Genomic DNA, 144179 nt, shown 5'->3' on the forward strand with positions numbered 1-144179 from the left:
ACCAGAGTAAACTGCTGGCCTGGCAAGGCCTGGAAGAGGCCTCCAAACATCACCAGAACAAGGTGGGTTGTTTTACAATAAACTCTGGGAACTGCTGCATTAGCTGATCAATAGCTCAGTGCTCTCTACCACAACTGGCAGCATCTCTTCAGATTCTCGGGCAGAGGTCTCTTCTCAAAACTGAAATACCAAGAACGTTTCAGAATAGATCAAGGATTACCATTTCCCCCTGACTTCCTGCTCTTCCACTACTACTCCCACTCTGTGCCACAGTAAAGCACAAAGTATTGCTTTTTACCGGAAAATGCTCCATGCTTTGGGAAATTAGAGGTTGTTGTGTAGAGGCTTCTGGAACAACTTGTTATTTCCTGATGTGATGGCTGCCTGTCAGGTTCTTCAGCAAGAAGAAATGGATGTTACTCAGTCAAATTGCTTGAGGAGTAGCTCTAGTCACCGAGCAGCTTGAACACAGACTCCTCCAGCTGTTTATCACCGACTGTTTATCACCAACTCCAGCTGTTTATCAAAGGTCTCCTTTTAAATTAGCTTTCACCCACTCAAATTCTTCATTTTTGCTCTCAGTCCCTTTGTCCCCACCGATGAAGAGTCTTGACAGCCCAGCAGTTTCATTCTAGTTAATAGCATTTTTTCACTTTCCTTTTGGGTTGAAGTTACATATGTAATGATCATATACTACAAGGAAACAGATTCAAGATGAAGATAATCCAGCAAGGGACTGAAGCCACAGTCATTTCATCATGGTCACACAAAATCCCATGCATGTGACTAAAAACTACACTGATCAGTATTGATATTATTTGCTTGTGTATATAAGCCAATCATACAAAAGTGTACATAACTACTAACAATACTGAACAGGTAGGAGGAGACCAACAATATAACATTGTGATAAAGTTGAGTATTTTTAGTAACTGCCAAGAATTTCTGGACTAGTTAGACTGGAGTTAGAGATTTATTTTTATTTTTATACCGCTTTTCAACAACTAGGGTTAATGTTTTCCTTCTGAAATGAATAGGAGTCGGGAGGTGAGAGCAGGCCACCTCTGAAAGAATCAATAATCATTGGATGAAGGATGAGCCAGAGAAGCGGTTGGCCCTCTGGATGGTGAGGGAGGGAAAGGGGAGATAAAAGGAGAGTTAGAGATGGCAGAGAAATTAAATAAGTTCTTTGCATATGTCTTCACAGCAGAAGACCTCAGGCAGATACTGCTGCCCAAACGGACCCTCCTGACCAAGGAATTAAGATAGAGGTTAAAAGAGAAGATGTTTCAGATCTCATTGATAAATTAAAGATCAATAAGTCAACAGGCCCTGCTGGCATGCACCCAAGAGTTATTAAGGAATTGAAGAATGAAGTTGCTGATCTCTTGACTAAAATATGCAACTTGTCCCTCAAAATGGCCATGGTGCCAGAGGATTGGAGGATAGCAAATGTCACGCCTATCTTTAAAAAGGGAAAGAGGGGGGACCCGGGTAACTATAGGCTGGTCAGCCTAACATCTATACCCGGTAAGATGGTGGAATGCCTAATCAAAGATAGATTCTCAAAACACATAGACGAACAAGCCTTGCTGAGAGAGAATCAGCATGGCTTCTGTAAGGGTCTGTCTTGCCTCACAACCTTTTAGAATTCTTTGAAAAGGTCAATAGGCATGTGGATGCGGGAGAACTCGTACACATTATATATCTGGACTTTCAGAAAGTGTTTGACATGTTCCCTCACCAAAGGCTGCTGAAAAAACTCCACAGGGAATTAGAGGACAGGTCCTCTCCTGGATTGAGACCTGGTTGAAGACCAGGAAGCAGAGAGTAGGTGTCAATGGGCAATTTTCACAATGGAGAGAGGTGAAAAGTGGTGTGCCCCAAGGATCTGTCCTGGGACCAGTGCTTTTCAACCTCTTCATAGATGACCTGGAGACAGGGTTGAGCAGTGAGGTGGCTAAGTTTGCAGACGACACCAAACCTTTCTGACTGGTGAAGACCAGAAGTGATTGTGAGGAGCTCCAGAAGGATCTCTCCAAACTGGCAGAATGGGCAGCAAAATGGCAGGCGCGTTTCAATGTAAATAAGTGTAAAGTCATGCACATTGGGGCAAAAAATCAAAGCTTCACATTTAGGCTTATAGGTTCTGAGCTATCTGTGACAGATCAGGAGAGAGACCTTGGGGTGCTTGCGGACAGCTCGATGAAAGTGTCGACCCAATGTGCGGCGGCAGTAAAAGCCAATTCTATACTTGGGATCATTAGAAAAGGTATTGAGAACAAAACAGCTAATATTATAATGCCTTTGTACAAATTGATGGTAAGGCCACACCTGGAATATTGCGTCCAGTTCTGGTCGCCACATCTCAAAAAGGACATAGTGGAAATGGAAAAGGTGCAAAAGAGAGCAACCAAGATGATTATTGAGCTGGGACACCTTCCTTATGAGGAAAGGCTACGGCTCTTCAACCTAGAAAAGAGGTGCCTGAGGGGGGACATGATTGAGACATACAAAATTATGCATGGGAAGGATAAAGTGGATAGAGAGATGCTCTTTACACTCTCACATAACACCAGAACCAGGGGACAGCCACTAAAATTGTGTGCTGGGAAAGTTAGGACAGACAAAAGAAAATATTTCTTTACTCAGTGTGTGGTTGGTCTGTGGAACTCCTTGCCACAGGATGTGGTGACGGCATCTGGCCTAGATGCCTTTAAAAGGGGATTGGACAAGTTTTTGGAGAAAAAATCCATTATGGCTTGCAAGCCATGATGTGTATGTGCAACCTCCTGATTTTAGAAATGGGCTATGTCAGATGCAAGAGAGGGCACCAGGATGAGGTCTCTTGTTATCTGGTGTGCTCCCTGGGGCATTTGGTGGGCCGCTGTGAGATACAGGAAGCTGGACTAGATGGGCCTATGGCCTGATCCAGTTATGTTCTTATGAGTGGTCTGATATTTTCTTTCACTGAGATACAGCAGAAGGAGGAGCCCAAGGGGGTTCTTACCTTGCGATTGGCTGCAAAAACCCAGGCAGGGAGAGGAGGCAGTTTATAATGATCATGCTTTTCTCCTCATGGCTCTGTTATGACTTGTGAGGAAGGAGCCTCATTGAACTGGCGCAAATGGGACTATTTCTGAGTAGAGCTGCAAAGTATTGGGTCATCCTGGTAAGCCTTGCAGCTGGTGCTTGTGACCCTCCTCCCTCTTGCCGCTTCTGTCTCTGCTCTCTCAGTCTGTCCCACCTCCTCCTGCCTTATTTACAGATAGGCGGGGACAATAGAGGAGTGTTTAAAGAGAATAACACACACATACACACTGTGAAAGCAGCCCCATTTTTTTTCATGGCGGGCTTTTTAAAGGGGAGGCACTCATGACCAAATCTTTTTGAGCCACGCAAAGGCGGGCTTGGAAAATGCCCCTGTTATGACTAATTTTTGAGTCGAGTTGCGGGGATGGACACTCATGACTCAAGTCAAGTCAAGTCGCCCCTGACTTGCCCATCCCCGCTTAGGGGCCTCAGCAGGCACCATGAATGCTCCTTGGTCCACTACATGAAATGACTTTAACACCCCTGCTCTAAAATGGGGCTCCTCTGTAACTCTTAATCACCAATACATAATTATCTGAAAGTAAACGAAACACAGACATTTGGCCTACAGCGACATTCGTTATGTGATGTAGTCCTGGGCCTCAGGAATGCTCAAAGCTGGAGCCATACAGATGATATACTGTACTGTGAAAGCCATGTGAATGGACTGGTCTGACAAGGTGTCATTCAGTAGCACACTACTGAAGCCCAGCCCCTGACATACAAAACACCATCTAACACGTCTGAATGCAAAAGTGTCTGAGGCAATTGACGGTACTGCCCCCAACTAACATTGCTTCCTTTTTAAAAGGAGACTAGAGTGAGAGTTAGCCAAGACAATATTAATGACCTTTAAATATACCATCCCTTATGACTATCAATGAGGACAGCTTCAAGAAGATGGAGTACCTATTGTTGCTACCATCTGAGAAGGCAACTATCTTTAAACCGCCTCATGTTTATCTCCATAAGTAGTTATCCTACTTTAGGCTTCTCAGAGGACAGATACTCATCTCTAAGTACATCCTGCAGAGAGAAAAAACAAACTCTTAATCCTAACTTAGCTGGTTGCTTTTATGTCCCTAACCATGAGTCACCCTGGGAAGCACACATTTCTGAAGTAAAATAACTAACATGGCAGTATAAAAACAGTAGGACTCCTAAAGCAGTTTTTAATTGTTTGAGTGAAATTGCCTCTGTAGTGGTAGCTCATTCATGCGCTAAAGGAATTTGCTATACAATTAATTAGCTTAGAACCAAAATAGAAGGTGAGGCAACTGCACAGATTACTGACCTGTGGCTCTGCAAACATAGCAGACAAAAGGATACGTACAATACAGTCACTGTAATAAGATTTGTAGCCTGACATCTCCAAATACAATTGCAATATACAAACAGGCAAAGGCATGGCTTCCATGAGATCTCTGATGACTATTCAGAGAGTAAATAGTCCATTTTAAATGTCTTGATCAGCAGCTAATTGTGACTCAAGATCATTTGAGAACAGGGTGGAGAATCAGGCACCAGCTATCACCCAAAGGTGGCTCCTACATAAAATGTGTTGCCACCTCTAGCCTCCAACATTGAATCTGAGGGGCCATGTGCAAGTGGCAAGATCTGAGCCAGGGATTGATCTCTACTGTGATGAATTGGGCAGTTTATTAAAACTAGGCAAGGGGATCCACACATATGCACACTGTCAACCCTGGTTTTTTTCTTCATCCACAGGAGAATCATGTGAGTTACTGCTGTTTCCAAACGGACTACGGTACAATGTAGCAAGCAATATACAGGTACGAAAAAAGGATGCATTGTTGGCCATCATCAATAGGAATCATAATGGAAAGGAGACTTGGCAGCTTTACAGATATAATGCTATATGCAAAAGCTATAATGACCAGAAGCCATAATGATTGCAGGCAGATTTTGTATAGGATAAAGACAACACTAAAATCTGCTCCTTAGCATCACAGCTGTGCATTTTTTTCTTTCATATTACAATACCTTGATATCTTTAAATTTCTTTACTAAAATAGGCATATACATGTACAAGATGAACCCTTTTAAAACAAAGGTATTCTATATGAATTGTGTTCCTCTTCCAGCACTTCCTCCAGAAGAAACATAAGCCCCAAATACTAGACTAAATAGTCCAATAAGTCTTTTCAAGTTTCAGTTGATCTTACTGAGTTTCTCCAGTGACAAAAAGATGCACATTTTTGGAAGACTGAAGCATCTGGGCAGCCCGTTCAGCACCTACCACAGCAGCCAACCTCTGGGCATCATATTTTGAGTATAGCACAGTACAAGTCAATGTGGCCTCTTCTCCACTAGCTGCCAACTTCATCATGTTGCAGATCTCACTGTAGAAATGGGGGTAGGTTGGCAGTTCATAAAAAATCAGGTTTTTTATTCCTCTAATTGAGTATCTGAATTAAAGGGAAAGAGTTCAAAATGGTTAATATAGCACTCTTCTGCAACAAGATAAAAGAACTGGTCTTTTTTCAGAGTACAGAACATTATATTACTCAGGGCCCAATCCTATCCAACTTTCCAGCTCAGGCACAGCCACAATGCACACATGTTCCTATCCCTTGAGAAGGCCCCAGTGACTGCCCTTCTACTACAGGATAGGATTGGGCCCTCAGTCTGTTTAAACTCTCAACATTGCCAATCCCAGGCAATTTCAATAGGAGGGAAGAGATTCTGGTCTTGGTTTAACACAACACCAAGGCTTCCAAGTCTCACCTAATAAAGCAGATTGTAAGCAAACTACAAAAGATACTCACCCATGTAATTTTTTTTCCCTATCCTGCCTGTCCACAAATGGCCATGTAAGTAAAAAAGAGAACTGGCTTCTGTGAAGCCTCACCCAGAGGCAGTTCTTATTTACCCAGGCAAGCAGGTCTGCAAGCCTATAGTGAGGTTTGTGAAATGCTTACAATGAATTTTGGCATATCTGGATTAAAATTACCATATGGAACTGTTCTAAGCAACCTGCTGATAAAACATGGGCTCTAGGTGCTTGGACAGGCTTCTGCTGGTTCCTCTTTGCCTTCCAATGCCTCCTCAAAATCCACTTTCCAGCAAAGCCCTTTCTAATGTATCTTGGCAGCACCTTTGTGTGCTTGCTTGCATGTTAGCAAGATAGCCTTCCCCAAAGCCCCTTCTCCTCAGAGCAGCGGTGTGCAGTAGAAGCTGGAAGCCTAACCTTTTCTGGGGCTTATGGTGGTGGATCATGGGATCTGCCACCAAAAGTTCCAGGGCCACAAGTGAAAACAGCTGGAGGCCCTGCATCCATGACAGTAGCTTGCAGATGCCCCGCTGGAGCAAGTAGGTTGGGGGGCAGTTCAGGGAGGAGGACTGGGGTCAGTTTGGGTTGGGGAGGGGGCCGGGCAGAAGGATCTTGGCAGCAGCTGCACAAATTGAGATCCCAGGCCCCCCTACTACAAACTGCCTCAAGTCTCCTTGGACTTACATCAGCTAAATCACTTGGTCTCAGAGTCAGTCCAGCTTACCTTTTGTAAAAGTGGAAACGTTCGGTGAAAATGAGAAACTGCTTCTCTCCCTTTAGGAAGAATTGCCTCGCTCTGGAAATTCCAGCTCTATTGGTGTATTCACAAATGGGCATAAAACTCAGATCCTCCTTCTTGAAGTAGTTGCGAAGACGCACATAATCAAAGTATGATGGGATGTAAATTAGTGTGTGAGACATAACTGCGTCCCGGTACTCGGGTAACACTTTGTCAGTGAAGAAATGAAACCTAGTTAAGAAAATGCAGATAAATTATTTGGTTCCAAAAGTCTAACTTAATACAAATGGGGGGGGGGGGAATACTGAGCATCATAAATGCATTTAAGAAAAAGTATTATGATATTACTAAGGGTGAGTATAGTCAGTACCATAGGAGGCCTGCCAAAATACAGAACAGCTTACATCATTGATATCTGCCACTGTGTGGAAAGTCTCCACCACTTCACTGAGGTTGCAATCCTATAAACACTTTCATGGAAGTCAGTGCCATTGAACACAGTAGGATTTACTTCCAAATAGCATGCATGGAATTGCACTGCAAGGCACACAGGCCTAGTAATGGTGGTACACCACATGTTAAATCTGCATTGTGGAATAACTTGCCACAGGGAAACCAGTTTGGGGGCCTCTGCATGCCAAGTACATAAGAACAGCCCCACTGGATCAGGCCATAGGCCCATCTAGTCAGGCTTCCTGTATCTCACAGCGGCCCCACCAAATGCCCCAGGGAGCACACCAGATAACAAGAGACCTCATCCTGGTGCCCTCCCTTGCATCTGACAGCCCATTTCTAAAATCAGGAGGTTGCACATACACATCATGGTTTTTAACCCGTAATGGATATTTCCTCCAGAAACTTGTCTAATTCCCTTTATAGGCATCCAGGCCAGATGCTGTCACCACATCCTGTGGCAAGGAGCTCCACAGACTAACCACACGCTGAGTAAAGAAATATTTTCTTTTGTCTGTTCTAACTCTCCCAACACTCAATTTTAGTGGATGTCCCCTGGTTCTGGTGTTATGTGAGAGTGTATAGAGCATCTCTCTATCCACTTTATCCTTCCCATGCATAATTTCTTATGTCTCAATCACGTGCCCCCTCAGGTGTCTCTTTTCTAGGCTGAAGAGGCCCAAACGCTGTAGCCTTTCCTCATAAGGTGCCCCAGCCCAGCAATCATCTTAGTTGCCCACTTTTGCACCTTTTCCATTTCCACTATATCCTTTTTGAGATGCGGGGACCAGAACTGGACACAATACTCCAGGTGTGGCCTTACTATCAATTTGTTCAAAGGCATTATAATATTAGCGTATTAGGTATTGAGAATATAATTATTAGGTATAATATTAGCGTATTATGTATTGAGAATATAATTATTCTCAATACCTTTTCTAATGATCCCAAGCACAGAATTGGCCTTCTTCACTGCCGCCGCACATTGGGTTGACACTTTCATTGACTTGCCCACCACCACCCCAGGATCTCTCTCCTGATCTGTCACAGACAGCTCAGAACCCATTAGCCTCTATCTAAAGTTTTGATTTTTTGCCCCAGTGTGCATGACTTCTTTACACTTACATTGAAACGCATCTGCCATTTTGCTGCCCATTCTGCCAGTTTGGAGAGATCTTTCTAGAGCTCCTCACAATCACTTCTGGTCTTCACCACTCAGAAAAGTTTGGTGTCGTCTGCAAACTTAGCCACCTCACTGCTCACCCCTGTCTCCAGGTCATTTATGAAGAGGTTGAAAAGCACCGGTCCCAGGACAGATCCTTGGGGCACACCGCTTTTCACCTCTCTCCATTGTGAAAATTGCCCATTGACACCTACTCTCTGTTTCCTGGTCTTCAACCAGGTCTCAATCCAGGAGAGGACCTGTCCTCTAATTCCCTGACTGTGGAGTTTTTTCAGTAGCCTTTGGTGAGGGAACGTGTCAAACACCTTCTGAAAGTCCAGATATATAATGTCCACGGGTTCTCCCGCATCCACATGCCTGTTGATCTTTTCTCAGAATTCTAAAAGGTTCACGAGGCAAGACTTACCCTTACAGAAGCCATGCTGATTCTTTCTCAGCAAGGCTTGTTCATCTATGTGTTTTGAGATTCTATCTTTGATGACGCATTCCATCATCTTACCTGGAATAGATGTTAGGCTGACCGGCCTATAGTTTCCCAGGTCCCCCTTCCTTCCCTTTTTAAAGATCGGTGTGACATTTGCTATCCTCCAATCCTCTGGCACCGTGGCCGTTTTGAGGGACAAGTTGCATATTTTAGTCAAGAGATCAGCAACTTCATTCTTCAATTCCTTAATAACTCTAGGGTGGATGCCATCAGGGCCCAGTGACTTATTGATCTTTAATTTATCAATGAGGTCTGAAACATCTTCTCTTTTAACCTCTATCTGACTTAATTCCTTGGTCAGGAGGGGCCAATCAGGCAGGGGTATCTGCCCGTGGTCTTCTGCCGTGAAGACAGATGCAAAGAACTCATTCAATTTCTCTGCCATCTCTAAGTCTCCTTTTATCTCCCCTTTCCCTCCCTCACCATCCAGAGGGCCAACCGCTTCTCTGGTGGGTTTCCTGCTTCTAACATATTTGAAGAAGCTTTTATTATCCTCCTTAATGCTGCTGGCCATGTGTTCCTCATAGTCTCTTGGCCTCCCGTATCACCTTTTTACATTTCTTTTGCCACAGTATGTTCCTTTTTATTCTTCTCATTAGGGCAAGACTTCCATTTATGGAAGGAAGCTTCCTTGCCCTTTACGGCCTCTCTAACTTGGCTGGTTAGCCATGTGGGCACCCTCCTGGACTTAGTTGAGGCCTTCTTCGTTTGCGGTATACACTTCCGCTGGGCCTCTATTACTGTTGATTTGAGCAACCTCCATGCTCTCTGTAGAGACTGGACTCTTTTTACCTTCCCTTTCAACCTCCTTCTAACCAGCCTCCTCATTTCAGGGAATTTCACCTGTCTGAAGTCAAGGGTTTTTGTGAGAGATTTGCCCGGTATTCTTCCCCCGATGTGCACGTCGAAACGGATGGCAGCACGATCACTGTTCCCATAAGAACATAAGAACAGCTCCACTAGATCAGGCCATAGGCCCATCTAGTCCAGCTTCCTGTATCTCACAGCAGTCCACCAAATGCCCCAGGGAGCACCCCAGATAACAAGAGACCTCATCCTGGTGCCCTCCCTTGCATCTGGCATTCTGACATAACCCATTTCTAAAATCAGGAGGTTGCGCATACACATCATGGCTTGTACCCCATAATGCATTTTTCCTCCAGAAACTTGTCCAATCCCCTTTTAAAGGCGTCCAGGCTAGACGCCATCACCACATCCTGTGGCAAGGAGTTCCACAGACCGACCACACGCTGAGTAAAGAAATATTTTCTTTTGTCTGTTCTAACTCTCCCAACACTCAATTTTAGTGGATGTCCCCAATGGCTCCGTAACATTGACATCTGTAACCAGGTCCTGAGTACCGCACAATATTAAATCCAGAGTCACCTGTTCTCTGGTGGGCTCCATGACTAGCTGCTCTAAGGCACAGTCATTTAGCATGTCAAGGAATCCTGTCTCCTTTTCGTGACCAGAACACAAATTGACCCAGTCAATATGAGGATAATTGAAGTCCCCCATGATTACAACCCTGTCCCTCCTTGTCACTTCCCTGATCTGATTCCTCATTTCAAGGTCCCCTTCTGGTTTCTGGTCTGAGGACGATAGTACACCCCCAGTATTACATCGCTCCTCAGGCCTGGTAATTTAATCCATAGAGATTCTATGGAGTCGGACCCACCTTCAATCTCTACTTTGCTGGAGTCTATCCCTTTCTTAACATGAATGGCCACCCCACGTCCAACATGCCCCTCCCTGTCCCTCCTGTAGAGTTTATAGCCTGGGATTGCGGTATCCCACTGATTCTCCGCATTCCACCAGGTTTCCGTTATGCCCACTATGTCAATGTTTTCCCTTGTCACCAGACATTCCAGTTCTCCCATCTTTGCTCGGAGACTTCAGGCATTTGCATAAAAGCATTTGTACATGGAATGCCCCAGGATGGGCTTCCTTTATCCCTGAATCCTCTCATTGTGCCAAACCGTCTATCACATCCATCCAATTATTAACATATACACTGAGTCTTGCAGCCCAGAGCCAGGTTTCCTAGGACTTGCTCTGGAACATGCACACCCTGCCAGATGTCAACTCACAATAAGAGGAGCAATAAAGGAAAAAATGCTCGTATACAGTGCAGAGTGCCTTGATGCATCTCATGTGTGCTCACTGCATCAACGAACACATCATCAACAGAACACGTGAGTTATCCCATGCTCATATCACTTTGCTTCTAAAACACAAGGCTTTTCTGTAGTCAGCTCACATGTTGCCTCAGGTGCAACACATCAACTGAGAAATGACATACACACATGGGAGCCTAAGGACACAATCCTAACCCACTTTCCAGCACTGACATATGGGTAATGCAGTTCTGAGGTAAGGCAAAAGTCATTCCCTTACTTTGAGGAGGTCTCCGTGAGTGCCACCCAACAGCAGGATGCAGCACACATCCCCACTGGCACAGCTATGCCAGTGCTGGAAAAGTTGGTTAGGATTTGAGTCTAAGTAATCAACATCAGTCTCTGGAATTAGGAGACTGTTTCCAGTATGTGACTTTCAGACAGACTTGATACTTCTCATTTGAAGACACAAGCACTGCTCATTTCACAAGGATTCTGCCCTTACAGAAACCAAATGCTACCTCAGAAAAGTTGTGAAGGAAGAAAAAGGTTTCCGTGGCATAACAGGAGGTAAACCCAAAAATTCAGAAAAGCAGACAGTACAAGATCCATGCTGCACAGCAAGAGATAACTGTTTTGTAAAGATTTTTAAAAAATCTTTAAACACTTTCAAGTACACCACATTCTATCAAGACCAAAATCTGAAGCTGTTATCAGTGAAGCATAGCATGAAAGGGTCACATTACCTTGCATCTATTACTGAGACAGAATTTTCAGCTTCTAGCTTCCGAAAAACATGAGGAAGCTGTACCACAACATGACTGATGGAACCTGTCAAAGGTACATTCCTTATGGCTACCTGCAAGATGCAATTGCAAAAGTGAAAGCAATGTTAACATTAGAGCAAGTACATATCCCTTAGACTGACTCTCAGTTAAAAACATATGCATTGGCCTATTGCATCAGTATATATCCAGCCACCTGGGAAACACAACTCTAGACTAGTGTTTCTCAAACTGTGGGTCGGGACCCACTAGGTGGGTTGCGAGCCAATTTCAGGTGGGCACCTATTCATTTCAGTATTTTATTTTTAAAACATTAGACTTGATGCTAGTATGATATATGACTGGGGAAATGTTACAGACCTGTACTTTTAACAAGCTGCTATGTATATTCTTTTAACAACGATAGTAAATGGGACTTACTCTTGGGTAAGTGTGGGTAGGATTGCAGCCTAAGAATGTTTAAAATTTTCCTGCCTGATGATGTTACTTCCAGTCCAGACATTACTTCCAGTGGGTCCTGACAGATTCTCATTCTAAAAAGTGGGTCCCGATGCTAAATGTGTGAGAACCACTGACAATACCAACAGTCACCCAGATACCCCTAGGAGCAAATAAACAGGGCATGATGAGGACAACAATGCTCGCTGCTAGTTCTCCACATCTGGTATTCAGAGGTAACCTGCTTAGGACCTGGAGGTTTCATTGAGTAATCGGTGACAATCAAAGAGACCATTTGTCTCCATGAATTTGTTTATTCATTTTGAAGCTATTTAAGCGTTGATTATCACTTATTGATGCAGCGAATTAGACAGACCAGTAGTGTAAAAAGTATAATCTCCTCCTGCCTGTCTGAAATCTGCTGCCTACTGAACTTAGAATCACCCACTAAAGTTTTAGAGGGATCTCTTACAGAGTGTCTCCATTCTTTCCACCTCGTGCTCCTCAACCATGTCCCCACACTGAAGTTGGTTTTTTGAAATTAAGGAGACCAACAATTTCAGGAAACAAATCTGAACTCTGTGAACAAGTAATATTTTGCTGTGGGAAGGTGGTTATGTTCAGATATATACACCTTCAGTACAATGGCTCTTGTGTGCACTTGGAACTGAGCGCAAGCAGGGACTGCCTCATTCATTTGACAGCAAATTCTGCATAAGCAGCTGTAATCATTCCCTCACTTTAAAGTGAACATGACAGGCCCTACTCATTAACATGAAAAGCCATGTGTATCTTTAAATTGGGGGTGCAGTCCATGGAAAACATTAATTAGAGCCATAGCTCAGTGGCAGACCATATGTTTTGCTTACATTTGGTCCCATGTTTAAGTCCAGGCAACCCCAGGTAGGGCTTGGAAAGACCCCTGCCTGGTACATTACAAAGCAACTCCAAATGTATGCATGTAGAAATCACTACCTTATTTGAGAGTGGCCCCATTTTGCTTTCAATCTAATAAACATTCAGACACCTGAGTGATGGACTGGATGTCAGTGAACAAGCTGAAGTTTAATCCACAGAGGTGTTTCTGGTCACTGGCATGTCTACAAACTAACCTGCCCCTGGTAATTAAAGCAATGCTTATTGAAGATAGAGTTGATCTGTGGATCCTGAAGGGCTCCAAACAGCAGGGTCTGCCGATAAAACTTGGACCAGTTATTCAGACTGAACATTCGCACCCGCGAGAAATCCACTCCATGAGATTCCAGAGGCAACAGATTAATATGCTTCATCAGATGCTGTCAGCACATCAGAGAGAGAGAGAGAGAGAGAGAATGAATGAATGAATGAATGAATGAATGAATGAAAAAAATTGTATCTGTCTCTTTCAAACAGTGGAAAAAGCAGGTTTTCAACCAGGAAAACCAAAAGGAGGAAATGTTATCATAAAACAAGTTGCATAACAATAATAACTGAAGGACTAGAATATTTTTAAAAATACTTACAGTCCAATCCTGAGCTGCCCGGTGTGCAGGACTGCAGCAGCGCCAAAAATGGCTGCCACCGCACCCAGTGTGCTCTAGGCAGTCGCCAGGGGCTCCAGCGGCCAAAAGGCAGCGGAGATCTGGTGCTCGCCCAACGCTGGACTAGCACTTGCGGAGTACTGGCTCTCGGGCCTGCAAATATGCTTTATGGCACGTTTGCAACAGTGCACACCAGCAGTAAGCCAGCGTGCCGAGCTCAGGATTGGGCTCTTAATCCCCACCAGCTTGTATGTAGCCATTTGGCTGTTTTTGCTAGGAATTTTGAGTTGCTTCTCAGAGCTCACTATTGAGGAGGAAAAACAAACTGAATTAATTTATAATAGAATATGCAAGCCCACAGAACCCAGATTTGTTATGGTTGCATTTCAGTCAGCCAAATGTCATTTTTCAAGATAATAACAAATAAAATATATTGGCTACTTCCCTTTTCCCCTCAATTAGCTGTGGAAAGCAATACGGAGTGTGGAGAGATCACAAAAGATGCTTACATCAAAATCTCGCCAATCCTTGCATGAACTGACCAGCTTTCTGTGTGCTTAAACATTTTAGGGACTGCAAAAAACTCTTCCATCCTTTTCTAACATAAGAGACGTACTGGGCAAGCGTTCAACAGCTGTGTTGGTTTTATACAGCAAAATGGGAGTCATACAGGTAATCTCATATTAAAGAATATGCCCATTCTCAAAAACTAGGGACATACCAATTAATGTACCAAAAAGAGAAGGAAAAACTATTACCAAAACATGTTCCCAATTCTGCATTAGGTAGATATCAGCTTCATCCATAATAAGAAGTTCTATTGATGAGAGAAAATCATAGTCTCTCTTCTGTTCCCCCTCAGCTCCAATAACAGTCCTCAGGCCAAGGGGAGAGGCAATAATAATATCGGAGGAGTAAAAAGGTGCATAAAGTCGTATACTCTTCTGAAGAACAGCAAGACCTAGCAACACACACACAAAGATGACATGAGTCAGTGATTATTTAGGCACAGTGGGTCTGAGTGTTTGAAGTATTATTCGTGTTCCTGGCAGCCAGCCTGTTACAGTCGCCATCTTCTCCCCTCTAAAATGCCCTGGGAAATCACTGTAAGTTACATCATAGTAACAATTCCTGGTGCTTCCTAGAGAAGACAGCCAGCTACCAGACACACTCACGGCACAATCTGCACTGAAATAGGCAGGCTGACTAACCTATGCTGTATCCAGGCTGACTAACCTATGCTGTATGTGGTGCAGGGTGGGATGCAACTCAGAGTAAGGGGATTTCCTTCCCCGAGAAACACCCCAGGCAGCCCTATGGGGCTACTTGGACCCACACCTGTGATTTTGCAGGCGCAAAACTGAGGGGTTTAAATAACGCCCTTGGGTCAGGGACGGGGCTTGGGTTTTGGTCTGCGCCGCTGCAGCTGGTCCCACTCCCCTCCTGGGTCCAATCTGCCTCCTGGGCCATCCTCCTCCCACCCAGAAAAGTCCCCTCCCCACCTCCATTCCTCCCTCCCTCTGCCTCTCCCACCAGTCCCCTGTACAAGTCTGCCTGGGCTGGCACAAACCTACTGCCTCTGGGTGCAGGTTAGCTCCATGAGGCCAGCTCTGTAGTGACAGCTCCTATCCTAATCCTACTCTATTTTATAACATGTTTGTGACAGCTTGGAGGGGCATAAGGCCCTTATGGGTTGTGCCAGCTCGGGGTGGTGGTGGTTTGGATTGTGCTGCCATTTCTTCAAGTATTGATGAAGCCACTGCTGCCCACAGAGGTACAGCAAAGAAAGGCTTTGTCTGGTTATCACCAACACGGATAAACTGTTGCCAATCCTTACCCCCCCCCCCAACCCGGCAAGAAAGAATTTTTGCAGATGGGTACATTCAGACTTGTTTTATCATGTGTAAAACCCCAACCCAAGCAATATTATATAATAACCAAGAACCATAAGCATTTTTAAAACCAGACATGATAGGGCTTTTACAAAACAACTTAAAAAATTAAAAATCAACCCCAAAAGGAGACAGTTACTTCATTATTTTGAACACTGGCTGGAATCTTGTTTGATATTTGGGAAAAAAAACAAAATAGTAAAACTTGCTTGAAAACATGTCAAATCTTTTAAGTTAAAAAAAAAAAGGGAAAGACTGGGGATTATGGAGTTTCAATACCTATTCTGAAATGGTCATCAATGTTCCCCGCAAAGACAGCTTCATAATCTTCTGGCCTTTTCAGATTTGGAGGTTTCTCATCTGGAAGTGAGCCAAACTCCCCTTTAAATCGTTTCTTGTTGCTCACGTCAATTTTCTTTTGACTGGCTGCTTCAAGGAGGCTGATGAAAAGCTGCACCACTCGTAAAGCTGATTCACGGAATGGCACCACGATCAGTACCTATGAAAAGGCATGTAGATACAGGAGTGGTTTTATCTTTCTTGCAAGATAAGCAGAGAAGCTCCATGCTCACAAAAACCCCAAACCAAAAAAAAAAAAACTTGCTCAGTTGTAGATGGTTTGGTATGTTATTATTTTTTTTTAAATGCCATAAACACACATTAATGTGAAAAGCTGCTGCACTGCCTTTGGTCTAGCTTAGGCTGATTGGACATGCCATACAGTACACACAATGTGGGCATACACCGTTATGGAAAAAGCCTTCCTTGACCAGGTGGCAGCAGCCTATCTCCTGGTACTTTTGGATGACGTTATTTTGATTTGTGTTTAGTCTGAATTCTGGCTTGGTTTGGGAACTGAGGTTGTTTTGATGGGCTGCCTGATGGGGACTGAACAGAAAGAGTGCATTTCTGTTGGTTGTTGTGATGTGTGAGAGGGATGCGGGAGATGAGGATGAGTCAATAAATATCCAGCACTATGACACACACAATGAATCCATTTTGTCATAACTAGTTTAACGTTAACTTTAGGTCCTTGATACCTGCCAATCAGATGTTACTCAGAAGTGCATTGGACAGCTGGCTCTCCAAGGCAAATCTCAAGGTCCTGACAGGTTTATATGGTGGTGGTTTTGCAATTCCTCTCCTTGCCAGAGATTTCTTGGGTGATCTGAAGGGAGCCTTTATTGTTATGAACACCACTCTGTCTTAATGGCATTACAACATTTTACAAAGCTAGGCATGTTGTCCATGCAATAAGCAAACAATCCCTTCACCTTTGGTCTTGTAAGTCCTTGATCCCTGAAAGCATCATCATCAGCTCCTGGTTTCTGGTCTCTTCGTTTTGCATTGTTGCCAAGCACCTGCGCATTTGCCTTCAGGACGTGGTTCAGAGCATGCAAGCAGTAGACATGGCGCACTTCTTCCCCATTTTTTAAAGCAGTCCTCTCTGGGTAGAACAAATCCTTGTATGAATTCATAATGCAGAAGAGTTCCCTTTGCAGTGGGGTAAATGGCTGATCTTTGGACTTCGTCTGCATGGAAAGGAACGGGCTGTTCACTTTTGGCCAAGTAGAACCTAAAGGCTTATGAAGTTGGAGCTGTTTCAAATCAACTTCTTTATCCAGCATAACTGTTCCAAACTTCTCCAAAGTGGAAGAAAAAACTAACTGACCCAGCACTGGCCACTAAGAGAGAAAATATACAAATATACACAGAGTGAATGCACAATAAAACATCCATTTACCTTCACATAAATCCTGTGAAGATCTTTATTCTTCATCTGTATAGACTGGGCAAATGCAAACGGACTGCTGCTGCTTGTAGAGCACATTCATAGAGGTCAGATTCGCCTCCAAGGAAGAAAGTGAGAAATTTGGGGACAAACAAGGTGAACTTTATTACCTTGGCTGGGCTGGTAGATTTTGAGCATGCAAGAATTTTAGTAACATCTTTTTCTTCCAGTTCTTCATCCATGTGATGTTTAAATGGATCTGCATCAAGAGATTAAAAACACTGTTAAAAATACTGAAATTAAGCCTCCACTCAGAACCTTTTTAAAAAAAAACTGATTGGTAAAAAAGAATGTATAAGAGTCTTCTGTAAATAATAAACATATAAAAAGTCCATGCATGAAATCTACGAATAAAATTTAAAATTAAAAAAGTAAGAAGAGTATTCTGTGATTAACTTCTTAAATAGCAAAGAGGACATCAGAATGGTTACAGGGTCACTTACTTCTAACTGCCATACAATACGTGTGGCAAGGGACAGAGCATTGGAAAAATAAATGTCAATCACGTGTGGAGAGTGATCCAGCTTTCTTTGCTTAAGGCTGTTGTTGGAATTATGTTTTACGTTACCACCCTCTATTGATATCCTGATAACTCATTTCATGAATAATGGGAGTCTCAATTTAATTTTTAAAAATGTTGCTGAGGTCCTACATTTCTGACAGACTATCTCCCTTCCTGCGTCAGCCATCTGCCAAAAGTGGAAGTCCACAGAGAGGTCTTGATCCCTCCCCAGTGTAGGAATTATCCTCATTCAGCCCACTAGCCATGCATTGTGGCCTATCAAACTTTTGGCTTATGCACTCCCAAGCAGGCTGCATGAACAGGTGTACATTGGCTCACTAGCACCTTGACGCATATCAAAAGGACTACATTTGATTCTGCAAGTCAGAAGTTGGTGCAGGCCAGGCTTAAATGCTGAAGATGTTTGTTTCTAATTAGTTCCTTCCATTCACACATGGTTTATGCTACCTGTTGAAAGTTTTGCAGCGGGATCTGGTATTTTCTTCTGATCTGCAATGGAATCACCACTCTCATCTTCAATAAAATTGGTTTCCAGACTGAACTCAGATTCATGTTTCACATCTGTGAATTCTTCAGAGACTTCATGTTTTAGGTCACTAGAAATATCTTCACTTTCAGGTTCCTCTTGAATATTTTTCTGCATTGGTGATTCTTCATCTATGATATACCAAAAAATGGAAAGAGTAAAGGCTTGCACATTTGTGGAAGACACACTGTCCACAGATTTTATAGTCCATTGCTATTTTTCTGGAGAAGGAGCGTGCTCAGATAAGTATCTAAACCAGGAGTGGTGAACCCGCAGCACATCACATGCCACTTTTTATGTAGAGAATCGCTTTGAGTGGCCAGGTCTCCACCAGGGATCTTGAGGCAGAGGGCCCCACAGTGGCCACTTAAAAAGTGTCCATGTGCCACTAGTGGCACACATGCCACAGGTTGGCCACCCCTGATTTAAACCATGGTTTAAATTACAGTGAACAAACCTGCTCTCCCCATGACCACACAATCCTCCTCCTTTCCTCAGCTATGTACTCTACTGAAAGCTTCTGCTTTTGATCTAACCATAGCTCCGTATTATGGGGACCATTGGTGACCAAAGTTTTTTTGGGGGGGTAGGCAATTTCCTCCCTCTCTGTCTTCCTTATGAAATGTAGATTGAATGGTCTTAGCTACAAGGGCTTCTCTTTTCATTATATCAAGTCATTCTGTAAAAGGTACCAGAAGGATCTCCTGCTCCAGCAAGAACTTGCTTACTCTAAGATCTGCTTGAGAGGCCCTACTCCTCATACCTTTGCTATCAGACCTTTGTGATGGTGGCACCCTGGTTGTGGAACATCATCCCCAGAGATTGTTGGTGCCTTTATTGCACCCACACCACTGCACCAGTTGAAGACAACAGTATTCTGATGAGCTCTAATTGATATAATTAATTGATCAATTAATTTTGTTCTTTGCTTTTATTGCTCTGTTTTGTAGCTTTTAATATTGTACTGTTTTAACTGTTGAATTTCAAATTCTTGTTATTAGCCACCATGGAAGCTTCTGCTGAAAAGTGGTATACAAATCTTTTAAATAGCTAATAGTGCAATCCTGAGCAGCACATGGGATGACGCAAGTCCCTTTCGCAGGCCCAAGAGGGTTGCAAATATGCCATAAGACAAGTTTGCGCCTCCTCGGGAGTCAGGAAGGCCAGTGAGCAGAGGTGTGCCGGCCCAGGAGGCTGACACAAGCCTCTGTGCCAACAGAAGCACTGAGCCTTGTGTTGACTCAGCTGGGCCAACGCAAGGCTCTGGGGTGGGTGGGAGGAGGCAGGTGTTCCAGGGCAGGGCAAGGGCAGGCGGTGGGTGACTCTGGGGTGGGCCGGTGGGAAGTGGGAGGCGGGGCTGGGATCTGGCAGTTACGCTGGATCTCAACCCCTGTTCCTGGGGAGTTCAGAGTGGCTTGAAGCCGCACTTCTCTACTCAAACTTGTGCCACCTCAGGAGGTGGCGCAAATCCGAGTAGAGCCATAGGGGCCAGGGTGCCTTACCTGGGGTAAGGGGAAACATTTCCCCTTGCCTCTGGCTGAGCTGATTCTGGCTCCTCTTGGCTTGCCTGTTCCAGCACAGGATAGGACTGTGCCCTAAATGCACTGTGAACGTGGCTGGCTCCATACAATCATTAAATCATTTGACTATCACCTTGCAGTTACAAGTGAATGGCCCTACATCAGTTTGGATAGTCACTTCTCAAGAGTTATGGTCTGTCTAAATTCCAATTCATGCACTGATACTAACATGGAGGATGGGGACAGACGAAAAAGAAAAGTCATTACCCAGTGCCTCATCAGGTACATTGCTGTCATTGTCGTCATCCTTAATTTCTCCCTCATCTTGTAATTCATCACTGTCTGTTTCTGTGTTATCCTCACTTCCTTCTTCTGATTCATCATCCTCTTCCTCCTCACTGTCTGAATGTGGAGCAGTTTTTAATGTGGCCAGCAGCTTGTGGTATACCGAGACCTGTTCCGAATCGTTCTCTGCATCACTTTCTGAGCTTGATGGTTCCGAAGTTTCAGTCTAAAAATGGAAAACAAAAACATTCCAGCACATGCATATGTTCATATAACCATACGAACACATGTCATTGCCATGTGCAGATCCAACCAATGATACATGCAGCCTAGCATCTTCTACACCACCAGCAGCAACTCTTTAGGGATGCAGGCAACAACCCTGCTACTTGAAATGCCAGGGACTGAACCTGGGGCCACAGGAAGAAAAAACATAGGTCCACCAGTTGGAAATGCTGGAGTTCTATTCTGCAATTCCAGCAAGCTCCAACATACCTCCTCCAGCTTTTTCATTTTCAGATTTCCAAACTTTCACCTGCAACAGTAAGTACTAGAAACCTCTCTTTGAAGAGGGGGAACCCAAGATCTTTCAGATCCTATACTGAGTGAAAAATATCAGATTCCGTATTCTGCGGTGACTCCACAGGTGTACAGACTGCAGTCAGCTCTAGCCATAAGCAATACTGCAACTGGGGGCCAAGGCAAAGGGGACAGCATAGATGAATGCTCCTGTTTTTTCAGTTGCAAAGAGGTGTTAAAAATTGACCAGATCTAGTGCATTCCTGTTTCTGGTTAATTTCCATTGCTTGTCAATAAAAATTTAGCAAAGGAAGTTTGAAGACGGTAAAAACACTCTTACCAGTTCACAAATCTGAGTTGGTTCTTTCCCAGAAACCCTGAAAGAAAATAATTGAATTAATTTCTGCTTGTCACACAATTACTGATATTACTGGATATAATCCCATCACATCTTTTGATGCCCAAAAGGACCAATAAAAGACTCCAAAAGAGTATAACATTTAGGTTAGTTTGGTGCTGACAGATCACAGACAAAACAGGGTGCCCAGCCTTATCCTGATTTTGTACCGACTGAGAACTTTGAAGAACTATCCCAAAACAGTGATTAAACTATTTTAAATTGAGAGTTCTTTGAAGTTCAGATTGGCAGCAGAAGATATGAATCCCCAAAAGAATTCAGGATCTTTATCATCAAGTCAAAAAAATCCTACAAAGAATCAATTAGAAGAAAAAGGCGAGAGACTGGGAAACATTTTTTTAAATGGTGAAGGTGGAAAGATAGGCAGCATTGGTTCTTGTGGATTTGTAGGAACCCTACAAAATCTGAGAACCGAAACAAGATAAACATGCACATTATGGGCAATTGTGGGTTCAGTCATACTAACTTCAATTCTTGGGGGGAGAGCCCTGTCTCCAGCTTTAGTTCAACCCACTGCTGCAAAACTGAACCACCTACTTCTTTCTCTCGCTCTCTCTCCTTTTCTATTAAACACACCATCTCAACACACCACAAGTCAAATTAAGCACAACTACATGGGGAAACAAAATTCCACGGGCACCTGCCTTAACTATGTAAGTATGTTTTGAGAAATAGGTCTACTTTCAGTTCTGCAGAACAAGCACAGAAACAGCTCGGCAGTGTGATTTGCCCTGCACTACAGAGGAGATAATCAAGGGAGACGAGCCCCGCTGGATCAGGTCAAAGGCCTATCTAGTCCAGCTTCCTGTATCTCACAGTGATCTACCAGATGCCTCAAGGAGCACACAAGACAACAAGATGCATCCTGCAGCCTGATGCCACTTCCTTTTATCTGGCATTATGAGGTAACCTACTTCTAAAATAAGGAGATTTCACATACACCTCATGGCTTGAAATCTGTGATGAACGTTTCCTCCAGAAATCTGTCCAATCCCCTTTTAAAGGCATCTAGGCCAGATACCATCACCACATCCTGTGGCAAGGAGTTCCACAGACCAATCACCCACTGGGTAAAGAAATATTTTCTTTGGTCTAACTTTCCTGACACTCAGTTTTAGTGGATGTTGCCTGGTTCTGGTGTTTCATGAGAGGGAAAAGAACATCCTTCTATCCACTGCATAATTTTGTATATCTCAATCATGTCTTTCCTCAGGCGCCCTTTTTCTAGACTGGAGAGCCCCAAATGCTGTAGCCTTTCCTCATAAGGGAGGTGTCCCAGCTCATTTTGGTCATTCCCTTCTGCACCTTTTCTAGTTCCACTGTGCCCTTTTTGAGCCTTCACCTAGACTCAAAAACTATGAGAATGGTGGTAAGTAAGTACATAAACTCAATCAGCTGCCCAATGCACAGAGGGTAGAAATGAGCAGACATCAAGTGAAAGCCATACAAAATAAAACCGGATTGATCACTTTAAGCCTAATCCTATGCATGTCTACTCAGAAGTAAGTCCCATATTAGTCAATGGGGCTTACTCCCAGGAAACATTGTGTAGGATTGCAACCTCAAAGCCCAAGCCTAGGCATGCCTACTCAGAAGTAAGTCCCATTATTGTCAATGGGGCTTACTCCCAGGAAAGTGTGGATAGGATTGTAGCCTTAATGGGCTACAGTGTGTGGGTTATAAGCAGTTTGTGCTGCTCAGGATCCAGCAGGACACAAAGGTGAGGGGAGAAGGTAAAAGTTTAATCAACATTGTGTCCAGTATTGTGCCCAGTTCTGGTCGCCACATCTCAAAAAGGACATAGTGGAAATGGAAAAGTTGAGTGTTGGGAGAGTTAAGACAGACAAAAGACAATATTTCTTTCTCCAGCATGTAATTAGTTTGCTGAACTCCTTGCCACAGAATGTAGTGATGGTATTTTGCCTGGATGCCTTTAAGAGGGGATTGGACAAATTTCTGGAAAAGAAGTTCACCACGGGTTACAAGTCATGGTAGGTATGTGCAAGGTAGAGGCAGGCTGCCTCTGACTGCCAGATGCAGGGGAGGACACCGGGACACAGGTTGTGCCTGTTGTCTTGTGTGCTCCCTGGGGCATTTGGTGGGCTGCTGTGAGATACAGGAAGCTGGACTAGAGGGGCCTTAGCCTGATCCAGCGGGGCTCTTTTTATATTCTTAACGAAGGGCAGGGCCGGGGAAAGAATCCTTTAAAGCGCCCGCAGACCAACTCCTTTGATTGCAAAGACAGGAAACGAGGCAGCGCCTCTGGCCGAGCACAGAAGCCTTTGCAGACAGAACCCAGGGAGAAATCCTTGCCGGCTGCCTCCTCCCCCTCTCGGGCAAGGGCTCTTGCAGCTCACCGGTCGTAGAAGGGGTGCTCCTCCCCGAAGTCCTTCAGGTGTTTCTTCTGCTTCTTACTCAAGCTGCTGATCAGCTGCTGCCGGGCTCTCCTCCTGCCCATGCTGCTGCGCTGCTCTGCCTGCTCTGCTCAGCTCCCCACGTGGATTCCCCGCCCTGTCGCTTTGCTCTGACGCCTGATCGCGGGCGGGGCGGGACACGACTTGTCAAAAGGCAGTGGAAGGCATGCGGGTGACGTCTCACTATGACGTCACAGCAGCCCGCCTGAGGCTCTCTTTGGGGATGCTTATGTAATGCTTATGCAAATAGGAACCCAGTCTGATCCATGTATACTTCAGTGTACAGTGGGGCTTCCTTCCAGGAAAGTGTGCACAGCAGCATTTCTCAACCTTTGGCTCCTGATGTAGCATTTCACATGTTCTGATTATTTTAGTGCCACCAATACCTAAAATTCCAAAGGCTGTCAGGGGTAAATAGACTGAACTGTACTATGAAAAATAATATAGTCATGCTTAATGACTAAGGGCCCAATCCAATCCAATTTGCCAGTGCTGGTGCAGCTGTGCCATTAAGGCATGCACTGCATCTTGTGGTGGGACAGCAGTCACAGAGGCCTCCTTAAGGTATGGGAACTTTCCCTTACCATGGGGCTGCATTGCGGCTGCACCGGGGCTAGAAAATTGGATAGGATTGGGCCCTAACGGTCCTCCAATCCCATCCAATTTTCCAGTTTTGGTGCAGCTGTGCCAATGGGGCATGCACTGCATCCTGTGGGGAGGCAGTCACAGAGGCATCCTCAAGGTAAGAGAACATTTGTTTCCTTACCTGTGGACTGCATTGTGGCTGCATGGGTGCTTGAAATTTGGATAGGACTGGGCCTTAAGGCTACAATCCTACCCACACTTTTCTGGGAGTGAGCCCCACTGAACACTTCTAGGATTGTACATGCATAGGATTGTGCCCCCAGTAAGTTATGCATATTTGTGTCTTTAAAATGTGGACAGAATGGAGGTGACAAAATATTACTAATGAGATACATGAGCTTGCAGCATTGAAGCCAGTTTCTGTATAAAGGGAAAGCAAAATCGTAGTGTGCTATTCTCACGAGCGACTTGGCAAAAGTTGGAATGGTTGCATACTACTGGCCAATAGTTCAAGTATCACAAGTGGTAGGAGTACCACTGCTGAGAAACACTGGCGTATAGGACTGCAGTTCAAATACTTTACTGTGGGAGAAAGTGAATAACTTTTGAGGGTTCGCTGCTCCTACATCCACAGGGCCAATTGCTACTATGGCAGCAAATGACATGGCAATTTTCTTTATTCACAATAGAACTACTTTGAAATTGAATGTGTTTATAGTTTTTTTAAACAGTTTTATATTGTCACTTTTATTGGCAATTTTAAGTGCCACCCAATAGCATGAAAACATGAAGAACAGAAATGAATAAAATACCCAACAGTATCATTATTATATAGCATATACATTCTATGCATCTTAAGAACCTTTTTTCATTATTTTTATTACAAAGTATCACAAACATCAAATAAAATTGACCACAGATTGTAACTCATAGGGTGCAATGCTTTCATGTCAGTGCTTTCCAGCAGTTGCATAGTGGTGCCAATGGGACATGTGCTGCATCCTGCCCTTATGTCAGTGCTGGAAACCACTGACATAAGGGGTTAGCATTGCGCCCATAGGGCCCAATCCTATCCATTTTTCCAGGGTTGGTGCAGTTGTGCCAGTTGGATGTGTGCTGCATTCTGTGGTGGAGGGCAGTCACTGGGACCTTCTGAAGGTATGGGAACATATGTTCCCTTACCATTGGGCTGCATTGTGGCTGCACTGGAGCTGGAAAGTTGGATAGGATTTTGCCCATAGTCATTTAATTAACCCCAATGTGTCTTCAAATTTCCTTCCTCACAGCCCAAACCTATCCAGTTTCCTGGGAATAAGCCCCTTTGACTCTAATGAGACTTACTTCTGAGTAGACATGCGCAGGATTGGGCTGCCACTCTTTTTTGTGATGGTGTAAAAGCTGGAACAGAACTGGTCATTAATCAGGTTTCAGACTGTGGAATTTGGGGTCATTTGTGTCTCATTTTATCACTCTCACCGAAAGTGTTGTTGTATAGAAGTCTTGCTTTGTTTAGTGCCTGATGACCAGTCATTGAAAGCTGCTTTATTTAAATAAAACAAAAAAAGGTTTGGGCTGAGAAGGGGTAACATAATTTCAATTCTCCTTCATCATCATTTCCAAAATATTGTCCTCATGTGTCTCTGATATATGCTGCTGTTTTGCACAATACTAAGTTAGAAAATGTTGTTCTGGTCTGGATTGTTCTGTCCTGTTCCAGAAGGGCTGGGGTTAAAAAAGTAAGCTGACGCATCCTGCTGTTTTTTTGCATTCTTATTTATTAATGGCCTGTTCTGGCCCTCTGCTCTTTCTCTGTTGCCTCAGTATGTGCTCACTGAGGTCAATCAATTATAGCAGTGGTTCTCTTCTCACATATTTAGCATGGGACCCACTGGACAGAATGAGAATCTGTCAGGACCCACTGGAAGTGATGTCATGACTGGAGGTGACCTCATCAAGCAGGAAATGTTTAACTATCCTAGGCTGCAATTCTACCCACACTTACCCAGGAGTAAGTCCCATTGACTCTCATTGTTCAAAAAATATACATAGCAGCTTGTTAAAAGTACAGGTCTGTAACATTTCCCCAAATGCAGTCACATACCATGGGAGCATCAAGTCTAATGTATTAAAAATAAAATATTGAAAGGAATGGGGACCCACCTGAAATTGGCCTGTGACCCACCTAGTGGGTCCCAACACTGAATTAAAGATTACATAACTGAAATATGATTCTAAAGCCCAGATGTTGAGACAGTATCTATCTATCTATCGCTTATAGGTAGCCCTGAGGACGTGTGGACAGTAGTGATGCAGTGACATAGTCCATGCATCTTCTCCAACCAGTGAGGGATGGTGCAGCCTGGAGGCAGCGTGTAGGGTGGTGACTCACTTGGCGACTGCAGAAGGCACCATGCTGCAAAGGCCTGTCTTCACTTCCATGGGTGCAAGCCCAGGCAGGCCTACTCAGAAGTGAGTCCCCTTCTTGCCAAAGGGGCTTACTCCCGGGAAAGTGTGCACACTGACCTGGGAGTAAGCGCCATTGACTGTAACAGGACTTATCTCTCGAGGAGACACGCAGAGGGTTGGGCTGCGAATGGGACCGCCTCCCATTCAGCCCAAGTAGTCCCCCTCAGTTCAATGGGCTTACTCCCAAGGGAAGCCTGCGGCGGGCGGCGGTGCTGAAAGGCAGACGCACCGCCCACGTGGCCCTGGAGTCCCTCGCCCCTGCAGCGCAAGGTCTACACCTGCCACCCGACCGAGGCGAAAGCCACTGACGCCCAGAGCAGGGCCGGGCGTGGCTTGATGCAGCCCCGCCCCCAGTCCCGGAGGGCGCGTGGCTGGAGGCGACCCCCGCCCCCTTTCCCCTGGAGGGAGCGCGTCTCTAAAGCCTGTCAGTCCGTGCCCTGCTGAGGCGCCATTTTGAGGCGCGTTCTGGTTGGGGGCTGAGCTCGAGAGGACGCTCTCGGCTGCGACGTCGTTCAGGTGAGCCTGCCCGAGCTTCCCGCCTGCCGAGGAGTGGGGCGCGCGGCTGCCTAGCCTGCCTTCTGCTCCCTTCCAGCAGTGGCTGCGCACATCGGGGGTTGGTATCTCCTGGCTGGTCTTGGAGAGCTGCCTGCTGCTAGTCGGGCTAGAAAGATAGTACTGGGCGTGATGGGCAGCGGCTTCACAGCCCAAGCCTGTGCTTGTCTACTCAGAAGTAAGTCCCATGGCAGTCTATGGGACTTACTCCCAGGAAACTGGATAGGAGTGCAGCCTCAGAGCCCAATCCTGTCTACTTGTCTGCTCAGAGGTAAATCCCATTATAATCAGCGAGGCTTACTCCCAAGTAAGTGTGTATAGGATTTCAATCTCCCTCAATAGAGAGGAGCTTTTTGTGTTCCTATATGTAAGATCCCAGCTGCTTTCCAGGGGCAGGTTGCCTCTGAAGGTGGAGGATCCATCCATAAATGCAGAGGAGAAGGGATTCCTCCTTTCCTTCCCACTTCTCCTTGTGGACAAAGAACTGTATATAGGCTATCATCACTCCTCCAGGGGGTTTAGCAAGCAGAGGAAGAAATCATGAGGTCAGTTCACTCCAGCCCTGTGGGCTGCACTGAATCCTGTCTAGTTTTTTTCCATTGTTGTAGGGAAGGATGAAGATAACTTACATGTTTTGTTTTTTTTAAAGTATGACAGCTTACTCCCTGGGTGTGCTCCCTGGGGCATTTGATGGGCCGCTGTGAAATACAAGAAGCTGGACTAGATGGGCCTATGGCCTGATCCAGTGGGGCTCTTCTTATGTTCTTAACAGTGTCTGAAAAGATTCCTCTTTTTTCATTTATTCAGAAGTGGGAAGAGTAGGAAGTCTTGACCTTTCATCTCTCTTAATTTTTTTTCTCTACACAGCATATTAATAATACAGACTAGCCATCTTCCCCCAGTTTCAATACTCCTGGTATGGGTTAACCCCTCCTTCCTTGAAATCTATTCCTTTTATCACTCTGAGCTTGATTTAAAATGCAAATATATTTATAGGGTTTATGTGGCTTGCAAGTGGGAAACAGGTGTGTATTTGCTTATCATTAAACACGTACTTAACCCATTTTTCCCAGCCCACAGATGTACACATTTGGTCCCTGTTGCATATATGCAGTGTTGGGCAGAAATGGCTTAAGAATGTGAAGGCAAACTTTCTTAGCTTTTGCCCATTCATAAGTTGCTGTTTTGGGCACGTAATCTACTCACCCTTTCTCTTTTGTCTCTTGTGTGCCTCATTTCTTTCAAAACTGTTTCTATTTCTTTTCCTTGTGTTCAGGGAAATCGGCTTATGATCCTGGCATCTTAATTTGTGTGGCGTAGTGTGTATTATTCTGTTCATATGATATGACCATATGATATTATATGGGCAATAATAATTAATTAAAAAATTCTCAAAGTTGTTTACATGGCAAGAGGATTGAAGATGGTTCCCTATCTCCAGAAGGGGCTAACATTCTCTAAAGTAACTGGAGAGAGAGAGAGAGAGAGAGAGAGAGAGAGAGAGAATCCAGCAGCAGCCACTGGGGAGTGTGTGTTCTATGTGGGAATGAATAGGGACAGTTGCTCTCTCCCTGCTAAATAAAAGTGGCAATACTTTAAAAGATGTCTGTTTAGTAGCAGTTAATAGAGCTGGAACATGGGCAACGCTGCTTCCAACCCTTAGCTCAAAGCTGGCTCAAGCAGGCCAATTTCCTCTCCCTGTCACATCTGCCCCATGTCAAGATGTTGCATTTTCAGCTGACAGCTCAGGTGTCCCCAATCCCACTACTCCCCATCCCTTAACCCAGGGGTGTCCAAAGTTTTTGGCAGGAGGGCCACATCGCCTCTCTGACACTGTGTCGGGGGCCGGAGGAAAAAAGAATTAATTTACATTTCAAATTTGAATACATTTACATAAGGTTACATAAATGAATATATTAAAGATGAGCTTATTTGAATGAATGAAGGTCTTACAATAGCTCAAGGCCAATAAAAGGCCTTGCACAAAGCAAGGCTGGCCTTTCCTTTGCTGCCGCTGCTGCATCACAGACGTGAAACAAGCACTGGAAGGAGCCCTCATCCCACAGCTCACATGAGAGGAAACAGTTGCCCTCATGCTGAGAGCAGTTGCATTGGGCCAGAGTGGGCTCCAACAAATCTCTGGAGGGCCAGAGAATCATTGGAGACTGGGGGTTCCCTGAGGGCCGCATTGAGAGGCCTCAAGGGCCGCAAGTGGCCCCAGGGCCGGGGTTTGGGCACCCCTGCCTTAACCCGTTTTTGTTTGGCCCACAGGTGTACCCATTTGGACCTGGTTGCATATATGCAATGTTGGACAGAAATGGCTTAAACTGCCCAGTTTTTCTCTTGCTAGTTGAATAGCTTAACAATTTTTATATCTAACTTTCCCCACCATCAAACGTCATCTTGCATTAGTTACTTAAGGTCCTATAAGCAAAATTCATTTGCAGTATTTTAAGAGGTTACTTGCACCCCAGTTTGAAAGTCTCTTGTTTGTGCTGAGTAACTTGTGTGTAAATGGAGTGGGGACTTCTGTGTGCAGTTGTTATAGATAGTACCTTGTAATAGGTTGCTTTGAGCCCAATCCTGTCCTTCCCCTCCCCTACCAGTACAACTGTGCTGAAAAGGCACTTGCTATATCCAGCAGGGTGTGTGTGGATTGGAAGAGTTTGAAGAGGAAATGGGATTTAAATCCCCTTACCCCTCGGTAAGGCTCCAGCTCTAGCAACTGGTCTCATAGGACTTGTGCTAGCTATAGCGCAAGTCTGAGGTCAGAAACGGGGTGGGGAGGCTGCAAAAGGGGAGGATAGGATCTAGTGTGCGCCATCGATGCTAGATCCAGTTCATCCCACAGCTCCCCATCCCTGCGGAAGCCTTACCTGCTCTGCTGGGTCCAAGGTTTTCTCAATTCTTAGCAAACGGATTAAAAGTCACTGATCCTCTCTGATGTGAGAATAGTTGGTGGGAGTGTGGCTCCAGCTACCTTTATATACTTTGTGACATCAGGTTAGGCACTTGCTGGTGAAAAGGCTGAGAATGTGCTAATGTACATTTGTTAGAAAATATTTATGAAGTTCTTTGCCTTCTTGCTCACACAATTTTCAGCAAATCAGTAGTTCACCAAAATTTATGCAGTTGGCCTTCATTAAACTGGTAAATATGGAGTAACTGAATTTCTTGTTTCAAAAGACTTGCAGGCTTGTATAGGGTAAATCTAGAGCTTCTAGCAGACATGCTATGGAATGTCTTTTGTGTCAATAACTTGTGTTTTGAACACATTTTGTGAAGGAACCTCTAAAAGAGCATTTTTGGGGAACTGAAAAATATACTTGTAGATTGGAACATGGCTTTGCTTTTTTCATTTGCAATAGATGGAAGAAGAACCTGAATTCCCAATGGAGCAGGCTGAATCTGTTCCAGAAAACACAGAAGTGACTGAAACGAGAAAAAGGTGAAGCACAGTTCTTTGGCTGCTACTGTTAATATATTATATGTATAATATACTTTGTACTCTTGTTAATTTTCACAATTGTTCTGTTGCAGTTTTTCAGATAATGACTTGTCAAGGTCTACCTTAACCAAGCTTTGACTGAGCTTGGATTAGACCCCTCTCAACTCTCCAGCCCAAGCATTTCTGTGTCATAGTAATTGATTAAGTGGAGACTAATAAATCTCCTTCCTTTACATTCAGGGGGCCAAGAGATTGGGGAAGAGGCCGAGCTGGTAGAGGATATGCTAGAGGGAAAATGAGAGGCAGAGCACTGAATGGCTTTGGACCTACAAGGTAATCCTTAGTATAGAAATAATTATTGTATTGCCTTCTTCTCTGAAATGAGTTTTTGGTATATAACATAGTCCCTAACAAAATAAACACATAAAAGGCACAAAAATATGCCTCTTAAATCAAACAGATGGTTTTTAACATGTTAGATTGTATCCAAATTGTTGTTAGACCTTCTCATGCTATCTTGTGGAGAAGGGATGGTTTTAGCCTGTTCCCACTGTCCAGGTTCCTACAACTCTCAGCACAACTATCTGCTCTTGAGGCTTGGGGAACCTTAGCAGCAGATAAGGGAAGGCTGAAGGGAGAAAGGAAATTGGCATACTTTCCCTCCACCTTGAACAAATAGTAGGAAGCAAGAGCAGAAGTTGGGGTTTGCAGGTTATGGTGAGTAGGGCCTAAAATTTTTGGTTAACCAGTCTAATGCACTAATACTCAATTGGAGCAAGCAAATCCCACTTTCATCCCCAAACAAATGTTTTTTGAATTATTTTTATTCATTTGCAGATGTAGTCTCCTTATCAACTAAAATTCATATAATTTTTCTTGAGTGACAGCATTTCTTTTAACCAGGTTAGTGACTTCTGGGAGCAAACTTCTAATTGATTACACTTTGATATGTTCTTTTAAGCTGCAAAACTAAGTCTTAATAAGAACAGACCTGTTTCTGCTCTTGAAATATAATGGTACAGTCTCTTTGTCAAGAGAGTTCCTTGTGTGTTTCAGAATTCTGTGCCTGTAAGAAATCTCTGGGTCAGTAGCCATGTCCCTCACAATGCAGAGATGATGAGAGTTATCTCTATGTCCAGAGAGCTTTTCTGAGCCTAAGTTTCTCTCTACTTTTAGATGTTTGGGGCTGTATTTTTCCAGTGGTACTTAAATAGTCATCTTCTATAATATAATAATTGAATAAATTGATTGGCTTTTTGTAGTGTATGAATACAGTATTCAGAAAGAGTTTTTAAAAATACAGTGATGGGTATACAAGGTTGTTGCACTGGGTTCAGTGAAGAATCTTTTGGGTAACATTTTGAGCCATTATTTATTTGATTTTTCTCTGTAAACCGCTTTGTGAACTTTTAGTTGAAAAGCGGTATATAAATACAGTTAATAATAATAATAATAATAATAACATGTGAAGATGCTGGCTTTTGCAGCTAGTCCATTTTCGTTCTCACATTGTTGGACTTCTTACTACTGAAGCAAGATGCATACACCTTGTAGATCTTTGAGTTGAATAATGTTGGACATCCTGGAATGTGGATTAATACAATACCATATGGCTTTGTCCTGAACAAGTCTAAACATATAGTCTAAACATATTATTGTTAGGATATTCTGAAACGTGTAGACTTCGAGCATTCAGTACTGAAAACTTGTGTCTTTGCAGACGTGGAATGGGAGGAATGCGCCCGTATCCGGCTGCAAGAGCTCAAAGAGGAGCACGAGGGATGCCGCTTTTTCCACCAGGTCCACCCATGAGAGGAATGATGAAAGTACCTTTCATGCCTTCCCCACCACGGTTAGGACCATGGCAGATATTTAAAAATAGTGACAGTGTAGTTTTTTTTTTTTAGGGCTATGGTCAGGTAGATTCATCTAGCCTTGTGAACCCATATGGGTACTTTGTATTAATTGCAGAATGCAGTTTTTAGCTAGGAGAATATGCAGGATTTGGAGAGAGCTTGGAGTTTCTCTGTAAGGGTAACAGCATTGTTTATACTTCAATTTGGTGCATGCAGTGATGCTTCCCTTGTTTAGAAAGAAACTGTGTTAAATATATTTGCGCAAAGGATAACAGATGTTTATACTGGAAAAATGTTTGTTGTGTAAAACTTTGGCATTTCTCCCCAAATATTATTTTTATGCAAAAATGTTTTAATTATCTTCATGCCAAAATCGACAGAATTGGCGTTGGGAATAGGCTTGCACAAAAATAGTGGTGAGATAGGGACCAGCAGATGATCTAGTCTGGGGATTTTCAACTATGCAGGCAATACTGCAATTAATGCTTTTGGGAATTTAAGTATGTTGAAATAACAGCCGTAACCAGGTATGAGTCAGCATCAGGAGTAGTGTGTTAGAAAAATTTCTGATTTCTGGAGAAAACAGCCATCTTGTAGACTTCTCTTCAGTGATACTGGACATTTCCACCATATGAATTTTGGAGAAAAATCTCCAAATTTCTTTAGATTGACAGAACCGCAATGTGTGTACATTGCATTTTCAAAGTTCAGAGGGTTTTCCCAGATCTATACTTGAACATTTCTTGAATAGATTAAGAACAGTGGTTCCCAAACTTTTTCCCACCTAAAAAATGTTTCACTTTACCAGCAACTCAAGCTTCTGTGGCTATAATGGTGATTGGGCAGTAGTGCTCTCTCCAAGTAGCAGGTTGATTAACCCGTGATGCAGATCACCTAATTTGCCCTGTCAGTTTCATGATCCACCAAAAATTAGGTTGTGACCCACTGGTGGGTCATGGACCCATAGTTTGGGAACCACTGATTTAGGAGATTTGCAGTTTCCATCTGGGAAAATGTTATTGATTTTTCCAGTGCTGGAAGGAGTACCATCCTATGTGTGGCCTACTCTTCCATAGAACTCTTTGAGAACTAGTTTAAATGAATTTAATAATAAATTTCTTAATAAATAAATGATAATAAATTTCTTAAATAAATTAAAATTCGTTCAGAAGCATTGTTTGAGTACTAGTGAGTGTGGATCTTTAGGAAGTGTGGATCTGTAGGAAGGAACATTTCCACAAAGCCTTACTTGTTTAACATACAAATTCTGTGTATAACTTTAAAAAAAACTTTCTAAATCAAGGACGTAAGTGTAGGATATATAGTATATAATTGGCTTAATAGTCACCTAATGCTGGTTAAATGGGTCTGTTTATGCAGGTATAGGCTTCCTTTCCCCCCTCTTCCTCCCTTGCCACCTGGATCAATGGGCTTCAGGGGAAGACCTCCTCCTCTTCGAGCCAGAGGAATGCTGTCACTGCCACGAGCCTGTTTTCCTCCGCCAAGAGGGTAAGAATACTTTGCTTTTCCTTTTAAATTGATCTTATTTCAGACAAAGAATTTTCTGCTGTCATTATAACTTGAAATTGAAGTAGTAAAATCAGCATTGTCATGCAGACTATTGCTCAGATTTTATCACTATGGTAATTAACTACCTTGGAAGCCTTTATAATATGTATGATGAAAGTGGAATCCAAATTGTTATATGGTATTTTATTTCTTAGTTTAAATAACTTACTTGAAAAGATAAAAAAAATTATGATTTTATCCTTTTATACAGCTTTCCCAATGGACCCGGTGCACCAGCCCCTCCGCCACCTGGACGGGGCCAGAGATGGCCTGGACCGCCAGGTGGCAGACACTATTAAAGAGGATTATTCTTTAAATTCAGTAACAGGGACACTTGCTTGACTATTTGAAATGGCTGAACTAAGAACTGTCTGTAGAACATTAAGGATGGCAAAAAAAATTAATAGATTGCTGGCATCCCATATTTTTCCAGCAGCCCTCATGCACCAAGTTGGTAAAAGCCATATATGTATATAAACAAAATTTCAAACGTACTTTAAAGACCTGTGACTCCTTAGATATGTTTTAAACATATCCTTTTAAAGTTTGGGTTTGTGGACATCAACATCTGTCCACTAAAGTTTAAAGAAATGCCTGTTAATCAAGATTTTTGTTTAATACTCAAGATTTAAATGGTGTGCAGCTTCTTGAGTGTAGAACTTGAGCCTTTTTCCGTAACATATCTGTATGCTCTAAACCTTGCAAACTCTGGTTTAAAATGCACTTACATTTGTTATCAAGAAATGCAGTAAGATGCTTCGTACTTGAAGGGGCTAATATACTGTATTATGTCTGAAATGTAACTAGTGCATAAAATGTAATGGATAAAATAAACATAAATGTTAACAAAGAAAAGGGAGAAATTTTTATAGATGAACAAAAATTTATGGACTTCATTTTCATTTTTAATTGTTCTCCATACACAACTTGACTGTAGTGTTTAAATTTCTAGTTGTGTATATTATTGTCATAACTAAAGAAAGTTGGTAGCTTGAACATGTGACCAATTGTAGAATTACACTGTCAGTGTTAATGACCATATAAGATGGAGAGATATGTTAAAACTTGGTGTACCTACTGCTCTTAATTATAAATGACTGTACATATAGATAATAACTTATAGCTTTCATTTTGTTGTTGTGAACTGGAAATACATTTGCAAAAATTGAATGTAATTCTTTGTCACTTGTTGAAATGACAGATTAAGTTGTAATATACTGAAACAGTGTTGTTTACCATCAAGGATGATCACAGTCTGTAAATTATTTTAATTCTTAATACGTTCTGCATTCTTCTGTGCTGAGGGCTGAATTAAAATCCTTTTTAGCAGTCTGGTGCAGTTAGGGCTTTTTAACTTCTACACTGGGCCCAAAGTCTGCAAGCCAAGCCAAGTAAAACAAAATGAAGATAAGCAATAATTTGAGGTATGAAAGCCCATATAGTTCTGTACATTCAACTCTTAGCACTTGGCTTCCAGTTAATATTTGAACAGAAATGTATTAACTTCAGCATTGGTTAAAAAATAAAACAAAAGGGCTTGCACTTGTTCTTTAATTCATAATGAATGCTAATATTTAACCTTTATATCTTCTTGAGAAATGAGGATCTTTACCTGTACTGTAGTACTGGATAAGTCCATTCTAACACTAATCCAAATTCTTATTCCAAAGTAGTGCTTTTTTTATGATCTTTTATGCTAGCTTAAAAGAATAGTATTAACCACTAATTATTAAAGCTAAAATGGTTACTGGTTCATCTAATGCTGTCCAATGGTGAAAGAATTATGCTGTTGTTATCTTCTGAAGGGTAACATAGTCACCCTTTGAGGCCAATGGGAGATGGTATGCAGACCTTTGGGAGAGCTTTCATCAAGGCTTTGTTTGAGGTGAGAGAGCATTTAAAACATTTTTTTCCACTCACTTTCTTCTTTCTTTTAAACAAACTCATATTTACTGACATTTATTCCTATTTAAAAGGTACATTCTTAGTACTGTTTTTCTTGGGATATCAAGGCCAGGGTGCACAGAAACCTCACAGTGGGACCTGGTCATCTGCCTGGCTTGCACATGTGCTTAGTTTTAGTTACTGGGCTGCCAGGTACACTGTGGAGGGTCAACAAGGCATCTGTTTAGCAACTTCATGATGCTGGATTTTATGCAGAAATGTTTACTGCCGGAAACCACCTTGTGCAGAAGAGCGGCTTGTGAGTTGGTCTTCTTTCTGTCTGTAGTGACAGTGCACAGCAAAAAGCAGTTCAGAGTTATGTTTGGATTCTTTTTCCTCTCCGTAACAGCTATATTCAGGAATTTCTGAACTGCTTAGGAATGTATAATGCTGCCTTATCCTGAGCCAGACCATTGGTCCATCTCGTCCATTGTCTGCTGTGATTAGTGACAAGTTTCCAAGATCTTCAGGCAGAGGCATTTCCCAGCTACGCCACCTGACATCCTTTTAGCTGGTGCTACCAGAGATTTGAACCTGGGACCCCCTGCATGCCATGCATATGCTCAGATCTCTCTTGCAATAAGAGTTGCTACATGGCCTTTGATTTTCCACTGAGACTTAATTGTCTCACTCTTCTCTGCAAATAGATTTGAAAGGGCAAGAAACGAGATTGGAACACGCAGCTTTCTAAATTCTTATACCATGGCTAAAAATGTGAGTACGAGAGTCCTGAAGAAGCATTTAAGTTGCAATGATGTAATAATAAGCTGCTTTGGCACCAAACAGTAGATGTGCACTAGGCTATCTTTTTAGTAGAAAGGAAATTAGAGAATTCTGCCTATTGGTGTGGAGAGAATCCAGCCTGTACACGAAGAATAACTCCATCATGTTTGAACTCTATTATGACAAGTAACTTACAAGTAGTCTTGTACTGTTGTAAGCTAGGTTACTTTGTACACTTGGAAATAAAAGCAACAGACCAATCCAAAACAATTTCCTGGATTTTAATTGTCATGAAGAATGGTCAGTTTGGGAAGCTTGTAAATACTACAAATGTTTGTACAGAATAAGAATTAATTGTTGTCTCTAGTGTATTAAGGTTGCTGCAGCCATCTGAACTGTGTTCAAGCAAACTACTTTGGAGGAAGATTTCAAGCATATTGTTAAGGTAACAACTTGCTTTCCTTTTGGCCCTCTTTATTTGAGCTCCCTTCCCCCTTTATCTATGAAACAGACTCTTCTGGCCTTCATTTTGCATTTTGGGGGGTGGGTGGGATAAGTATCAATTACAGTTTGATAAAATAGCCTACAGTGGTGCGTTCATGGGTAGTTCAGATCGAAATACATTTATAGGTGGTTCATGTAGTGTAGCACTGCTTTATAACTATAAGATGTTGTCTGTATGTGTGGCACTTTACAAAGCATGCAAAGACTGTTCCCTGTCCAAGGAGCTCAAAAAAGAGGCTCCAGCAAGAAAAGTGGAGCAGAGGAACAATGCTTATTCATCTACATAAACTTGCAATAAAACCTTATTCAAAAATCGTAGTGACTTCAGTGGAATTTACTCCTAGGTAAGCATGGTTTGCCTTGCAGCTTTATTTGCAGCAGGATTGCACCAAAGACTTTAGGCAAAAAATATGTGATTCAAGGAGAAACTTGAGGGAAGTAAGAAGAGGAACTGCAAGGTGGGACCGGGGAGGCAATAGTTAGGGGAAAGATTCAGATAAGGTGGGTGATATTGGAGTACTTAGCGGTTGCCAGAATTCTCAGGGCAATGATTGCTTATTAGAGTGAACCTGTTGAGTCCCAAACAGTCCTCCTTTCCCTGGGTATTACAGGCTCTTCTGGGCATCTGATACTTTGGGTTGCTTCATACCAGTTGTGCATTTTGGGTGTGTAGTTTCCATATAACCCTGCACAAGTGTGACTGCAAACAAGAGTACAAAAGAGACTTCCTATTTGGCACCCTCTATGTTCCAAACTTTCCACTGGTTTGAGTAATGGCCATAGCAAATCTTTGCTCTGAAGGAGCAAGCAATATTTAAGTGATTGAAACCCATTGTTTCTGACAGTCAGGGGGATATATGATTATGTTACTCTTCTGGCTCTTAGATTCAGGACTATCTGGAGATTATTAGAAGTTCTGTCTCTTCCCTCTTACATGCATACAACCATACAAAGCTGCTGTATACTGAGACCACTAGACCATCTAGCCCAGCATAATCTACATTGTCTGGCTGCGCTTCTCCAGGATTTCAAAAAGATACCTGTCTAGGACATACCTAGAGATGCCAGAGATTGAACCTGGGATTTTCTGCTTACAAAGCAGATGGTTTCCCATTAAGCCAGTGGTTTTCAGACTTACTGGGAGTTAGAGCAGTTTTCAATGTTCTTGAGCGGGCAGGGGGGAGGCAGTGGGGGTGGGGGGAAGGCCTTCAAAAGTGAACGATTCCTCCACTTTCACATTCGAAGCTGTGGGGAGCCCTGCAGAGGGTCGCACAGGGCTCCCTGCACCCCAGGGAGGCTGCAGGAGGCTCGGGTAAGTGCACCCAAGCCCCTGCAGCCCCCTGAGCGGTGCAGTCCTCGGAATCGTGCCATTGCCTCCTCCCTGCCCCTGCCCCTTAAGGGGGCAGAGGCAATCTGAAAAGCCCTGCATTAAGCCATGGCAAGCCCATGCCCCAATAAGGTTATTCTCCTGGAGTATCCTGGACCAGAATATTCTTTAATGGAGAAATACAAAAAAGTAAACGTACGTTTTAGGCCTAGAAATGGGTAGTGCAGTGATAGAACTGTCAGTTGTGAGTTAAGGAGGCAAAACCAGGCATGATATAAGTGTCATTAGTCTAGTGCAGGGGTGTCCAAACTTTTTGGCAGGAGGGCCACATCGTCTCTCTGACACTAAGTCGGGGGCCAGAAAAAAAAGAATTAATTTATACTTCAAATTTGAATCAATTTACATAAATGAATATATTAGAGATGGAACTTATATGAATGAATGAAGGTCTTGCAATAGCTCAAGGCCTATAAAAGGCCTTGCATAAAGCAAGGCCGGCCTTGCCTTTGCTGCCACTGCTGTATCAGACATGAAACAGCAAGCACTGCAGAAGCCCTTATCCCTCAGCTCACGCGAGAGGTCGAACCGTTGGCCATCACGCTAAGAGCAGGTGTGTCAGGCCAGCGTGGGCACCAGCAAGTCTCTGAAGGGCCAGAGACTCATTGGAGACTGGGGGCTCCCCACAGGCTGGATTGGGAGTCCTTGAGGGCTGCAAGTGGTCCCAGGGCTGGGGTTTGGGCACCCTGGTCTAATGCATGGTTTATTAAATTTAATATTTCTGTCTGGGGATGTGCTCCAAATTGGCACCACAGCATGGAGACAGGGTTTTTAACTCTTCACCTTGGTGCCTTTTTTCTGCCAAACTTTTTGAAGATGCCATTTGCTGCAATGGCACCTACAGGACTCTGTTTTTTTTTGGGGGGGGGGGGAATTAGTGGTAATTGGTACAGAGGTAAAGGTTTAGTGACCTCCCCCTCCTCTGCTATGGCCTGGATTAGGATGAACACTGGGTGGCTTCGTTTAGTTTGTGTCCAATTCAGAATGGTGATTCCTGTCTTTAAGGCTTTTTACGTGGGCCCTAATACTTGAAGGACTTTCTGCAGCCATCATTAAGAGCTTCCAGGGAGGCCTTGCTCTGTGTGTTATCACTGAATGAGGTTAGATTGGCATTCGTGTGACACAGCCTTCTTTGTTGTGGTCACGTAGTGTATGATACAAAAGGTGCTCCCACCTCCTGCATTATAGTATTGAAAACCTTTTGGGGGGGGGGAGGCATTAGAGGTTTGAAAAGCACTAAGTAAGGCTAGCTGCAGTTTGAATATCCAATCCCCTGTTAATATTAATTCTTGCTAGCTACCTTGGGAGGTTGTGAGATGAAAAGCAGACTATAAGTGCAAATGACAGATAAATCAATCTGCAATGCAGTTGTAAGAACTGCTGTGCTGGAGCACATCCTACCATTGTGTTCAGCTTCTATCAGCCAGATTCTTCTAGAAAGTAGGGCACAAAGATGATAGTTCTTCCTGGGTTGTCCCACGTCTCCAGGACTGAGTTATATGGTATCTGAACACAGGTGGTTCCAGGTAGCATTCAGACTAGTAAAAATGTTTAGGTCTATTTCCCATAATGTCACCTGCACATTTCCATTAAATTTCAGTAAAGCCTGTGCAGAAGAACTTTTCACTACTTCTCCAAAGTTCCATAAATGCAACTTGAGTTCCTTGTGCTAAAGATTTTATGGTCTTAACTGTTTATTTTTCCTCAAGTATTAAAGCAGCCCCAGTCTCAAATCCAAGAAAGAGAACTCAAAATATTTTCCTGTCTGCTTCAAAGAGTATCACTTCAGCAATGGCTCATTTTTAATGAAAAAAAACTTTGTATGACTTAGAGAAATGAATAAAGTATTGTCTAACTACTGTAACGGTGTGTGGTGGTGTTTAGAATCCTTGATGCGTGTACAGTAAATAAAAGCTTGATAAACGAGGTGACTGTTGGTATTTCTCTGGCAAACACATCACATATACAGTACTGTCTGGTGTCAAAATCCTTTAGTGAACCAAAGTGAAGTTTAATTCCAAAATGGGAATAGTTATATCCTATTCTGCATACAAAGAAGATGTCTATATGTATTGCTTTTCAATGAGAGTTCAAAAAGCAGTTTACATTACTAAATAAGTAAATGGTTCTAATGGCTCACACAAACAAGATGCAGAAAGAGTGAGGTGGACAAAAGGAGATTAAGAACTCTTCAGGATACAATGTTTAAATGATTAATAGCCCTTATGAGAGAAACAGATTGGCTTGTGCCTTGCTTAGAAATATTTTGATAGGCTTTTGATTGTTTTTTAAACATCCTATAACTGTTAGTATGGTCAAGGTGGGAGATTAGCATTGCACAGAGCTGCCCTAATTAAGGCAAGCTCTTTGGCACATCCTGGTCTTACGCTTCCTCTTTTGCAGAAAACAGACGTGCTTAAAAAGGAAAATCAGTTTAAGATTACTGCACCAATAGCTGGCCTGTTTTACTGTGCCAAGTTCATAACCTCAATTATTTTATTGATCTCTGAACTCTTTGTATTTATCTACTAATTCAACCAGCAATAGAGAAGAGTCATAAATCCTGTAAAAACAAAGTGAGGGGAACTATATACAGTACACTATCCTGAACTCTTTGGAGGAAGGCTGGCATGAAAAATAATCACTGACTAGGTGAAAGAGAAGCTATAAAACCCAAGTATGAAGGGAAAAATGTTGCACTTGAGACTTTGTGTCAAACAAAGTTGATATGCAGAATTAAGATTCTAGTGATAAATTGTTAATGTATAGCACTCACAGTAGTTAGACAATACTTTATTCATGAAAACATTGGTGCAATGATTATAAAAGCTTCAAATCAAATTGGTTTTGATGATTACAAGCAATAGCTTGGGTACCATAATTCAAAATCTTCATGTACAGTTTTCATTTATTTAAGTTATACAAGCAAGGCATGATACAAAAGAAAAAGTATGTGTTCCTTGATTAGCTGAAAAGACTGTCTTTCAGAATTGTAACTCCTGGTGTTTGGTCCTCAAAGAAACAGCCACTTCAAAACAACCAGTCGATTTCAGATTAGTTCAAAACCATTATAGGGTCTTTCCTATGAAATAACAGTGTTACATTTTGTTTTCAATTCCTAGTGGTGGGAGTGAAAGGGTGAGAGGAGAAGATGGGTTTACAGACCAAGCACTTAAGATTTACTAGCTGTTTCTTCTACCGGAGGCAATGTGTCCCAAACAGGTTGCTGAATGTGTTCAGGAAGTTTTTCTAATCTGGTCTAAAAGAAATGGAAAACACACATTTACCTGTAATAGCAATAACATCCTGAAAATGCAGTGTTAACCATTTGTAATCCTACATCTTAGAAGTGACCAGTTCATAGGTTCTCCCTTCTACTACTATGAAATTTTTTTAATAGAAATCCTAAAATCCAACATGGACATAAGATATAAATAAGCTACCACATGGCAGAAATCCTTAACCGTCAAAATTAATTCTAATGCTGACTTTTGAATTCAGCATTCTACATTTTAAAATTACAAGAACAAAACTTAGTTGCTACCTTTTTTACTTCCATGGCGACCCCTTCAGGTAAGTTTCTTTGGATGTATTCAAGGTAAACATTGGCTGTGCTGCCAGTTAAATGCTTTAACTGAAACAAGAGTCATGTTTAGTTTTCAAACAAAAATTGACATGTCCTAATAGAAGACAATGTAGATTAGGCACTGTGGACTGTAGCAGGCTCCTCTCTTAGCAGCCCTGCTATGACTTCATGGAATGATTTATTCTATCTGCCATGCACACACCTCAGTTATTCAAACATGCAGCTATCTACTTCAGTTTTTATGCTGTTGCTTTTTTTGGTTATAGCTGTTATCTGCTCTTATATCATTTTTAATGGCTTTAATAAAAAATTTTTATTCAAATATTTTTGTGGTACACCACTTCAAGCAGTATAAAATTTTTTAAAATAAATACCTCCAAATGTCGGTAATGTGTCCTCATTTCATACTGAACTCTGTGTTTCTTGAAAATGTGCACTGACTTTAGAAGGGTGAGTCGTTCTATCTTCTTCGGAGGCTCCTCTCTAAGGAAAAGTGGTTTTTATTGAATCGATGTTTTCATTTCTGCAGTTACAGCTATTGATACCTTTCATTAACAATGAAAAAGTTGGCAGGGAGAAGGGAACAGGATGGAAAATGGGGAGGGAGAACCCAACTGAATCTCTTGCTGTCCTTTTCTGAGAGTTCCTTAGATTCCACTTTTGTTAAGTGGATTAGATACTTGTGTGTCAAGTTTAAGAATTCCATAGGTGAGTGACAAATCTGCTTGCACTGCAGTTAAGAGCAAAACTTGTATTGTGTTCAAGAGAATTAAACGATTATTACTTAATGAGCTAACCAGCCAGTCTTTTTTTTTTTTGTAAAGAATATACAAAAAACCCAATGTTAACAAAACTATCTGTGATCCTATGCATTTGTATTTAGGGGTACTGCACTGAAATAATCTGGCCTTACTTTTGAGTAATTAGGATGGAATTGGACTGCAGGAGACTCAAAAAATACTACTTCATATAAAAACAGATCTCATGGAGCCATAAAGTTCCTGGTTCCAGATGTTTATCTAGAAGTGGGAACCAACATAACAGAACAATGCCATCGTGCAGGGGTGAAAGCACAAGGCTATTTGGATTGTGCTGGTACTTGAGTGCAGATGTAGTTAACCGGTTGGCTCTTGTGGCTCTGTATCATGAAGTGTGAAAGCACACAGCCAGCTAGACTGCACCTGGACAAAAGCACAGACATGTCTGTCCGTAAGTCAGCTGTCCTTAAGTTGGTGACCACCTGAACTGTATTTTTGATCTGTAAATTTACAATCAAGAAAGTTTTTCATAATTTAGTAGTTTTAAATACATTATGCCAGAGGCCTGTTCTGAAGAGCATTGGTTACATCGATAAACCCAAATTATACACTGAAGCACAGCATACAACTCACAGAAAGGGACATAAATCTGGATGGGCACTTAAGTAATAAGTGGATGAATGGAAATAGCATATTTTTAGTGTGCTTTGTGAAGTTCCATTTTATTACTGTAATGCCAGTAGAACTCTATTAAGATTTGGGAGCACAGAATGAAATAAGACATACAATCCTGGCAGTTAGCTGATTCTTTGAAGGATGACTGCAGAACTACAGAAAACACTACTTACACTTTTTCAATGGAGAGACCAAGTTCTTTAGCAGCAAGCACCATGAAATATTCATAACTGTCCAACACAATTCTGTCATGACCTTTAACTAAAACAGCCAGTCTCTTATATAGTGTGTCTGGAGCTTCTGAAATGGACACCTGTAATGGAAGATCAGAAGATCATCAGGTGGATGATGTGGTGTTGACAGCTGTTTGACAGCTCTGGGAAGGGCAGGGCTGGCTCCACAGCTGAAATCAATCAAGGCCAATGGAGACTCTGATGGAACCTGAGCTTCATTTGACCTTGATGGGACTTTGAATGGACATGGACTGAAGAGATGGCACACCTGAGCCTAATTTGGACTTAACAAGGGGCTAACAAGGTAGCTCACAGGTGGGCCGCTGTGAGATACAGGAAGCTGGACTAGATGGGCCTATGGCCTGATCCAGTGGGGCTGTTCTTATGGATTATGAGACATCCAAGGATAAAAGGCAGCTTCAGAAGGAGACAGAGCTACCCTGACCCAGAGGCAATTGCTACCTGACCCAGACCTACAGAAGAGAGGACTGCCAGGACCCTGCTGAAGGAGACACTCTGCTAGAGAGGAGACTGCTGGAGAGACTCTGCTGCAGAAGACTGAATTGGGAAGACTGGACTGTGCTTTGAAGATTGGATTGGACTTGGACTGGAGGATTTGGGCCTTTACCCACTGAGTTAAGTGGAGTTTTGGGGAGGGAAAGCCTCTGGACAAGAGGATGTGCAGGAGTGTCTGTAGCAATAAACTCTTGTTAATTGCTCAACTGATAAGAAATTTTGTTCATTTCTTTGCACACCACAGCTGTTTTTCTTGGAAAAGGAGGGTGTTAATTTGCCAAAAAGTGGGCATTAGAAGGGAGTTGGAATAATTGGCGGAGTCAGCAGGATGGGGAGAATTTGGGCAAGACAAATTGGCATAGTCGGCAGGATAGGGGAAATTGGGATAGGACAACACCTAGGCATAGGAACAGGCATGGAAAAAGCAAGTCAGCCTTCACATTTCACAGACATCAGGCTTCAGAACTTGATTTTCGATTAGTCTAAATTAACATGTTTATAGCATTACAAACATTGCTATATCCAGACGTATACTCTAATGCCAAATGTTAGATCTTCTCTTAATTAGTAGAAATTTACAACCAGTCATACCAAGGGGTTCTTGTTAGACTGCTGAATATCAGTGTGAGCTCCAGAAAACTGAAACCACATCACATGCTTATTTCTGGAAAGAAAAAAAAAGGGGGAGGGGGAATGACATTTTAATTATAATTGTAATAAATGAAAATAATTATTTAAAAAACTTAAGTGAAAGCTGGAAACTTACTGAAGGAAGGTATGCTTTTTTAGTAATAGTCTGCTAGGTATAAGAACGTTCTCTGTCCCCTAGAGAATAAAGAGTGAAGGGAAATGTATGTTACATTTTTATATAAAATGATTTTGTAGAAATCAACTAGGAGTTGCAACTTTCCCTTTAGTTAAATAAGAACACATTCAAACAAAAGTCAATAAACAGCAACATAGTTTTCTAGATTTGGTAATCTCATTGCATTTGCTGATGTATATTTGCCAGTCCCACAGTACTTCAAGTCATTTGCTAGCTGAAGTCCTTGTATTATATGCTGTCTCCAGGTCTAACTGGGCTTGCTGCACATCCATCCAGAGAACATACACCTCACTTCCCAACAAATACAGAACTATTGCAGCATCAGGGATCCCTTTGCTATTGTTGGCCTGGTAAACACATTAGCTGAGGCAGTAGAAGCTACAAGGGCAATAATGTGAAAGGCAAGGAAAGCGATATAGTTAGTTTCCACACCAGGCTGCAGCACTACTGTAGCAGCTGCAATATTACCATGGGCATAACATGTACTAGTTTGTGAACTTTTTCTTCTCCTGGTAGTTTTCTTATATGTTTAACTGCTGCAAGACAGGCCCAATTTTAGCTGCTGAATTTTGATCTCAGGGACATGTGGTGGATGGGGAGGCAGGTGAGGCACAGCCTCCCCACTGGTCCTTCGAAAAGCACCACCGCCGCCATGTGAGGTGCCCAAGCACTCACAACCCATGCATGGGCTGTGAGCACTTGGGCACCTCCTCCAGCAGGAAGGCTCTGCCACACCTGCCCCCCCACCCATCGCGCATCCCTGCTCTGCCCGATAAGCAGCTGACAAGGAACAAGGGGCCTGCCAAGAAGGAGTGGAAACTGTCCCCATCAAAAGTGATAAGGGTGGTGCTCGCCATGGTTCTGCATGTCTGTGGCTGCCCACGGATAGGACTGCAGCCTCAGAGCCCCACCCTAGGCATGTCTACTCTGAAGTAGGTTCCATCATAGTCAATGGGGTAAGTGTGGGTAGGAGTGCCTGTCTACTCAGAAGTAAGTCCCTTTATAGTCAATGGGGCTTACTCCCAGGAAAGTGCGGCTAGGACTGCAGCCTCAGAGCCCCTCCCTAGGCATGTCTACTCAGAAATAAGTCCCATTAGAGTCTACGGGGCTTCCTCCCAGGAAAGTGTGGACAGGAGTGCAGCCCCAGACCCCGTCCTCTGAGTGTCTACTCAGAAGTAAGCCCCATTCTGACCAATGGGGCTTACTCCCAGGAAAGCATGCACAGGATCGCAGCCTCAAACTGTGGAGCTGCATCGCGCCTGCTCCACGCGGACTCCCGGCCTGAGGCAGCCGCCCCCGCCCAGCGACACGAGCCCGCCTGCAGCCACCCCGCGATGACCTGCCGCAGGCGGCCCCAGAGACAGCTCCAGGCTCTCCGCGCCGCCATCTTGCCCAGAGGAACTTCCGGCCACCATGACATCATAGAGCTCAGCCCTCCTGGGGTGGGAGACCGACCCAGAGACTCCCGCTTCCGGTTCTTTCTTTCCGTGGCCAGAGAGTGAGAGACGCCCAGAGAGGACGGGCAAGACGTCAGCAGAGATGTCATTGGGCGGCATCTGGAGAGGAGAGGAGGGGGAGCAGCTCGCGCTCTTTCTGGTCCGGGCAGAGCTTCCTTGGACTGCATGCAGGTCAGTGGGGAGTGCAGCCCTGGGGCCATTTAGGCTGCACTCCTAGCCAGCTTGCCTGGGAGTAAGCCCGTTGACTAGAATGGGGCTTACTTCTGCGTAGACATGCATTGTTTCCTTGGAAGCCTTTCCCTCCATGCCAGCTCCTCCTCCGCTCCCTTGGCAACAGGGAAAGATTAAGCTACACTGCAAGGTTGTTGTAGGCCACGTGCAGAGCTCCCTAACCCGACCTGGGGAAGAGGCGCTTGTGCAAGGGGGGCTCCTCTGACTTCGCAGGAGAGGAACTGCCCTCCTCGCTCCCACTGCGTCTCTCGTGCAGGGGAGTCAAACCTGTTCCATGCAGTGGGCCAGACAGTAGTCAAGACGCCTGCTGAGGGCCAAAGTGATGTCACTAGTCAGGAAGTGATGTCACGAAGCAGACTTGGGCTGCAGTCCTAGCCACGCTTTCCTGAGAGGAACCCCCATTGAGCAAAATAGGACTTGCGTCTGAGTTGACCTGGTTAGGCTTGTGCCCGTCAACACTTTTTTGCTCACTTAGGAACTCATTAGCTGCGAATGACAGAAAATACACAAATCTTGGTCATATGACAGCCTGATTATGATGCAGGCTGCCCTTTCAGCAGTGACAGCTCAGCACAAAGCACTGTGTCCTTTGGTTTCTGGGAAGACACACCGGCATCTCCCACTTTGGCTCCTATTAAAAAAATATATAGAGAGTCTAACAGAAACTCCAAAATTCCCTCTCAAGATCATGGGACAGGCTGCTGTGGTAGTTTATTCTCTCCGTGTGTCTCCCTCAAAATGCCACACCATAAAGTTTGCTGGTGTGTGAAACGCTCAAGTTGGTGTTGACAGAGTGAAGTACTAGACATTATAATGTACTGTGCTATAGTTCCTTTGTCTGCAGACTTAGGGTGACTAGATACAATGTGGGCCAGAGTGCCTTTTGGCAGCTGCAGCTCAACATGGAAGGCACTCTGGCCCACTTTCTATCTGGTAACTCTGCAGACTCCTTCTCTGATGCCATGATACCTCTCCTTGTATTTGTAAAAATAACTTGTTATTTGACATAGTGGAAATGGAAAAGGTGCAAAAGAGAGCGACTAAGATGATTACGGGGCTGGGGCACCTTCCTTATGAGGAAAGGCTACGACATTTGGGCCTCTTCAGCCTAGAAAAGAGACGCCTGAGGGGGGACATGATTGAGACATACAAAATTATGCAGGGGATGGACAGAGTGGATAGGGAGATGCTCTTTACACTCTCACATAACACCAGAACCAGGGGACATCCACTAAAATTGAGTGTTGGGCGGGTTAGGACAGACAAAAGAAAATATTTCTTTACTCAGCGTGTGGTCGGTCTGTGGAACTCCTTGCCACAGGATGTGGTGCTGGCGTCTAGCCTAGACGCCTTTAAAAGGGGATTGGACAAGTTTCTGGAGGAAAAATCCATTATGGGGTACAAGCCATGATGTGTATGCGCAACCTCCTGATTTTAGAAATGGGTTATGTCAGAATGCCAGATGCAGGGGAGGCCACCAGGATGAGGTCTCTTGTTATCTGGTGTGCTCCCTGGGGCATTTGGTGGGCCGCTGTGAGATACAGGAAGCTGGACTAGATGGGCCTATGGCCTGATCCAGTGGGGCTGTTCTTATGTTCTTATGGTAGAGCTGTAGGAAAACAACATACACAACAGAACCCAAGATGGTCATCTCTTTGAAACCTCAGGCCTTCCCAGGGGGACAACAATGACGATGACTTTGAAACTATGTTTCAAATTGCCCACAAATTTTTCCTGCACAAGGAAGAAACAAACTATCCAGTATTATCTCCATAGTGCAGAAGAATGGCTCAGGTGAACTGATATTATGCACTTACTCTGATGGGTGTAGTTCATTACTTATAATTGCTTGTTCTGTGGTGGAGTATTGTTTCCACACTGTAGCTGCGTACAGCTGTGTAGCTGATGTCAAGAGTTGAGTGGGTGGCATACAACCACCTTACAATGTTGTTTAATCTTATTTCCACGTTGCTAAGGGGATAGAGTTGGGGCTGACATGGATGCCAGTGTTTCTCAACATTTGTCCCCCATTGCACCACTTTGCATGGTCCACCTATTGGAAGTACCACCAGAAGTAACTGGCAGTTATGTCATCTCAGGTTACTTCCAGATTGGGAGGCCAGACGCAATGCAACAAACACCAGTAAAAAGCTCTAGGTAGATGGGGTGACACTTTGGAGCGTGCAAAAATTGCCTGCTGGAGCTCTGCCTACCGAGCCTCCTACTGCTCCTTGTCACATTGCATTGCTGGTCTTGCTGCCAGGTGGTAGGGTATGGGGGTCCCATGAGTACCACTGGACACTACCTCAAGTACCACTGGCAGTACCCCTACCACTGGTTGAGAAATAGCACCTTTTGCTAACCCATGGAGTTGAAGCAAATGCGATCCCAAAAACTTTGTTAATCTGAACCTAAACATCATTTAGGTTGACTATCAGGCCCTCAGGAGATTCTTTTGATGGTGATGATGGCGCAGCTATATTTGGAGAAGCTATCAGTGAGTTATCTCTAAACAAAGCACAGGCAGGGGACTTGAGCAGCTGGTAGTCCTCCTCCTAGTGCTCAGATATATGGTTGCACTGCACATTCACAGACTGTTGTACAACAACAAGGCCTCAGTGTGAAAGATTCTTAAACTGAAGCAGAGACTGTCTTGCATTTCCTTGGCACTGCAGTTCCTCTTCACTGCCACTCTCGCATGCTTGTCATACTGTGTGCTAAATTCAAACAGGAAGAGGCCATAGATAGGAGAATGGAGACACTGGGCTAGTTTGAATTATGTTTCCACCGGTCCACAATTGCGTAAGAGGAGCTTAAGTACATCTTGTCTATCACACCATCACATAATCATATTGATCAAAATTGCACAAGACAAACTGGATGATTATGTAGATAGTAGAGCAGGGGAAGACATGCACCTATGTGTCTCTCCAACATGATTAGGATGGGCTGGTTGGAGGATTTCTCCAAATTGACACACTCTCCAAGTGCAGGACTGACCTTTCTTGAAGCTGTTTTAGCACTGCGCTTGAGGCAAATTCATCAAGGGCATGGATCAAAGCTCATAATCCGGTACACCACCACCACAACTCAGCTGGTCATATAAAAAGGACCTTTGTAAATGGGGACTGTTCTTCAGTAGATGCCAGTATAGGGTAGTGATTACAGTTTCATTTCTATTCTATATCAGAGAGCATGCTATAAATAAATCTTAACAATTTTCTTTTAATGACTCTACAAATTTAAATGCAGATTAATTTATTTAAAAGAAATTTTTCATCACATGAACAAAAAAATTAACAAAGCACATCTTATCAAAAGTATAAAATACTGTCCTTTTTTCAAACTGTTACATAGTTTCCCTTTGATTTTACAAATACAATTATTTGTCAATAAAAAAAGAAAAAAGCCAACATATTTTATACATAGTGCTCTTTGTTACATGCCATTCCCACCCCAATGGAAAGGAAAAACCCACTATGTCAAATATTATGAAATTAAGCATTTTAGTGCAAACCTGAATAAATTACATCTTGCAATTAACTCACATGCAATTCAGGTGCAATTAAGCCATGACAGGCAAAGGTTTATTAAAAAAAATTTAAAAACTTCATTAAAATATTCATTATTATTTTCCCAAAGAACATTTTACACACCACACTACAACTCCAAAAAATTATTTACAGCTTTTCTGTAACAATATAACAGAAGTTAAATATGCCTGAAAAATAAGATTTCTCCATAAAATATATATATATTTTCTTTTATTATGTACAATTTTAAACTAATTCACTACTGAAACCATACTGCAATAAACATGAACCACTAACAACGGCAACAAAAGTTCCACATTTTCTGCCAACATGTGAATCTTACTTAGGTAATATTTATCCCTGCAACTTTTAGAAATATAAACTCTACAAACAAAAGTTGCCCAAGTATCAATATTTCAGGAATTAGTTTGATGTTCTCTTTGGTTATTTTAAGCCATGTCATTAGCTCAATAATTATTTTATGGGTGCTAAATAAAAAGTTTTTAGAGATTGTTCATTTTTATAACTATTTAGATATAATACCCTGTGGTTCTGAAATCTTTGTATAGGCCCACTAAAGAACCAGCTAATATTTGAACACTATAGTATGTGACAATTGATATACTGTGTACCCTATCTGCCAAAACATGTTTCTTAAGCTAGCAATTGCAAGAATTTTGTAATATTTGCTGTACTGGCAGTGAGACTTTGAGGTATATTGTTAAAGGAGTATGCCAGAGATGATTTTATTTCTGTTTTTAATGTGCTTTTTCAGTATTATTAACAGTATTTAATCTGACAATATAGTCTTAAAAGCCTTGCTATTTTAAGCTGGATCCGAGTGAGATTCACCAGTTATTATTTAAATGGTTTGGAGCAGCTGCTGATATCCTGAGGAGCAGGAGAAGGCCTGGCAGGTACAAAGGCTGGCGGAGGGCACAGAGCTGCCCACCAGCAAGGGGGTGGCAATGCTACCTCCATCACTGCAGCCACTGTCCCTCTGCTGCATGAGCAATGCCATGTTAGCTAACCCTTGGTGATAGGGAAATAAATGTCTGCAAGCTATCTTATTTTCAGTGATCAGTTTGGTGCCAGTGGTGCTCAGCTGGTCAGACAAGAAGGACCCCTGCAAAAGAAGAGTATCCTTTCTCCTGAGACATCTCACACAGTGCACAGATAACATGGGGTATCTCCTCTCTATCAGCCTTGTGGGGTCATGGGAAACTTGAGCGGGACAAATTACATAGATTTATTGCAATGGTAGATGCTCTGAAGCAGTACATCAAACTCTTCCAAATAAAAACCAGGTGAAGTTAGTTAACATAACACAGAGTAGATTCTTGAATCAACCTTGGAAAAGCCAAGGACTGTCTTGCCAGGAATATGTGAACAGCTGCTCTGTAGTTATCAGAGTATAATCATGTATAATTCATTACACCAGTCCAAGTCAGTTCAGATGCTTAAAATCTTCCAGGGACACCAGCCATATGGAGGGTGTAAATTCTCATCTGATCTTTCTGATCTGAGCAGTTATATAGAAAATTGCTGTCTGACCATTGCTTCCTGGCAGCAGTTTACATGAACATGGTGGCATGTTTCTTTAGCAACAAATCACTGTGGTGGCTGAAACTGGAAATGTACTGGGTCAGATGGAATTTTCTTCATGCTATTGCAATATTGGAGATGCTCGGGATGCTCCATGATGAGATATTTCAATGATCTGAACAGACCCTAACTTGAAGGGTTAATGGCATAGCAAACTCCAGGATTTGGCCATTTTAATTTCTATAAAAACATCTTTATTTTTCTGCAGTAAAAACCCCTCTTTAGCTAATTAGCCAGCTAACTCACTCTACCTATTTTGTGGCATATATACCCTGGTTATTAAGAAAAAATTTATGCCTATGTGAATCACGGGATAAAGGAATTTTAGATATTCAGGGCTGTTTGTGTACATTTGCACATTTATAAATGATGACTGTGATCCAGAAAGTCATGCCTGGAGAATAATTCCAATTCCAATTGCAAGGAAAACAGTTGTCAAATGCTTAGTTGAGTCATTCCAAAGGTAACCATGCTGACTTGCTAGGCCAGGGCAGTCCAACTTATAGCAACAGTGGGCGGCATAATCCTGGTGTGACGCCCCAACAGTGCCAACTCAGAAGTAATTGGCGCTGATGTGATGACGTCACCATCAATTATTTCCATGTTCTGAGCTGATGAAGTCATTCGGCAGGCTCAGGAAGCAAGCAGTGGATGTGGTGGGGCATTTTTGATCTCCCTGCTGCACCATTCTGCCTTCTCCTTCTCCAAAGGAGAAACTGGCAAGGCATGGCAGGGTGATGTAAAAGCTGCTGAAGCGGGAGGAGGTGGGGGGGCTGTGGCTGGACTTTCAGGAGCTGCCAAAAAGTGCCACAAGGATCTGCATGCAGTCCGCAGTTCATGTGTTGGACCACCATGTTGCTAGACTGTGACCAAGCACACTGGGAAAAAGGGTGAGCTTTTGATTTTCCTTTATTTAGTGCAAAGTGAATACAAAACATTACCCTTCCTATGTTTTAAATCCCAGGTTTTGTACATGTAGACCAGGGCTTTCTAAATCCTGGCCCGAGAGCCAGACCCAGGGTTTGGGGAAAGACCTCTGCTTTGTGATCGGAGCTTTCCCTTCTGCCTCTACACTTCATGTATTCTCAGTAGATATGAACACCGGGATGCTCCGGGCAGTCACGACTGCTTGAATGTCCTGTCGCACAGCTTTCTAGGATGCTGGGCAACAGACACGACTGCCCAGAGTGTCCCGGTGCCCAGATCTACTGAGAATATACGCAGTGCAGAGGCAGAGCAGTAAGCTCTGGTCTGAACGGTGACCTCTTTTTTGATGGACAGCAATTACGAGTTTAGCAACCTCTGAAGCAGACAAACAAACACAGCAAATGGGGGGATCATAATGTTCTTCAAAATAAATTTAGATTTAAGTTTGTAGCCTCACAGGTTGATAAAAAATAGCAACAAGTGAAAATGCAATAAGAATAATCTCAGAAAACTGAATCTCACCACTTCCAAATGAGAAACCTGATAAACTTTCAGTGTTATATTCTAAGAAGAGTTTGCACTGGTGGTTTTAGAACCTCCAATCTAAGTTCTCCAAAGTTTCTCAAATTCACTGGGATTTAAACCTTCAAAGTGGAAATCTATGGAGCCAGAACATAGAATTTATTGGCAGAAAGCCTCAAAGCTAAAGTATATTTATACTGTCGACCAAGATTTAGAAAAACAGCCAAGATTTAGAAAAACTAAATGGCAACTTCTAAAACTCTTTGGCCACAATTCAAAACTTCATGGGGTTCTCCATATGCAGGAATTACCCTATTTTGTATTTGGTGTATGGCTATTTCACAAAAATGAACAGAGTAGCACTAACAAGAACAGAAGGTTGTGTGCCTGCCAGAGCACTTACGCACATAGATGAGCCACTGGGCCATAGAAACCATCCTGAAAAACACTGATCATCAGAGACAAACTAGATTTTCGTGTAGTGCAAGTTCAAAAAGATGGCACATGATCATTTCTTTAGGGCTTTGAAGGACAAATTAAAAAAGAAAAAGAGACTATTATTTTACTGAATGCCGGACATCTCCCCCCTTCCTTCTGGCTGTGAGGGAGCACTAGATGAGTGGCAGGTGCCACACAACTAAGAGCATAAAGAAAACCACTAAACCTTCAAGGACAATATTTTTAACACACGTGATTTACTTTTACGAAAAGGAGCTATTTAAGTGCATTCCAACCATTAATGCATATCCAAGCCAGCTTTCCTTAGTCTGAGAATATGAGATGTCCCTTATCAGCTCTGCAGACAGAAGTAGAATTCAAAGAACCATCTTTCTTCAGTCCTCAGGCACAAAACACTTCTGCTTTCACCAATTATCCCTTCTAAAAATGGAAGCTCTGAAGTGCACATTGTAAGTTAACATCGCTTGCAGACAAACTGCAAATGTAAAGCAGTTTGGTTTGGTGATTTGATGAAATCGAAAGCTTACCCATAGGGGTCTAATCTAGATGTTCTCATTTGTTCTGGCTGGTCCAGTTTCTTCAGAATTAAGCAGAGCAGAACATGCCATCAAGCCTTCATGAGCAAATATGGCAGCAGCCCACACCTTAGAGGAAATATAAAGATGCCTTGGAAACCCTCACTTGGTGGAGAGCTTTCTATGCCTTGAGACAGCACTTCCCTCAGTTGTTTGATTACCCCAGGACAGTGTCTCCAGAGAAAAGCAATGAATGCTCAGAGCAGATCCAACTCCACATTTTAACCAAGCAGCAAAGCTTGAAGAAGCCACCAAATCATTCCATGGTAGCCATGTGTTGGCTGTCAATTATCACACCACTTGAAACTATTCCTTATGAGCCTTGGTTGCAGTTATTTGGCAGCCATAGTATAATGATGGCACTGCATTAAACACAAATTCTACTTATTGGGATGAGGGGAGGAAAACCCTGAGGAGCTAAAGAATTTGAAATGGGGGTTTCTTGTGAAAATGTCTGAAAGGATATGAAAAGCAAGAACATGAACTTCCCTCTACTTATTAGTTTCCACAATATGAGATAAAATACCTGTAAAAAAGGGGAACAACTTAATTATTTCAATGCTTCAAAGTCATGTTAACTTACTATTTAAAAAATGGTAACAACTCAGAATTGCTTTTACAGTCTAAGATAAAACTTTTTTCAACTATTCAAATAGTTAAAAAAAAAAAAAAGGATTTAAACACTTAGCCCTCCTGGTGCAGAAAGCTCTTTCCACAGGCATCCTGATTTTATAGAATGGTCTTGTTTCTTCTACAGCTCAACATCATCCTGAAGTAATTCTGTGTCTTCTTCGTCTAATAAGAGATCAGGGTCTATCACTTCAGTGTTGTCAATTACCTCTCCCAATTCCTGAACTACATCACTGTCCAGGCCTTCTGCCTGTTCAACCTGTTTTATCAAGTCCAAGTGATCCAATGGAATCAAACTATGCCCAGCTGGCCCTGTAGTCCTTGCAATAGTGGCAGCCATTTCAGCTGCAACGGCAGCCTTCTGGGCTTTCTGCCTTTGCTGCTCTTCCTGTTGCCGGTGTGTTTTCATATGAGCATTGCGACTTTTGATTTTGAAAAACATCCTGTTGTGGAAAAGAAGAAGGGGAAAAAATTCAGGAGCAATTTGAGAACATGAGGAAGAGTGCAGACCCAATCTTTGGCAAATGTCAGCATTCAATTGCATATATCTATTTTCAGGCAGCATCATGAATGTGCACAATCCATGTGGGTGAGTTTGGGGAATTTTGGAAGAAGTGGCAGTTGTGCGATTCTGACTCTTCTGTATTTTGCTGAAAAGATGGTGTCTACTGATGTCAGGGAGACCCTCTCAACGTCTTGCCCCTAACTCCCCTTTTAGGCCTCTGACAGCAGAATCCTAAAGATGCACTCAGCAGGTGCAAGTCCCTTGCACTGGCCTGGGAGGGTCCCAAGTATGCCGAAAAGTATGTTTGCGCCTCCCTCTGAGTAAACTGTGCTGGTGCATGGAGGTGCACCAGCCTGTGGAGGTCAGATACAGCCTCCACAGTGATGGCAGCAGGTGAGTCCATGCCAGCCAAGACTGGCCAGTGAGTGGGTCGGGGGAGGTCTGAGGAGGGTGGGGAGGAGATGGGAAGGAGGAGTTTCGGGGTGGGGGAGGTGGGCAGCAGGTGGGACCGCGGGTGGGCGGGGAGTGGGAAGAAGGGCTGGGATTTGGCCCCATTCCTGGGTGGTGCAGGGCAGTTCCAGGCTGCTCCCCCATTGGGGCTGTTGTGACTCTCCCCAGGTAAGGGGAATTTTCTCCCTTTGTTTCGGGTCAAGCCTCAGCCAGACCCAAACTTGCGCTGGATACAGCGCAGGCCCACCATCCTGCCTGTTCCAGTGCAAGTTAGGATTGCGCTGCCCAATGCCTGCAAGCAGACATATCTCTTTACAACTGTAGAGTGATCTCCAACTTTTAAGACATATAAAAGTAAATGCCAACCATCTTATTTAGAGGACTATCAGCATTCAAATATGCATTTCTGAAGGTTCAGGCATTTGAAAGTTTATGTCTTAAGAGTATAGGTCAGCCCTTGTTATTCACGGGGGTTCCATTCCCGGAACCTCTGGGGATAACAAAATCCACGGAAGTTGGAATCCGTGGATTTGGGTCACCTGGAGGCTCCAAACGCAATCAGAACCTTGTTTAATTATTTTCCTACGAAGAAATTAAATCTCAGGTAATAACAAACTTTGCATATACCATGGACAAAAATGTACTCACTTGCCACATTCTTTACAAGGGAAAACTGTAGGTGGGTCAGTCTCGCCACTTGTCGTACTGTGAGCTGGGGAACTTTTGACTGAGCAGTACTCATTCTGAGAACTGGGTTTCTGCTTTGTGCCAGAGCCTCCACCGCGGGTTTTCACCACAGGATTCGTACCACCATGAATGCGAGCGTGGCCATTCAGGGCTTGTCTGGAACTGAACATCTAGAGAGCGAGAAACAAAACCAAACAAAACCACAAGGCAACTCTCAGAAGTACAGAACAAAAACAGGAGTACATATCAAGTACTTTCAATGGTATACTGCTTAATTGTTCAGCTTGTTTCCTTGTTTAACCTATAAAAAAGATCTGCTGGATTATAGTGCCATCTAGTTCAGCTTCAAAAGCAAGGTTTAGAGTGTTTTTCAAGTTCAGCCTTCTGCATACAAAGTATAACTGTACTGCTGAACTACTGACCCCTCCAATCTTATCAATCACACTTACAGCTCCGCAGTCTGGCATTTCACAGGTAAATGAAGTTGAAGGAAGCGTGAGGCTGTGCAGGGAAGGCAGGTTAATGGGTGCAGTAACAGCAATAGTTGGAGGGTCAGGAGAATTCTGAATTTCCATCTCTTCTTTTGTAGATTTTCTGTCATCTTCTGCCTGCTCCTCATCCTCCAATTCATCATCTTCTCCACTTGTCTGAAATTTAAACAGATTTTAAGGAAAGGCTGAACAACAAACAAATTCTCAGTGAGTTTCTTCACCAAACAAATCACCCTGGACTGATGAAAGTAAGCCCTTGTGTGCCCTAGGTGTGAGGCAGGTGACTCTGAAGTCCTCAGTCATGAGATGAACACAGACCTTCTGCAACTCCAAAGTATTTTGATCCCTTGGAAAGATTCCCCAACATCAGAAGTCTAATGACTTCTGAGAAACACTTTTCCTTGCCTTAAAGGACCTCTTCTTTCTTCTACTCCTGGTTACCTTTAATTAGAGAGGTGATGAGTTCATAGCTCCACTGCTTGCAGACTTTCACTTTCAGAGCACAACCCAGAAGCTGAAGAGATACATTTACAATGAGAGTGGTGAGGTGCTTTTAGCCTGCCCCTCAAAGCTGTATGAACGTTGCTCCTGAAACAATTTTCCTACTTCAGAAAAACATGCTCCCTGTACATCAGATGTGGAAAAAGCACCACCAATTTTGTATGCTGATGCATCTATACACTACAGCCTCTACTACTAAAGATGTACGATTGAAAAGAAAAATATTAGATGTTCTTCTAGCACAGGCAAGGTTTCAGCATGCAAAAAAGCTATCTTGCGACTACAATATCAGCTCCAACAAGCTTACCAGGCTTTCATCTTTTACTTCTGCAAGTCGTGTTCTGTGCTTCCGTCCTAAGTGCATAATTTTCTTCCAAGTATAGTAGTATTCTACACATTGTGCCACTGTCTTAGACTTCACCTAGAGTAAACCAAATAATCCAGATATTCCCACATCAGTTTATTGTTCGGTGTACAATAGATATAAGCACAAAACAAAATTGTTAATCACAAATGTGCTGGTAAACATGGTGTACTTCATCACAGCTCCATGGTTAGAAGCAAGACTGAAAGTTCAAAATGGGCTTTGGACCAAATTGGCCTTTTGAAGAATTTACACACATAAATGCACTTTTATCTTACTCATTGTCCACAGAACTCTGGGTCACATACATGGGAATTATCTTGTGGCATTCTCACAACCACCACCGGTGAGGTGGTTTGGACAGAGAGAGAGAGACTATGACAGTCCAAAGATCACTCAGTGACTGTCATGACTGAGTGGGGGGCTTGAACCCAGCTCTCTGCAATCTACTACATAACAGTTCAACAGTTTGCTTTGCAACAGTGGCTATTCCCCCCCCCCATAATTTAAGTAATAAATTCATGTTCAACATGAGCATAAATAAACGAAGCCTTTGGGGCATCTCATGAACTCAAATGTGTAGAATTCTTTCAGTTTACAGCCTCCTGAACATTCACTGGGTTGTACCTTAAAGCTAGTCATGCCTAAGCACTACTGAAATCAATGACTCAAGTTATTTGTTACATATAGAGACCCATTCATTTCAATGGGACTTATGGCCCAATCCTACTAGCGCACTGTGCCACCTGAATTAGCATTCTGGCAGCACTTTCCAGCAGTTGCAGAATGCAACCCAGCAAAGTGCGTGAGCTGGCCACTGCTGAGAGCGGCCAGCTTCATGTGTCAGCGGACACGCACCACCACAAATTAGTAGGGAGTGGATGGAATGGGGTGGTGATGGGGGCAGACTGGGGCCACTAAGGGGGAGGTTTCAACAACAGTGGCACACACCAAAACATAACCCTCTTCATGAGCATGATCTGCCTTCACAGATCAATGCAGACTTGCACCGGTGATATCACTGGTGCAGGTCTGAGTACATCCACTAGGCTGACAGGGATTTACCCTGGGGCAAGGAACAAATGTTCCCTTGTCCCAAAGAGGCCTCCAGAGATCAAAACTCCCTTGTGGGATACAGCAGTTGTCCCATTAGCATCACTGCATCACCATGCAGGATGGATTGGGCTGCTAGTCACAACTACATAACTTTCACAGGATACAACCAATGGTCTTGGTTGTCCACCAGTAGCCTAGTTTTTTTAATAAGAAGTAACTGGTAACCCAAAGATCAGAAAATGCCAGACCAAAGAATCGAGATCATCTTACCATTTTCTGTACCAAAATGAAGTCTTTGCTATAAGTAGATAGTGCTTTATTGAACAGCTTTTTTTCAACGGGCGTCCACTTGTCAGAGCCTGATGCAAAGGTAAGAATAATTTGTATTCAACTCTTTTTCTTTACACCGGGCAAAGTTGTAGCCTATTTGCTAGTTTTCCACAAATTCATTGCCATCACATAACAGCAATAAAGTGGAGGGGCTCTGTCAATGCCCCATGCCTTGGAGCAAGGCTAGACAGGGACTGGAAGGGGCTTGCTCCCACACAAGAATGCAGACAAGTCAAATCTGCATAGCTGTGCAACTGGAGTGAGTGGGAGGTATGATGCTCAAATATACTCTCTCCCCACTATAGGAAAATGTAGCCCATTACCTTTTACCTCTGCTATGGAACAGGTTCAGGAGGATGACCTTGCACAGACATCATTTAATCTTATTTAAGATTCAGTTTATATCCTGCATTCTCAAAGTGAAAGTGGTACATATCTCATAAGAACATAAGAGCCCTGACAGTATAGAAGTCTTCAATGGCTCACCAGTGGAACAGTCAGTATTAGGTTGGAGGCAACTAATAATACGTACATGTGGTCAAGAAGAGGGCTTAGCTTTAAAAAGCTTTAAATGGAAATAAGATGTTTCATAGGCTTTCTGTGTGGCTGCAAATAGCAAGATGCAGCTCTCCTGCCAGGTCCTGAGCAGCTAGGTGGCCGAACTCCTATTCTTTCTTTTCTCTGAATGCTCAGCAGATGGCACCCGACAAGTGCATTTCTGTTGTGGACACATCCATCAACCCAGACCCATACATAAACTAACATGTGCTCTTTACCACCATCTGTAGAGGAACTTACCAGCATAGTGATAATTTGCCAGAGGATGACATTTCTTTCTTGATCGTTTTAACAAAAGAAGCATCTCCAGAGCAACCTGCAGGACAAAGAGGGACAAAACAATTCATGCAGAACTATCTCCAAATCCTTAATCATCATTAAGGAGTTTGGGACTTTTAAGTCTAGAAGGAAGATGCCAGGGGGGCATGATTGAGACATGTAATATTATGCATGGGATGGATAGAGTAGATAGAGGGAAGCTCTTTTCCCTCTTGCAGAGAACCAGACTTCTTTTATGAAAATTGACCATCAGGAGAATTAGAACAGACAAAAGGAAATACTTCTTTACTCAGCACATAATTAATCTGTGGAACTCTTTGCCACAGGATGTTGTGATGGCACCAGGCCTAGATGATTTTCAAAGGGGACTGGGTAGATTTATGGAGGAAAAGGTCCAGCACAGGTTAGAAATCATGATCACTGTAGCAACCTTCAAGTTTTAGACGTAACCTATCTTTGAATGCCAGATGCACGGGAGTGGCAACAAGACCTTGTATCTTGGTGTCCTGTGTGCTCCCAGAGACATCTGCTGGGCCACTATGAGAAACAGGAAGCTGGACTAGATGGGCTATTGGCCTGATCCAGCAGGGCTCTACTTATGTTCTTACTACTTAATAAAAACAACATAGTATATATATATATGCATAGTGTTGTTGTTTTTCTACGCATTCACAGCTCTAATAATTCTTACAACAGCCCTATGAAATAAGCCAGCATCACTATTCCCATGTCAGCTGACTCCAAGACAGTGGTTGAATAAGCCCACCCTGCAAATTCATAGTTTAGGACAGATTTGAACAAACTCATCTTACCATCATGTCCCCTTTAGCCTCAAAGAGAGAATGCAACCCATATTCCAGGTTGGTTCCTCCACCAGGTAAAACACTTGAGGAACACATATTTAACAGATCTGTCACTAGAAGAAGAAAATCCAAAATAATATTATGCATTTCATTCAGCTTGTCGGTCAGCACACAAACCCAATGCAGCAATTCTTGCTTTCAATCACCAAGCTTCAGAAGGTTTAAAACAAACTTAAAACTTTAATCAAAAGCAATTTCTACTGAGCACTTCCATTCAAGCCTATACCTTAGAGGCTAAGATTAAGGTGTGGCTTAAAATAGGGGGGATCTGGGGAATCTCAACAGAGCTTCCTCTATTGACTCTCTTCCATGTTGCTACAAACATGGGGAAAGAATACCAAACAGTTCATTGCAAAACAAAGAAAAACGGGGGAAAAGTCACTGAAGATACTCGAGTATACTGATCTCACAACTAAGTTGAGGGCAGGGTCTCAGCTGAAATCATGGAATTTTCTGTGACCCCCGGATAAATAAGGGGGTTTCTGACTATAATTTTGTCTGATTTTACTGAAGGCCAGATCCTGAAAAACAACCTACCAGTAATTCTTACCTAAGAACTGTATGGTCTAATTTACTAAAAAAATATAGTAAACGATCATAAGATACATCTTTATTCAATAACTTTTTAAATTCTTGTCTTCACAACCTTTTTGTAAACACTATCAGAGTAAGTGTATTCAGGGTGACCAGATACAATGGAGGACAGAGTGCCTATACCTTTAACCACGGTAGTGAAGAGGGAATTTTGGCAGGTGCAGCTCAACATGGAAAGGCTTGAAAAGCTACAACGGCCAAAATTCCCTCTTCTCTACAAAAACTGAAGGTATAGGCACACTATCCTCCATTGCATTGGAGAACTCATCTTGTGTGAGTAGAAGTAATGTCTGCTCACACAACAGCACCTTTGGATTCAAGCCTATATCAAAATGGTACTTCTAAGTATGAAGCATATCAAAGAATACCTGATTGATACCTTCAAAAACAAAAACTCCATTAAGGCAGAACAGAGTACCTCTTTGTTGGAAAGCCTTGTCTTCCAAGTCCGGCCATGGTTTCCAAACTAAAGTTGCCTTGTGATCCTCTTTCCCTACTAATGCTGTGTCTTTAAGTTCAGGGATATCAGCTTGGAATCTTGACCCAATATTGATACGGCTGAAAAAAATTAAAGAAACACACACCATTATAAGATGCAAGGCCAATGCCTAAATTCTTAAGAAGAGGGGTGCTAGGCTAGAAGAAACAACTGCTTACATATTTTTTAAAAAAACGTGGCCAGGACAGAGAGCAGGAAGAGGGAACGTTCGGTGCAAGTTAAATGGTCTTCTGGGAAAGACAAATCCCTTATTCCTGGAACATCTTTGCCCCCAAGTTGAGCACTAAAGTGCACAACCAAAAATGCAGGAAGTTGGTGTTCTTATCCTTGGTATATAAAAATAACAACAGCTGGCAAAAATGCCATTCGAGGTTGGGAGTTTATTTTTTGTAGCAGGAGATGGTATACAAATTCACTTTCATCCTACTCAATTTTGTGTTCCAGAGCTGAGCACTAATCTGGCACTGATCCTGCTTTTGGAACCGGATCTTTGGTAAAACAACTCCTGTATCTGGTATTTTTCATTGATAGCAGGTGCTGAATACTTAAGGCCAGGGAGCGGCTGAATTCAGACATGCTAAACATGATAAATATCTTGATTTGTTCCAACTCATATATAGAAGCTGCAAATTTCTTCTCTTCCTACATGAAGGAGCAGGGGGAGCACATGGGCCTATGTTAAATCATGGTTTAGAATTATGTCTGAACCCAACCAATGTATTTGCATGAACAGTAAAAGCTCCATATTTAATAAGTGATTTATATCAGCTCAAGGCTGCAAAGACCTGGTAGAGGGGTAGGACTCTGGCAGTCTGTTTTGGTGGAATTTCTTGGATTGTGGAAGAACAAAATGATTTAATTAGTGTTCCATAACATGTATAGTGGTTTTGAAGTTGGACTTAGACTTGGAAGACCAAGTTTCAAATCCCCGCTCAGCCATGAAATCTCCTAGGTGACCTTGGGCCAGACACTTTCTCAGCCTAACCTATCTCACAGGGTTGTTTAGAGGACAAAGAGAAGGAAAATTCAACTGGAAAATCAATTTAGTAGTTTGGATCGTAGTCACTATTTAATAACCTATTTGGGTATTAAATACACTATTTAATACCCAAATAAAATCACACTCTGGAAGTAAACAAAGATGGGTCTGCTGAGCAAGACTGAATATTAAGCATTGTCTGTATGTGGTGCATCTTACGGTTCTACATCAATGGTCTGTTCTCCAGGCCCTGGGGTCACAGGGACGTTGCCTCCATCAACACTATCTGAAAGAGCAAGAGGAAAAATTTAGAGTTTTCCATATGTTCCTTTTGCTAACATACCTTTGTTCATTCTCCACTTTACCCAGTAACATTTGCATCCTTCTGTGAAAGCTTTGTTTATTTAAAAAAAATTTAGATAAATGGGGTGGTGCCACAGGTCAGTTGTGAAGGATATACTTTGAATGCAGAAGGCCCAGTTAAAAGGAGCTCAGGTAGAGGACCAGGAAAGACCTCTGACTGTCAGTGGTTCTTGTGGGTGACAGGCAGAGTTGGTACTAGTCCAGAGAGACTAATGGTCCAAAGCAACACAAAGGTGCTTATATGTTCATCTATATCTTCATACAGGTGGTGCCTCGGTATCCACTGGTCTTGGCACCTGTAATCCTTGGAATGAGACAGGAGTAGAGTTCTGGTCATGATCAGAGGGCTTCAGATTGGACCTGATCCAGGCTCAGCTCAGGGGAGCCACATTGAGACAAATTCACAGATGAAATATCTGTGGATAATCAGACGCAACCTGTATATATACACACAATTCTTTTAGTAAGGATTACTGGCATGATCCTGTAATGATTGTGTAAGGAGTCTTCTATTTAAACCTTCTCAAAAGATCCGCCAAGGTAAAAGCAAGTACATTGTCTTTGTTCATGAAAGGATGTTCAGACAAGGTGCAACAATGCTAAACAGTGTACTGGTTTAAAACATAACTCCTCTTCAGCATATCCTCCCATAAGTGAATGGCAGTTCTACTCACTAAACAATAAATGTCTGTGCCCTTCAAATGGAATCTACTGCATCCTCATTATTTTCATTCCATACCCATCCAGAGTCCCCTCTGTCCCCAACAGATATTGGGGTGGCGGGCTGGTTTTTTACACTACAGGCTCAAATATACATCCCAAGAATCTCCAAAGTGCAAAATTACAAAACACGACAGTAGAAATTAGAATATTGTAACACTCCTGATTCTTGAACGTATATGTGTATATGAAGTTGCCTTATACAAGTTGGTCCATCTAGCTCAGTATTATCTACACTAGTTGATAGGAGCTGTGGAGAGTTTCAGATTGGAGTCTTCCCAGCCCTACTTGGTTATACTAGTAATTGAACCCAAGACCTTCTGCACGCAAAGTTCCACTGAACTATGGGCCCCTCTTTATATACGCTTCTTTACAAACTACACACTTACATGCCAGTCTACATATACAAATTGCTTTGGCTCACTCTGTTCCCCACCAATTCACATAGCTGATGGGAACCAGTAAAAAACCAGGGCAGGCTGGGCTGTCTTAGAGTCAAGCACAAGATCTGTGATTCAACCATGCTGTATCACTGTTGTTGGATACCATTTTGGGAGAGGGTCAAAATGTTCAAATGCTCTCTTGTGTTAAAAAAAAAAAAAAACTTCCTCCAAATTAAAAAAACTGGTGTTTTAGAACACTTGTTCGTCAAGGAGAAGACAAGATCTAAGCCTCAGTGGGTGCAAGGGACAGCCAGCTGGAAGAGGCTGCCCTTCTGGGCAACTGACAGTCCTGCCAATCAGCAGGCCATTGCCCACTTCATGGTGCTCACCTGACAGACCACAGTTGGAAGGTGAGGTTGGCACCAGCACTATAATGAGGCTCTGCTGACAGGAAGGGGGAGAGAAGAGCAGGCAGGATGAAGTAGGATGGAAAGATGCAGAGACTGGAAGGAGCTGAGCAGGAAGAGAGAGGAACATGGGAGGGCAAGGAAGAAGACAAGGTGTGGGGCAAGGGGTAGAATGACGTCCCCCCCAACCCCAGAGAGACAGTTGGGACATCCTGACACTTGGAGAAAGACCAACCAGGCCCAAGATCCATGGCAGTGAAGGCCCCAGAAGACCAGGAGGAAGAAGTGGGGACAGGAAGGAATGGATCAGGTTGGGGTAGTCTGTCCATGAACCACCAGCTACAAGCCCCAGTAGAGCCAGCTTCCTTCCAGCAACCCCTCAAGGATGAGGCCGAAGTATCATGTCCCAGAACCTAACAAATGTGGTCATCCAGCAGGTGACTTGGGCTTTGAGGTACCTAACAAGGCCCTACTCCAGTCTGTATTATAGACAGAGGGCATCAACCTGAAGTATTAGTCAGAGAAGCCAGCGGCCAGGGCTGAAGAACAAGCACCAGGTTAACTTGGAAAAGGCCAACCCCTCTCCTCAATTTTGTTGTATGTCAGTGGAGGTACAGCTTTCTCCTTGGGAGGCGGTGGAGATAACATAGGTCTAGAATCTTCAGCCTAACACATTATGGGTTTGAATGTGCATTGTTAGTTTTTGACATTTGGAGCAGGCACACATTCGATTTCCAACCTGCAATCTTAGTGTTACAGTACATGAAAAGAAAACCTTTGGCTACTGATTATGCAGCCCACCCCAACACTGCTCAGTTTAATATTGAGGTGAATTAAGGTTACATCCAGGTGCAACTACATCCCAATGAAAAGCCTCCTTGAATACCATCCAGAAGGTACAGCTGGTTCAAATTACAGCAGTCAAAGTGTGATTGGGGCTGCTTTTCAGGAGTATGCAACCCCCCTTTTACAAAAGCTGGGTTGGCTGCCAGTTCACTTCTGGGCCCAATTCAAGTTGCTGGTGTGAATGTTAAAGCCTTACATGGATTCAGACTAGGTATTTAAAGGACTGTCTTCATCATATGAGCCTGCCCACTCTTGAAGGTTTTCTTACATATTTCAGGGCACCTTACACCTAAACATTTCCTATATTCCCTATTGCAGTGGTGCTCACACGTTTAGCACTGGGACCCACTTTTTAGAATGAGAATCTGTCAGGACCCACCAGAAGTGATGTCATGACCGGAAGTGGTATCATCAAGCAGGGAAAGTTTTAACAATCCTAGGCTTCAATCCTACCCACATTTAGCCAGGAGTAAGTCCCATTTACTATCATTGTTAAAAGCATCTTCATAGTAGCCTGTTAACAGTACAGATCTGTGACATTTCCCAAATACCTTGGTAGCATCAAGTCTAATATATTAAAATAAAATATTGAAATGAACGGAGACCCACCTGATATTGGCTTGCAACCCACCTAGTGGGTCCTGACCCACTGTTTGAGAAACACAACCCTGTTGGACATATCTGGGCATGTGAGATACTATACAAGTGAGCAGTAATCCTAAAACTACTGGTGGAGGTAGAGACCAGATCCAAATGTTCCATAAGCAACATGAACGAGCACTACATTATATAGCAATAAGTACAATGTAGAAATGAGCTATGTTTACAAGCAACATGACATACTTACTAGATCGACAGAGAAGAACTCGGGGAGTGGGTGTCAGAGGAGTGAGTGGCAGCTGGGGGTGAGATGCACCATGAGTGGATATGATAACACTGCTGAAGAGACCAGACCCTTGACGCACCGGACTGAGCATAGGAGGCGGTGTGTAAAGAGGGAGCTCATGAGTCTTATCAAGCAGATGGTCACCTAAGATGCGCGGAGAGCGAAGCTGACTTTGATAGAGGGTAGCGCCTGAGTGGGAGGCACCGAAGCTGAAGGCAGGAGGTGGGATGAAAAGTGGTTCAGGTCTGTGGCGGTATTTTCTCTTGTCTCGCAGAGGCTTGAAACTTTCTTCAGAGTTGGTGATGCTTTGGTGAAGTTTTCGAGTGAGCTCCTAAATGAGAGTTTACAGCATTTGAATGTTTTAGCTACAATGTGTTTGAAGTACATGACATACCTGTTATTCCAGCACAAGGTTCTTAGACTTGTCAAGAAACTTTCTACAAACTAAAGAGCCCCTGAGACAAAGGAATGGTCCAGTTTACAGAAAACAGGGACCAAACAAGACAGCACATGGAACATTTGTGAATAATATCTCCCAGGAACTGGGGAATGAATTGGTTTAGGACCACAATGATGGGCCAGGTGGGCTGAACCCTTCCTCCATATCATTTCCTCAGTTTAGATGCCCCCCAGCTCCGGCAAGATGACACCAGTATATTTTGCACAGTGTAACAAACAGAAGCTTTGGGGAATCTGGTTTAAAATGGGAAAACAGTTCAGGGGAAGGGGTTAACCTGTCTCCCTAGTGCCATGGTCCCAATCCAAATCACTCTTCCTGCAACTTAACTCATTTCATCCAAGCCCACAGGTGTACACATTTGATCCCTGTTGCATATATGCAATGTTGGGCAGAAATGGCTGAAGTCTTAGGAGATCCTGTTCATAGATCTACTATGTCATGTGCAGCTTGGTCCTAATTTTTACTATGTCTATGATATCCATGGATGTAAAACAAAAAAATTTTTTTTACAAGTATTAATGATCCTTACAACAACTCAGTGATTTATTTCCTTGGGCAGTAACAGATTTGCCAAAGCATAATTCTTATAGGCTGGGTGGAGAGATGAACCTTTGTCGTCCACAGCGAAACCCAGTTTTTCCATTGCACCCCTCCAACTAAAAGACTAAAATTTAGCTCCACAAATAGTAAGCAGTGGCTAATTTAAAAGAACACCGTGATAGGAGATACCAACATTGACACTTGTATCTTAAACAACATGAGTACATATGCTGAACTTGGTTAAAAAAAACAAAAACTACATTCCTCTAACCACAAATAAATGTCCATTACCAAAACACACCAGAAGCCCTGTGCCGGCACAGATTCAACTAGTCACTAGTGTGTCTAGTCACTAGTCACTAGTGTGACTACACAGAGACCAAGAAGTACAACCATAGTTTCTTATTACATCTGAACCAGGTCTATGTATATACTTCTATCCACGTGTCACTCACTTCATATTATTCAACTACAGACACAATCCTAACCAGGTCTACTCAGAAGTAAGTCCAATTTTGTTCAATGGGGCTTACTCTCAGGAAAGTGTGGTTAGGATTGCAGCCTATGTTGTATTATTCACAGACTGTTTTCTCAAGAGTTCAGAGATATTTATCACATTCTTCTAAAGCGTGGTCATGTATCATTAACTTAGATTCCAATGAAAGGAAAAGGATGAAGTCAATTTAATTTACCATTCAAGACCTTCACAACACAGTACTTTTGGGGAATATGGTTCTTAGAATAATTAGTGGACAAAGTCTATTGATCTGTGGAAGGCAATAGTAGGAAAAATGTACTCCCCCTGTCTGTCCATTCTCAAGCAGAAAATGGTTTTAAGCGGCAACATTAAAACAAACAAGCACAAATAATGCTGATGGGGAATAAATCCCTTTCCTTTTTAGTTTCTGCTTAGGAATGCTGGAGCATCAACAGAAATAATTAACGCTTCTGAATTAATGGGAAAGAACCTAGTTTATTGTGCATCTTGGAACACAGATGCTTGGAAGGAAGCACTTTTCAAAAGGCAAAGGGATTTATGAGACACCCATGGCACAGTTAGTGGCAAGAGAACACTCACAGAAGATGCACATGGACTGGTTGCTTTAGGGGAACACGGTGGAGAAAAAGTCATCCTCACAAGAACAGGCATCTCATCATCTGAGACAGGCTTATCTTTGACTGTGGCACTGCTGTCAGTTGCCTGTCTGCTGGGATCGGGCGACAGATGCTTTACAGGGACAGAAACAGGTATGACGATGGGCATGAAGCCATCCACCTCTGAGGGCAGCTGCTGCTGTTGCTGTGGCGGGTTCTCTCCTTCCTCCTGTACAGACAATTAAAGGCTTTCAGCCTCAACCACAGGTGGTTCTCATGTGAACTTACAGAACGCTAAAGAGTAGCATAAACAACAAAGAATCGTGTGGCATTTTGAAGATTAACAGATCTATAGGGGCATACGTGCTTATGGATGACAGCCCGCTTCATCAGAGAATTCAATAAATCTATTAGTCTTCATCATTTTTTCTGCAACAGACAGACATGGCTATCCTTCTGATAACTGCAGCATGAAAGGGTACTCCTGTCATGGACAGAAATGCCTTAGGACAACTTGATCCAGGGTTTAAAAAAAAATGGCATGCTACCATACCACGAATGAGGTCTTGCCCTTAATTAACAGAACAAGCAGTAAGGGCCCATTGAGGTGTGTTCATAGTGAGGAACCTCTTTCCCCTAGAAGTCTGCAAAAGTTTCAACTTACACATAGATCTTAGGTCTATGCAACATTACATGGACGAATCTCCACTGATGGAGAAATAACATACTTGAAACAAAGTTGGAGAAAGACGTACTTCTTTGACAACAGCAAGATCAGCTGCAAAGTTATTGCCATTTAAAAACAAAATAAAATAGCAAAGCAAGCAGCAAACTTTAGCAAGAAATGGTGAAGGACAAAAAAAAAAAATCAGACATTGCTACCTGTCTGAAGATAGGGGATGCCCGAATCCCTCCATGAGACCTCATGTGGCCATTTAGAGCTGGTAAACTTTTAAATTCCTTCAAGCATACACTGCATGTTAGTTTGCTCTTTGTTTCAGATGGCTCTGTAAAAGTTTCTTTATTGTGACCACTGCTGATGCAAGAGACAGAGAAAAAAATGAAGAAAACGTAATTTTTATTTAAAAAGATGTTTCTCACTGACATTATAATTCATCTCCAAATAAAAGCATTTTAAACATACCACACAATTTCAGATGTTCAAAATCTAGCAATGCATTGTTGTGATGTGCGAATTCAGCACAACACACCAAACACCATTCTTTGTGAATTAACTCAAGCACCTGCCCATCACTCAATTCTTCCCAGTGTTCTCTGACTGCACAATGCATTGAGATTGCCCCTGAAAGTCATATACAATGTACTTTGTGATGTGCGCAGGGATAGAAAGGTTGGGGGCAAATTCGATTTACGCAGAAGTGATCTCTCTTGAAAATCAAGCAGTTTTCCGGGTAAATGAGTTCAGAATCAGGGTTTAAATTATTACAAAGCTTCTGTCAAATACTATGTATAAATGTTAATTTGCAAAAAGGTATATGATTTAATTCAATGTTTCCAAAAGATTTCAAAGTTAAAATAGGCAACCCCATTCCCCCCCCCCCAAACTCCCCTCTAAGATTGCAAACTCATACATCCCACACCTTGACTGAATTGATTGCTACCAAAATCATCAATCAAAGAGGTGAGGAAGGTGCACCTCAAGTTCTAGATAACATGATCTGGGCTGTACACATACAGATTCCAGTATGTGGGGTGCACAGAAGCCACTATCTTGGAATACCCATTTTAAGACTCACAAAGAGAGTCTGGTCCAACAAGAAGCTGACAGAACATACCAAGATCCAGGTCTACAGAGCTTGCGTCCTGAGTACACTTCTGTACTGCAGCGAGTCATGGACTCCCTGCTCACAACAGGAGAGGAAACTGAACGCTTTCCACATGCGCTGCCTCCGGCGCATTCTCGGCATCACCTGGCAGGACAAAGTTCCTAACAACACAGTCCTGGAACGTGCTGGAATCCCTAGCATGTATGCACTGCTGAAACAGAGATGCCTGCGTTGGCTCGGTCATGTTGTGAGAATGGATGATGGCCGGATCCCAAAGGATCTCCTCCATGGAGAACTCGTGCAAGGAAAGTGCCCTACAGGTAGACCACAGCTGCGATACAAGGACATCTGCAAGAGGGATCTGAAGGCCTTAGGGATGGACCTCAACAAGTGGGAAACCCTGGCCTCTGAGCGGCCCGCTTGGAGGCAGGCTGTGCAGCATGGCCGTTCCCAGTTTGAAGAGACACTTTGCCAGCAGTCTGAGGCAAAGAGGCAAAGAAGGAAGGCCCATAGCCAGGGAGACAGACCAGGGACAGACTGCATTTGCTCCCGGTGTGGAAGGGATTGTCACTCCCGGATTGGCCTTTTCAGCCACACTAGACGCTGTGCCAGAACCACCTTTCAGAGCGTGATACCATAGTCTTTCGAGACTGAAGGTTGCCAATACAATACAAAATATATATACAGGTGCAGCCTATTTATCCACAGATTTTTTATCTGCGGATCTGTCTCAACGTGAATGGGGTGAGGGAACCGAAAGTCACACACACATTTGCCTCCTTTGCCCTGTGCTGACATCTTGCTCCATTTCCAGGCAGCACAAAACACTGCAAAAAGGCTCTGCCTCGCCCAGGCAGGGAAATAGCCCTGGAGCCCTGGAAGAGGTTCCCCTTGCAAAGGAACAGTAACAGTCCTGGAGCCCCTGAGCCAGCAAAGAGGTTGAAGAGAGGAAGGGGGGACCAAAAATCTCTGTAGCCAGAACGTGTAGCAAGGTGGAGCGCACGTGCGCGCACATGCACATGCACATTCTCTCTCTCTCTCTCTCTCACTCACTCACACAGGGGCAGGTTTGGTAGCAACAGAGGGGATTGCTTTAAAAAACCCAAGGAGTGTTTGCCAAATCCCCCCCCCCCACATTGAGATGGTGCAGGCAATCACCAACACAAGTAACCTCCCCACCCAATGGTGCAGGCAATCACCTATACAAGCAAGCCTTCCCACCAAGCAAAGCATGAGATATAGCCTACAAACCTCTCTACACTTTCCTGGGAGTACACCCCATTGACTACAATGGGGCTTACTTCTGAGTAGAAACGCATAGGTCTGGATTCTTAAAAGAGCAGCATCCCATGTGAAAGAAGCCAGGCAGCTGGCAACGGGGAGGGCTGAGTATGGAGCAGAGGGGAGGGGATTGATTACAGCTGCCTTAGTTTCCTTCCATCTGGAAGTGTCAGGCTGCAGTGTATTTGTGTAACTCTATGGAATTTGGCACAACGCATTTTTTGTTAATTGTGCCAGTCACGGAACAGAACTAACACAGATAAATAGGCTCCACCTGTAATTATAAATCACAAACATACCTGTGATCAGGAGAATCTGACTGGAGTCTGCTATCAGATAGCTGGATCTGCTATTAAAAAAAGAAGGGAGAAAAAACCATATATCATAGGTACTGTATGTTATACACACACAACACATATATAGTTCTCATTTCTCTCTCTCTTTGGTCACGCACTGGTGCTACAATAAGGAAAAAAACTCAGATATACAGATGAAGTGGTGGCACTGTGCAGATAGATGCTGGCTTTCAGTGGCTTCCACTGAATTCTGTGGGACACACTAAATGGGCTATAGCAGGGGTGTCAAACTTGTTTCACACAGAGGGCCAAAGTTAGCATTCATGCTGCCTGCTGAGGGCCGGAAGTGATGTCACTGGGCAGAAAGTGACATCATTAGGCAGATGATGGCCTGAAATCAGCACTTTGTTCTCACACAGAAACTCATGAGCTACAAGTGACAGAAGAGAAAATGTGCAGATCCTGTTCATATTTTCAAGTTATGAGAAAGACCAATCATCATGCTGGGAAAACCCAATTACTCTTGTATAACGGGGAACAGATAAATTGCCTCCAGGGGCCACATCTGGCTCAAGGGCCTTATGTTTGACACCCCTAGGCTATAGTCTTTGTTACTTTTTTGGATGGGAGACCCTCTCCACATACATTGGGAGTAGACTGAGCTCCAGCCTGATGATGCACTTCAGCACACACCTTTGCCTTCTACCAAATGGCTGCCATTTGCTTCTATGAGAAAAAGGAAAAAAAAATACCCCAAAATTAAATGTGAGTAAAATCATCTCCACACTCTCCCAATGAGAGACCCTATGGGGCAACAAGCCTCTGAGTGCAAAGCATACACCCTCCCCATGAACTCTCTTCATTCTCACGCACACCCACCATGCCACAAACACAGTGCTAGTTTAACAATATGTTGCCTATTTTGGTAGCTGCGCAATCCTAAAAGATATTCACAAAACAGATCAATGGGAAATAATTTCTCTTACTAGCCTGAAAAGAACCCCATTTCAGTGGAAGAGGCTAGTTCTAAACCCACACCACTTATTCCCAAACTTGGCTATCTGAAAACGCTGCATACAAAGCATTGCTTACCTGAGGCCACACTGCACTGGGGGACAATTGCTGGGGCCCTTTGTTATTCATGTGGATACTCGCTGGAGATACAAGGGGTTGATGGGCGACTCCACTACCAACAGAATTCAAGTCTTGCTGGGCTGGACCCTCAGGTCCCTCTGCCACAGGAAGTCCAAGGTGCGAGTCCATCAATGCCCGAGACTTGTTGTCACTGTGATAATGGTTTTGCTGACTGGCATCTCCTGGTGTTGGCTGCTGCAATAAATTCTGTGGATACAAATGCCTGAATGACTGTTGCTGATCTTGATAGAAGTACGGAGGCACTGCTCCGAGCTGTATAAGCTGCACAGGTTGACTCCGATCCTGGGAGTACTGGTGAGTCTCATGTAGAGCCTTCTGGTCAGGATCCCTATGATAGGAAGGAAGTTGCATTTGCATCTGCTGCTGCAGCTGTTGCATCATAGGCTCTGTTGGATAATACTGAGCTGTTTGCACTGGGCATTGTCTCTGCTGCTGCTGCTGCTGCATTTCATGTATCAAGAGCCTGTGCTGTTCTTGGTGGGGCTGCTGCTGCAGATAGTATTGATCCTGCTGTAGCTGCTGTGGCTGCAGGTGCTGAGAGTGCACTTGTGACATGTGAGCCTGCCCTTGGTGCATTGCAGGGTGCATCTGCAAGTGGGCTAAATGCTGCTGCTCTTCATAATAGAGGGGTTGCTGGTGCTGCAGGAGGTGCATTTGTTGCTTTTGCTGTGAGCTTGCAAAACCCTGATGGACTTGCTGGGGCAGCTGATGGTATCTCTGCCCAGGTGGTTGCTCGACAGCAGGCTTCTGAGATAGCAACTGCCGAAGTGTGCTATCGCCAACGTTCTCCATCACTGAAGGTGGAACCTGAATAATCTGAGACACGTTGTTGACTTGGATTCTTAAGTTCTGGTTGGCAAACACTTGAGCAAAGGAGTCCAATTTATGCAAAACACCACTGGTAATTTTCTGTGGCCGGGTTTCGCTGGTTTGGGGACAGAGGTGCTCATAGCCATCAGTTGGCTCGGCTTGCCCTGCTGAGCTCCACGTGACATTCTGATTATTCCTTCCTGGGATGTGGTTTCCGGAACTCAGATGGGCCCAGCTTGTCTGCCTAGAAGAATCCATCAACCCAAGAACTTTGGACCCAGCATTCAAAGCTATGTTTTCCCTTGCATCATGAGGGAATGAAGGAGACAGGGGAGAATCCTGAGATCCATCCATGGCCAGTGTTCCATAGTTGTGGTTTAAAGGTGGAAGGGAATTCAGGTGCTGCTGCTGGTAATATAAGTTTTCATTGCTGCTAACAACATGGTTAGTTTTGTACATCTGTTGATCCCCCATTTTCAGCACTTCTCTCTTCCAGAACCATTTAAAATACAATCAAGAACTATAAACCCTGAGTGTTCTGAAGCATGCAAAAATGAACGTTGGAAGGTTATTTGTTTTCCTACTGGTCCACTTGTGCTAGAGAACTGTATTCTTTCAGTCCAAGCATTCCACTTTTAGGCAGAGGATGTTTCATATCTTCATAAAAAGGTTCAGGTGATAAACTTGAAACAAAAGAATATTTTCTGCATGCTCCAGGCACCTAGGAAATAAAGGGTAAATGATGTAAATATTTGTGCTCTACACACCATTACCAGTTTCATCTGGACAAAACCGTTCTAGCAGGTTGAAAAAACCATGAATCTCATTCAAATAGGATTTAGGTATGTGGGTTTTGTCTGTCCTGATCAAGGTTCAGTCTGGATCACACAGGAGGTCTTGCCTGGATGCCTTTAAGAGGGGATTGGACAAATTTCTGGAGGAGAAGTTCATTACGGGTTACAAATCATAGTAGGTATGTGCAAGCTCTTGGTTTTAGAGGCAGGCTGCCTCTGATTGCCAGATGCAGGGGAGGGCACCGAGACGCAGATTGTTTCTGTTGTCTTGTGTGCTCCCTGGGGCATTTGGTGGGCCACTGTGAGATACAGGAAGCTGGACTAGATGGGCCTTTGGCCTGATCCAGCAGGGCTCTTATGTTCTTATGAGGTCTACAACTCATTCCAGACAGCCTTGGCTGACTTGACCTTTTGTAAACTAGTACCTGGAACTAGACAGCAGGTCTAGTAATTTATTAGGGGCTCCTACATTGCCTTTGAGAAGCCCACTTGTGTTGCTGAAGGTAAAGGGCCACGCTACATATTAAACATGGCATTCAATCAAACCTTTATTACGGTCTCAGACCAGTGAAGAATAAAAACAATGCTGCACAACATAATCAGCTACATAAACTACATAAGGGATAAAATAAAATAGGACTGATTGATTGATTAAACATGTCATTTGGCAATGCATGTGCACACGCGCATATGTGGCAATTAGGACTGCAGTGTTTAGGGATGGTTTTTAACTGTTTCTCCTCACACTGTGGTCCTGCATCCTTGAACTACTATTATTCCTGGTGGAAAGCTCCCACTGGTGCCAAGGGAAGCTTGATGGGAATGGGTTAAACAATGCACCTACATGCTTCATAGTCCTAATCCTCACTGGACCCCCTGCAGCTAAAAAACTGAAATTTTAATCACAAAGTATTCCCCTCCCTTTCAGGGCCAAGGACTACTCCCAACCTGGGCCTGATACCAGAGTTGCCTCTGGTCATGCAAAGCAAGGAAGCCATAACAACAAACAGGCTCCAACAGATATTTTCTTGCCTAAGTAAGATTCACAGAGAGAACCTTGAGAACTTTTGATTAAAGAGTTACAACACTGCAAACATGATTAAGCCAACAGTCTGAGAAAGGAAGAGGGAGAGAAAAGACCATTTTTAATATCTTCTCCACTTATTAACATTTGGAGGAAAACTATTGCTTAATCTCAGGAGGAACATTTTGAAAACCAAAATAATGTTTTTTTAAAGGAGTTACTGATGTACAGCACAGTCTCCATAATTAGCTACCGAGTATCAGATTTTTAAAAAATTAATGCCAGCGTTATTGTAAAGCAGAAAGATTATATTAATTTCCAGCTAATTGCATTTATACAATTTAGTAGAGAGACTTCCATGAGATGTCTTGAGGCCTCAATTATTCCCAAAGAAATCAAGCAATTCTCTTCTGTGCATGTCTGCTATTATCTTTAGCTAAATTGCTTTATTATTTTTTCAATATATTTCAAATAATTCTCATTGCTGGGAGAGATGTATTAAGAGAGATAAATCTGGGAGACTACTTTAAAATGCTGATGCTAATAAAAAAAAGCACTTTAAGAATATAAAGAAAGGAGCTAAGGATCAAATTTAAGTTCTGTGTGCACGAGATGCTAATGGATCAAGAAAGATTTCACAGTGTTTTGCTGGCCCCTGTTGTAAACTGGCCTAGATTGACCTTTGGCCTAATCAGTTCTTATTTTCTTATGGTTTAAACAGAGAAAATCAGAAAATGTTTTACTATTCTCCATTAGAATAATTTCCATTTAACTGATCCAGATGCACCTGAACTTTCTTTCGGTTTCTATGCTCTCTACTAAATTGGAATTGACATTGTCTGGGGGGATCTAAATGTTACCAGGAACATGCGCTTCCCTACTGCTGCCAGCAACAGCCAGCAATGTGCAGCAGAGTGAGGAAATGCATGCTGCAATGACCTTTGGACACAGGCTCAGTAAAGTTGCACAGGGGAGAAGTCAAAATGAGGCTGACATTCAGCTGCAGACCTGTGATCCTTGAAAGGCATATTGCCACCCTGTCTTTGCTGAACCTGGGATTTGAATCCCAATCCAAAGGGCCATGCCGTGGTCGCCATACATATGACAGGGCTTGCAAATTCCTTCCATCAAGGTGTGCTACCCACACTATTGCACAAACAAGCCCATGACACAGCCACCACATTTTTGGACAATTTCCAAAGCAGCTTCCATTGGCCTGTTGCCAGAAAAGATAGAGAAAGAGAGAGAGATTTGAAGGGGTGAACAAACTGCCAACTTGTCTCACTGAATTCAATGGGACTTACTCCCACGTAAGTGTATACACGACTGTAGCCTTAAGGGTCAAACTAGATAATATGCAGATTGTGCCCTGCAGATTTGTTTGCTGTAAACAGTAGCTGCATGATGCCTCAGTTCACACTGAACTGTCACTGGTGCCTATGTGAGCTTCCCTTCCGAGGCCAATAGCAGCTAATTGGGAGATAGGATTTGAACCATGGCGGGGCAAATGGTTAAAGCCCCTTTTCTACACCACCATTCACACCACATGGGGGCTCTATGTGGCTGCTATTTACATTTTTTTTAAAAAAAAAAAACATACAATCATACAACCTGTGTATCATCCAGTTTGGCCCTAAGGTATTTGTACTGTAAGATTTACAAGTTTTTCTGGTAGGGCTCCATTCTGAAGTATTTATGGGAAGAGAAACTGATTTTGCCAAACTAAGGGCCCAATCCTATTAGGACTAGCACTGCCGGAACTAGCATTCCACGAAGGTAATAGCTATGAATAGCAGTCATAGGTACGGGCATAAGCAAATGTAAAGGGTTACTTGGGAATAATCAATAATAAGAGCTAGTCAATTATGGACAAACAACAGGGGATGGCCATAAAATTTCATACCCTGCTTGTGAGCTTCCAGAAACATTTAGCTGACTACAATAGGAAACAGAACACTGGACTAGATGTACTTATGGTCTGATACATCAAGGCAGACCCTACTATGTTCTACTCTAATGTTATTTCTAACAATAACGGTGAGAGAGCACTCCACATTGTGAGTCAGTTAAGCTTTGTTCAATAATTTCACCTGGGATAAGCAGGCTGGCCTTGCATGGGTCACAGGGACCTTGCTGGATGAAGTGGAAGGACAATGGACAAGTGTGACAATGGAGCAGCCAAACACAGGCTACAGTCCAGTTTAGAACCTACTTCAGGGCAGTGATGGCAGCAAAGTGAATTTACTTCTCTGCCAACACTGTGTCCATTTAGTGCAGGCCAGTAGAACAATTCTAAATGGCAAGACTGTTGTTACATATTGCACCCCTGTAAGACCAGGAAGGAATCCTTGGTGGCCTACGATAGTGTATATGCTCAACACTTTGTGGTCAAAGTTGCTCATATCTGTCCCAACTTAGACCCCAAGTTATTTGCAGTATTATTATGATTTAGAATCTGAGCTCCTGACCCATGTCCATCTTAGCTGATAAAAGTGCAACAGCCTGGTGAGCAGAGGAGGTTGTGAATGCATCCCTTAGAGAGGGGAAAATGCCATCCGTTTTGTGGAGGGTGGTAATGAGACCGTTCCTTTAAAAGCTTTTCTTCGATTCATCATCTTGGACTCATTCATCTACCAGCAAGATTGCAATCTCCCCTTTTGGGGGGAAGGTTGTAGTTGAACATGCAGTGGCAACTATGCTCCAGAGTGTCTTGCATTAAATGGGTTACCTTGACTCATTTTAGTCTGGCTTCTGACCTGGGTTTGGAATTGAAATTTGTTGGTTGCTCTTGATTACCTATGCCAAAAACTACATAGGAAGAGTATGTCTCTATTGGTTTTGCCAGAACTCTCAGCAGTGTGCAATACCATTGGGGAGCTTGTCTGGAGATTTGGGCTGAGATGCCACCAGCACACAGATGACACTCAGTTTTATCTACTATGTGAACTACTTTATGCACTTTTTTATTGAAAAGATAATAATAATAATAATATGTCATCTGATCCCAGAGAGTCAGTTGATAAAAGCAGTGATGGGTTGGATTTAAACTCACAAATTGAAACTTAATCCAGAAAAGTGGGAGATACTGATCAGTAGGACATCTGATCCAAGAATGGTCGGTCCATTCGTTATGGAGTTGAACTCCCTCTGAAAGAGCAGAGCCACCACTTTGGGGTGTTCTTAAACCTTATCCTGCTCATAGAAGATAGTAATTGTGGCTAGAAGCACTTTTGGCCAGATTCAGCTGGTGCACCAGGAAGCCCTTCCTTGAGAAATGTGAACTAACCACAGTTACCCATGCTGTGGTTTCATCTCAACTGGACTACTGCAACACACTCCAGAGGCTGCCCTGGAAGATTATTCAAAAACTGCAATTGGTTCAGAATGCTGCAGTCACACTGCTGATGGTGTCCACATGAAGAAAACATACAACTTGCATCATGCAGGAACTATACCGGCAGGCTTCCCATCCCGTTCAAAGGTGCTAGCCATTACCTCCACCACTCTGTATAGCTGGGGCTCTTGAGACATTAAAAACAGCCTTCTGTCATATCAGTCTTCCATCTACAGGTGCAACCTATTTATCCACGAATTTTTTACCTGAGGATTTGATCTTTGAACAAGGTGGGGGGGGGGAATTCAAAGTCAAACACACCTTTGCCCCATTTCCAGGCAGCCCAAAATACTGCAAAAAGGCTCTGCCTTGAACAGGCAGGGAATAGCCATTGAAGAGGTTCCCCTTGCAAAGGAACAGTCAGATTCCTGGAGCCCCTGAGCCAGCAAAGAGGCTGAAGAGGGGAAGGGGGGGAGGCGGAAAACCTCTGTAGACAGCACACGTGCAGCAAGGTGAACTCACTCACACAGAGGGGCAGGTGCGGTAGTAACAGAGGGGATTGCTTTAAAAAACCCAGGGAGTATTTGCTGAATTCCCCCCCCCCTTGAGACTGAGATAGTGCATGCTCTCCTTGCTCCAGCCTACACAAACAAAACAGCCCAGCAAGCAAGTCTTCCCAGCAAGCCAAAGTAGATGTAGGCTACAATCTGATCCACACTTTCCTGGAAGTAAGCCCCAGTGACTAGAATGGGACTTACTTCTGAGTAGGTAGGCATAGGACTGGGCTCTGAGGCTACAATCTGATCCACACTTTCCTGGGAGTAAGCCCCATTGACTACAATGGGGCTTACTTCTGAGTAGAAATGCATGGGACTGGTCTCTTAAAAGCTCAGCATCCTACCTGTGAAAGAAGCTGGCAGCTGGCAACAGGGAGGGCTGAGTACAGAGTGGAGGAGGCAGGAGGGGGAGGCGATTGAGAACTGCTGCCTTAGTTTCCTTCCAGCCCCAAGTGTCAGGCTGCAGCGTATTTGTGTAACTCTATGCAATTTAGCACAATGCGTTTTTCTTAATCCCTGCCTTAATCCCAGTCAGGGAACAGAACTCATGAGCATAAACAGGCTCCACCTGTATTAAAATCTTTGAGGGAGACTTACTCTGTGTGCCACCATTAAGCAAGACTCAGCTGATATAAATGCAGGGCAAAAGAGACTTCTCCACAATAGCTCCTGGTTATGGAATGCCTGCCTTCAAAGAGGTACTCATCCCAGCAGTGTCTTTTCTACGAGTAGCTGCTGCCTGCTGGCGTTCTTTTGCATCTTTTTAGATTGCGAGCCCTACTGGGACAGGGAGCCATTAGTTATTTGATTTTTCTCTGTAAACTGCTTTGTGAACTTTTTGTTGAAAAGCAGTATATAAATATTGTTAATAATAATAATACTGAAGACTCACCTATTTCTCCAAGCTTTTTATTTGTGAGCCGCTGTTGATTTTATTTTTTGACTGTTTCATGTTTGCAAACCCCTTGCACCAGCCTAGGAGGGTCAGCCTCTTGAGCCTCCTCAGGAGGAAGCTGTGCCAGTGCATGGAGCTGCATTCAGCCTCCAAGGCAGCTTCGCCCAGATAAGTTGTTTTGGCCATCGGATGCAGGGGTCTGGGGAGGGTGGGGTGAGATCCAGCTATTATGCCAGATCCCAACCCCCATTTCTGAGCAGATGCAAGCCTCTTTGCTGTCCTCTGACTTGTGCCACCTCTGGACTGCAGTGGCTTATTCGGGGTAAGGGAAAGATTGGGGTAAGGGGAAGATTTTCCTTACCTCTGGCTGAGTCAATTTGGTGTCCTATCTCATGCTGGATACAGCGCAAGCCTCCTGGCCTGCCTGCTCCAGTGCAAGTCAGGATTGCACTGTCAATTAGTATTTTAAATTTAATTTTCCCAAAGGTCTTTTTTTTTTTTTAAGTTACTAGGCTTTGTTACCTGGAATAATTGTGAAAGGCAGGATAAAAGTGAGGGGGAAGAAAATCAAATAAACTCCTTAAATGTGTCATATTTCAAAATTCAGTTTTAAAAGCCATATAATACAAAGTCACAACATACCTTTTTTGAGTAACATAAGATTATTTTGACTTGCTTTTCTCTTCTGTGTTCACATGTCCATAAAATTATTTTTCTAAAAAACAAACAAAAAAAGGTAAACAAAAAGCAATCCTAAGTATACAATTTGGAAACAAGAGCTGTTGAAATCAGTAAGACTTATTTCTAAGTAGGGATGGGCTATAAAACAAAACAATGACAGCTTCTCGTATTCAAAGGCAATGCAAAATCTACCTGAGCTAATCAGTTCATATATTTTTGTGTAATCAGATAAAAATTTGTTTAAGAAAAATACTCAAATATTGTGGCACAAGGATTTTTCTATTTCATACCAATAAGGCAGAGGTCTCCATATGTGGCCTGCAGCGAACCTCTACCCGGCCCATTGCCAGTCTCTGATTTCGAGAACCTCTGGCCCAGTTGATCAAACACAGGCAGAGTTGTGCTAGTGGGGTAGGAGAATGGGGGGGGGGGTCCATTTAAATGTTTATTTCTTGGGCTATGTTGCTGCTTGGAGAAATCCTGGACGTTTGAGCCCATTCGTTTATCTAAGTTCCATGTCTAATGTATTTATTTAAATTTTATATTTAATTTTTTTTTCTGGCCCTTGACACTGCGCCAGATATTTGATGTAGCCCTTTAGTTAAAAAGTTTAGAGACCCCCTGCAATAAGGAATCAAGGATGCTGATAGAGCACAGCTTGCTGCAACTTCTTTCCTCTATATTTACAAGCATGGTCAGGGAATTGGAAGCATTTATTTAAAGAATGGATCTGGAAAAGCAGAGATCACCCTAAATACAAAAGCAGACTAGTTCAAGCAACAGACTTCCCTATAAAGATGTATGGGTGTGAAAGTTGGACAATAAGAATTTCTGACTGAGGAAGAATTGACGCAATTGAACTATGTATATTATGGACAACCAGAGTAGCTAACAGAGAAATGATGGACCGTATAAAACCAGATATGTCATTAGAAGCCAAACTTGTAAGACTATGGGCGCGATCCTGGCTTGCCCTTGGGCCAGTGCAAAACCTTGCGCTGGTCCAGGTGGGTCGCAAATATGCCATAAAGCATGTTTGCACCTCTTCTAGAGTCAGCTGGGCCAGCACAGGGACATGCGCCAGCCCATGGAGACTGAAACCAGCCTCCGTACCGACTCTGACATCCCTGTCAGAGTCGGTACGGAGGCTGGTTTCAGTCTTATGTCTGCCTTATGTCGGCCGACTGGGCCTTATGTCAGTCTTATGGGAGCCTTATGTCGGCTGACTGGGGACAGCTTCAGTTGCAGCTGCATTGGATTGTTGGCGGAGGAGATTCACAGGATTGGACAGTTGTGGTTGGCTGCCTACAAATACTACATTGGTAAGTAATAGTTTGGGTGTCCATTGCAGTGTCCCAACTGGGGGTGTCGGCTCTGGCCTTGCCTCCTTGGTTTGGGTGCCCATTGTGGGTGTCCCAGTTGGGGTGTGGGTTCTGGCCTTGTCCCCTCGGTTTGGGTGCCCATTGTGGGTGTTACAATTTGGGGGTGTCGGCTTTGGCCTTGCCCCCTTGGCTTGGGTGCCCAGAGAAGGGTGTCCCAATTCGGGCCCTTGGCTGCAGCCTGGTCCCAGGTGTTGTTTAGACCTGGTTGGTCCTTGTTCTGTTAGCCTGATATTGTAGGTAATTGTGTGGGGGCTGTTTGGGCCACTAGCCGTAACCCCTTTTGTTGGCTTATGCTTGTTTAGGTGGGGTTTCTGAATTCCCTTTTTGATTTTCAGGTCGCTGCTGCTCGTTCCTCAGAAGTAAGCAGCAGCCTTGAACTTCAGCACCCAGCTCAGTTTTGAAGACATGGCAAGGGTGTGGTGGGCTACCAAGAGGGTTATTCCCTGGGGCCAACTGCTCCCATTGCTGAGAGAATCATTGGACATCAGGCCGCCTTCTCAGGTAACTGTAGTGTATCTGGGTGAGAATGACTTGTGCCAGAGGACATACGAGGCCTCGTAATTGTCCTTGAGGCAGCAAGTCCATAGGGATCTCACCCTGATTCAGAACTGGTTGCCGGGGATAGTAACTGTCTGATCGGACATGCTTCCCTGGAAGGTTTAGTGGAACTGTCAGTCCCCTTTGCGGCTGACATCTCCCGACAGAAGATTGATGCATATCTGAGGCGGGTTGTGTCTCAGCTCAGTGGGACTTTTATTTCTCACCCAGTATTATATTCTCCTCACTGTCGCTGTTCAGAGGTGTATTTTTGTTCATTGCTGGGGCTGATATATTTTTCTTTTGGCCTGCAGCAGAGTCTACGGAGCCTTTTCGGCTTTTGTGGGGCAGTGGGGGTTAAGCGCTAGGCTAAACCCCCCCCCCCGTGTGGCAGGGTAGCCAGAAATGGGGGTGCCATGCATGCTGAGGTAAGCAAGGTCAGGGAGTGAGCCAGGACCGCTCTGACAACACTTGTCTGGGTTGGTGAGGCTGGCTGGCAAGCCCCCTGACTGGTTAAGCAAGGGCCAACTCACAGCTTAGCCCAGGGGTGTCAAACATAAGGCCCGGTGGCTGGGTGCAGCCCGTGGAACTTTTTATCTGGCCCTCAGGCTCTCAGCTGCTGAGTAGTGCTGAGGTGTTACTGTTAAAGGGGCAGCCCCCACAAAAATTGGGCTCTCCCATGTCTTGAAATATGATAAAGATTTGCTTGTTTTCTCTTCTGTCACTTGAAGTTAAAGAATTCTTTAGTGAGAAAAAGTGCTATTTTGTGGTTATGAGTAATGACATCACTTCCTGCCTAACAACATCACTTCCGGCCCTCAGCAGGCATCATGAATGCCATTTGGCCCTTGGTATGAAAAGAGTTTGACACCCCTGGATTAGCCTGTGCGGGATAGCGCTGGCTAGCTGCCCCAACCCCTGGGGGTTGGCTGGGATAGGCTAACCCTGTCTCTGATGGGGTGATGCCTGGAGTCAGGATGTCATGTCCATGGGGTTTTGGAAGTAAACAGCTAGTGCCGTTTTCCCCCCAAGCTCTTAGAGGCCAACACACTTTGGGGTTTTTACTAGCTCAATTTTTTCCTGCTGCAGGTTATTTTTATTAATTCAATAAATTACAATCATCTCAAGCCTCTATCTCGTGTCCTTCTTGGGGAGTGCCTGGGTAAAAGCACATCCCAAGTTCACTGGGCCACCCACTAACAGCACCTCCAGCTTGTTTAAATTATAATTGGACATCAACAAATTCTATTGCAACATTCCCATTACCTATCACCCAAAACGATGCAATTGCTCCCACACATGCAAATTTTATTCATGAGAGCCTGCAAGATAAGGGTGTTTACTAAATTGTTTTAGGTATAGCAGATTTTTTCATTTTTAAAATTATTTTTCATTTTTAAAATTAAATTAATATTAAAATTTAAATTAAAATTTAAAAATTCATTTTTTAAAATTATAAGCTGCCCTGGAAGGAGGGAATAAAAATGAGGAAGAAAATAAATTTCAGTCTTACTATATGGACATCTGCATATTGAAAAAACCTCATTTAAGATAAGTAACTATTAAGGTGCTTATAATGGTTACACGTGCTACAAAGAGCATGGGGAATCAGAAATTAAGGTGATCACCTTAATTTCCTGGTTACGAAACCATTAAGAAATTCATAGCGCCTTGTCTAACATTCTGGCTTTATAAATTAGTCTCCATGCCCAAACTTTGGCTTGGCCTTTCAGTTCAATGTTAGACTGGGGAGGGGTGTGTCCTGGCAGAAAGTCAACAGATGAAGCAAGCCCAATCACTTGCTAGAGATACACCTGATACATCTCCAGAGGGCAGTAGAAGGGTTTTCTTGGCCCTCACCCTGAAAGAAAGACAAGGTTCAAGGGAACTGCCAGTTTGGAAACCAATGGCTTGCAGGACAGCTGTAAGGACCTGGATATATGCAAAGCACTTTGCACAATGAGACAGAATCATCCAAATATTAACCTTTATTGTTACTAAGGAGACTACTTCTTAAGTGACATTTTGCACTTAGATTCCAGTATCCAAATGCAAAAAAAAATATTTATCAGATATGCAGGATGCACATGTGCACTGACTACAGTTTTTCTCTTTAAAATAGATGAGATCAAAAAAGAATCAGCTTAGGCTCCCTCAGGCTTTAAATGAAACAGCTCAGACATACACATGGGCTCCTTCTGGGGAAGGTGTAGCTCAGCTGGATTACATAGTTAACACCTGACCCCTGCTAAGCTCAGAAGCCCCTCTGGAGGGTCCAGACCACAGAGATGGGCATTTGCCCATTTCTGTAGTTTCGGCTCTCAGTGGGGAGTTCCGGAACAGAATCCCCTTGAATAAGGGGGCACACCTATACTACTTTTCAACAAAAAGTAGTTTGCAAAGCGGTTTACATAGCAGTTACAAGGGGGAAGGAGTGAATATATGTAGTTTTTAAATGTTCAGTAGTAAGGCAAAAAAGAAAGGCTGGGTCCTGGGCAACACAGACTCCAATGGTGCTCAGGAGCATAAGGAGGCCTGCCCACTTGACTGATCCGCATTCCCCACAGGGTGTGCACATGAAGAAAACACTCTGTTTTCTCTATTACTCGTAAAATGACCACTGGTGAGCACATCCAGCATTGGCATAAGCCAGGTCACACACTCCAACAAAGCATTCCGAGCAGAGTCAGAATGCAGCTTCTTGAGGAGGGGAGAGCCATAACTGCTCGCATCTTATTCTAGAGAACTGTTCTTCCTCTTTCAAAGAGGAATAATGCGGTTTTGTTAAGAACATTTCCAGGTAAGTCTTTCACTTGCAGAGTTTCAGGACTCCTCACAAGCCAGTTCTGAAATCTTATGTGCCAGACAGTATATATACATGGACACGTGAATAATTGAAGCATCTAGTTCATTGGTTCCGAACCCGTGGTCTGAGGACCACAGGCAGTCCATGAGACTCTGAAAAGGGTTCTTGAGGTCTCAGGAAAAAAAAAATCACATTTCTTTCCATGGCAAAACAATGGAATTGATCAATCTCCTGTGGACCATCAAAGAGGGTGGAGAACGGAATGCCCACAGCCACAATCACTGAAGTGTCAGCTGTGGCTGTGGGCAGGCCATTCTCCATCTGCTCCAATGAAGGGAGCGCTTGGGAGTTGGACCACCAGAAAGGGAGGAGACCAGACTCTCCAGAGCCATAAGTGGTCCATGACAATTCAAATTTTTGCCTCAATGGTCCCAAAGCTTCTAAAGGTTGGGAACCACTGATCTAGTGTGTGACGGGCAGCCCAATCCAGAGCTGCCCAGGGCTCCCAGGCTCAGCAGCAGTGAGGAGGGCTGATGCTGAATCTAGTGCCTCCTGCACTACTGCGGGAGGCGCCTCAGGAGAAGGGGACGTTTGTTCCCTTCCCCCAAGTAAGGTAAGCAGCCTCGCAATGGGGCTACTCACTTTACCAAGACGCTTGAGTAGGGCACGCAGCCCTGCATGAGCTGCCTGGATCCTGTGGAGTGGAGCTCCGCGGATCTGCCTCCCATCCCTCCTGCAGGCATGCCTCCTGCCCACCGCCCTCCCTGCGTCACACCTCCCTGTCATGCCACCTCCCCGCCCTCCCTCCACCCCCGCCAGCCTCACCCCTCCCCAGAACGCCTCCTCCCCACCCCTGTCCCCGCCTACCGTTCTGTGGCTCAGAGGTTTGGAAGACTGCCAAGCTGTGCGACCGCCTGGTGCTAGACCAGCACCGGCCGGCTGAGCCCTGTGAACGTGCCTTATGGCACGTTTGCGATTGTGCTCGGCTGCACAGCTCCGTGCTGCCGACCACAGGATTGGGCTCTTAGCCCATACCTCTTTTTCTCTGTCTAGGATCGGGGGAAAGGACTAGAAATTGGAGCTCAATCTCTCTTCCTCCTGCCTGCTTTATCCGATTGGTGTTCCATGGAAACAGAGAAGAGTGAAAACGTGGCCAAGATTTCATAGGTAACAGCTGAATTCTACAGATGTGTTTAGTAAAGTGAGAATTTAGTGAGTATATATGCCAACGAGCTGAGGCACAGTGCAGAATAAACCAACACAACAAGATCAGAGCGCTTGTAAAGCAGGTATGCATTTCAAAGAAAACTGAGTGTCCAACGGGATTTCAAGGACTGTCCTCTTATTGATTCATTAAAAGTATTTCTACCCCACACTCTATGATAAGTTCACCCAGAACAGCTAACAACATCAATAAAAAGATAAAATCACCCTATATAAAACAAATGTATAAGAAAGAAGCAGCCATCCCATCCTTCCAGAGGAACCTACACATGGTTTAAGATCTTTTTTCTGCTCCAAGTCCCCTTGCTATCTGAAATATGGCAGGGAGTTACTCTGGACAACATCTCAGCAGCGCTACCAACAACAGAACTCTTTTCTGGGGGAAAGGTGGCTCCACATCTGCCCTCACATTGCCACAGGGTCAAATCCTATCCAGCTTTTCAGAGTTGATACAGGCATGCCAACTGGGCATGTGCTGCATCCTACTGTGGGAGGGGGCAGTCACAGAGACCTCCTTAAGGTAAGGGAGTGTTATGCCTTTTGGCACATTTGTTCCCTTACCTGGAGACTGCACTGGCATTGTAAAGTTGGACAGGATTGGACCCAACACACACACACACACACCCCACTGCTGGATTTCCAACACCAGTGAAAGCTGTTTTTCAGTTTTGGGACTCTTTGAGGGATTTCCCTTCAATTATTCTGTTAGGTTGTACTGGGTTATTTTGCTGAAGTAGTCTGCTGTTGGTTTCTGGTTTGTTCCCCTAGTGTTTAAGTAGTTTGTTGGTTTACTTTATGTAATCATTTTTATTTATAATTATCTACCTATTTTAAGTATTACTTTTGTTAGAACTCACAAGACAACTATCTTCTAAAGGTGAGGTACATAGGTATATAAAAATAAATAAAAATACTGTTAAGTGTTTTCTTAAAGACTGCATGTGCACCCTCTCTCTTTCACTCCCACACACTTCTGCCAGAAATGTGTAGCACACACAGAAACACAAGCAGCCTGTCAGGTCTCCATCCTGAGAGATGGATGCACCATAACTCTTGTTATATGTTTCTACAGAACTATTCAAATTTGCGCAACCTGCAGAGAAATGAATGAGGTCAACTAACATGTCTCCGAAGCAGAAGATGCCTGCTTTGCATGTTGTGCTAAAAGAACAAACACAAGAACTGTGAGTCATTCATGCTTCCTCTCCCCTCACATGATTCAGCATTCAAAGTGGTCCTGAATGGGAGCCATTCATTTCTGGAGCAGAAAATACAAGGAGGCAGCTGGTGATGGCATTGGGGGGCCATTGGTGATGCAAAACCTGGTCTGAGCCCTTCATAACTGGTGATTCAGAATCAAAGCGGGCCACTTCTTGCCATGTCAACCTAAATGCTGCCATTTTAGTTTCTTCCACATTCACTTCAGAGAGAAAATAATACATTGCATCACCAGACAGTATTGAGATGATGACAAATTCGGCCTCACCTGAATCAGCTGTTAGAAATGAGGGGAAAAACTGCCTCTCTCTCGAACTGTGCCTTGACTACAGCCATTTAATTTCTCCCAACTAAGTAAATGACTCGTATATTGACTTCTATTTAAACTGTATTGTTTTAATGACAGAAACAGCTTTGAGTCTGCAAATAAAAAATAATTTTAAAAAGCTTTGAATCTATGAAAAAAGCAGCATAGATATATTTCTATTAAATTAGCCTAGGGTAGTCTCTCTCTGTTGTTAACTATACTATTTTTAAATATATAGCACTTTTCCTGGGTACTCAAAGCACTTACATTATTAAGCAATTCATTTTTCATGACTAACAAATTTTCTTCCAAGTCGAGTTTGGATGAGGAAGACAAAATGAGGCTCTGGTGTTCCATTTTCCTTGAAAACATGGAAGAAAATTGAACTGTGGGCTTTCAAATTTTTAGGTTATTGGATTTTTATTTTGCAGGGGCATTCTGTTATTGGGAGAGACAGTACACCATTTCTGCCTATGTCCCAGTTTCTGAGGTTTAGAATCGCATCTCTCATGGCAAAACAGCTTCATTATCAGATCTGCAGGCATCCAGACCAGAAATAGAGAAGGCCATTTAAAAACAACACTGTGATACACAATTCTTGAATCTAAAAGCCAAGCAATTTCTAACGGTTTCCTGAAAGAAAGGCGCGCGTGCACAGCATGTGCATTTTTTCTATAATCTGCAGAATCCTTTAATTAGCAGGCCTCTATACTACTGATAATACTATAGAAATTAGTACCCCTCAACATCAGAAGCAAGCTGTTCTTTTTACACCAGTGGCTCACCCATGTGAGGGCATTACCACAGATACTCGCCTATAAGGCGACCTCACAGATTAGGCAAAGGCAGGTTTTCAGCCAAAAATCATGGAACGTTCCATGACCCTTGGATAAGTCATGGGAAAAACTTAGGGAATGGTGCTTGTGAGGAGGAGCTGCAGCTTGCCCTGGAGCCTGATTGAAAGAAGGGAAAGAATCTGAGCCACACCACTATTTTTGAAGATACTAACGAGGTACTTACGTAGTACTGTGTGCCATCCCACCCCCCAAAGCAAAAGAACACTGCATTGCAAAAAAAAAAAAAATCTAGGTTTGAAATGGTAGAAAAGCATTGGCAGTTTTTAAAATCATCTAAAAGAAATGCAGCACCACTGTAAAGCAACATGAACAGCTTTCCTCAGCACAACACCCTGCTTCAACTACTGCCAAGCAACTTTTTATACTGTTCACTATCATTTTAAGAGGCACTCCTGAGTTTGGAGTTAAGGAGCATGCTCAGAAGACCCTATAGCTCCAGTATATGTAAACAAGCTGTGTGTTTGTAAGCTGTGTGTTTGTAAGCTGTCTACAATCACTCAAAATGTTTCTCAGACACTTCACAGACCCTCTGCAGGCACTATTAAAGCTCCTCCAGGCTTCTCCTGACTGCTGAGACATGCCTGAACAGACCTGACCCCTGAGTGACCTGCAGATGAGGTGTCAATCTGTGCTTGATTTATTGGTAGAAATTTACAGTATATCACCTGAGGAGTAACAAGAAATCATAGTTGCCCCATTCCAGCCACAGCCTGCATGATCTGCAGCTTCTATTGGTTGGCCTGCTTCATTCATCACATGAACATCTTGCTCAAAGGGTCATCAAGGGGATTAGCTTTGCCCAGCAAGGTAGGCTGCATGAAAGAGGTATGCCTAAAGACACTCACAGCTCAGGCCTAACTGATAAATCCACTGACAAAATGCATATTCCCCTGGCAGAAGTGCAGGGCTGCTGCAGCAACAATGACCACGAAATGAGGCTGCCAGCACACATGGCTGGCAGATATACACATGCCAATGGAGGAGCCACCCATCACCAGTGCCTGTTAAGTTGGCAGGAGGTATGGAACAGCTGTATTGTCAGGGAGAATTCAGTTAGGACTGGGGTGTCAGTGAGCCTCATGGCTAAGCAAAGATTTAAAGTTTGATCAATATCCAAACTCAACATGTTAGCCCAACCTTGCAACGCAGCATGTGAAAACAGTGCCATACCAAATGTTCAGTAAAAGTTTGGTTCTAGTTATCTGCTGAGGACAGCAAAAACAGGAGGATTGTCAAGCGGTTGTGGCAAGCCACAAAACAAGGCTGGTGGGCTGCGTACTGCTTGGTAGATCACATGGCATGTAGGTTTGCTCAATCCACTACTTATCACATTAGCACTATACCATAGTAGCTACTTCACACTCTCTGAGATCTTTCTTTCTACTTCACCAGCTCACTGTCTTTATAAACTTTACCATCACTAGAGACTCTGGGGGACACTACTGTTCTACAAGCACCTGGCGCTCAAAGGTATGCTGTCTGTAAACACGGAGACCAATGGTTAATAATCAAGACTTGTCTTCCATGAATGTGTCTAAGCCTTTTTTAAGCAATGTAAGTTATTCCCTTAATAATTCTATTTATGTCCTCTAGTCAGGCCCCAGCATTGCTCCGATACTGTTCTTTGTGGTTTCTCGTATTTCCTATTTGAGAAAATGACTAATGACTTACAGCAGTTCTGAGCTATAGTTTCTTCAAATAAAGCCTTCAGTGGCAGCTTCCTCTGTGATGTAGTATGCTATATTGGTAAACAGTCTATTTCCTTTTATCATAGTGAAATCACCTTAATTATTTAAAAAGTAAATGCTCTTCCAGTATAGCATTTCACTTACTTAATCAGAAAATGTTTATTCATATAGCTCTTTGTGGGTTCAGTGCATTATTAATTTTACAATTTCTGCCAACAATGGTCAGAGCAGGTAGTTTACTATGAATCCCATTTTACAGACAAGGTACTGTGGCCAAGAAATAATGACTTGCTGAAGAAGGGGCTAGAGCAGCGGTTTTCAACCGCTAGTGTGCCTCAAGGCAACCTCAGGTGCTGCAGGGCCAGAGGATGTAGGCAGCAGCCTCCAGTGGAAGAAGCGGACCCATCAGAAGTGATGTCATGACCGGAAGTGACATCATCAAGCAGGAAGAGTTTTAACAATCCACACTTACCCAGGAGTAAGCCATATTGACTATCATTGTTAGAAGCATACACATAAGTAGCCTGTTCAAAGCAGAGATCTGTAACATTTCCCCAAATAGCAACAGTAACGCATTGAGCTCATATCGCAGAAATGCCATGTAAACATTAATTTAGGTGTGCAGGATCTGTCCATACAAGCTAAATGTCATAAGTCACAGGAGATAAGTTCACTTCTAAATAAAAACAATAAAAAAATCAACTTAAAATGCAAATAAGGTAATAAAACAGTGCCAGTATTAATAGAAATCCATGATACTTACAGAACCATATTGCTTGGAGCACTCACTATAAAAACTGACACATGAGCTGAAGGGAAGAAAAGTGTTTTTCCAAGGACACAATATTCTGCTAAAAACATTCAGTGAAAATGAACTATTTGCAACTCCCATTAAAGCTGCCTTGTTGAAATCTTTGGGACTTAAAACAAACTTCAGTTTTAACTAGATCATGCCTATGGTGGTTTCAGCAGTGGGGAAATGTCACATCCCTGCAACAGAAGAACAACCATAATAGATGAAACTGGGTCCTGCACAGTAACAGACTAACTGCTACTTCTTACAATTGATTCTGCGCCCCCCCCCCCGCCAGCTCCATTTCTTTCATTTCTCTCCTACCTCATTTTTCTCCTAAATCTTATTTCTTTCCTAAACAGTACCTAGTTTAAGCCTGAATTCAGCAAATCTGTAACCCGTCTAGTCAAACTCAGCCCATAAACCATCTGTAATGGCTTCCTCCGGATTTTGCTGCCTGCTTAGGACTGCAAATATGAGGAGGAAGTGTCATCCCCTATGTTTCTGAATGAATCACTGTTCTAAGTATGCCACCTGCAGAGGCACTCATACAGAGCTGCAACAGTCAGCCTCCCCCGAGAGCAAGTAATTCTGCTTGGAGTCGGTACTATGATCACAGAATCAAAGAGTTGGAAGGGGCCTAATAGGTCATCTTGTCCAACCCCCTGCCTTAGGAGGAAATCCTCTTAGAGCATCTTCAATGGGTGCTTGTCGAGCCTCTGCTTGAATATCTCTAGTGAGGGAGAGTCCACCACCTCTCTCTGCAATCTGTTCCACTGCCAAACCGCCCTTAGCGGCAGGAATTTTTTCCTGATGTCTAATCAAAATCTTCTCTCTTGCAGTTTGTATCCATGATAAAGAGACAGAAAAGAATTACTCAACTCCAGATGAAGGGGCACTTCTGAAGAAGGTGTGGCACAGTTAGAGCAGTATATCTTACAGAGATGCAGAAGGCAGCCTCCTCTGTGTGGGGGTTTACTGGAGCATTTAACTGGCGAATTTATTTCTACCTCATGCCACAATAGCCATTCTCCCACAGAAGAGAATGCGGTCCAGAGCTGCTGCAGAATTGAGTAGCCCCACTGAAGGGCTACTTCCCTGTCCCCTTTCCCCGAGGAGCTGCCGCAAGCTGCCGCAAGCTGCCTGGTTGTGTGCAGGATACCGTGGCAGCCATTTTTGGCGCCGCAGCAGTCCTGCACACCAGGCAGTTACAGTACAATCTATGTATCTACTCAGAAGTAAGCTCCTTTAACAGAAAGAATGAAAGGGACAGATCTAGGTAAAACAAGAAGATACTGGAAGCCTTTTTATGACTGGATAGATAATTTTAGACAAATATTATTGATTGATTAGATCAATTAGTAAGTATTATAATGATAAATGAGATAATATCTACATTGATACGTTTTTTCTTTTTTTGTAGCCCTTTTTAAAAAATTTTAAGAATGCATGCTGTAACCCAAGGCCATTATCCTGATGTGTAACCTGTAGACCTATCCCTAAGTCTATCCCATTTCCCTGGCCTGTTTCTGTAATAAATAAACATTTTATTTAAAAAAAAAAAAAGGTAGTAAGCCCCACTGTGATCAATCAGTTCAATTGAACTGATTTCAAATAGGCTGCAATCCTATAAACACTTACCTGGGAGAAAATCCCACTGAAATAAACAAAACATTCTTCTGAGTAAAGATGCATATGATTATATTGTTAAATTTCTTTAAATTAGATTTCTTTAAATTAAATATTGTTAGATTTCTTTAAAGAAGCTGAATATTATAGGAGTGAGACATGGTTTACTTGGCTCTAAGTCTTGAACAGCCTCAAAAACAGACCGCAGTCAGGTTGCATCTTACACTATGGTTCAATGCTGAAGTCAGCATGTAAGGTGAAATGGAATATAGTCAAAATTACAGTTAAATCTGAAAAATATGTACTGTTTCTTTAAAAACTAAAATCCCACTACTAGAGACACATAGGGAGACAACTGAGGGAACAGCAGATTCATTCTTCCATCTCTCACCCAGTCTGGGGCACATGCTTAGTAAGTAGAATGGAATCACCCACATTATTTAAATGGTTGTCTCTTTTAATTAAAATATATATATTTACAAGGAAAGACTAAGTTTGCATTGTGCTGGCCTCCTTGTCAAGGAATAGTTTTTGAAGATTAGATTTAAGTCTTAGTCTGCCAGGCAAGCGTTTGGTGAAGCACCATATACATCTGGTAGACAGAGTTCAACTTGGTTAGTTCCCATCTAAGTAGGCCTACACTAAATATCTTTAAATATATTAACATTTGTAACCTACTTTGCACTTCCATTTAGTGAAGAATTAAATTACCTTTCCAGCTGCATCACAAGGACATTGGTATGCCTCAAAAACCTGCAGGCTCCTAAATCATAAAGCTGGTGCAGTAAAATACAGCTGGACAGATGTCAGACTTGGTCTGCTCTACTATCACCTCAATGACTATCAACCAAACTTGCATAAACCAGCCATTTCAGAGAAAACTATGGGGAAGAAAAGTCACAAATATAGCTCCAATGTTTCCTCTTAAATGACGAAGTTCCCTCTTTTTATTTTCGCCATGTGAACCTAGATTTGCCAAGTTCTATATTAGGATACAGCAATATTTATTTATCACAGCATAAATCACTTCTCACACATCAGTCAAACAGCCTAATAATTTAACAGACTATAATTTAGACTGTCTTGTTTAAAAACAATTGTCAGAAACAGGTATCCAGCTTGTAGCCAGTTTTCTGTTGTCACTCAGTATTTTTAAAATTATGACTGGTTTTAATATGGAAAAATTGGAATACTGTGTATCTATGTACAAGGTAAAAGACAATCTAGTTTCTAAAATAGTTCAGTAAAAATACCACAATACATCTTCCCCCCCCCCCCAAAGTATGAATACTAACTAAATGCCTCTGATTGTGATGGGCTAGGAAAGGAAGATAATTAAGAGCCCCTTTACTACAGGGCCTTCATCAGCAGCACCTGGGACCAGGAGGAACAATGTCCCAGACTGTAGATTCCCACTGACTTTTGTTTTGTTCAGTAAAACTCACAGGGAGCCACTGAGAGTGGACACATTGAGCATCTCTGAAAATTTTCCTTTTCTGGGGTGGGTCAGTCTTTGACTCCAGGGGAGCTCCTCCTCTTGCTAGCCAGGCAGGGACACATGCAAATGAACACCATAGGGAGGGGCTCCCCTCCAATCTCCAAACTGGACTGAGAACCTGGAAAGCCCCTACTGTAATAATATGAACAAGTAGTTTTCTCTGTTATTATGCTGAAGGGGAATTCACAGATATGCTCAAATTTCCCCAGTACAGTCGCTGGTGTAGAACTGATCCCCTGCATTAATAGATCTTTCTAGAGGGACAGTTGCCATGGTGACTGGGTTAACATTGTGATTACGGCCACAAACCATAGTTTCCTCAGTCATTGCGGAACAATGAGGATTACTTCTGCATGCGATTCCCTGATCTTTCAAACCACCTTCAGAATCAGGAGAAAGGAGTACAGATTTCCTGTGGACCAAGCCTGAGCCAGCGCATTCACATTTTCAGGCCTGGTATGACCAGGCTCTTGCAGAAAATTTCTCAACTTGGAGGTTCCTGGATGATGCAAGTAGAACCATGAGCCTCATCCTGAAGTGTCTGTAGATCAACCAGAACACTGCTGTGTTCAGTTACTATTCTGACTGAGCCAGCATCTGCTGACAGAGCCAGTCCACTGTTAAGTTGAATTTATAAAATCAGACATGTCTTGCTCTCATGATCATAGGTGGATCTCCAGTCAGTTGGGAGAACTTGCTCACCTCCTTGTGAGACCTTGTTGCCCCTGCCTGTTCACAAGCCTTTGTTTAAGACATTGTCCACGTACGCCTGAACATCCTTTTCTTGAATCTGATTCCAAAAGGCCTGAGAGCAAGGAAGACATCTCTCACTCCAGAAAATTTATGCTTTCTGCTACCTTGCCTGGATTGCGGAGTCTTGAAGATGCTTTGTCTTTGTTAGCATGGAGAAACAGGCTGCAGCTGCAAGAAATAAACGTTGCTGCTGAAAGGCCAGTCCCAAATAGCTGGATAATATTGGTGAATAGCAATGAGCTCATCACTCTAATGGGCTGCTTGTGTATAGACTAAAGCAGGAATGGCCAAACTTGCTTAATGAAGGAACCACATATGATAAACTTCATATGTTTGAGAGCCGCAATACTTAAGAATTAAAATTCTTAAATATATTTACTCACCATGAACATTAAAGTTATGTTTTAATTCAGTGGAGTCTCAATTTATACTGAGTAAATAATTATAAAGCTTGAAAATTTCTAGAGCAGAATTTCCCAAACTGGGGTGACACGACATCCCAGCCAGGGAACCTCTGTCACTGCCCCCTACTAAGGGACAGAGCAACATTGATGGTGGCAACACAACTGCACCACCACAAGGAACAAAAGGGCTTTTTAAAACTTACCTGGAATTGCTATGGCTCTCTGGAGGGTTAAGAGTGCCTGAGAACCCCTCTGCAGTCCTCCCTGTGCTACCAAACTCCTGTAAATAGCAAAACAAAAAAGTCACTTCTGGTTTTTGTGGCAAAACCCATAGTGGCTTTTTTTTTGCTATTTATAGAAGTTTGGTGGCACAGGGAGGACTGCAGACGGGGTCTCAGACTCCCCAGACCTTCCAGAGATTCATAGCAACTCCAGGTAAGTTTTTAAAACCCTTCTGTTCTCTGCAGCAGTGCGACAGTGGCAATTGTGTCGCCGACATCTCCACTCCCCCAGAAACACAGTGTCCAAAACTCTCCCTGAAAGTTTGGGAACCGCTGCTATAGAAGGATATCATTAGAATGGGGGCTACGCCTATTCCTTACTCCTCATTAGTCCCAAACATTGCAAACCTGCTCTTATACCCCAAATTCTGCTTTTGGATCACTCTCAAGTGCAACAGAACACTGGAAACATTAGACAAAATATTGAGAACTATCTCACATAGATAGATAGTGAGTAGCAAGATTTTTACTGGAAGTTTTCTCCCTTCTAACTTATCAGTAAGAGAAGGGACAGCAGAGGGAAGAGTCAGCCACACTACATCCTACATGTCTGCTTGTAGCACTCCCCACATATGTGGCATCATGAAATGTCAGCAGAGTTTGTTAGTGGCAATGCAATCTAGAACATCACTCAATACCACCTTGAGTCTGCTGCCGCTGCACATTTAACAAAAAATAAATTAAAAAGCCACTCCTTGCATGTTTTTTTTAAGTGCAGAACTTCTGGTTTAACTTAAAGGGACCACAAAAACAAAGGAGCTCCTTTAAATCAAACTGGAAGCCTTGCACTTCATTGTTTGAAGAAATTGCACCTAGAGCAAGGTGAGGAGGCAGATGATCCATTTTCTGCTCGCTTTCAGTGGGCGGAAAGCAGAACAGCGAAGGCAGTATCTGCAACAAGCTGGAGGGAGAAAGTGGCAGGCTAGGGGTGAAAAGGGTAAGAACAGAGGCTTGAGCAGCTGGTTAGGTGACACTTTTTTAAAAAATCTCAAAGCTAGGTGGGCCCTGATAGTGTGTCATTTTAAAAAGTGGATCCCAGTGCTAAAAAGATTTGAAACCACTACCCTAACCTATTGGTTTTGAAGGCATGGAAATTCTATAAGGGGGAAACGTAAGACATGTATGTCCTCTCTGAAATGGAACAGCCCACCAAAAGCTGCACCACATGGCCAAGCCAATCATGTATTTTGCTCCAACTAGGTATGACCCTAAACACACAAGTTACCAAAAAGGGGGGGGGGGCGGACTTAAGTATGAGTGCAAGAGAGGAAACGAGTTGAAATCATGGGGGAGAGGGGCTTAGCGCTTTGCCTCTGCCATTGTTCCAATTCCAATCGTATATCCCTCTGTTCACTATTTGTAATGGAAAAAAGCTTCCACTGACTTTGAAAACAGAACACAAAAATGACATATACCAGTTTATATTTTATAGAGCTTGCCCACATAGGTGTCACTTATTTTACAATTTAGATATTCTCCTTTTAAAATTCTAGATATGTATATCCAAATGATTTAAATATCCAGATCCAAAAAGCTCAGATTTTTTTAAAACAATTTTAGTGCACAATCCTGTACATGTTCACTAAGAAATAAACCCCTCTGAGTTCAATGGGGCTTACTCTTAGATATGTAGGTAGCAGTGATCCACTCTCACCAGTTGTTTTATTAAAGTAGTTCAATGATTAATTACTGAAGACAATGCCCTATTAAACCTGAAGGCAGTGGCGTAGCTAGCAAACAGCGGGTGGGGCAGTTTGCCCTAAGTGACACCACAAATGACCAAAATCACTAAAAGTGTGGTTTTTAGACATAATACCACCATGTCATATACCATTTGATGTGAAATTTACAGCAGAAAGCAATAAAGACCAGGAGGGAAATACGGCCAAAAAACCAGAAAACAAAAATGCATGGAGCCCTATGCAAAGTGAAACTGAGCCATACCGTGCATTTACTCAAGAGTAGGTGAACTTGCCTTAGTCCATCAGAAAGGGCACACTGAGACAAATTGAACAACACCTGAATGGTTCTGATCAGATGAATGCAGCCCCAAAAAACACTCAAGAAAGAAGTCCCTCCCTCCAAGTTGACAACTGTATTGAACTCAATGGAAAGTGAAACTAAGTCACACGGTCACATTTACTCACAAGTAAACAAATGTGCCTTGGCTCACGGTCAGGTCAGGCACAGGAGAATGCAAGGTGACCAGAATGGTCCCAATCTGATGAACGTGGAGCTCAACAAATACTCCAGAAGGTAGCCCCCCATAAAAAGAATAAAACAGAGGCTTGAGCTGGTAAGGTCAGTTTATTTCTATTTAAGACTTGTAAAGCTAGGTGAGCCCTGTGATATGGCTTAAATATAAGAACTTAAATTGAATTGGGCACTGGGTAGGGATGAAAATCTCATTTTGTTTTGTGTGTGGGGGGTGTTATTGAAGATAGGCTACACAGAAAATTCACTTGGTAGAACAGGACTGGTTTCCCCTTATTTAATTATTTGTTTTTCTTTAATTTAATTATTTATAATTATTTATTTTAATTTGCTTGATGAATGACAGCCATAACATCACTTCCAGTGGGTCCCAGACAGACTGTCATTCTAAAAAGTGGGTCCCAATGCTAAAAGTTTGAGAACCACTTCCTTAACTCAAAACAGAGCAATGAGACATCCTCACGGAGGGGTGATACCCTAGTGACCAAAATTGTAAAAATTATGACTTTTAGGAATAATACCATCATGTTATATACCATTTGCTGCAAAATTTCAACCATTGCTTGTGGGGAAATATTCACTGCATTTATTTTCTGGCCATTATCACTATTCATTTAAGAACATAAGAAGAGCCCCGCTGGATCAGACCAAAGGCCCATCTAGTCCAGCTTCCTGTATCTCACAGTGGCCCACCAAATGCCTCAGTAAGCACACAAGACAGCATAACCTGCATCCCAGTGCCCTCCCCTGCATCTGGCATTTTTCATGTCATTACTATTACTATCTCTCAGTCTCACCTACCTCACAGGGTTGTTGTGAGGACAAAATAAGGGGAGGAACCATGCACACCACCCTGAGCTCCTTAGAGGAAGGCTTCTGATTCATGTATCCCTCCATCCAATCTTTTGTTTTACACTGCTTAGATTTTAAATATGCCAATAAAGGTTTCTTGTATGTTGTATCTTGTATCTAGGAAGGGTGGTATAAAAAAGCAAAAATTAATTAATTATGCTGTATGGAGGTGACCAAAATTTATGAGCCCAGTGGCACAAACTATGCCACTGCCTAAAGGAGGATCTCTTCACATCATTCAAAATCCAGTGGCAACTATATATAGGCTTAAATACAACAAGCAATTCTTGGAAAGTATATTTAGAAGAGGGAATTGATTAAATTCTGAAGAAGCAGCTACATTTATATCATGTTCAGAGAACTAGTCTTCAGCTGTTTGGTTGGCACTTATGAACACATTGGAATACAACTTAAAAAAAGGTTGCACCATTTTGCAACCATCACCATTTTCTCTTCCTAACTCTCTTTATGAATTTTTTTAAAAAAGAAAAAGAGAAAACTGAGGTGAGAGCCAGAAAGTCAGACAGAATGAGATAACACAGAGACAGTAAAAGAAAAAGACTGACAAATACAGTGAAAATGAGAAATGGGTCCAGGGTTGCAAAATGAAATCAAAGGTGAATCTTGCATCAAAAAGCCATGAAAGACACCACTTTTTGAGAATTTAAAAAAGTTTCACATACATGATCTCACTAATACTCAGAACAGCTTTGTAGTGTATATCAGATAGGGACTGAACTAAGAGACAGATGAGTCACTAAGGACACCTCATGAGTTCATGGGCTAGAGCAAGGTTTTAACCAGACACAACCCAACTCACACAGTTAGCCCTGGCTTAAGACATGTCTTAAAAACAAAAACAACCTACCATGTACATTGAACCCTGGGCTGATGTTATGATGCACACATGCAACATTAGCACACCAGTGTCATGGCCATGGATCCCTGGTGCACACACAGTTCCAGTAACCCAACAATTTGGTTTCTCTATGAGTAGTATATTATGACAAAAGAGCTGATGTAGTATAATGGTTAAGGTCTAATTTCATTATGGTGCTGGATATATCAAACACACGCATGCACTCTTCAAGTTTGCATATGCTTGGCATCACAAATAAAGGAATGCAAACATGAACAGTGTGTGTGCATTTAATATATTCAGCATCATACTGAAATTAGCCATTGTACATCAGCTCTTTCATCATAAAATGCTAGTTGGAGAAACCAAATTGTCAGATTGCAAGACAAAGCAAAAGTTGTGGACATTCATAATGTAGATCTTCCTTGTTGCCAACAAACTAAACAGATACTATGTAGAACAAAATAACTTCTTGGCACAAATTCATTAAAAAAGGGAATTTTTCACATTCAACAAGTTGATACAAATCTGGACTGCAGTAGGTGGAGACTCCAGTTGCGACCACTTTCAGACCATCATCACATTTCATTTTCATAATTAGCCTAGAAATAGTTTGCACATTTCCCACACATACACGCTTCCTTACTCTTGCAATGGAAAGTTTGGAGTTTATAATATTTAAAAATAATAATAAACCCTGAACATGTACCATTGTACCCATGAACCTTGCAGTACATTATATACAATGTGCTGGTAAGATAGTGTGTAAAGTGACCAATCCAGGAAATGGCAAACAGATGCAATGTGAGGCTAAACGCCATGCCTTGTTTTCCCCTTCTTTCAAAAAAATTGAGAACTAATTTAAAACATTTATACACAGACTTTCAAATGAAATTTTCCAAGACAGTTTACAATCAAACCATTTTTTAAATGTTATTCCCAAACTGGGATAGGAAAATATGTATTTTATATTCATACAATATTGTTACCTTCCTAGATCTCTTGGGGTAGAACAGATACAAATTAAATGCCAATTGATAGCCTTATTTCTCCTATAATCCATCTTTCTACAGACAGGACAGAAATTTAAAATTATTATCAAAAACAGAAATATATAACAAAGATTGTTATGATTTCCACAGGAGCCAAATATGTGTTGAGTCAAAACTGTGCATCACAGAGACTATCTAGGCAAGCCGAGCCTGACTGCATAAGCAACTCAGACCCTCACTTGAATTAGTACAGGTTGCGTACCGTTTATCCAGAATTTTGAAATATGGAATATTCCAAAATACAGAACTTTTCGGAGCACCAATATGACTCTTTTATTTTTACTTTTTTGCCTAAAGAAACCTTGTTTCATGCAGAAAATTATTAAAAATATTGTATAAAACTATCTTCAGGCTACGTGCATAAGGGGTATATGAAACATAAATGAATTTGTGTTTAGACCTGGGCCCCATTCCTAAGATTTCACATTACGTATGCAAGTGTTCCAAAATATGGAAAAATCTGATATCCAAAACACTTCTGGTCCCAAGCATTTCGGATAAGGGATGCCCAACCTGTAATACTTTTATTGTTCCAATGAAGCAGTATCCAGTATAAGTGATGCACTTCAGGAGTCTGACAGTGCATCAGAGGATGCTGGATGCAACTTTCTTACTACACACAGCTATGCCCCAGCATCATCTGTGAGATTACAGGGGACCCTGGAGCACACCACATGCATCATACAGCACACTAATGTGCAGCCACGTCTCACACTGGACCTGCAAAGAAGTGAACTGCCATGCCTTGAATATAGACAAAGTATGCTCCAGCAAACACTACAACATGGTACAGCACAGATTCAGGAGACCTCAGAACGGCCTGGTGCTGCAAAAAACTGACAAGATACAGCATTATTACCGCATTCACTTACAGAAGGGAAAGAACTGTGCACAGACTGCTGTGCTTCTTGCTCCATTCCAGTGATGTACTGCACATGTACAACAGACACACTGTTATATTCATTTAATGTACGTCCTGTCTTTCTTCTGGAACTCAAAGTGGCATACACACCAAACAATTCCCAGGCAAACTCCCATCAGGGCAGCTTAGCTTTGGCAAGCTCACATCTTTGTAGGTCTTCAGACCACAAGTTATGGCCTTTACACATTAGGCTGCGAATCTCACTACCTCTATCAGATTAAAGCAACAAACAAGGTATTTACTATGCTGTGTCCCAGTAAAGCCAATACACGAGACAGCACAAGCTAATTGCACCTATAGTCCCCATCCACATTATGGCATTACATGATCGTAACAGGAATGGGTGAATGGAGATGGCCATTCATGGAATGCCAACTTTCTAGAGTGCACATCTAATCATTTTGGTAAGAAGATAAATCTAAAACTATCCTTCTAAGGAAGATTCTACTACACCTTTGCACCCAAACAGACATCCAGAGACGCAGAAAAATAGAAAATCTCTCTTTGTTAGTTGTTACAACTCTGCAGAAGGTGAACAGAGAGGGAGCCACATAACAAGTGTGATAGTGGAGAGAGGGCTAATGGAATGCTGTAAAATACAGGATGCAACATAAGTACAACATCTTTTTCCTCAGTGTTGGGAAGAAAGACCCAGGTTCAAATCCCCATATGGTCACTAGGTTAACTGGTAAACTTGGCTCAGTCATAATCTCTTAGTAAAATCTATGTAGCAGCACTGCTGCAAGGTTAAAATGAGATTCAGATTGCAATCCTATACAGGCTTTCCTGGGATTAAGCCATATTGGAAACAATGGGACATACTTCTGAGTAGACATGCACAGGATTCTGCTGTTACTTATTTAAAACATTTACACCCCGCTTTTCCAAAAGCTCAAGGTGACTTACAATACTCAATAAAACTGATAAAAATACAAACTTGACAAGATTTATTACAGCTAATAGTGTAATGCCATTGTACAAAAAGATGGTAAGGCCACACCTGGAGTATTGCATTCAGTTCTGGTCGCCACATCTCAAAAAGGATGTAGTGGAAAAGCCGCAAACGAGAGCAACCAAAATGATTACTGGGCTGGGGCACCATCCTTATGAGGAAAGGCTATGGCGTTTGGGCCTCTTCAGCCTAGAAAAGAGGCGCCTGAGGGGAGACATGATTGAGACATACAAAATCATGCAGGGGATGGACAGAGTAAATAAAGAGACTCTCTTTTCCCTCTCACATAACACCAGAACCAGGGGGCATCCACGAAAGTTGAGTGTTGGGAGAGTTAGGACAGACAGAAGAAAATATTTCTTTACCTGACGAGTAATTAGTTTGTGGAACTCTTTGCCACAGGAAGTAGTGATGGTATCTTGCCTGGATGCCTTTAAGAGGGGATTGGACAAATTTCTGGAGGAAAAGTTCATTACGGATTACAAGTCACAGTAGGTATGTGCAAGCTCTTGGTTTTAGAGGCAGGCTGCCTGATTGCCAGATGCAGGAGAGGGCACCGAGACACAGATTGTGTCTGTTGTCTTGTGTGCTCCCTGGGGCATTTGGTCGGCCACTGTGAGATACAGAAAGTTGAACTAGATGGGCCTATGGCCTGATACAGTGGGGCTGTTCTTATGTTCTTATACCACAGTATGTTATTTTTGTGCCAAAATGGGTTGGTCTATTTCTCCCTCCCCAACACTTTTCATCTGTGAGTTCCACCCAAACCACATAAATAGTGAGCTGTCTTACAAGAACATGGTAAAAAAATAAATCAACAGCTTTTATTTGAAATTTCCACATCTTACAGGCAAGGGTTATAATCGGATAAGGTTGGACAAAATTAGCCATCTATTCCCTGTTCTTCCCAGTTTAAGTGCAGACAAGTCCTACAGCCTTACTATAACTTTTTATTCTGCATTTTCAGAGGTTAGCACAAACAGTAGCACCACGGGACAGTTGTGACTTGTCTTCTACTCTGTCTACAGAAGTCTGTGTGTCTGAAGAGTTATTTCCAATTTTGAGTCACTGTGGAAACAACATTTACAGTAAATCACTTCCTAGTGTGCATCACCATGTAGCTTGATAGAAGCTTGTCTGCCAAGCATCATAAAAATTTACAGTAAACGATGACCAGTATTTACAACATTTGCTATAAAAGCGCCAGCGACCCAGCCAAAAAGTATACTTCATTCACAGAAAACTTTAGCATGCAATCAACAAGTCCAACTCTAAATTTCTATCTTGTGACATCAATAGTACATCTGTGGTTGCTACATAACCCTGGATCTTGCATCAAAATAGAGTATCGAAGCAGCCTTGAAAACAGAAGTCCCTCCACCCTGCAAGAAAATGTTGGTAATTTTTACCCCTTTTTAAATTGAGAAATATGATGCACACTCTGTTCTTGCCAATTTTTCTCTATTAAAGTCTCTTCATATTTTACCTATTTATTTCGCTTGGCATTCGAGGAGGGAGGAACCTCCTAGGGATCCCTTTTAACTTCTCTTGGTGCTTTAATTGGTGTTCAACTTCATCTGCTCCTGTATTGTTTTTAATTGTTAATGCAGTGGTTTCTTATGTTGTACTCCACTATGAGTGCCAGAAAATGGTATAGAAATCTTTTAAATAAATAAATTTCATTTTTAGGTGCATACCAAAGATTTTTTTAAACTGTGCACTTAAAAATGGCAAATGATAATGCAACAAGCAGACCTTGCATTTGAAAGCTCAAACATCATATATCAAACAGAGAGTTAGGCTTGACTATGGTTCCCTAAGGAGTGTAACTTCAGTATACCCAGATCTGTTGCTAAGTAGTATGCAAAAAGACCCTCTCTTTTTGTAAAAGTTCCAAGTGGTCTCTCATCTAGTAAAGTCCATGCCTGTTCATCTTCAACAGTACACCTTTCTCTCTTTATATGTACATAATCTGTACCCGAAAACAGCCCTTATAGTGAACAACTGGATAACAAGTACAATTATTACACTAACTTCAATGAGAAAAATTCTATTTCTGACAAAATTCTATTTCTGACCCCTGACAAAGGGGGTGCTTCTGTCCTACCGGGGGAGAAATCCAAAATTGGATCCGACCTCCTGGAACTCCTTCTTGGGAACGTAAGGCAAATTCATCCTTTTCCCTGTCTCTACAGCATGGAGCAGAGGTGATGTGTACCCATTGGGTAAAATGGTTGGTAGATTTCTCTCTATGAGAGAGTTCCCCCCCCTTTCGCCATTTCCAGACCTTAGATCAAAAATCTTGGTATGAATAAAGAAGGAGTGTTCAACCACACCAGGAACTCCCAGACCATCCATTCTACTACAGGTTTGCATTTAAAAATCTTTCTTCTGCTTATGAAAGCCAGGCTCTCTCATAACTTTGTAATATGGCATTAAAAGTGTAAAGACTTGATTGCTCAACAACCATTAAGAAGACTGGCCAGGATACATGGCAGTTGTATTCACCACCCCGAAGAGGAAACTTAGTTTACATCTAACCTAAGACTTTAAGCAGACATAGTCTATGCAAATGAATTAGCCGTCATTAAAGCATGTAGATATAGATTTGCATTGCTCAGTAGTACCTAAAATAAATTGCATGTCCTCTTTTGTTCAGTTTTTCATTTCTCATGACTTAAAGGATTAGAACTAAAGAATTCCCAGAAAGAATATAGAAATTTAATTTGACATGCAACAAAAGCTTCTATGGTTAAGTAAGGCATGAGGCTTACCGCTAACAATTGTTCTTTGCAAATTACAAGGTGCGTGCATGCATAATTATAAAGTGAGTGTTATTTCTCCAGATAAAAGAACCACAAATTGTAATTATTTTCTTACATAACAGCAGATCTAGAATAGGCAGGCAATCCTGCAACCCAATTCACACGACGACTTCTCCCCTTACCTATATCCCAACTGACTTGGCACTGCAGTACTACACTGGAAGTGGAGCACAAGGTCAGTCTAGAAAAGGATACAAACTAGCATCGTATTCCTATTCTGGGCAGTGCAGCTTGTAACTTCACTGATCATGCTAGTCACCCCTCTCCTATTCAAACTACTAGAAACAGTCTCCATATGACTTGCATCTAACAAACTGAATTAGCCTGCCTGACTGCTCACAAAACTCTACATCCAAAAAATTAACTTCCACAAGCCAGTGGAATGGTCTGCATGAAGGACATTTTCCAAAACACAGCTCTGAATCTGGAATTCTAACATTAGGAGTAGCAACCTCCAGAATGTCTAAAAAAAATCCAAGAAATATTTCTTCAAAATAAATGTTTTAGTACAGTTTGCTACAAATTAACAAGTCAAAGACTGGTCACACTGCATATCTGAAAGGTCAGCACTCTTAAAATAATTGGTCTAAGTGTTTTTCAGCCACTGTGCTGCAGCACACTGGGGTACCATGATTTGTACACAGGTGTGCCATGGGAGTTTGAGGTAGGGTCATATATTAGTAGGACCACTGGGAAATGTAAGCCCTGGTTGGCAGTATGGTGTGCATGTCAATTATCAACAAACTAATGGTGTCCCTTGACAATTTTAGCACATTCTCAGTACACCATGAGATGAAAAAGATTGAAAATTGCTGGTCTAAGTTGACAATCATACTTTTTTAAAATACAGTCTAAGCGTCTTTTTTCCTCTGCTAATTTTCTTCCTAGTTGTCACTTAGATTCTCACTCATTCTAGAAAACCAGAGTGTTTACTCAGCTATTTACTGGGACTCCAAATTTAAGTTATGCCTAACCTAACAGAAAAAAAACTGGGTTTAAAAAAAACCTACAAGAAGAATCACAGTAATGAATGAATGAATGAATGAATGAATGAATGAACAAACCTTTATTAGGCATAGATAAAGAAATCATAAAAGCAAACATAACCAGTCCTAATCCCGTTTATCAAAAACAGAGTTAAGTTACTAAATTACTAACATTTACAGTTCAACATAAAATATCAGTATTTTTGACAAATTACATTAAGAAGGCTTAGAAATCGCTAAAAGTAAAAATTTAGAAACTCCCTACAGCACATCTGGTGAGCAGTCATTTAGGAGACACTTCAGTTTTGCCTCATCCAAAAGCCCATTCATTTTGCCGAGAAGTGGAGTCATGTAAGTGTGGCGGGATCTAGTGTGCCGAGGACAATAAAAAGAATGTGTATGATTGATTCAATATTTCCCAAATTACAAGGGCAGAGGCGTTCTTTATATGGTATTTGCCTATATCTGCCTTCTGTGACCTTGGATGGAAACACACTGAATCTTGCCAAGGAGATTGCACAACGTTCAGAAGGGTTGATCAGAATACTCAGATAAGGAGCCATTTGCCCGTACTTAAGCGGGATAGAGAAATTAAGAGGGGAGCAAATTCTAGAAGCAAGTTCAAAGAGGTTTTGTGCCTCAATGTCTAGCATTCTTTGCTTTACCCTTTGATAAACTCCAGGGAATGGATAGAAACTTAAAAAATCCAATGAAAAACCAATTGATTCAATTTTTGATTTAATGTGACTATACCATTTAGAAGAACCAGACTCAGAAAACATTCTGGATAGGAGACTGCCTGGTTTCAAGTTATAATGTAACTGGAGCCAATAGTGTATGGTTAAAAGCCGTGCTCTTGATACTAAGAGCGATTGTCCGGTCTCCAAACATAATACAGAGTATGGTACAGATTTAGGTTAACCCAAGATAGCCCTCAAAAATTTAGCTTGGATACTCTCAAAGGTGCGATTTATAGCGCTAATCCAGATAGGGCACGCGTACAGGAGCTGTGCCGATACCTTGACATTAAATACCTTGAGAGCAGCTGGTATATAATGATTGCCCTGACTAAAAAAGAATCGATTGGTGCTCTGCAAAGTAACACAGGCCACGTTTGTAACCAATTTTTGATGAGTACCCCAGCAAAGATTGTAGTGGAAGTGAGTTCCAAGATATTTAAAGCTTTTGACCTGTTCTAGTTTCCCCCCTCTAATAGACCAGTGCCTGGGCTCCATGGTTTTGAAAAGTCCATAACTTTGGTTTTCTGAGAGTTCAATTTGAGTTTGTTACATTTCAGATAGTCAGAAGTTCGATTTAAAAGTCGCTTAAGTCCAGTAGGTGTACAGGAAACTAGCAGTGCATCATCCACATAAAGCAATGCTGGAATATGCATTGAACCTAGTTTAGGAATATGTCCATCTATCTGAAGCAAAAAGGGGCTAAAATCGTATAGAGAAAGGTTAAAAAGAGTGGGTGCTAAAATGTACCCGTTTCACCCCCCTTTCTACCTGAATTTTGGGGGTAAATTTAATTTGGCAGGCGGTGCCTGTGTAAAGTTTCTGAATGAGAATTAGAAGTCTAGGGTCTATATTAAGTTTAACTAATTTGTCCCATAACAGCAATCTATTAACAGAGTCAAAGGCTCCTTTAAGATCCAGAAAAGCAACGTATAATTTTTGATTTTTTAGCCTTGTGTGCTTGTCAATCAAATGAGCTAAAACAGCACAGTGATCAATTGGTGAAAATCCTTTTCGATATCCTATCTGATCCCACCCTGGAAGGCCCAGATCTTCCATCCAGAATAGCAGCTTGTTTAAAAGATGTTTAGCATAAAGTTTTCCCCCCACTGATAAAAGGCTTATAGGTCTAAAATTGGAGGAATCATGATGGTCGCTTTTTTTGTAAATACGCACTATAGTTGCATTTGTCCATTCTGCTGTAATGTAACTGGCCTCTGAAAGCATTATCTTTACATTATAGTGGGGTGTCCAAAGTTTTCGGCAGGAGGCCCATATCATCTTTCTGACATTGTCGGGGGCCGGGGAAAAAAAGAATTAATTTACATTTAAAATATGTAAATTTACATAAATTTACATAAATTAATATATTAGAGGTGGAACTTGTATGAATGAATGAAGGTCTTGCAATAGCTCAAGGCCTTGCACAAAACAAGGCTGGCCTTTTATTTGCTGCTGCTACTACTGCATCACAGACGTGAAATAGCAAGCAGTGGAGAAAGCCCTCACCCACAGCTCACATGAGAGGTCAAACAGTCGCCCTCATGCTGAGAGCAGTTATGTTGGTCCAGTGTGGGCTCTAGCAAGTTTCCAGAGGGCCACAGGCTCATTGGAGGCCGGGGTCTCCCTGAGAGCCACATTGGGAGTCCTCAAAGGCCGCAAGTGGCCCCAGGGCCAGGGTTTGGGCACCCCTGCATTAGAGTACTCAAAATCACAACGAGTTCATGAAGGAGGAAGATATTTATTTTTTCCCTAGTGACAAATTATTGCTTGAGTACTGGGAAAATTCTATAGTCTTTTCTTTTCCTCTTCCCTTCATGTTTACATCTGTATACAGAATTACAGCACAATTCTATGCACATTTACTAAGAAGTACTCCTTAAGAACAGGCCTTACTCAACAATATCACAGGCTCCATTGCATGCCAGTGTGTGTCCAGGTGCTTTCAGTGTAATGTAGTACAATTGAGACACCCAGGTTGCCGTTGGTAGCATGGGCAACAGAAGAATTTACTAGAATCTACCCATGTGGTCTTTTTCCTTGTGTCTTTTTCCACTGTTGCAGGGCATCCTGATTGCTCTTCCTAAAAACAGCAGTTATGTTAGGGAATAACTTAGCAGGTGAAAGTATAGCAGAACCTAACTCTAAGCTCCTCTACTTCCAATAGATAATCCAACAGAGCATTATCTGATAATCCAACAGATAATCCAAAGGGCTATTCCTTACAGAATTTTTGCAGTTTTCTCCTCCCAGTCTATTTTACTATTTAGAAAGGGGGAAAGGCTGCTTAAAACCAAGCAAAATGGAAGGGAAAAACCAAGTACAGCAGAAGTTAATTAAATAGGAATTATATGGATACCATGGACACTCAAGTATAAGTCGACTTTACAGAGAAATTGTGGGCAGATCTTGAGCCAAAAATCATGGCATTATCTACAACCCTCGGATAAGTCAGGGGGGGGGGATAAGCTTAGGGGTTGTCCGACTATAATTCTGTCTTTTACCCAAAGTCAGATCCTGAAAAATAATCTAGCAATTTATTACCTAAGAATTGTACAGTCTCTAATTTATTAAAAATATAGCAAAAGATCATAAGATATGTTTATAATCATTAATATTTTTAATTTGGGTCTTCAGTGTTTTTGTAAACACTATCAGACTAAGTGCACTGTAAACAACATACTGGTAGAACCATTAATTAAATCCTTCTTTAAGATGCCTGGTGTAACTTTGTTTCATATAGGCAGGAGGTCTGGTCTAGAGGGTAGAGCCTCTGTTTGCCTGAAGATAACATCCACAGGTCGCCAGTTTGAGGCCACCGGCACCGTGCAACCCTGAAGCAGCTGACAAGCTGAACCGAGTTATTCCATCTGCACTGAGTGTGGGAGGATGGAGGCCAGAATGTGAAACCAGATCAGAAAGAAACATCTGAATGTTGTAGTTCTTGAAAGACAGAACCTTCTTTCAATTGTAAAAATCCCTACGGGGATTTAAATAGCCTGCCTATGTAAACCGCCTTGAATAAAGTCTGAGGAGAAATCTGATGACCAAGAAAGGCGGTATATAAATACCTGTATTATTATTATTATTATTATTATTATTATTATTATTATTATTATTATTATTATATAGAAATGATTACATGGATGTACCTGGTGTTTTGCCAAACATTTGCAAAATAGAACCAGAATGCAGAAGGGTTGGGTGTGAAACTGCCAAAGAAAACGAGGCACGCTTGATTTGGCTTGAAATGGGAGTGCTGAGCCCTAGCTTACTTTTTTCTCAGGAGGAGTGAAAAGGTTAACTTTGGCTGCAGCTTGCCCTGGTGCCCATCACCATGGAGATTGATTGCCCTGTAATTATCTCTGCATTGTTTTTAAACAATTTTAAAAACAACAATCTCTGCAACAGTTTTAAAACTGTTTTTATATGTTGTGAGCCACCCTGGGTCCCTTTTAGGGAGAAGGGCGGGATACAAATAAAGTTGTTTATTATTATTATTATTATTATTATTATTATTATTATTATCCTCTTGCTCTCCTCTGGGCTTCTCCTGGCTGTCATAACAGTGCCTGAACAGCCTTAACCCCTGAGTGACCTGCAGATAAGGCGAGGAGATGATTTACACTTGATTTATTGGCAGAAATTTCTTGTCTTATAGGCAAGTATCTACAATACTTAGGCTGGAATTCCATAACACTTTCTTATGAGTAGGAACCATTGAATTCAATGGAACTTATTTATGAGTGGGCATGCATAGGATAGTATAGAATAGTGTTCCCCAACCTGGGGGTTGCAACCAGAAACACAGAATTCCCTCTTAAGGGAAGCTGTGACCCGTGGTGATGACGGGGTAGTGGCGATGGTACTTCCAGCTTCCCACTACCCCTGATTTTTAAAAGGGGTTTTCAAACTCACCCAGAGATGCCACAAAACCTGGCTTCCTTCCACCATCACTGGGTAAGTCTGAAACCTCCCCTTCTTTTACTTCATTAGCAGCAGCATGAACCCGGAAGTGCCGCCACTGAGTCACTATTACCCCTAATTGCCCCGCAGGGTAGCTTGCCAACCCTTGAGTAAAGGTGGGAACCACTGATCTAGAATAATTCAGGAAATAAATGTGTAAAGATAACATAATTTAGAACCAACAACATATTTAAATGTGTATTAAATATGTATATCACTTTTATCAGCTGCTCAAAACAGGCATAAAACAAAGCAATACATCAGGTAAAAACATACAATATGTTTTCTTATTTTTAGCAGGGAGGGAGCAGCTTCCATTTCACCCCACCATGGTGTTTTTTCCAATGGCTCTTGCTAGTGTCTCTTCTGCACCTCTTTTCAGGGATGGGAACTTGAGTCAAGTGGCTCAAGTCAGAGTCGCAAAAACATGTGTTTTTCGCTGACTTGTTTACACTCAAGTCACCTATGTCAATGACTCTGGCATTTCTCGAGTCTGAGGTCACTGACTCGACACTCTGTCCCCACATGAGCAGACTTGCCTCTGTCTTACTTTTGCAGCATGAAAGACCTAATGGGGCCATCATTCAGACCTGGTGAGCCGCAGGGATGTTCCAGCTAGGAGGCAGGGAAGAGTTAATGTTTTTCTTTTGCATCAAGCAGGACGTGTGGGGGGGGGGAGGTGGGAGCGGGCTCTCTTTTCTTTCTCTTAAAGAACCAAAGATCACAAAAGATGGGCAGTCTGATGGATGAGGTAGGACACAAGGAGGACTCCAAGGGGGTTCTTGCCTTGGAACTGTTTGGAGAAGCCCAGGGAGAAGGAGGAGGCAGTGAAGCTGGAGGGAAGTGGTTCGTAGCAATCATGCTTTCCAACAGAGCTCCCTTAGGCTCCGTTATTAGTTGGGAGGGGGAAGTCTCATTGAATGACCTGTGAAAATGGGACTGTTACTGAGTAGAGCTGCAAAGGGTTGGGTCATACTGGTAAGCCTCCCAGCTGCTGCGCATGACCCTCCTCCCTCTTACCGCTTCCGTCCCCACTCTCACACAATCTGTCCTACCCCCTTCAGCCTTGTTTACAGATGAGCGGGGACATCAGGGGAATGGTTAAAGAGAACTCCAACATACACACACACTCCAGTGGTAGCTCCATTTTTTCCTGTAGAGCCACCTCTGACTTTTTAAAGAGAAGATTCAATACTTGAGTATTTTGAGTCACCAAAATGCTCTAGGCGGCTTGGAAAGTTTCCAAGACAAGTCACAAGGGGTAGAGATTCGTGACTCCACCCGAGTCAAGCTATGCTGGATTTGCCCATCTCTACCTCTTTTTAGACTGTGAACCCTTTGAGGACAAGGAACCATTGATTGATTGATTTTGTATGTAAACTACTTTGTGAATTACTTTCTTTTGAAAAATGGGATATAAAATATTCATTGTCGTATGCAGTACACAATTACAAAAACAGAATCTACCAGCAGCCAGAAACCTATACCTAAGAATCAGTAACCAAATGACTGTCTCAATAAAAAGGTTTTAGTCAAAAGGCAGAATTCCGTCAACAAGGAGACCATAGGAGTCTCCAGGGGGAGGGAAGGGGTCACCACCAAAAAGGGCCCTATCCATGTCATGCCAACCAGAACTCCAACAGAGGTGACACACAGTAGCTCTGCTGGAAAACTTAATATGAGCACAGGAGCTGGAGGGCCAGATAGTGGTTCCAAGCCATTCAGGGTTTTAAAGGGAACAGCCAGCACCTTGAATTACACACAGAGGAAGACAGAGTCCCAATAATGGGCTCCCCAAACAGCCTAGCTGATGCATTCTGAACTAGGTGCTGTTTCCAAACATGGTTTTAAGTGCAGCCACATGTAGAGCATGTTACAATAATGGAACACTGATGTGATTAAGGCATGAGTGATAATCGCCAGATTTCCTGACTTCAGGAAAAGGCTCAGGTGACGTAGTGACGAAGTTGGGCATGGGCACTTTTCACCAAAGCCACTGCCTGAGCATCCAGGAGCAAGGCTGGCTCCTTGGATTATTGTTATTTAACATAGAGAAAACTAGAAAACTAGAAAGCAAATAGACTGAGTAAATAGAAGAAAAGGGGGGAAAGGGCATTACTCCCCAGAAAGATTTTCTCCAGCACCTGGGAAATATATTTTACAATCCCAAGAGAAACTGGAAGCCCATAACAGCCGTTCAGATGAAAATAAAGAACCTTTTAAAAAATTAACAGGACATTCAGGGTCCAATTCTATCCAACTTTCAAGCGCTGATGCACTCATGCCAATGGGGTATGCACTGCATCCTGCTGTGGAGGCCTCCTCAAAGTTTGTTCCCTTACATTGAGGCTGCATTGCAGTTGTGTTGGAAAGTTTGATAGGATTGGGTACTCAGTATAGGATTTTTTTTTAAAGGACAAGATATAGAAATACTATCCTAGAAGAAAGAAATATGGAATTTAAGGATTTGTTTAACCACTATTGGAGAGAAAACAGGCTGAGAACCTGCACTTGAGAAAGAATTCAATCTGAATTCACTTTGAAACTGGTTTTAACTCAGACTTTTGAAAAACAATCTGATGCAACAGAAGAATTACAAAAAAGGATGTAAAAAATAAAGATTATTCAATAACACTTTTATAAGTTTCATCTATTATTTTGTCTGTTTGTTAAAATAAGGTTTCCAAACATGATTCTAAAACAGAAATAGCCAAATAAGAGGAACTGTCAATAAGAAATAGTATTAGCAACAGAAATGATAACTGAAGAACAGGCAAGTGCAATAACTATAGAAAAAGACTGAAAAACAATACTAGAGCTTTAAAAGAGTCAGGAAGGTGTAGTAGTAGTGGTTCTAGTGTTGGACTAAAAACTTGGAAGATAGAGGTTCAAATCCCCCTTCAGTCACGAAGCTTCCTGGGTCACCGTGGGCCAGTCACCGTCTCTCACAGCCCAATCCTATCCCTGACAGGGCCACTGGGTGCAGCAGTGCCAAAATGGCGACAGCTGAAACCAGCGGCCCCATGGAAGCTACCAGAGATCTCCTCAGTCTGGTTACTGGTAAGTCTCAAGCGCAGACTTGAGAACCTCAGTGAACCTTTTCAGCCCGACACAAAGGATAGTACCTGGCAGAGCAGGGCTCTGCTGGTCCCTCCTGGGCCGGTTCTCATCCTGCCTTCCCCTGGCCCAGAACGCCTCCCCCCTTTCCCCAAACACTTGCACTGCCGCCCAGCACTCTTATCTGTCTCCGGGCAGCATCCTTCCAGCGCTGGGCCCAGTGCCGACTGGTCAGATGTCAGTGCTCTCTCCATCCAAGTGCCATAAAGGTGTTTTTCAGCACGCATATGACACCTAGGGCTGAGGGCATATGCTTGGGCCCTCAGTCTTGCCTTCCTCACAGATTTGTTGTGAGGACAAAGGGAGGGAAGGAACAATGTATACCATCCTGAGCTTGGAAGAAAGGCTGTAAAAAATAAGAACTATGCTACACTGTTACTAAATAGAGCAAAAGAATGTACAGATCAACAAACATCTAAAAGGAAATTTAAAAAATGTTGCTTTCATTTGGTACTATGAGATATAAAGTTCATAACGATCCCTGAAATATTTTAATAAGGCACCACTTGCTTTCCTTAATTTTTAGAATTTATAAAATTGACCTTGAAGTTGACCTAAATTTCAGGACAGGTTTTCAACTTTAGTAGTAGTAGTAACAACAACAACAACAGAGCAAAGCCAATATCTCTAAGGAAGGAATTCCACAGCTACAGGTTCACAACACAGAAGGCACTGATCCATGCTTTCATTGCATGCATCTCTTTGGTGAAAGGAATATAGTTCAGTATCCCACTCACACACCTACAAAAGTCTCTGCTGGAATGTATATGGGTTCATCTTCTGTTTGGACTGAGAACACAGAATAAAATAAAAGGCAGCAAGTACAAAAAAGGAAGGAGGGTAAAAAAAAATGCCTATCATAAATTATTATTGTCTGCTGGCTGGTTTAACTCCTGAATGGAGAAAACCAGGAATAATTTTTTGGAGTACAGACCAGTCATCCAATGGAATTCTCTTAGGCATGAAGTCATCTGTAATCACTTTGTGGGACGCTAAGGCAAGAGGACTCCCCCTGAAGGCCAGATGATGGTTAGTTGAATATTAAAGACATAGTTGTTACTCAAGAAAGTGCTGTGATTGCATGGAAATCATGTCTCTTATGAAAATCATATCTCTCATGAAAATCACACATGGCACTCAAATTGTAGCATTTAGTCATCAAGAACATGCAATTTTCACCACACAGATATACATGCACACGGCCATCAGTGAACAAAGCACTACCAATTAAGATGCTTATTCTAGACATTTGTGCCACGTGGATGGGGGCTGCAAGACTGTCACGGTCACTGACTGGCATGACAACTCCTCCTTCCATGGTTGCACCATTTCATGATCTTTAAAATTAATACATCTTCAACTTCCTTTTAAAAAAAAAAAAGCTGTGCATTGCACCATGGAACTCTCATGGAAGTCCTTTGAAACAAAGACATTCAGATGAAATGTCAAACTAGCTCAAACAGCTCTGATCTGTGGCTCTCACTTCGCCCCCTCCCCTTAAGGAAGGGGAGAAAATCCAAAACTACTGATTGCAAACTATAGCTTGCAATGTTCTGGCAAAATGGCAAAGTATGGCTTCCCACTATGCAGAATTGTAACCTTCTAATTTTCTCCCTTCCTACACGGGCGGGGGGTGGGGTGGGGGAACATTGTCAGCATGTCTGAATGCCAATGAGTCAAACAAGCAAAGGCCCCCAGCCTTAGTAGCTACACTCTACCATTTTATATTTTAATTTTTTCTTTTTTATTTTTAACAAATTCATAATGCTCCATTTTCACAGCAAGAGGCTTATATGTCACTTAAAGGTTGTTATCCCACAGTAAAATTATTTCCTCCTTCTTATATGAGGAACAGAACACCATACCACTCACAAAGCATTAGAGCAGTGGTTCTCAATTTTTTCGTACCGGGACCCACTTTTTTAGAATGAGAATCTGTCAGGACCCACCGGAAGTGACATCATCAGGCAGGAACATTTTTAACAATCCCAGGCTGCAATCCTACCCACACTTACCCAGGAACAAGTCCCATTGACTATCATTGTTAAAAGCATATACAGAGTAGCCTGTTCAAAGCAGAGATCTGTAACATTTCCCCAAATGCAGTCACATAGCATGTAGCATCAAGCCTAATATATTAAAACTAAAATACTGAAATGAATGGGGACCCACCTGAAATTGGCTCACAACCCACTGGGTTCCGACCCACAGTTTGAGAAATACTGCATTAGAGTAAATGCTACTACAGAAGAATAAAATGTAGTCCGTCTGCCATCTGACAATATGGCAAGACCAGACAACATGGGATTCAAGGCTTTCGCCCTATGTGTTTTTATTTGGAAGTATACCCACTGAATTAAATGGGCTTACTTCCAAATAAAGGATGATTTACAGTAAGTTTTAATTAAATGATCAGGCAGTTAAGGCAGCACAGTTATATAAACAAGTGTCAATCCTTAGACCATATTTAACTTCAACTTCCTACGTCAAGCAAAAAAAAAAAGATTAACACCATTTGTTTATGTCTTTTAATTAGTTTTGATTATGTTATTTATGTTTTAAAAGTTGCCTTGAGAGATGATTTGGTTGAAAGGTGGCCTAGAAGTTTAATTGCATAGATAAATCCTCATTATAATTACATTTCTCAGTTTGTTGTAGCTAGAAAACCTGAATTTCTTTCTCATAAATACCAAGAGGACTCTTCTACATTCAACAGAAGCCAGCCAAACCAATCCTTTTTGAAACCTTCACCACTCAAAACACAATGTTAAAAGTTCATTGCTACTTCTGTACTCTTCCCGTATACATTGACATTCATTTGAACATGACAAGTCAACACTTCAGAGGTGAAAATTTTTAACATGGTGTGTGATCTAGAATGGAACTTTGTTTTCTATCTAACATATCAGGAACAGATGTTAGCAGCAAGCCAGATTATTTTAATATTGTGCCACGTCAAAAATAGCAGAAACGGACAGCTGGGATGCCCAGACAGTCAAGCATTTGAATGTTATGAACATCATATTCAGAACTTCAGTGGTTTAATAACATCCTTGTCTTTATAAGCTAGCAGCATTTCAACTGAAGTGCTAAATAAGTTTGGCCTCTTCATTTATGTTGTCTCCAACACCATCCCCCAGGAATTTATTTTCACACAAAATGGCACACCATGTTACACTTGGAATTAACTTTGTGTAGGAATCAGCCAGAATTTAAACATGGAATCGCATGGCTCCTGCACTAGGCCCTTTTTATCTGCAGCTGGTTGCAAGGTGGAACAGTATTGTTCTCCGGGTCATAGCACTGGCTCCATCTCCATGAAGCAGCCCACTGGTTTCACCTTAGCTGGCCTTAATATAAATATTCCAGGATAGGTCCTAGGTCCTATCCTCCATTGTCCTATCCTGCCTGCTCCTCCATTGTCTCCTTACCTCTTTGCTTTCTATTCAATTTTCATATCTGATTGCAGGGCCTGTATCTTGCATGCCTCTCCATTCTAGCCCTGCTCCCAAAAGCTTTCTCAGTCTGAACTCTTGCTTGAATAGACGCTGCCTCTATACTGACTCTACAGTGGATCTCCACCAGCAATCCATCTAACTCTAGTCTCAGAGCTACCATAACTTACACACCAGTCTTGTATACTTGGTTTCCTAGAGCCCAGTGCAGACCCTCTGATATTCTGTTTTACAAGATACACTAGTGGAGAAGGCAGCAATCTTCCCTCAAATGAAGAGGCAGGTTAGAAGGAGGTTGAAAGGGAAGGTAAAAAGAGTCCAATCTCTCCAGGGTGCATGGAGGCTGTAATAATAGAACAACAGTAATAGAGGCCCAGCGGAAGTGTATACCGCAAAGGAAGAAGGGCTCCACTAAGTCCAGGAGGGTGCCCGCATGGCTAACCAGCCAAGTTAGAGAGGCCGTAAAGGGTAAAGAAGCTTCCTTCTGTAAATGGAAGTCCTGCCCTAATGAAGAGAATAAAAAGGAACATAAACTGTGGTGAAAGAAATGTAAGAAGGTGGTACGGGAGGCCAAGCGAGACTATGAGGAACGCATGGCCAGCAACATTAAGGGGAATAATAAAAGCTTCTTCAAATATGTTAGAAGCAGGAAACCCACCAGAGAAAAGGTTGGCCCTCTGGATGGTGAGGGAGGGAAGGGGAGATAAAAGGAGACTTAGAGATGGCAGAGAAATTAAATGAGTTCTTTGCATCTGTCTTCACAGCAGAAGACCTCAGGCTGATACTGCTGCCCGAACGGCCCCTCCTGACCAAAGGAATTAAGTCAGATAGAGGTTGAAAGAGATGTTTCAGACCTCATTGATAAATTAAAGATCAATAAGTCACCGGGCCCTGATGGCATCCACCCAAGAGTTATTAAGGAATTGAAGAGTGAAGTTGCTGATCTCTTGACTAAAAAATGCAACTTGTCCCTCAAAATGGCCACAGTGCCAGAGGGTTGGAGGATAGCAAATGTCATACCAATCTTTAAAAAGGGAAAGAGAGGGGACCTGGGAAACTATAGGCTGGTCAGCCTAACATCTATACTGGGTAAGATGGTGGAATGCCTCATCAAAGATAGAATCTCAAAACACATAGACAAACAGACCTTGCTGAGGGAGAATCAGTATGGCTTCTGTAAGGGTAAGTCTTGCCTCACAAGCCTTTTAGAATTCTTTGAAAAGGTCAACAGGCAAGTGGATGCGGGAGAACCCATGGACATTATATATCTGGACTTTCAGAAGGCGTTCAACACGGTCCCTCACCAAAGGCTACTGAAAAAACTCCACAGTCAGGGGATTAGAGTGCAGGTCCTCTCCTGGATTGAGACCTGGTTGAAGACCAGGAAACAGAGAGTGGGTGTCAATGGGCAATTTTCACAATGGAGAGAGGTGAAAAGCAGTATACCCCATGGATCTGTCCTGGGACTGGTGCTTTTCAACTCTTCATAAATGACCTGGAGACAGGGGTGAGCAGTGAGGTGGCAAAGTTTGCAGACGACACCAAACTTTTCTGAGTGGTGAAGACCAGAAGTGATTGTGAGGAGCTCCAGAAGGATCTCTCCAAACTGCCAGAATGAGCAGCAAAATGGCAGATGCATTTCAATGTAAGTAAGTGTAAAGTCATGCACATTGGGGCAAAAAATCAAAACTTCACATATAGGCTGATGGGTTCTGAGCTGTCTGTGACAGATCAGGAGAGAGATCTTGGGATGGTGGTGGACAGGTCGATGAAAGTGTCAACCCAATGTGCGGCGGCAGAAAAGGCCAATTCTATGCTTGGGATCATTAGAAAAGGTATTGAGAACAAAACGGCTTATATTATAATGCCGTTGTACAAATCGATGGTAAGGCCATACCTGGAGTATTGTGTCCAGTTCTGGCTGACACATCTCAAAAAGGACATAGTGGAAATGGAAAAGGTGCAAAAGAGAGCGACTAAGATGATTACGGGGCTGGGGCACCTTCCTTAGAGGAAAGGCTACGACATTTGGGCATCTTCAGCCTAGAAAAGAGACGCCTGAGGGGGGACATGATTGAGACATAGAAAATTATGCATGGGAAGGATAAAGTGGATAGAGAGATGCTCTTTACTCTCTCACATAACACCAGAACCAGGGGACATCCACTAAAATTGAGTGTTGGGAGGGTTAGGACAGACAAAAGAAAATATTTCTTTACTCAGCGTGTGGTCAGTCTGTGGAACTCTTTGCCGCAGGATGTGGTGACGGCATCTGGCCTAGATGCCTTTAAAAGGGGATTGGACAAGTTTCTGGAGAAAAAATCCATTATGGGTACAAGCCATTATGTGTATGTGCAACCTCCTGATTTTAGAAATGGGCTATGTCAGAATGCCAATGCAAGGGAGGGCACCAGGATGCAGATCTCTTGTTATCTGGTGTGCTCCCGGGGGCATTTGGTGGGCCGCTGTGAGATGCAGGAAGCTGGACTAGATGGGCCTGTTCAGTGGGGCTGTTCTTATGTTCTAAATAAGAACAGTGGGGCTGTTCTTATGTTCTAAATTGCTTTATTTATAGGAATGAGGGCCAGAATGGGCATTGGTGTCAAACTCGCTTGAAACAAGCACAACGATTTCAATCCAGCAAAGTGTTACGTCTGCTTCAGCCCCAAGGATTTAAACAGGTAATAAATGTGTTTGACTTTCTGCTGGATTCTGGCCACTGAGTTCAACTCAGTATGTTCTATATGACTAGTTTGCATACTGTAGGATATATTATAGGCAAAGATAGATTTGAACACCATTCCTGAAGTAGTAAATTGGGGAGGGAGTTGTTGAGTATGTATACGTTCTAGAGTCAACCAGAGGGAACAGGATAAGACAAGATTTCTACCAAAGCAACACCCCCCCCAACCAGGTCTTAGAAAGCATGTCCCTCCCCAAACCCTACAAACAGGCGGAGAACAAGGCCTGCATTTCTGTCTTGACCTGATGTAGCCAGGAAAAAGGTTAGCCGCACTGAACAGTGCATAAGCCCAAGTCCTTAGTCAGGCAGGGCTGGGAGTAAGACTGAAGGGAGTCAAGTGGCCTGCCACGTACCTCCCTCAAGTTGGGGTTTAAAGGAAAGAGAGGAAAAAGGGGTACATCCTCCAAGCCCAAGCCCAATCCCTCCCTGCCCCATGATCCTAGCAGCTGAATGGAGGTTGCTCAAAGGATCATGCAGGGTTGGGGATACTGTTGAGGGCATAAGCTCTCAGGCACTCATCAAGACCAATGTTCCCTCCTCTAAAGATCCTTTAGGACAGAGGTTCCCAACCTGTCCCAAAGGTACACATACCCCCAGGGGAACACCAGAAAAAACTGAGTAATGGTGGAAAAGGGCGGTTAGCACCCCAGAATGCCTTGTGGGACCAGCAAGACAGGAAGGAAGGCACCATTACATTATTTGAAATAACAGCAGCTGTATTAATTACAAACATTTTGCCAATATGTGGGGTACAATTTATGAAAATGAGCTGCCAAGGGATATGCAAGTGAAAAAAAGTTGGGAACCCCTGTTTTAGCACATAAAGAATACCTCCTTGTAGCTTAAACGATAATAGGGTGCAAAATGGCCACAGAGAATTCATTTCCCCCTCCTCCACACACATATTAATGACATTTTTCAAGGTTATCCTAGCACCAACTTCTTTTTAAAAATTGCACCTCACCTTAAGAGGATAGCAGGACATTGTGCTGGCCTGGTTATTACACCATCTATATGTCTTATCCCCTGGGGGCTGGGGACAAGAATAGGCCCTCAGTTTGGATGTACTTGTCGGAAGAGGCGACTAAGCAGCCACCGGGTAGATGGGACTCGTTAGCCTGGGAAGGCAGCTCATCTGAGAGAAAGAAAACACTGATCCCAAACCTCCACTGCTTTGTGGCTATATCCAGTTATGGAAAAGGCTTCAGGAGACAACCTCGAGGCAAAATCCGGAGCCGGAGTCCCTGAGGCAGTTCATGGCTGAACACAGTCACGCTCTGGCAACTCCTGCAACGCCGCTGGAACCAACCGTATTGGCTTCTGCCTTTCCATTGGACCATTTCAGCGACATGGAGAGGGAGGATTTGCTGCATGGGTAACAGTCTATCCTCCATATCTACTTTACCCAGGCTTCGCGCACTGGAGAGGACACTGTTCCAGAACCACCATTCAGAGCGCGATACCATAGTCTTCCGAGACTGAAGGATGCCAACATGTCTTTGGCATGTTATATCTCACAATGAATGTGGGCACAGCTGGCTGAAGTGTCTGATTATTTCAAAGCCGTACCTATACAATGACATCTCACTGAAGCAACAACAGGAGTGGCTTCTTTGTGGGACATCCTTCAGAGTCATTGTCGGGCAGGTGCTCAGTGATAAAGCATATATGTAGGAGGCACAAGATTCCAGGATCTATTCCCAGCAGTTCCAATGTAAAAGAATGTCATGTAACAAGGCTAGGAAAACCCTTTGCATGGAACACTGCTGTCAGTCAGAACAGGCCGGTGCTTTTCAACCACTAGTGGTACTTCAGTAGGGCAGGTGGTACTTGGCCCAATGCCATGGTGACCGCATGGCACTGCCCTGCCTGGCCCAGGTCTGCTGGAGGTGGAGATAACAGCTGTGCTGCTGGCACTTCTGGCAGTGGGCAAAATGGAACTGTGCAGCTACCAGGTCCTGGTTCACAATTGGGCAAAAAGGGAGCAAAGTAGAACCTCAACTACAGGGCAAGCTGCCTACCTCTCTGCACAGCTGCTGACCCTGGTGGCAGTGCTAGTACTTCGAAAAGTGAGAACCAGGGGTGGGGGCTGCACTGAAAAGCCCAGGACTCAATACTACTGAGCTAGGTAGATCAATGGGCTGGCCACTGACAGCTTGTTAAATTCATCACATTTCATTTCTACTTAAGACACCCCAAGCATACACCATTATTAATGAGTAAGAAGACATTTTGTTCCCATACCTGGGTGCTCAAAGCCACTTAGTTAGAAAGAGGAATCCTATAGACTTTTAAAAAATTATTTATCTTTTAAAATTATTTCTAAATGATTTGATGGCATCTGGCCTGGATGCCTTTAAAAGGGGATTAGACAAATTTCTGGAGGAAAAGTCCATCACAGGGTACTAGCTGTGATGGGTATGTGCAACCTCCTGATTTTAAAAGTAGGCTACCACAGAATGCCAGATGTGAGAGAATGCCAGGATGCAGGTCTCTTGTTGTCCTGTGTGCTCCCTGGGGCCACTGTGAGATACAGGAGGCTGGACTAGATGGGCTTCTGGTCTGAACCAGGCAGGCTTTTCTGATGTAAGCCATCTTTTTTAGATAAAAAAGTACCCAGGGCAATATATAAATTGTACAAAAAAAAAATTCACAAAAACTCTGGCATGAATAAGCCTAGAAGTAATTTTTCATTACTTGTAGATAACCTTTGGAATTCCTTCCCTCCCAAGCTAAGTTACTGAAATGTTTATGCGCAGATTGGAATCAATACAGCAAATCATTAATCAGCCGATAGCTTTGTGCCCCAGTACCTGGAAGCCTATGCTGCCATATCTGCATATGATAACAGTACAACTTTCATTTCAGCATTTGACTTTCAGGGTCTGTAAATTTTATCCTCTGGTTAAAAATACATAATTTAAAAAATTATCAGTCAATACTGTAGCTAAGCTCCACTACACTAGCACTAGCTCATAAAAAAAATGCTCATACAAATAAGGTATGAAATTGTGTACAATTGAAAGCTGCTCCCACCAGCTTTCTACAGAAAGATATCTAATTAAGCAATATAAAGGCAGTTGCTTCGGCATGGGAAAAATGGGATATAAATTTCTTAAATAAATAAATATAAAGCAAAACTGAATACTTACTAAAAGTCAAAGGAATCATTTATGAACTGGTTTTTCTTTTACTACTACACTGTAAATAAAAGTCTGTAGAAGATAATTATACCATAAAAGTATGATCTCAGAAATTCAAATGCCCTCTTTAAATGCTCACTAGGACATAGTCTTCACTATCCTCTGTCTTGGAATTCAATAAAAGAGAAAGTTTTCCTCAAACTTTCCTCAAGACAGGGCACAGACTTACAACTTTTCTCAGGAAGGAGTTCTATAATAAGGGTGTCACCACTGAGCTGTCCTTCCACTTGTGCCTAGGAACACATGACATACATAATTTCTGTCTTGACACTAACCATGCAGCTGAGTGTCACATCACAGTACATGCAAGGCAAAACCTGCAACCACAAGAAAACATTTTTTGTGTAAGCCAGAGTCAAGGTATTCCAAGTGTTCCTTGGTAGATAAGTTTTATCATACATACACAGGGAGAATGCTTGAAAATCATTGCTTGATGGTGAAGGTTCAGAACCTCTGGCCCACCAATATAAATAAACTAATTTACAACATAACCTCTTGTGCTTCACTGTCTTTAAACACCCATTGCCTCCCAATCCACCTACACTGCTGAATCAATGGTTTGATCCTGGTTTGTTTTCTGACATAATGTGGAACTAACTTCAAAATGAAAAAAAAAAGGTTTCCCTCTCCCCATGCATACAAAATAGGGGCATGTATGCCTCTGTATACCTCCACAGCTTGTTCACTTAACAGGAAACCATGGTTTCTCATTTGACCAAACCAGGTCATAAATCCAGATCAGTCTATGTAGACACATGTAGACTAACTGCAAAAAATAGCTTGGTTAAATTTTTTCCTGATTTTTCTCTGCTAATTCCAGAAATCAGGCAAGAGGATACAATTCTAGCAGGGCCTGTAAAATTCAAGCTCACAAACTACCTTACTACAGTTTGAGCCTCATTATTCACATGGGTTCCCAAGCACTCAAGTGAATGGCAAAAAAATGCACTATAGCAAATCAATTTAAAAAACAGTTTCTTTGCTCCAGTGATTTAAAAACAGCCTTGCTGACCTTTGTGATGTAAGATAAGAGTCATTTAGAAGACAATCCATCAATCAGACCCCTTCACTCAGCCCCACCCTTCACCAGTGCAAAGCGATCACCTTTCTTTCACAGGGGGAAGGGAGGAGTCCGCTGGGGAGAGAAGGATTGATGGATTATCAGCCAGCTGCCCTCTCTCTCTCTCTCTCTCTCTCTCTCTCTCTCTCTCTCTCTCTCATTAAGGAGGCTATTGTTAAAGGACTGTTCAGTTTTTTAAACTGATTTTAAAGGGATGCATTTTTCCCCTTCTCCAGGGACCAGCACATTCCTTCTCATTTGGCCATTCTTGTTGAGTCAAATCCGTGTATAAAAAAATCCATGTATAAATAGGCTGCACCTGTATTTCTCTTCTAAATACTGTACTTTCCCTTCTCCTTTCAGTCTCAATGCTGAACATTAAGACTGTTTTAAATTTGCATGCATTTAAAATTAACATGCTAATAAACAGTGACAAATATTTCTTTGCCTAAGGGCGCAATCCTAACCCACTTTCCAGCACTGGCAGAGTTGTGCCAGTGGGGCATGTGCTGCATCCTGAAGTTGGGGGGCAGTCACAGAGGTCTCCTCAAGGTAAGGCAATATTTGTTCCCTTACCTTGGAGTTGCATTGCCCTTATGTCAGTGCTGGAAAATTGGTTAGGATTGCAGCCTAAGGGCGCAATCCTAACCCCTTATGTCAGTGCTTTCCAACACCGACATAAGGGCAATGCAGCTCTGAGGTGAGGGAACAAACATTCCCTTACTTTGGAGGCCTCCATGAGTGACACCCAACTGCAGGCTGCAGCACATGTCCCATTGGCACCGCTATGCCAGTGCTGGAAAGCACTGACATAAGGGGTTAGGATTGTGCCCTAAGAGACATAAAAGTATATGGGCCCATAAGCTGCATTCAGCCTAATGTGGTATCTGAAGTACATGTTTTCTCCAGGTTAGTTCCCATATGCATCCAACCTATAGGATCACAACATACCCATCTTTCTCTCATAGTCCCAATAAAGCATTTCAGTCAGGAACATGTTACTGATGTTTGCTTACCATGAAATTGTAGCCAATTAAAGAAGGCAAAGATGCAAAGAGGAACAGTATAGAGGTGTACATCCTTTTAAATACGTGCCAATGCAAACAGCACAAACCCAGTATGGGACAAAATGGAGAAACACTGTAGATCCTCAAGGAATAAGCCACAATTATCCACAACACTCCAGCAAGTGGCACAATCTTTTTAGCTGCAGAACAAGCATATGCTGAAATAGCAACTCACATTGTAATATATCAAAGTGGAATAATGTTGCCCAGATCTGCTTCAGATCTGCTGTCTGGGATTGAGCTGCCTTTATATTATGAGCTGCCGTGTGCATTTTGAATGGAAAAGTGGGATACAAATATTATGTGTTTATTATAGATAATACAATATCTCACAAATCAATAGCTTCTTTTTTTCCTTTAAATGTGAAACTTATTTCAAGGTTCACAGCAAATTCAACCCCATTTCATTTTAGATACATAATATTATGACTTTATTTATAACTTTTCTTATAACTACTCAGCGAGGTCTGCAATTGAAAATAAAAAGAGAAAAACATTGTACAAATAATTCTCTGTCAAAACAGGTGAAATATTAAAACAAAGAAGTTCTCACAGTCACATATGAAAAGACTCCAGTGGGGCTGTTCTTATGTTCTTATGACTTCCCCGCCCCTGTAAAGGTATAGTAGTATGCACAGTGTTTGCTGCACCCAAGAAATGTCTTATAAGAATAGGAATGGGTAGTCATTTGTCACATTGTAGGGGGAAGATGCTAATGCTCACTAATATACGAAAAAGTTAAAATTATCTAATGGCTGATAAAACCGCTGAGATTAAATGTAGGTCTATCACCAACAGTATTTTTCATTTTAAAGGCTCATTCGTTAGTTGAATTTCGAACCTATTTACATATGGGAGTACACCAAATGTTCAAGCCTGTCGAAGAAGTCACAGAAGCTTGAGAGATGCTGCTTAGTGGTAATTCACAAATTATTTTTCCCTATATGTGTTCAAGAACAATTGACACCAGTTGAGGCTATTTCTAACAGGGTTGCAACTTTTAAATCAACCTTTAATTGATTAACCAATTAGGCTAATCAATTACAAATATCTTAATATTCTAAAAGGGCATTCTTGATTAAACAGATAACACATTGTTTCAAATTACTGTTTCAAATTACAAATTTGCAAATATAAAACCTGCACTTTGTAAGCACCATCTCAAAAGATGTGTTCCCTCTTCACCCATATAGGAGGGAATTCCTCTTTTGCTGTGACATTTAAACACACCATCTAAAAAAAATGAAGAAAGTATACCCTTTCTTCAGAACTATTGTTTTAAACACATTTGAATTGAATAATTAATCAAAACATTTGATTAATCGACTATGGTTTCTGTAATCAGGGGACAGTCAAAGTCTCCAGTGGTTAAATTAAAAAGAAAAAAGGAAAAAACCAGGGTAAGCAGCTCAGATATTGCTGGACGCTATGCCGTCTGACCAGAAGTTCTTTCTTCTAGTCCCAGATTTGGAAACGACATCTTCCAAGCTCCTTGTACACGTTCAGAAGTGCTGAGTATTTAATGATCTCACTAATGCTTATAACAATCCTATAAGATTACACAGGCCTACCAAAAATAATAATAATTAAAAAACCTTGTTTAAGTTGTCAAGGATGTTTGAATGAATTTATGATATCTTTGGGATGCTAAATTCAAAAATGGCATTGGTTTTACACAAATGGCTCTAGTTTGGGGGGGGTACGGCATAGCCGCCATATATGCTGATTGAAGCAGCTTCTTCATTAGGAAGCCAATGCCATGGCTTCCTTATGAGGAAGTTTCTTGAATTAGCATATACAGTAGATATGCCGTACCCCCCCCCCAAACCAGAGCAAATTGGGAAAAACCAATGCCATTTTTGAATTCAGCGCCCCAAATATACCCAGGAATAGGTCTAACTTTTTACACAGCAAAATATTTGGTGTTATAATTTATAAGTACTTTATCACTGAATTTCTGATGGGGGAACTGAAGTGGAGAGATAGTGACTTAACTAAGGCTACACAACAAGTTGATGGGTGAAGTAAGATCTGAACCAGGTCTTACCTGGTTCACAACTCTCACTCTTAGCTTCCACTCAGCATCTACAGTATTGTCATCTTGTCCTTATAACTTGACACATAGGCCATGTGCTGCAGCCAAGTTCCAAAAATATTCTGGAAGCTGTATAGCAGACACATCTCCAGGGCCTGCACATTACACAACAAACAGAGGTCACTGTAAATCTCTCCCTATGTTATTGCCACATTGGGAAATGTTCTTTTTCCCCCCATTTCTTTTGGTATGGGGGAAATTACTCAACCTACACGGTGAGCTGCGGTGCAAAAAGAGGTCACTGTGTGCGGAAGCCATCACAAGGAGCAACTTAAAGCTGACCCCACGCTGGGGCTACAACATCTGCACCAGCTTAAAACTATTCAAACTTTTAAAGGATGAGTGCTTACTGGTCATGTTCTTTCTATATGCAGAGAAACAGGAATACCTCTTCTAACATGGCTCCAGCTATGCACATTTTTCTGTTCAAAATAACTAAGTGCTTCAAAATCTGCTTACCAGTGAACTGGGGTAAGTTTAAGCAACTGGTTTTTTTAAATTTTTTAATTGATTCATCTAATTCATTGATTAGTCAAAGAGTTGCAGCTCCACTTTTAAGCCTCATGAACTGGAACATGTGAACCCTTGCACTGGCCACAGTTCTACGACCAGATCTGGATTCTGCACTTGAAACATGCAAACAGAACATGCGTCAGACTTTCCTGTCTCTCAAAACAGGGCATATGGAGGATATATAATATCCTTAAATATATATAACATTATTTTCCTGGTTTTCAGGGACTGAAAGGGGTGACTCATCGTTGTGAAAAGTGCATCCATCTTACTTTGAGTGTCTGTCGCTTTGCCAAACGCTAAAGCAGACGCCATGGGGAAAAGCATGGGTGGAAAAAGGGCTTAGGGAGTGGCCAAGATGCAAATCTCTTGGGCTTTATAATTTCCCACCGACTGCAAGCAGGTATGGCAGCATGTGCTCATGTGACAGATCCAGGCATATGCTCACTTGCCACACACCGCGTGCAGCTTTGGAACACACTGAACACAGCCTTGCACTATATTTAAAAGATCGCCCTGTGTGCGTGTGTAAGTAAAAGAGCTGTGGCTCCAAGCCTTATAGACACCTTGCACACACGCTTGCACTATACTTAAAGATTCATTCTCTCTCTCTCTCTCTCTCTCTCTCGTGTGTATAAAAGTGCTGTAGCTCCAAGCTGCTCGCCTAGATTCATTTGCAATGAGAAGCAAGACTTCAGGCCTGGCACCTTCAGCAAATACCCAGCCAACTGCCAGCCTCAGTGCTCCCTCTGTTCTTGTTGGGCTATCTTGCAGCAAGAGGGAGGGGGGGAGGGCCTCGCCTACTCAGTCCTAGTACATACCAAAAGTGAGTGAACTGCAAACTTTAAAAAAAAAAAAGTTGAGCTTGTAGCTAATGCAAGAATGGAAGTCGATGAACGTTCTCCTACCTGGTGCAAGCCTGCAACAAGTGCACGCAGGGTCCAAGATCTGTATGGTAGCAATTTCTGTCTTTTTACACCGATCGGGCCAATGCAATTTTAATTTATTACTGTGCTGCTATTTACTCGGTCCTACTTTGCTTACAGTACAGCTCATCCTGTAAACAAATATCGCTCCGCCAGGAAACGTACGCGCACCCCCTCCTCCTGCTGCTCTCCCTCCCAGCCCCTCTGCGATGCACCCTCCCCTTGCGCGATTGCACGGGGGAGATGAAGGGGGAGGAGGTGGCAAGAACTCCCCCTCGCCCCTTCCAAGCCCGCGCCCGGGAAGAGCTCAAGGTAGCCAGGACTTACCTTGTGCATGCAAGGAATGCCTCGCACGCCTTCCGCCAAGGGGGCTCAGCCCCCCCTGGAAGCTCTGCGGCCAAATCCCAGTGTCAGCAAAACGTTGTCAAATTATTTTCGTGCAAAAGAAGAGGGGGGAGGAAAAAAAAGCAGAAGCAGAAAGGGGAGGAGGCTGGAGGAGAAGCTCGAATCCCTCCGCCGAGCTGGGTCTGGTCCTGAGTTTGCAAACCAGGAAGTAAGGTGTCAGCGGCGGAGCTGCGAGCCCTCCGGGGGGTGTCCTGTCCAGGGAAGGGCCCCGCAGCAGCCGCTGCCAGGCGTGGCGCCTGCTGGCTGCCCTCCCGGGGCCTTGGCAGGGGCGGGGGGCATCTCCCCATGTCCCTCTTCCCCTTCGGGCTGCAGAGTCCCTCCAGGTGAAGGAGGCTCTCCGCCCTGCCCGCCTCCAACTCCGGCCGGGTCGCCCTGGGCAGCAAGGGATCGCTCGCGGGCGCTGCGCAGCGCCTGGGGCAGGGAGGTCGCCGGAGGGATGCTGGAGGCTCAGTGCCTGCTCGCAGGGCGCGGCGTTGCCTCCTCAGAGGCCCTGGTCCCGCTGGGTGGGGTGCAGGTGGGGGCTGCGTTTCTGGAAAGGAGCTGAAGCCCTGGGAGAGCGGGGACGGCTTTCCCCCCTGCCCAGTGCGATGCGCTTGGGCTGGCGTCCAAGCCCGATCCCCTGACGTTTACTCGGGAGTAAGTCCTACTCGGTTCGATGGTGCTCACTCTCTAGTCAGCGTGCACGAGTCAGGCATCCTTCAGAGCGACATCCTCCTACCCTCCCCCCACCAACGCTTGCAGTCCTCAAAGGTCATCTCCAGACTGCAATCTGTGCGCACACTTACCTGGAAGTAAGCCCCGTTGAACACAGCGAGGCTTTACTTCCGAGTAAGCATGCCCAGAGGACGCCCATCCCTTGGCAGGCATGGTCTATCTTCCCATGCCCCTGGAGGGCAAGCCCTGAGCTCGGGGACGCTGCTGCTTGGGGAAAGGAGGGTGTGGGCTGCTGTGCTCTGTACTGTCTGCGCTTCTCTTTCCTCCCACAACGCCATGACTGCGAAACGTGGGGAGGAAGGAGGGGAGGTGGGTGGGGGACTCCTCCCGGGAGTGTCCCGAACCGGCTCTTGATTGGTGCAGCGCTCAGACGTGCTCTGCTCTTCCCCACCCTCCCTGCACACTTCTCCGCAAAGAAACTTGCAGTCAGTCAGACAGACAGAGGCCTCTCCATTTTTATTCTGCTAAGATCAAATAATGGGCCCCCCCATTAGCACCCCGAAGTGTGGACTGCGGGGCTGCATCTGGGCAGCTCTCACAAGTGCTACTGCTCACCAGGGTCGCTGCTTGCTTTCTGGGAGAAGCACCCATCCTTTTCACATCTGGGTGGCAAGCAGTGTTTTAGCAGCTGGAGCTCTTCCCATCATGGCATCATACTAGGGAAGGAGGTACCTGCCTGTGGGTGAGTTCCAGGTGGCAGGCAACTCTAAGGCAGTGATCTTCAACCTTTTTCATGCCATGACCTCAATGCATGCACACATTAACTGGGGACCCCAGTGTCAATTCCGACCCCCTCCCAGGACCATATCCACCCACCCCCATTACCGCCCACTCACCACCAGCATAATGCCCTCCCAACACTGTCACTGTAACCAAATATTCTTATTAGAAAGAACATAAGAACAGCCCCACTGGGTCAGGCCATAGGCCCATCTAGTCCAGCTTCCTGTATCTCACAGCAGCCCACCAAATGCCCCAGGGAGCACACCAGATAACAAGAGACCTCATCCTGGTGCCCTCCCTTGCATCTGGCATTCTGACATAGCCCATTTCTAAAATCAGGAGGTTGCACATACACATCATGGCATGTGCCCCGTAATGGGAACAGAAAAAGTTACCATGAAGCCTGGCATTAGTGAAAGCTATTTTAGCATAATCACTCTTGAGCAAGACTGGAATACAATCTCCTGGTACCTGAAGGGGTACTCCATATGCCTCCCCTACATGGTGGTGCTCTAGTCCAGTCAACCTTTTTCATTCTCATAAGTTGCTTTGACCGCACAACTGAGGCCTTGCAACTCATTGGGATCCCAACCCCAAGGTTGAAGAACACTGGTCTAAGGCACAGGAGCCCTGCAGGGAAAAAAATTTGGCAACCAAAATGTTGCTGTGTTTGCATTAGTTAACAGCAGCTGGATGCACTTCTGCCCCTAGAAACTAGTGGTAACTTGGATCTGGTTCCAGTATGCTTTAATATAGCGTTTCCTAAACTTTTAAACATTGGGACCCACTTTTTAAAAACAACAATCTATCGTGACCCACTGTTTGTTGGCATCCTTCAGTCTCGGAAGACTATGGTATCGCGCTCTGAATGGTGGTTCTGGAACAGAGTGTCCTCTCCAGTGCGCGAAGCCTGGGTAAAGTAGGTATGGAGGATAGGCTGTTACCCATGCAGCAAATCCCCCCTCTTCATGTCGCTGAAATGGTCCAATGGAAAGGCAGAGGCCAATATGGTTGGTTCCAGCGGCGTCGCAGGAGTTGCCAGAACGTGACTGTGTTCAGCCATGAACTGCCTCAGGGACTCCGGCTCCGGATTTTGCCTCGAGGTTGACTCTTGAAGCCTTTTCCATAACTGGATGTAGCCACAAGGCAGTGGAGGTTTGGGATCAGAGTTTTCCTTCTCTCAGATGAGCTGCCTTCCCAGGCTGACGAGTCCCATCTACCCGGTGGCTGTTTAGTCGCCTCTTACGACAAGTACAGCCAAACTGAGGGCCTATTCTTATCCCCAGCCCCCAGGGGTACGTGACCCACTACACACACAAAAAGGGATCTAGAAAGAAACAATATTTTATTTATTAATAAATTAATAATTGGGGTCTTAAGCTCGACTCTCCTTAGAAACTGAGTTCAAGGACTGTCGCTCCAAACCAGGATACGAACCAGTTATCCAAACCAGGATAAGTCATTCCAGGATACCCAGAAAGCTGAACTGGAGAGCAAGATGTGCAGTTGGGGCCTTCCAGGGTGGAAGTGGAGTGGTCCACATATGGAGTAGTCATATGTGCTTGTGTTTTTCTCACCCACCCACCCTTTAAACACACACACGCAGAGAGAGAGAGAGAAGATTGTCATGTTCCCTGTTCTCTCAACGTTTCAAGAACTCCCACAAAAGTGAAAGGGGAAGAAAAAAGGGCTGTAGAGCTACATTTGATGTCCCCAATGGGGATCTGAATCTGGCTTTCCCACTTCCAAATCCATTGATGAAAGCACTATGCAGGAACCAAGTTCAGAAACAGCATTTCAACAAATACAGTACTAGTTAGTGCTGGGAGGGTGGGGGTAAACAGCCAGGGCTGTTTCCTGCCTGTCTGGCTATGAGCTTCCCAAAAGCATGTAGCTGACCGCTTTTGGAAATAAATGATGAATTAAATGGGCCTTGGTCCATTTCATCTTGTGTTTTGTCCAGTGTTTCTGAACATCTACTAGATAACTTTGATCCTTCTAGTTTAGGATGCCAAATAAGGCTTGATTGACACTAGATTGTGTTTGGTGTCTGGTGATGTTCCCATGGCATCTGTCAGTCCCAGTGTGGGATTCTTTTCAGCTTGTGGAACCTGAGGATGTGGACAGGATCCTTTGGAGTGTAAGGCCGTCTGCCTGCCCGCTCGACCCGTGCCCAGCATGGCTGATTAGATCTGCCCAAGAGGTACTGGCCAAATGGACAGAGAGGGTAGTGAATTCATCTTTGAGGGAGGGAGTGTTGCCACTGGCTTTAAAGCAGGCTGTGGTTCACTGCCTCCTGAAAAAGCCCTTTCTGGACCCTTCTATATTAGATAATTATAGGCCAGTATCAAACCTCCCATTTCTGGGCAAAGTGGTCGAATGGGTAGTGGCGTCTCAGCTCCAGAGGGCCTTGGATGAAGTGGATTATCTGGATCCCTTTCAGTGTGACTTCAGGCCGGGCTTTGGGACAGAGACAGTCTTGGTTGCCTTGGTGGATGACCTACGCCGAGAACTGGCTGGTAGGAGTGCATCCATGCTGGTCCTTTTGGACCTTTCAGCGGCTTTTGACACCATCAACCATGGTGTCATTCTGGGACAGTTGGCTGAGTTGGGGATTGGAGGTATTTTGCGGTGGTTCCACTCCTTGGCTGACAGGTCCCAGATGCTGGTACTGGGAGACTCCTGTTTGGCACCATGGCCTTTAGAGTGTGGGGTACCGCAGGGTTCTATTCTGTCCCCCATGTTATTTAACATGTATATGAAACAGGTGGGAGAGGTCATCCGGTGATTTGGAATTGGGTGCCACCAGTATGCTGATGACACTCAACTCTATCTCTCCTTTCCACCGGACTCCAGGGTGGCTGTCTCTGTCCTGGAGTGCTGCCTGGAGGCAGTTGGGATCTGGATGAGGGTGAATAAGCTGAAATTAAATCCGGACAAGATACAGGTCCTTCTAGTGCAGAAATCCACCATGCGGGTGCTTGACTATCACCCCGCTTTGAATGGGGTTGCACTCCCTCTGAAAGAGCAGGTTCGCAGCTTGGGGGTTCTCCTGGACTCACAGGAGCTCCTGGATGCCCAGGTGTCAGCTGTGGCCAGGAGCGCCTTTACCCAGCTTCAGTTGGTGCACCGGCTGTGGCCGTACCTGCCTCAGTCGGAGCTGGCCACGGTGGTCCATGCCATGGTGACATCAAGATTAGACTATTGCAGTGCGCTCTACATGGGGTTGCCTTTGAAGATGGTTCAGAAGTTGCAGCTAGTGCAGAATGCAGCAGCTCGTGAGGTTGCTGGAGGTTGGCAGTTTGACTGTCACACCGCTGCTCCTGTGGCTGCACTGGCTGCCCATTCGTTTCCAGGCCCAATTCGAGGTGCTGGTTTTGACCTTTAAAGCCCTAAACGGCTTGAGACCAGCGTATTTGAGAGACTACCTTCTACCGTATATTCTGGCCCGCTCTCTTCGGTCATCAGAGGGGGACCTGTTGGTTGTGCCATCATCAAGAGAGGTTAGGGGGATGGTGGCCAGAAATAGGGCCTTCTCGGTGGTGGCGCATGTACTGTGGAATTCCCTCCCCTTTGAGTTGAGGACAGCTCCTTCATTGTTAATGTTCCAGCGAGGCCTGAAGACGTTTTTATTTCAGCAAGCCTTTGATGCCTGATGGCTGCTTTTAACAATTGTTAAAATTGTTAACAATTGTTAAAATAATAATAATAATAATAATAATAATAATAATAATAATAATAATAATAATAATAATAATAATAATAATAGATTGTTTCTGTAGGATTCCTGGAGTTCTTCACAGATTTCAGTGAAGCTTTAGTAATATCTCCAGCTTACTGTGATGATGCCTCAAAATACACATACGTTGTAAATTATTTTGGAACATACTGGCTGCAAAAAGGTGCTTCGTCCTCACTGAAATCAATGGGACTTTAGTGTTTGAGTCAGCCAGAAAGCTGCTGTTCAGTGGCACCCCCTTCAAGTGGCACTCAAGGCATGTGCCCTACCTGTCATAACTTGGATATGCCACCGGTAACAATGTGTAGTTGAGTGGCATCTTATGCTGGGTTTAGATCCTAAAGTCATTGGGTAAGGCAAAAACCACCTATAGTCAAAATCACCTTTGAAAATCTATTAAATGCCTTGCATTTATGGGTCATGTTGTACAAAAGATATGTATCATTAAAAACTAGAATCACACTATGAGAGGCATGCAGAAACTGAGATCATCTCAGGGAACAACAGATTCAAGTCTCCCATCTCAGGCCTTCTGAGTTCTCGGCCTTTTAACATCTTTTTTAACATCTTTTAATATTTTTTACAGGCCTGATTCTTTTATGACTTGCTGCTGCTCTATGCTCTTTTTACCTATTTTTTACTCTGACTGCTGTTTTTTATGATGTGTTAATATGTTTTTATTTGTTTTTAAATTATGTTTTTAATATGATGTAAGCCGCCTTGAGTCCCTTTGGGGAGAAAGGCGGGATAAAAATAAAGTAGTTATTATTATTATTATTATTATTATTATTATTATTATTATTATTATTATTATTATCTCATGCTCACTGTGGGGCACATGCTCACTGAGTGGAGTGGTGGGTGGAATCACCCACACTATGTGGATGAGTTTGCTGAGTGCGTATACATTTGTGTAAGACAAATGCACATATGATGCAACTCCATTGCAGTGCCTCGAATCTTTGAATTTCACCTTACCTTTTCATCTCGGGATTCTTATACTACACTGTCTCAGACAAATTCTCAGAAGCTACAGCAGCAATTCCATGATTTAAATACAGAACTATCCCAACACAATAGGAAAAAGAGTCAAATTTAAGAGGTAAACAGTACGAATTACAGAAACCAACACCTGCTCATGAGTTAACTCCTGGTTCCAGCCTTTTTTTCCAGGTAGTTTTCTCCTAGCCTAGGCTTCAGTATTGGAAATGCCCCTGACTGAGAGAAAGGTGTTTGGGAAGCAGGATTGCAGACATAAACCGGGGGGAGGGGGGCCTCAGCTCTCCTTATCCACATGCCCCTTTTTCTTTTACAGTGGGATCTTCCCCTCCTATGCAATGGAGCAGTTCTATGTTTAAATGCATGAAATGTCTCTGACACATCCAGTTTTATAATCTTTTAAGAAGCCAGATCTTTTCAGGTTCTCTCTCTCCTCCCTTTGCAACAAGAAGATGATACCTCTGGAACAAATGACACATTGTGGTAAATGTATCTATGCCCCCATTTTTTCTTTCTTTTTATAAACAAAGAGTGCATAGCTAAGGGGCACAAAAATTTTTTACATCAAAATCCAGATGTAATTGTAGTTCTGTGATGTCACTGGCAATTACTTCTAGGTTATGGTGTGCTTGGAGTGGTTGTGCAGAGTGGCAGATGGCTTTTTCGCCTTTTTTCTTGAAAAGCGGGGTGGGGGTGGGATGAAAAGCACAGGTCACCCAACAAATCAATAACCAACAAAAAACCAGTGGCCAGCTTGATGACATGCACACAACTGAATAGGAGTTCTAATATGATGATGATGAATATTTATGTATTGCTTTTCAACAAAAAAAGTTCACAAAGCAGTTTACAGCGAAAATCAAACAATTAAATGACTCCCTGTTCCAATCTTAAAATATTGGCTAACAATCTAAAAAGATACAAAAGAATGCCAGCAAACAGCCACTAGAAAAGACATTTGCTGGGGTGATGAGGGGCAGTTATTCTGCTAAATATAAGTGGACCATCACTTGAAAAAGTGCTTGTTTACTCACAGCCCAATTCTGATTGGCTTCTTGCACAGGGCTGCCACAGCACTGAAAATGGCTGCGATGGCATCCTAAGCATGCTGGGCAGCTGCCATCAACTCCTCGGGGGAAGGGGACTTTCATCCCCTTCCCCTAAGGTGTTTGCATATACTGTGATTGGATTAGGAGACAAACAATGATTCACTCTTTAGGCTTTGCTGCTAAAGTCTTTGTTGCTGTGTGCATGGAGAGCTGGGTTGTGTAAACTTGTGACTTTTACCAGGGTTTTTTGAAATTGGGCCTGTGAGAAGTGTGTCCTGTGTTTTGAGGTTTGGCCTGCATGAGTTTTAGTCCATAATACCAAAAAGGGCTGTTTTGTTTAGGGGAATTAGTATACTACCCTTATTGGAAACTTCAGGATCCAATGGATTTACTATTCCAGCCTAGAAAGATGGAAGCTGTGTTGTAGCTTGACCAGGGTTTCTTGGAAGTTTTGCTTGTGAGAAGTTTAATGTGTTTGCATAAACAGTGATTGGATTAGGAGACACAGTGATTGGGTTAAACAATACACATTTTTAGGAGACATTTAGGAGACATTTAGGAGAATAGGAGACATTTACTTGTCCCTAGAGAAATAGAGAAATTAGGCTTTTAGGCAGGAAGCTGAAAGCCAGGACCTCAAAGGTAGCGTTCTCTGAAGTGCTACCTGTTCCACGCGCAGGGCCAGCTAGGCAGGCGGAGATCAGGGGTCTCAATGCGTGGATGAGACGGTGGTGTAGGGAGGAGGGGTTTAGATTCGTTAGGCACTGGGGAACGTTTTGGGACAAGCGGGGCCTGTACAAGAGGGACGGGCTCCATTTGAACCAGAATGGAACCAGACTGCTGGCGCATAACATTAAAAAGGTGGCAGAGCAGCTTTTAAACTGATCCCTGGGGGAAGGCCGACAGGAGCCGAGGGGCATCCGGTTCGGGACTCCTCATCCCTATGGGATGAGGATGGGGAGGTTAGAGAACAACAAGACAAAGGCAGGGTAGGAGAAGAAATTGGGAAAGGTAGGGTGATGGGATGTGATAGACGGTTTGGCACAATGAGAGGATGCGGGGACAAAGGAGCAAATAAGCAGCCCATCCTGGGGCATTCCGTGTATAAATGCTTTTATGCGAATGCCCGAAGTCTACGAGCAAAGGTGGGAGAACTGGAATGTCTGGTGACAAGGGAAAATATTGACATAGTGGGCATAACGGAAACCTGGTGGAATGCGGAGAATCAGTGGGATACCGCAATCCCGGGCTATAAACTCTACAGGAGGGACAGGCAGGGGCGTGTTGGAGGTGGGGTGGCCCTTTATGTTAAGGAAGGGATAGAATCCAGCAAAGTAGAGATTGAAGGTGGGTCCGACTCCACCGTAGAATCTCTGTGGGTTAAATTACCAGGCTTGTGCAGCGATGTAATACTGGGGGCGTGCTATCGTCCTCCAGACCAGAAATCTGATGGGGACCTTGAAATGAGGAAACAGATCAGGGAGGTGACAAGGAAGGACAGGGTTGTAATCATGGGGGACTTCAATTATCCTCATATTGACTGGGTCAATTTGTGTTCTGGACACGATAAGGAAACCGGATTTCTTGACGTGCTAAATGACTGTGGCTTAGATCAGCTAGTCAAGGAGCCCACCAGAGGACAGGTGACTCTGGATTTAATTTTGTGCGGTACGCAGGACCTGGTTAGAGATGTAAACATTACTGAGCCATTGGGGAACAGTGATCATGCTGCGATCCGTTTTGATGTGCACGTTGGGGGAAGAATACCAGGCAAATCTCTAACAAAAACCCTTGACTTCCGACGGGCGGACCTCCCTCAAATGAGGAGGCTGGTTAGAAGGAGGTTGAAAGGGAGGGTAAAAAGAGTCCAGTCTCTCCAGAGTGCATGGAGGCTGCTTAAAACAACAGTAATAGAGGCCCAGCAGAGGTGTATACCGCAAAGAAAGAAGGGTTCCACTAAATCCAGGAGAGTGCCCGCATGGCTAACCAGCCAAGTTAGAGAGGCTGTGAAGGGCAAGGAAGCTTCCTTCCGTAAATGGAAGTCTTGCCCTAATGAAGAGAATAAAAAGGAACATAAACTGTGGCAAAAGAAATGTAAGAAGGTGATAGGGGAGGCCAAGCGAGACTATGAGGAACGCATGGCCAGCAACATTAAGGGGAATAATAAAAGCTTCTTCAAATATGTTAGAAGCAGGAAACCCGCCAGAGAAGCGGTTGGCCCTCTGGATGGTGAGGGAGGGAAAGGGGAGATAAAAGGAGACTTAGAGATGGCAGAGAAATTAAATGAGTTCTTTGCATCTGTCTTCACGGCAGAAGACCTCGGGCAGATACCGCTGCCTGAACGGCCCCTCCTGACCGAGGAGTTAAGTCAGATAGAGGTTAAAAGAGAAGATGTTTCAGACCTCATTGATAAATTAAAGATCAATAAGTCACCGGGCCCTGATGGCATACACCCAAGGGTTATTAAGGAATTGAAGAATGAAGTTGCAGATCTCTTGACTAAGGTATGCAACTTGTCCCTCAAAACAGCCACGGTGCCAGAAGATTGGAGGATAGCAAATGTCACGCCTATTTTTAAAAAGGGAAAGAGGGGGGACCCGGGAAACTATAGGCCGGTCAGCCTAACATCCATACCGGGTAAGATGGTGGAATGCCTCATCAAAGATAGGATCTCAAAACACATAGACGAACAGGCCTTGCTGAGGGAGAGTCAGCATGGCTTCTGTAAGGGTAAGTCTTGCCTCACGAACCTTATAGAATTCTTTGAAAAGGTCAACAGGCATGTGGATGCGGGAGAACCCATGGACATTATATATCTGGACTTTCAGAAGGCGTTTGACACGGTCCCTCACCAAAGGCTACTGAAAAAACTCCACAGTCAGGGAATTAGAGGACAGGTCCTCTCGTGGATTGAGAACTGGTTGGAGGCCAGGAAGCAGAGAGTGGGTGTCAATGGGCAATTTTCACAATGGAGAGAGGTGAAAAGCGGTGTGCCCCAAGGATCTGTCCTGGGACCGGTGCTTTTCAACCTCTTCATAAATGACCTGGAGACAGGGTTGAGCAGTGAAGTGGCTAAGTTTGCAGACGACACCAAACTTTTCCGAGTGGTAAAGACCAGAAGTGATTGTGAGGAGCTCCAGAAGGATCTCTCCAGACTGGCAGAATGGGCAGCAAAATGGCAGATGCGCTTCAATGTCAGTAAGTGTAAAGTCATGCACATTGGGGCAAAAAATCAAAACTTCACATATAGGCTAATGGGTTCTGAGCTGTCTGTGACAGATCAGGAGAGAGATCTTGGGGTGGTGGTGGACAGGTCGATGAAAGTGTCGACCCAATGTGCGGCGGCAGTGAAGAAGGCCAATTCTATGCTTGGGATCATTAGGAAGGGTATTGAGAACAAAACGGCTAATATTATAATGCCGTTGTACAAATCGATGGTAAGGCCACACCTGGAGTATTGTGTCCAGTTCTGGTCGCCGCATCTCAAAAAAGACATAGTGGAAATGGAGAAGTTGCAAAAGAGAGCGACTAAGCTGATTACGGGGCTGGGGCACCTTCCTTATGAGGAACGGCTACGGCGTTTGGGCCTCTTCAGCCTAGAAAAGAGACGCTTGAGGGGGGACATGATTGAGACATACAAAATTATGCAGGGGATGGACAGAGTGGATAGGGAGATGCTCTTTACACTCTCACATAATACCAGAACCAGGGGACATCCACTAAAATTGAGTGTTGGGCGGGTTAGGACAGACAAAAGAAAATATTTCTTTACTCAGCGCGTGGTCAGTCTGTGGAACTCCTTGCCACAGGATGTGGTGCTGGCGTCTAGCCTAGACGCCTTTAAAAGTGGATTGGACGAGTTTCTGGAGGAAAAATCCATTATGGGGTACAAGACATGATGTGTATGCGCAACCTCCTGATTTTAGAAATGGGTTAAGTCAGAATGCCAGATGTAGGGGAGAGCACCAGGACGAGGTCTCTTGTTATCTGGTGTGCTCCCTGGGGCATTTGGTGGGCCGCTGTGAGATACAGGAAGCTGGACTAGATGGGCCTATGGCCTGATCCAGTGGGGCTGTTCTTATGTTCTTATGTAGGTGAGCTTGTGACTTGACTCCTTTGTGGCCTGTATGAGAAGTTTTGCCTGTATGATATTTTAGTCCATAATAACATAAAAATCACAACTTAAAAGGAAAAAGGGGATTTTCACGTAACAAAATAGCCTTGCAATGGGGCTACTTGATTCTGTGTCTGCACTTTCACCGGTGCAGAATCAAAGAGTCTCATGTTGCCTGTGTGGCCTGACATAGGGCTCTGGATCCAGTGGATCCGCCCCCTCCCCTCCTGCTCCCACCCCACTCTCTCCTCCCTCCACACCTCCTCCCCACCCTCCCCCCAGAACATCTCCCCCCACCCTCCCTCCATGCTCCCACTCACCTCTCTGCCACCCAGCGGTCCGGGCGAGTGCCAGGCAGTAGAATGCAGGACCATTGCAGCTTGCGATGGGTTAGCTCTCATGCTGGGCCCACAGTAAGGCTTGCAAACGTGCCTTGAAGCACTTTTGCAACAGTGCACACTGGCGGTGAGCTGGCATGCGAGGCTCAGGATTGGGTCCTCAGTTAGTAGGGATAACTGTATTATGATACATGGAAATGAGAGCTGACTCATACTAACACTTTAGTGGCTCCATGCTGTATCATAATAACACCTCATTGGCTCTCGGAACAATCACTCTCATTGGTCAGTATTGAGTTAACGAAATCCAGTTTTTGTTACATTAGGCAGATGTATTTTCCTTTTCTGGTTATTTGGTTATAGGTTTGTTTCATTGCACTCTGGATTAAATTACCTATCAAATGAAATATAACATGATGGTATTATTCATAAATACCAAGATTTTCCACAATTTTGACCACTAAAGTCAAGCTCCCTTGACATCCCCTCAAGACCTGGTACCACCTACTTCAATACAGTCCGGCTCATCCCCATAGTTCATTGGAGAAGGCCCTCTTACAAGTGCCGCCACTCAGGGAGGTTCGTGGGGTGGCGGCAAGAAATAGGGCCTTCTCAGTAGTGGCACCAGCACTATGGCATTTACGAACTGCTCCCTCTCTTGGAACTTTCTGGCGAGGCCTGAAGACATTCCTTTTCAGGCAAGCCTTCTGAGTTCTTGTCCTTTTTGACATCTGGTTCACAGGCTCAGGGCTCTTATAAAATTGCAGCGGTTGCTCTTTTTACTGTTTTAATGTGTGATTGCTGATTTTAAGATATTTTGTGAAATGTTTTTAACTTGTTTTAATTGTGTTTTTAATTGTGTTTATGTTTTTGTGTTCTTTTATTTATGTTGTAAGCTGCCTTAGGTTCCTTTGGGGAGAAAGGCGGGATATAAATGCAACAAACAAACAAACAAACCCAAGACAAAGTATCCCCTGCTCTCCCTTAGCTACACCACTGAGTCAAACCTCTTTTCAAGCAGGAGCCTGTATAGCAATCTGTATAGCAGTTGCAATTCCTGTTTGTGGTGACCAATGAAGGGAAAAGGGAAAATGAAGGCAGGCCTGTGTGCTTACCTCTTGCATGCTACGTGAGTGAGCCAAGACACATTCTGGCATTTGTAATTCCTGCACTGAATGCTAGGCTGGGCCCACAAGAGCAAGAAGCCAGTCAGGTACTTAGGCATCATTCCAATGTATAATTCTAAAAATGAAAGCCCCTTTTACATATACTGTTTTGGGCATAGTTGCAACAGCCCCTGGGATTGTTCCCACATTTCTGAAGGCCAAGTTAGTACATTTTTTTGCATGGTTTGTAAACACACCAAAAAGCAGGACCATATGGGTTGAAGTCTTTACACGTGGATCTGTGTGGAAGCAACAATGGAAACAGAGGCAACCACACCAGGAAAGATATACCTGACTTTTTCCTTTGGATACAACATTGAACTGGAGCCATTTTCTCCATCATGCACAAATGAACAACAACAACAGCAACAACAACAACAACAGTATTTATATACCACTTTTCAACGAAAAGTTATCAAAGCGGTTTACAGAAAAAATGGATGTCAATGGACAATTTTCACAATGGAGAGAGGTGAAAAGCA

At 43.1% G+C, this 144179-nt stretch overlaps 4 protein-coding genes and 1 long non-coding RNA gene across 6 annotated transcripts; 2 read left to right on the top strand and 3 right to left on the bottom strand.

Annotated features, from left to right (window-relative positions):
* Positions 1 to 4277: 4277 nt before the first annotated feature.
* UTP25 (UTP25 small subunit processome component) lies at positions 4278 to 23539 on the bottom strand. Its single transcript, XM_066611757.1, has 12 exons — positions 23439 to 23539; positions 21004 to 21040; positions 20127 to 20370; positions 18261 to 18470; positions 17401 to 17489; positions 16773 to 17183; positions 15778 to 15997; positions 14365 to 14567; positions 13199 to 13381; positions 11610 to 11722; positions 6612 to 6857; positions 4278 to 5522 (listed from the first exon to the last, which is right to left on the bottom strand). The coding sequence occupies exons 1-12, from the start codon at positions 23537 to 23539 to the stop codon at positions 5276 to 5278; spliced, it is 2304 nt and encodes a 767-aa protein (XP_066467854.1). The 3' UTR covers positions 4278 to 5275.
* A 3538-nt stretch (positions 23540 to 27077) lies between these two features.
* LOC136646036 (uncharacterized) lies at positions 27078 to 38321 on the top strand. Its single transcript, XM_066622589.1, has 6 exons — positions 27078 to 27159; positions 30467 to 30546; positions 30787 to 30879; positions 32267 to 32398; positions 33783 to 33911; positions 34183 to 38321. Exons 2-6 carry the CDS (start codon positions 30467 to 30469, stop codon positions 34268 to 34270), a joined length of 522 nt encoding a protein of 173 aa, XP_066478686.1. The 5' UTR covers positions 27078 to 27159; the 3' UTR covers positions 34271 to 38321.
* A 3095-nt stretch (positions 38322 to 41416) lies between these two features.
* MRPS10 (mitochondrial ribosomal protein S10) lies at positions 41417 to 46566 on the bottom strand. Its single transcript, XM_066622576.1, has 7 exons — positions 46460 to 46566; positions 45061 to 45119; positions 44886 to 44958; positions 43719 to 43858; positions 42487 to 42595; positions 42071 to 42160; positions 41417 to 41785 (listed from the first exon to the last, which is right to left on the bottom strand). Exons 1-7 carry the CDS (start codon positions 46541 to 46543, stop codon positions 41699 to 41701), a joined length of 642 nt encoding a protein of 213 aa, XP_066478673.1. The 5' UTR covers positions 46544 to 46566; the 3' UTR covers positions 41417 to 41698.
* Positions 46567 to 51094: 4528 nt separating this feature from the next.
* TRERF1 (transcriptional regulating factor 1) lies at positions 51095 to 74807 on the bottom strand. Of its 2 annotated transcripts, XM_066622648.1 has the most exons (14): positions 73372 to 74807; positions 72283 to 72332; positions 69798 to 69948; positions 68899 to 69144; positions 66782 to 67151; positions 63435 to 63501; positions 62156 to 62295; positions 61093 to 61196; positions 60242 to 60317; positions 59384 to 59472; positions 58001 to 58114; positions 57151 to 57348; positions 56663 to 56871; positions 51095 to 55502 (listed from the first exon to the last, which is right to left on the bottom strand). In XM_066622648.1, the coding sequence occupies exons 1-14, from the start codon at positions 74716 to 74718 to the stop codon at positions 55181 to 55183; spliced, it is 3483 nt and encodes a 1160-aa protein (XP_066478745.1). In that variant the 5' UTR covers positions 74719 to 74807; the 3' UTR covers positions 51095 to 55180. The 2 variants fall into 2 exon arrangements, with proteins under 2 accessions (XP_066478745.1, XP_066478754.1); XM_066622657.1 differs by lacking the exon at positions 68899 to 69144.
* An 8475-nt stretch (positions 74808 to 83282) lies between these two features.
* On the top strand, positions 83283 to 89041 carry LOC136646090 (uncharacterized). The gene is made up of 3 exons (XR_010794198.1): positions 83283 to 83412; positions 87308 to 87421; positions 88551 to 89041. It is a non-coding gene; the product is annotated as an uncharacterized lncRNA (long non-coding RNA).
* The last annotated feature ends 55138 nt before the right edge of the window (positions 89042 to 144179 follow it).

The sequence above is a fragment of the Tiliqua scincoides genome, chromosome 1, assembly GCF_035046505.1.
Source record: "Tiliqua scincoides isolate rTilSci1 chromosome 1, rTilSci1.hap2, whole genome shotgun sequence".
In the NCBI taxonomy this organism is placed as follows: Eukaryota; Metazoa; Chordata; class Lepidosauria; order Squamata; family Scincidae; genus Tiliqua; species Tiliqua scincoides.

Coding starts and splice junctions, on each gene's coding strand:
- UTP25 (XM_066611757.1), bottom strand. CDS start 23,539: ATGGGCAGGAGGAGAGCCCGGCAGCAGCTGATCAGCAGCTTGAGTAAG. Junction 21,041..23,438: donor GAGCACCCCTTCTACGACCG/GTGAGCTGCAAG, acceptor ATTTTCTTTCAG/GGTTTCTGGGAAAGAACCAA. Junction 17,184..17,400: donor AATCTACCAGCCCAGCCAAG/GTAATAAAGTTC, acceptor TTTCTCTCTTAG/TGGCCAGTGCTGGGTCAGTT.
- LOC136646036 (XM_066622589.1), top strand. CDS start 30,467: ATGGAAGAAGAACCTGAATTCCCAATGGAGCAGGCTGAATCTGTTCCA. Junction 32,399..33,782: donor TTCATGCCTTCCCCACCACG/GTTAGGACCATG, acceptor CTGTTTATGCAG/GTATAGGCTTCCTTTCCCCC. Junction 33,912..34,182: donor TGTTTTCCTCCGCCAAGAGG/GTAAGAATACTT, acceptor CCTTTTATACAG/CTTTCCCAATGGACCCGGTG.
- MRPS10 (XM_066622576.1), bottom strand. CDS start 46,543: ATGATGTCATGGTGGCCGGAAGTTCCTCTGGGCAAGATGGCGGCGCGG. Junction 45,120..46,459: donor TCTGGGGCCGCCTGCGGCAG/GTCATCGCGGGG, acceptor TTTATTCTCTAG/GGGACAGAGAACGTTCTTAT. Junction 43,859..44,885: donor AGTCTAACAAGAACCCCTTG/GTATGACTGGTT, acceptor CTTCCATTACAG/GTGTCCATTTCAGAAGCTCC.
- TRERF1 (XM_066622648.1), bottom strand. CDS start 74,718: ATGGGGGATCAACAGATGTACAAAACTAACCATGTTGTTAGCAGCAAT. Junction 69,949..72,282: donor TCAGATTCTCCTGATCACAG/GTATGTTTGTGA, acceptor TTGCATCAGCAG/TGGTCACAATAAAGAAACTT. Junction 61,197..62,155: donor CAAGGCTTTCCAACAAAGAG/GTACTCTGTTCT, acceptor TTCTTCTTCTAG/TGACAGATCTGTTAAATATG.